The following is a 144,179-nucleotide window of genomic DNA, read 5'->3' as shown; positions in this document are numbered from 1 at the left end:
CCAGCTGGGCCTTGTGGGTCTATTCCTGAGGACTGGCCCTTGGCCTCAGGGGTTGCTTGTTTAAAGGACACTGACGGGAGTAGTGGCCAGTCTTGTTGCATTTGTAACAAACAGGCTGTCCATACCGGTTGCTGTTCCTTCTCTGCATCCAGGGGACGTCTTCTGGGCTGTCGGCGAGCTGGATCTTTTCTTGGGCTTGATCTTTGGCTGGAGCTGTAAGGTTGTGAGGATCCTAGCGACGTCCTTGCTCAGACGCTAAACTTGGGATGACAGGTCATCAGGAGCTCCGGAGGGTGTTGCGGGCGCCGGCAGGGCTGGCAGGGGAGGCTTCACCGACACGTGAGAAGCATCAGCCAGCCAGGACGATAGTACGGGGTCACCAGCTTCCGAAGTTTGCAAAGCTTAATGGCCCGGTCCTTGAGGACCGCAAAGTTGAAGTCCGGGTGCTCTAGGGCCCACAGCCGTAATTGTTTTCGGTCCTCGGCTGACCCCAGCCCCTGCAGGAACTGCTCCACCAGCATTGTATTGTTCTCCGGCTCATTAATGGGGTCTATCTGCTTTAGGGTGCGCAAGGCAGTTGGAAGCCTCAAGGCGTAGTCCTGGATGCTGTCCTGGGGACGCTGCCGGCAATTGTAAAACTGCATCCGTAAGTCCACTTCCGTGTGGGTTTCAAGAGCTACCTGCAGCTTGGCAAAGATGGCGGCTACTGAGGTCCGATCTTTGTCGGCCCAGGTCTCTACCTCTTGCTCAACGGCGCCGGTCAGCTTTCCCAACACTACCGGTGCGCGCTGCTTGCCGGTCATAGCGTACGTATCAAGAATGGTACATATTTTCTTTTTGAATACCTGCTGGGCATCAGGTCATCCATCATTACTGAGGTAACCAGGCAGCGCTGGGCACGTAAGGTAAGGTGATCGGCATAACTTGTGGGATTGCCGGGACCACCGGACCTACCGCTCATGCTTCCAGAGCGGGAGCTTCCGCTTCTCCGTTATCCAGCCCCACTGCAGGCGCTGCCGCTCCAGCGGGGGCCGCTGCTCCACCATCACTAGCGGGCGCCGACATCCTCCGGTTCTTCCCCCTTGGTTTTTCGACAGCAGTCTCGCAGGACCCACTATCCTTTGCGTTTCCTGTCTTGGGAGTCCACAGCTTCCGCCCGCGTTCCCAGGGGGCGGGGCTTCGACTTTGCGTTTTTTTCGGGGAAGAAGACGCCGGGCTTGTTGTTTTTATCGTGCCCAAAAATGGCGGCAAAATGGCGGCTGTCGAAAAACTTCAAAACGGAGCACCGTTTACAGTCCAAAACAAGGCACACTTCCACCAGGTAGGTGGATGGGTTACAATCCTGTTCGTGATGCCAGGTTTTGAGGTGTGCTGCCCCCCACGTCAGCAGCCGAGCTGCTTGGATCCGGATCCGCAGTGGCTCGAGGGGTCTCCGGTCCGGTTGTGCGGACACTCAAATAAAAAGGGGTCGTGGCTTGTACAGGGGATTGTTGTGATTTGTTTGTGACGCCACCCACGGTGTGTGGAGTACCACCGCTTCTATTGCGGAGCACCCGGTGATGGAACTACAGCTGGGTGTTAACCCCTCCGTGGGTAGGGGTGGATGCCCCGGGGCTCAGTGTCCAGGACACGGGCGATAATGTCTGTCGGAGGTGACGCGTCGGACCAGGGAGTGTTGGTGTACTCACTGCTGAAGAATTGCACACAAGTCTGCTGGTAAACCAAGGTGTCAGTGGCCAGCTGCCGCGTCCGGGTGTACTCGGGTCCCACACCGGCTGGTGTACCAATGTCCCTTCCTCCGCCACTCTGTAACTTTCTTAATTCTGGACAATGGAATGGGGAAGTCCGCTCCCGGTTCTGTTGTGGTTGGGAGTCGTGCCCGCGAAAACTGACCCTTGGGATCTCAGTGGGTGTTTGCGGATACCCTGTCCCCCGCGGTGGGCTGCCGTGTCGCTCTATCTGGACTAACACTTCTGAAGCAATGTCTGGAACCTTGCTCCGGGCCTGGTTAATCAGAGAAGGGGCTTGCAACCGTCTTCTAACTAGGGTCCAGGTACCCCGCCTGTGCACGGTCTCCGGACCGGATCTCCGTAGTCGGTACCGGCAGGCTCCAACCCTGTCCTGGTCCACGTTGGATTTCCCGTGACCGGACTCCCGTCTCCTTTGGACACAGTCCACTGCTTGCCACTCAGCCAGTAGACCAGGGCCACTACCCTGGCTACCCTTCACTAGGCTGTCAACTTCCACTCTCAACTTCAACTCTCCACTCCTCAGAATCTGAACTTGCACTAGTGTGGTGCCCTGGACTAGCCAGGTCGTCACAGGTAACACACACACACACCCCCACCCCCACCAGACACTAACATTAGCCAAACACAAAACCCTTGTTGCCTCTCTCCTGGGTCTGATGTCCACACCAGGTGGGGCGGAGCCAAGTGGTTGGTCCCGCCCACCAAGGAGTTCACAGGCCTGGAGGCGGGAAAAGTGACAGTTGAGTTGAGGAGTGGAGTGGAAGAGGTTGAAGCGAGAGGAGTAAAGTGAAGAGTGTCTGGGTTTGTGGCCCAGGCACTGATAACAAGGTTGGCAGACGGTGGCGGCCATCTGCAGGAGTGGTGAATCGACGCAGAACCGTAGGACCAGGGTCAAGCAGTGGCCCGCCGGTACCGACCGGGGAGCGAAGTGAAGCCAGCACACACAGGCAGGGCCATCAGACCCCGAGTAGGCTTGGAGTCGCCGTCAACAGTCAAATCCGAGTGTGACAGGAACTCCAGGGGTTTTCTAACAGCCAAAGACCCGTTAGAAGGCAACCGTCCGCACCGTGAGGGTATACAGCTACCGCCTAAGGCTCCTCCGGTATCCATACACTGGGGAGCGGACTACTGTTGGGGATCCATCGTAGTCAAGACAGTACACAAAGGTGCAGGGAAAGACAGCCACCATCACCTGTCCGGGGAGAGACACTGCAGCCGGCTGCGGGACCCGTCCATCCAGCCGTTTGGTTTACCGAGGACTTTGTGCATCTCTTGCTGAGTGAGTACACCCGTGCCATCCGGCACCGCGCCGCGCTGTTCCTGCAACCCTGCACCTCACCTACCCTGCCTCCCCGTCACACCACCGGGACCCGGGACCACCGACCCCTACCCACGGAGGGGGAAAACAACATCCCAGCTGCTCCCTACCATCGCTACCGGGATCCCCATCACCAGCAGCGGTGGTGCCCATCTTCACCACGACCCGTGGGTGGCGTCACGGACTAAACCCCCAAAACAAACCAACCACCCCTTTCACTCACGGTGCGAGGAGCACCGCTCGAGTCCCCAGATCCGGCCCACCGCTCGAGCCACCGAGCAGCAGCAGCCGCAGCAGCGCCGGACCCGAGCGTTAGCAAGCGCAGCGGCGCCCCGCCGCCCGCGACACTAGCACTGAACTTTAACTTGAACTGACTGGTTCCCGCCCCCAGATCCTCAAGACCCCTAGGTGGGCGCTCCCAATTCGCCTGGTCCTGCCCACTGGTGTGTCCTTCTTACCCTGAGGGGGTGTCTAGGATTTAGTGGCAGATGGTAACTGGTGTGGGATGGTGTTGTGTCGGGTGTATCTTTCTCTGTGACCACCTGGCGGCGCCAGGGCGTCACATTTGCACTTTAAACATGTTGCTTGCAAAAATTCTATGCTGCTATTACAAATTATGAATCTGTTTGCACTTCTAAACTTTGTTAACAAGCAACCACTCTTTGGTTTCAATTTCTCCCACCCTTTGTAAATAAAGCTTCATGTCAAAAAAGTACACACATGTACTTAGAACGGAGGCGGTTCGCCAGTCACAGCGACGTCGCCGGGCAGGTAAGTAGTGTGACGGGTCTGGGTGATGTTGTGCGGCATGGGCAGTGATTTGCCCATGTCGCACAACAGATGGGGGCGGGTACCCACGCTAGCGATATCGGTACCGATATCGCAGCGTGTAAAGCGGCCTTTAGAGACGATAAGAGAAAGACAGGAGCATTCATAGGCTAATTATAAAAAGAACTTTATTGAGTATATAAATATAAAAAATTCAATTTTTCACAAGAAAATGTGAATACAATACAATAAGGTGCTAGATGTTAATAAGGATGAGAAAACCCACATGCTGATGAGGGATAAGAAAACCACCACATGAAATAGAGGGGAAGTCTAATAAGATTCAGTATATGTAGTTTAAGACAAGAGTGCTACCTGTTACAGCTAATAAATCCAAAGAGGATTCATGGAATATAACATCAGTACGTCCCCAAGTGTATCATAACGGCTCACAGCCCAAAGACATACCAATGGATCAAACTGTGGTTGTTCAATAGTCCCACACCAACATAAAAAGACCCTCTAACGTGCGTTTCGCAGAACAATATAGATGTTTAGCTTATTCAGGGAAGATATGTGAATATTTGAGTCTTCTCACTATTGGTTAAATTTAACTTTTCAACACTACTTTCAAATATTTCTGAATTTCTGCATACATGTATTTTGGGATTATATGCGGAAATTAATTTGCATAAGTCCAAAAGATTCTTCCTAAGTTTAAGTTCTAACTTAGTCTGTTCTATTTTTAGAAACTGATCTCCGCCATTTTCTCCTCTCTGCACATATCCTTCGCTGACAACTTTTTGCACGTCTCCTACTCTGGCTCCTCCCCCTTCTGACTTCTCTATGTAATTTCCTGCTCTGACTCCTCCCCCTTCTGGCTTTTCTATGTCATTTCCTGTTTCTTTTCCAGTGTCCTGAAGGTCACCTTTAATAGACAGCACACGTCTGCGGCCATCTTCAGGACTTTGATTAGCAAAATTACAGTCAAAATCTGACTTTTCATTTGCAACATTAAAGTCAGAATTCACAATATCACTTACTGACATTTCAGGTTGTCCATTTCCACCATTTTTACATTTTTCTAACACTAACTTGTGAAATTCATAGACTAAATGACAGACATTCCTGATTTTCTGTTTCTCTCTATTAAAAGACATTGCACATTCTACACGTGCATTCTCAAGTTCACATTTGCCATAAAGGCTTAACCAAAGCGTCTCTACATTAGAAATATCTGAATATGTGAACTGTATTTTACTTTGTTTAGCATAAGAAGAGATAAAATCCATTTTCTTACCTGGAATTATAATCAGCACTTGTAGAACTTCTTATGGACTGACCTTATTCTTTATCCTTCAAAAAGGATGATCCTCACGCTTTGCAAACTCTATAAAGTTCATTTAAAAAAAACATTCATGCGACTTGACTTATCCGTATTTCCTAGGTCCCTCGTGATTTTTATAGATTGTCGATTCCTGACACTTTTCAAGAGGTATTCATTACTTCTGACCCCCCTCCCTCCGTGTCACGTTTTATGTATATATATATATATATATATATATATATATATATAAAATGTCAGCTGTCCAAACCATATAGGGAAATTACTGCTGGACGCATGTTACATGGTGTAATCTGCTTACAGTATCTGGAAAAATCCAGTATAATATTTATTTCACACTATGTCAGCATTTATGTATATTCAATACCTTAATATTTATTCCTTATAAGAACTGTTATCAATAAGCTATGCCCTCCAATATAGACAGAACTTTGAACATATAAAATATGTCCTATTGGGGGCGGAGCCGGACATGGCTGAGTGAGGACGCTACTTGCTAGAGCTCCTCTAAATAATCCCCCATAGAACCGGTTTATTAGCCACAATGGGCAAATCTGCAGTAAAAAAGAACAAGCCCGGTAAGCCCAGCACCTCGGGGAAGCCTCCTGCACCCCAGGGCACCATCGGGGCCTATTTAACACGCTCCCGGGAGCCTGAGACCGGCTCACTGCCACAGAAAGAGCTGCGGCCTACAGGGCCTGAAAGAAGCCCTGCCACAGCGCCAATGAGGGCAGCAATCCAGGGGACCCAGAGAAGGGGTGAGGAGATGGAGATCCCCCGTGGCCCGGGAGGAACCTCCGATAGTCCAACGGCAGCGGCAGGAGCTGATGTACCCCCCGCAACTGGGACGGCATTACCTCCAGCGGCGCCATTCCAAGATGGCGGTCGCGATCCTGGGACGCTAGCAGGCAGCCTAGGGCTGGAGGACAGGTTTCCCGCGGCAGCGACCCTACCTGCATCACCCTCCGTTGTGCCTCCGCTGCGTCCGGGCGGCTCCGGCGACATGCCTGCAGCCGTACATCGTGAAGCTGGGAGTGCGGCGTGCGGGAGCGGGACGCATGGGTGCTCGGGCCCAGGAGATGACTCACCGCTGCGAGCCCGAGCACTGAAGAAGCAGACGACACAGGGAGAAGCTGCAGCTCTGACACCACCGCTCGTGTCCACACAAGCAAGCGCAGGGACCAGAGGTGAGGAGGGAGCAGCAGTAAACCCTGCGGGCCGGCTGTACTACAGGAATCAGGTACAGGGCCCACAGTTAGACCTGGGGAGCGGAGTGCACTCTAGTGGGGGGAACAACACCCCCAGTCACTCACCAAGAGCTACACAATCCTCAGGGGGAGCAGGCAATGGAGGAGGGCCACCTACATCTCAGATGGCTACCAATGAGCCCTGGGGGACACCTCAGAGAGAGGCGCATTCACCAGATACCTGGTCCACTGGGTCCTCTTGGGCTGGGAGTCCGACAGCCACCGTCAGGGACCTAGATAGGGGCCCATTAATCCCTGTGAATGGGGGACCCAGAATACTGGGGGCACCCCCAATACATCTCACATCTGCACCACAAGTATGGGACGGCATCAAAAATCCCCAGAACACGCAGACGCTGACATATGGACCGGCCCTTCAGGACTCTTTTTACGCATACCCAAATATGTTTCACGCGGCCGCTTCAATGGGCGACGAGCGCCCGGCATCTCTGGCAGACCTACGGTCCCTGTTACAAGCAATCCCCACCAAGAGTGACATTGCAGCTCTGGCTAATCAAGTAGTGGCGGAGTGCAAACAAGAATTTATTCAGCTGCGACAAGATCTCTCTTCACTTACTCACAGGGTAGATACCCTGACAGAGCAACAATCTGATTCTCAGGTATCTATCCGATCTATCCAAGAAACTGCTGAAAACCAATCTAAGCAACTATTTGCCCTTCAGCAGCATGTGGATGACCTAGAGAACAGAAACAGACGAAACAATCTGCAGATTAGAGGTCTTCCGGAATCTATTGCCGCCCCTGATATCCCTGCTGCTCTTCGTTCCATCTTCAACAATTTGTTAAAGAGGCCACCAGGAGCTCCCCTTGAACTTGATAGAGCCCATAGAGCTCTACGCCCTCCGGATCCGGATGACTCCCGCCCAAGAGATATCGTATGCAGAGTACACTTTTTTGCTGTAAAAGAGGCCATTCTACAGGCAGCCAGGAGAAAACAGAACTTATCATACAATGGCTCTACCTTTCGCATAATGCCTGACCTCTCACGACACACTCTGGCCCAACGTGCGACTCTTAAACCCCTCCTTGATGTCTTGAAAGAGAGAGGTCTGCCATTCCGGTGGGGATTTCCGTTTTCCCTATCGGTACAGAAGGACTCCCGATGGATGACCCTGCGTTCTCCAGAGGACCTCCCGGCTTTTATCAAGAGTCTGAATCTGCCTGCAATGTCTATTGCAGCCTGGCCGACTACACTACTCCAGCCGTGGGTGCCCAGGGGACGGCCTACCTCCTCTAGACCACCTCCACCTACTGAGTCCAGCAGGGGGTTGCCTCCGAGAGGAGAACGGGGTCGCAGGGCGGGCCGCCCGCGTTAGCTGATCCCGAGGAAACCAAAGGCTGATAACACCTGTATGACTTATACCTCTTACAGTAATGAGGCTCACGTGGCTTCCACATGATACCCTCCAGTCTATTCATAGCCCGTATCCCATAAGAATTTATTTCCTTTACCGATGTCTATGGTTATCCATAATGTTTTTTCTTTCTTAGTATATATGGAGCTCTGCTCGGATATGTCGGACTTCATTTTTCCCCAAATAGGTTGGGATCCTCTGTCCTGCCTAGATGAGGCGGATATGTTCCCTAGGAACGTTTGTTCGGATTCAGTTAACTATGATAGGCTTTTTTTGCCTGTTGTTCTTCTTGTTTTTTTCTCTTTCTTCCTTTTTTTCCCACTACCTCTTACTTTCCTCAAGTCTCCCCTTCTCCATATCTTCGGCGGCCGGGCTGAACGTGTCCGATTCTCTTTCTTAAATATCTCTAATGACTTATTCTCTTATAGATGGCGGACTTAACCATCGCTTCTTTCAATGCCAGGGGCCTCAATGTTCCGGAGAAAAGGACACAGATATTGTATCATCTTCATAAACAGAAGGTGAGAATAGCGTGTTTACAGGAGACACACTTTAAACAAGGACATGCCCCTATTCTTAAAAATAAATATTACCGGACATGGGTATCCTCGGATAACCCTGACTCCCGCTCAAAAGGTGTGGCAATAGCCATCCATAAATCCCTCCCACATCAAATCATAAAGTGCACGACAGATAGTCTTGGCAGATACATTATTCTCTCACTGAGGGTGGGGACCCACATCTTCACGATAATTAACGCGTACGCCCCAAATCAAAAACAGGATAGTTTTATTTCCCGCCTGATCAGTACCGCGATCCCCCTGATACAAGGTACGGTGATTTTATGTGGGGACCTTAATATCACCCTGGAGCCTACTTTAGACAACTCAAAAGGGAAATCCAGTATTGCATACACCACTATCAAACGAATTAAAAAAGCTTTACTACGCATGCAGCTGTTCGACACCTGGAGAATACAACACCCATCGGACAGAGACTACAGTTTCTATTCCCACACCCAGGATTCATATAGCCGTCTTGATTACATACTGGTACAACATAGCGCGCTCCCTTGGGTCCAACACACGAGAATGGATAATATATTATGGTCAGACCATGCGCCGGTATATTGCACGATTGAGATCCCCTCCCTTACGGCTCCTAGGGGGTCGTGGCGTCTGAACGAGTCATTGCTACTGGATGAGCTTTGCGTTTCGGATATCCAGACCTCCATTGCAAGATTCATGGAGGACCACTCAGTAGATGACACAGCCCCCACGTATAAGTGGGAGGCACTGAAATGTGTCCTACGTGGCATTTTTATTAAGCATGGGTCTCGAATCAAGAAAGAGAAAGCCCAAGACATAGTAAAAGCTCTCCATAGGGTATCTGAGCTGGAGCTCATCCACAAGCAAGCTTTATCGGCCACGAACTTACGGGCACTCCTACAGGCTAGATTCGAGGTTAAGAAACTGCTTGATTCCTCATATCAGCGTTTGATACAGGTAGGGAAGGGGAAGTTTTATGAGTTTGGGGATAAACCCGGCAGGTTGTTAGCAAACGCGTTGAGGGAGGGCAGAGCTCACACCCTCATTCCCTGCATCAAGAACTCACGCGACGAATTACTTTACGCCACCCCAGACATCTCAAATACCTTTCATGACTATTATTCCAAGTTGTATAATCTACCTGTCGAGCCCCATAGACCGAGTGATGTAAATCCCTCAATGCCCTCACCTTTTAGATGTCCCGACAGTTCTATAATAGACAACCTGGAAAGTCCATTTTTACTGGAAGATTTATTGGCAGTGATTCGCGATACCCCGGGCAATAAGTGTCCTGGCCCTGACGGGTTCCCCGCCAAATTTTATAAATCCTTCTCGGAACAATTAGCGCCTCTAATGCTCCTTTCCTTCAATTCAATCTCGGACTCAGTCCCCTTTCCGCCCCACTCCACCACAGCTCATATTTCCCTAATTCAAAAGCCCGGAAAAGATCCCATGACATGTAGCAGTTATAGACCAATATCACTACTTAACGTAGATTTAAAAATTTATGCCAAGCTTTTGGCAAACAGACTTAGCCCCTTGCTCCCTAACTTGATCCACCTTGATCAGGTTGGATTTGTCCCAGGTAGAGAGGCAAGGGACAATACCATAAAAACCCTGGATTTAATCCAACATGCACACAATAAAAAGCTGCCCATGATGTTACTGTCTTTGGATGCTGAGAAGGCTTTCGACAGAGTCTCCTGGCAGTCGTTATCACAGACCCTAGACCATATAGGCCTGGGGCCAGTTTTCTCGTCTAAAATTATGGCGTTATATCACTCCCCGACTGCTCTCCTTAGGATTAATGGCACTCTGACGAAACCCTTCTCCATCCGAAACGGGACACGACAGGGTTGCCCCTTGTCACCGTTACTATATGTATTAGTCATGGAACACTTGTTGTCAGCCATCCGGGCTAACCCAGACATACGGGGAATTAGGATTGCCAATCGGGAGCATAAATGCGCTGCTTTCGCCGACGATCTTCTGGTATATTTAAGTAGCCCCACCACATCCCTCCCGTCCTTAATGTTGGAACTAAACCGGTTTAGTAAGTGGTCCAATTTTAAAATTAATTTTGATAAATCAGAGGCCCTAAATATCTCCTTGCCCCAATCGACTGTAAATGTTATAAAACCAAACTTCCCCTTTAGATGGCCACCCCATGGTAGCATCGGATACTTAGGCATCAAGATTCCATCTGACCTATCCAGACTCTTTCAATTAAACTACCAGAGTTTTCTGTCACGGCTCGAGGGGGATCTGACTCGGTGGCATGGGGGCACTCTTTCATGGTTTGGCAGGATCAGTGCACTCAGGATGACGGCCCTCCCGAGATTGCTATATTTGCTGCAGACGGCCCCGGTCTATGTACCGGCAACCTATTGGGCCAAGATGCAGCGCATGTTCGGTAGATTTGTCTGGTCTGGAAGACGCCCTCGTATTGGAAGTGGCGTCTTGACTAGGACCAAAGGTGCAGGAGGAACGGGGCTGCCCGATTGTAGGCGATACTACTTGGCGGCAGCTCATGCCAGGGTTTTGGATCTTCTACATAATTCTAGCTCTAAACTGTGGGTTAGCCTGGCACAAGAAATATGCCCCTTATCAATTCCGACCCTGCCGTGGACCTGGCCACTCCTCACCAAACATAAGATTGAGATGTCTTATAGCACCAAGCAGACTCTGAAAACGGTGCACTCTGGGCCGTCACGTAATCTCCTGATCCAACCTAGAGGGCCCCTTATGCCACTGACGGACAACCCGGAGTTTCTGCCGGGGGCATCATCCAACAATTTTCTAGGAAGCACGAAATTGAACCCCTTGAGGCTAAATCGAGTGATTCCGAGGGGGTCCATTATCCCACTTCAGGAGATAGTAGAGAGTTGTAATTTTAAACTACGTTTTCATTTTGAATATGCCCAACTCAAGCACTTCTTGACTTCCCAAAATACTATCATGACTCACCCCTCACCCCAAACCCCTTTTGAAAACCTATGCACTGGTTCCTCTAATACGCGCCATGCTATATCAAGGGTGTACAAGCTTCTGACGAGTACAGTAGAGGCGTCGCCTCCTCGCTTCTGTAAAGCTTGGGAGTTAGAGCTCAACCAACCGATTACCGGGAGCCAATGGGAACGTTGTTATCGCCTGACCCACAGGTCCGTGATTGCCACTAGGATGCAGGAAACTAGCTATAAAATACTTTCCAGGTGGTACAGGGTTCCGGCGTCTCTACACGCGTGGTGCCCCGAAATACCTGACTCTTGCTGGCGATGTGGAGCCTCGGGAGGCACCATGTCCCACATCTGGTGGCACTGCCCGAGCCTGTCGGTCTTTTGGAGCAAGGTACTGGCAGCCATACGGGGGGCCACAGGAATTGTGGTCCCCAGTCGCCCGGAGGCAGTTTTACTGTATATCTTTGACGTATCAGAAAAGGTTTTTAGGAAATCGATCATAGGCCACCTTCTCCAGGCCGCCAAGACCGTGATTCCTCGGCGGTGGAAAGATCCTAACCCCCCGACGGTAGATGAGTGGATAACAGAGGTAAATGTTATTCACCGCATGGAAATGGTGATGGCCCAATCTCGAGGGCAGACGGTGGAAACGGCCTCCAAGTGGTTCCAATGGGACTCCTTCTTGTCTAGTAAAACACTTCTTGAACTACTTTAACCTCCGGACGGGGGGCACTCTGGCCTTTTCTTTTCCAGATAGTTCACACCGCACTTTTGACAAATTTTCAGCTCAACGGACATTGCATCAGTCCCGGTCGCCTCACTCTGCTTTCTATTCTCTCCCTTCTCTGCACTACCCCTATTTCTCTAGACTCTGTGAATTCCTCTTGTTTGAATATCTTCTCCTTGATTTATCGTTTTATTGTTTTGTTTTTTTTTTAAGTGATTATCTATGTTCCATTTATACCATCCATAGAATGTTGCGAAGCCGGCGAAGGCTTGGTTTAGCATTAACTTCTGATCTGTTTCATTTGCAATAGTATGGATGTATGTTCTAATTTTGTATTTCCTGGAAAATTAATAAAATCTTAAATTGGAAAAAAAAAAATAAAAAAATATGTCCTATTATAAAATGTTTGATAACTAGATGTATTAATTTTAATGTTTTTACACTACCACAGCGTAGATGCACTTGGAAATGGAAGACTAGTAGGAGGAGTGGGGTCTGACACTTCTCTGATCTTTTGCACATCTAAGGTGTACCAGCCCCACTCTCCATGGTGTCTGGTGTACGTGACCACGTCACCCAGGTGCAGGTCATGGTCTGGATGTCCCTTTTTCAGGTAGTCCAATACATCCCGGCGGGATATGAATATTCCTGCATGCATGCCGGGCTCCTTGATAAAGCCCCCGCCCTGTAGGGCTGGTCCGTGGTCCCGAACCCTGATCCTCGCTTTACTGCTGATGCCCCTGGATTTGTAGGTGAATGAGGTCCGTGAAGGTCCCCTCACTGTGCAGGTATTTGCCAGACCATATGAAACTGATGCCTGACCTAGGACCCTGTGCCCCGTCGGTGCTCTGGTCTCAGCGGTACTCGGGTGTACCTGCCCTGGCGACCACTCTCCTGTGCTCCCAGGCCACCGTTACACGACCCAGCTCTGGCACATCTCTACTCTTCACTCTCTAGACTTAACTGCCCTTAGTCCCCTCCCATTAGTCTCCTGGACTGGCTCCGCCCTCTAGGTGGCCATCTTTTTGGTGTCTAACTAGCCAATTACCCCTGGTGTGTAGTGGAAACTGGGAGTTTAGTGTGTGCTGATGTCACTGGCACTAGTGTTCCAGGTCCCTGGGGGTAGGCCCTGCATCCCGGTGAGGATGCAGTACCTAGTAGTGCCCTGAGTGGCTCAGGAGCATTATATTCTTACAAGCACTGGTGGTATACAGCGCTTCCTTACAGAGCCTTCAGTGGTTCATGCCACTCTGGAGAGTAAAAACATGGCCGCCGGCTCTCTACACAGGCTCTCTACCGCAAGGAATTCCTTGTCACACAGTGATGCAGAGGCTGGCAAGCTAATGAAGTCTCACTCCCAATTGACACCAGGTAGGTAGTCTTCAGTTCAGGGCATGAGAGTGACCACCAGAGGATCTAGGCAAAGATAAAAGAAAAAAATATGGTTTATATGTGTCACGGTTCCGCCTCCCCGTTCACATGGCTAGGGGGCTGAGCCTTCTCCCGAGCCTCACTTCCGGAGCTTGGATGCTTTAAAAACTGACATCTCCAGTGAACCAGCGCCAGCTATAAGCTTAGTGCTGCTTTTCCTGTGATTGCTGGTCCTGTAAGTGTTATCCTGATCCGTCTGTGCCTGTGCCCCCGTACCCTATCTGTGTTCCGTCCAAGAGTCGTTCCCCCATTCCTCTGTCCCCTCTCCTACATCCCCACTCGGTTTCTTCCTCTGGTACTGACCTCGGCCTGACCTCGACTCTGCTCTTTCCTCCTGTCCTTCTTATGCCCGTACTGTGTTTGACCCAGCCTGCCTGACCATTCCTCGCATGCCCTGCAGCTCTGCTCCCCAGCTGTGCTGTGAGGCAGTGTATGATCACACACTGTCTATCTAATTCCTGGTTCTTGTTGCTCCGTGTAGTGTCTTCTGCTGCAGAGCTCCGGCTCCCCCTGGTGGTAGTTTGAAATATGTGACCTCATCATGCTGCTGCACCCTGGGCAGCGGGATGACGTGCACTGCTCTGCCCCACTGCCCCTGCCTCCACCACATGGCTAATTTGCATGTGATGTACCAGAAGCACTTCACATGCAAATTAGCCACGTGTAGTGGCCAAAATGACACAATAAAAAACAATACCAACAAGTCCTGTCCCTATCTGAAAATACATCTCCCTAATACCGTAACCAGCTGGTCTATACTTGCCATGTCGACTCATATGTCTCCCATGTCTATACGGTGACTGAAACCCATATCAACCGACTCACTTCTTGACAATCAGCCTCCAAAGAACTGACGGACACTCTATGCCTGACCAGTGAGCCTCTGGAGCCAACACTCGAAAACTATCTCACTGAAATCGAGGCAAAGCACCAGTAATAGAGTTCTCTACTCCACGTACATAAACTGCCACAATACAGGCATTCAACTTCAAATAACGCCATACCAAAGGGTACTTTACACGCTGCGACATCATTAGCGATTGCTAGCGATGTCGAGCGCGATAGCACCCGCCCCCGTCGCTTGTGCAACATTTGGTGCTCGCTGCCGTAGCGAACATTATCGCTACGGCAGCGTCACATGCACATACTTTGTCAGCGACGTCGCTGTGACTGCCAAACAATCCCTCCTTCAAAGGGGGGGTGCGTTCAGCGTCATAGCGACGTCACTGCGGCGTCACTAAGCGGCCGCCCAATAGAAGCGGAGATGAGCGCTGTGAGGTAAATCCGGAGATATGACGATAAATCATGATATTCAAGTCATGTCCGTAAGCCCTCTCCTGGTGTCACCCCCCCTTTTCCTTCACACAACTCCTTCAATCAGAAAAGTTACCACAGGGATAAATGGTTTGTTTAGCAGATAGGTGTCAGAGGAACTGGTCTGTGTTCCACTCACCCAGCAGAAGGCCATCTCCTGTGATATGTAGATCGCTTGTCCTCTCAGGCCTTTACAACAAAGAGAGAGAGGAAGACCCCCTGGGAGCTGTGTCCACTCATCAAAGAAAGTGGACAGTGACCTAGCAGAACCAAAAGGAAGCTAGGCACCACAGGAGAGCATACTGCTGGCTCTGTAATATCATACCCAGTTATGATATTACCGTGCGTCTCAGCCATACACCCCCTACATCGTTAGAATCGGAACTTCGAGCCGAATCTGTGCATATCCTCAAAGTCTATGTGGCACCCTGGGGTGGCGAGATATAAAGAACTGCTAGTAGAGGTCCGGTAAATGAGCCTTGCTTGGACTCAAAATGCAGAGGGGACCCGGGCGGATCTGATGGCACCAGAACCGTCCCGATCGGACCTCCCAGTCCAGAGTTGCGGGTAATAGCCCCTTCTGGGATATTACTCTGACTCAATGCAGGGGGAGTGGCAGTGCTTCCCTGTGAGGTCACTAAGGTAGGAGGGGACCTGGATCTGACCAGGTTGATAACCCCAATTCAGCCATTTCCCAGTGTTCTTTCGCTGGGGGTCACGTGTAGGAAACATCTGTGGGAAAGATCCTAGAAACCTGGTCCACAGCCCCCCCTGTGGCCAGACGCACAAGGTAACTGATTGAATTGTATACCTGTTTGTAATCCATATCTTGCTTGTAACTGTACTCTGACCTATGTATATTCTGTAGATCTCCTATTGAATATATTGTAGTTCTAGTGTGGCTTAGGCCTATTAAATTATATAATTAATCTTGGGCTGTTCTGTTATCTCGATCTTGAACCCCACGCCTGTGTGTTCGGCTAATAGTTACCGTAAATCGGTTGGTGGCAGCGAGTGTGTGCCAAGGATCATTGTGGGGCGGCCAGTGAGAGGCGAGGAGGTTCTTATATATTCCGTCTGCGGAGGTCGGAGGAATATATACCCTGCTCTCACCAGGGACCCTTCAATCATCGGCACAGGAGAATAGCGGCCTCCTTGCTTATTTTCGGACAATTCCATAATTGGCCTGACTATAAGAGGGGCGCTAGAGAGCGCGTCACGTGCTCTGTCTGTCGGTCGGGAGGTATAAAGGAGGGGTGACCCCCACTTGTTACCCCCCGATCGTGACATTGGTGGCCAGCACGGGGGATCTCTGAGTGACCCCCCCGGTGGTTCGTGACAAGCGGGATGTAACATCCCGCCCACCCCCTTCCTTCCTCATTGCCAGTGGATGCAGGTAAGGAGTTGTTCGTTGCTCCTGCGGTGTCACACACAGCGATGTGTGGTGCCGCAGGAATGACGAACAACATTGTACCGGTGGCAGCAGCGATATTAAGGAAATGAGCGACGTGTCAACGATCACGGTTTTTGAACAATTTTGCGATCGTTGATCGTCGCTCATCAGTGTTACACACTGCGATGTCGCTACCGGCGCCAGATGTGTGTCACTAACGATGTGACCCCGACGATATATCGGTAGCGATGTCGCAGCGTGTAAAGCACCCTTAAGTCCCTCAACACTCTTATTTCTGGAGGGGATGAAACCGTGAGGTTAATAACAGCTACCACCCCCATATTATCACAGTGAAATCTGAGCTTGCGATCTCTAAACTCACCTCTACAAATGTACACCACGACTAAAATAGGAAATAGTTCCAACAACGTCAAATTCCTCAAAAAACCCTGCTTTTCCTATTCCACAAGTCAATTTGCAGCACACCATTGGCCTAGAAGAAAAGAGAAAAAAATACTTAACAGCCACTTCAGCTAGAAATCCAGATCCTGACGGGAGACTAGGGCTGCACGACGGAAGAAACCAGCTGGTCACTGGTGAGGCATAGTCCAAATTAATAAGGAGAAAAAGTCCAGTAATCCCACAAAAAATAAAAGAAAAAATCTTTATTTCAAAATCTTGGGTAAAATGCCATAGGACAGATATAAAAAACAGAGCAGATGACAAGATATTGAAATAAAGATTTTTTTTTTCTTTTATTTTTTGTCGGACTGCTGGCCTATTTTTCCTTATCAAATTGGATTAAATCATTGAAAACTATTGAACTCTACAATAGGCCCCAAACCGTGCAACGCCGGCCGCTTTTGTGTAAATCTCTCTATCAAAATTATTCTGCACCTCGGTCTGACTGAGGGACCTCCAATTATAATCCTTCAAAAACGTCCCCCAAACCGCCAACACATCCCTATGCTCCTTGGTCAAATGCACGTAATGATGAGGAGCACCCACTCCCGGCATTGCTGCTGCCAACCTCCTGCAGAATATCCTACCCATCTACAAGCAAAATTCAGCTTGCCCAATAACGACTGCAAATCTCTCAATGACAGATTACTTAAGGTGGCTTTATACGCTACGACATCGCTAAAGTGATGTCGTTGGGGTCACGGAATTTGTGACGCACATCCGGCCGCGTTAGCGATGTCGTTGCGTGTGACACGTATGAGCGATTTTGAATCGTTGCAAACACATTCAAAATCGCTAATCGGTGACATCCCTACCTAATCTCAATTATCGTTGCTGCTGCAGTAACGATGTTGTTCCTCGTTTCTATGGCAGCACACATTGCTATGTGTGACACCGCAGGAACGAGGAACCTCACCTTATCTGCGTCCCGCCAGGAATGAGGAAGGAAGGAGGTGGGTGGGATGTTCGTCCCTCTCATCTCCGCCCCTCCACTTTGATTGGGCGGCCGCTTAGTGACGTCGCTGTGACGCCGAACGCACCTCCCCCTTGAAGGAGGGATTGTTCAGCAGTCACAGCGACGTCGCAGAGCAGGTATGTGCACGTGACACTGCCGTAGCCATAATGTTCGCTACAGCAGCGATCACCACATATCGTTACAACGACGGGGGCGGGTGCTATCGCACTCGACATCGCTAGCAATTGCTAGCGATGTCGTAGCGTGTAAAGCGACCCTTAGTCGTTGGGCTCTATCCACTTCCTGCCGCAAAGACACCAGCTTGAACACTCCACTGCCACTGAATCAATTTAAATACCTAAAAAAACTCAACTGTGTACTAGGCCCTTCCATTTTGTCCCTAGCTAAAGGAACACCAAAATGCTTTGCCACTCAAACCATAGTCAATAATAAATTTTGACAAACTGCTGAATCCGATGGACCTATGAAAAGGAAATCATTTAAATAATGAATAACAAACTGAATGGTGGAAACATCTCTCACCACAGATTCTAAAAAGGAACTAAATGCTTAAAAAAATGAGCAAGATATTGCACAACCTGTTGGCAAACAGCTATCTAGATAAAAACCTCCATCCCAATGCCATCCCAATAAGTGCATACTCTCCGGATGTACTGGTAGCAACCTAAAAGCCGCTTCGATATCCATCTTAGAGAACAACGCCCCCTGTCTGCACCGCTGAAGCCACTGTACTGCCTCATCAAATGACGTGTAGGCCACCGAGCATAATTCAGGATCTATTCCATCATTCACCGATAAATCTTTGGGATACGAAAGATGGTGAATGAGACAGAATTTATTGGCTCTTTTTTAGGAACAATGCCTAAGGGTGAAACCACCATATTCACAAACAGGGGGAATTTAAAGGGTCCAGCTATTTGCCCCAGCCTTTACTCTTTCTGAATTTTTTCCACCACCACCTCAGGGTATACGAATGCCGACCGTAAAAGGAACTTGCCTAGGAGGATGGATTCTAAAACCTTCTTTAAAACCTTGAAAAATAAGAACCGCCCTTTCCCTATCCGGGAATCTAATTAGAAAGGTGGCCATTATGTGAATACACCCTGGCATCTGCCCTTTGGCTATTGGTGTTACGGGGCTTCTCTTTTCCTTTCTTGAAACATTTAGCTGCCACATGTGAAGTCCTGCTACAGTGTAACCACATGTTTAAATTTGCAACTGGGCCCATATGTAGATTGTCCCTCCTTAAATTTTCAGCATGCACTGAATATTTCACCTTGGCTACTGATCCCTCCTCCTACCAACTTGGTCCCTCCACCTGCGCCCCAAGAAAGGACTAACCGGATCTTTACAAACCCATCACCTTCAACCAGAGACCAATATTCTTCTGATCCCATTTAATGCTGAGACAAACTGCCTTCCTTTGTCAGAATTACTCACTGTACCGAAGCCAGGCCTATCCACCATATGTCCTGTGTGCTTCTGTTGCGGACGGGGGCCGCTGATGCTGCAGGGGCCGCTCGGATCCGGGTTCGTTACTGCGGCTCGAGTGGTGACCAGTCTCGGGCTCGCACGGCCATCTGTCCTCACAACCATAGGAAGGGAGTATGTACAGGGGATTGAATTATCGGTGACGCCACCCATGGGTTGCGGTGAGGGGTGGTGACACTGCCGCTGCCTGGTGATGGGGTGCCCGGGGCTGATGGAGCAGGGCAGCAAGGTGGGATCCCCTCCACGGGTAGGGGAGGTGTAGTCCCGGGGCCCAGGTACACGGGAGCAATGGCTGCTGGAGGTGACGGCTGGGTTTGTACCGGGGATCAATGGTGTACTCACAGTTCAAAGAATCACACACAAAGTCCAGTGGTAAACCAAATTGCCAGTGACCGGTCACCTCTGGCGGGTGTATTCGGGTCCCACACCCGGGTGTAGCAAACAGGGGTCCCTTCCTCCTGCACTCAGTATGTTTGGGAGCTGTGGCCCACGAAATCTGACCTTTGGAATTTCTGTAGGTTCTGACGGACACCCTATCCCCCGTGTTGGGCTTCTGTTTCGCTCTCTGGGTTTCTGTGGAACAAGGCCTGAAACCTTGTCCCCGGCTGGTCAATTAACAAGGGGGCTTGCAACTGTGCCGCCCCCGTGCCAGCAGCCGGCGCTGCTCGGGTCCGGGCCTTCAGGGGTGGTGGCTCGAGGGTCTCCGGCCTGGGGTTCTCTTGGACACGCCGAATAAATGGGGGGACGTATATGTACGGGCTGGGCCGTATTAAGTTCGTGACGCCACCCACGGTGTGTGGTGAGGTGGGACACCACCGCTGCTGTTACGGGGCACTCGGGGGAGATGTTGTGCAGCAAGTTGTTAACCCCTCCGTGGGCAGGGATGGTGGCCCCGGGACCCGGTTGGTGCGTGCAGGGGATGGCGGCCGCAGAGGGTGGTGGTGTACTCACTGTTAGTAAAACACACAAGTCTCTGGTAAACCAAGGTGATGGTGGCCAGTGCCGCAGCCGGTTGCGTTCTGGTCCCCCACCCGACTGGTGGTCTCTATCCTTTTCCTGTACCATTTTAAGTAGAAAATGACTTCCCAGTTTGAAACATAGGAGTCCGCTTCCGCCTTAATGTGGCCTAAGGAGCCGTGCCCGCAGGCGCTGGCCCGTGGGATCTATGAGCCCTGGTGGTGACCTCTTATCCCTAATCGGTGGGCTGTTGTCTTCTATGAGGGACTTTGGGTGGGACAGAATCTCTAGTCCTGGCTTCAATTGGTTAATTAACCAGCTCCAGTTGGTTCTGGTCTCTAGCTTCAGGGTCCGAGTACCCCCCTTTGTGCTACGGTTTCCGGGTCGGTTCCCTGTGTCGGTACCGGCGGGCTACAACCCTGTCCCAGTCCACTTCGGTTCTGCCGAGCCGTCTTCCTGTCTCCTGCGGACGGAGACCACCGTCTGCCTCCTAGCCGGTGGCACCAGGGCTCCTACCCTGGTATGGTTCAACTTGAACTTCACTGCTGGAGCTACCCTTAGCTCCAGCCCACACTCCTCTCCAAACTGAACTTCAGACTAATCTGTTTGTTTTCCCGCCCTGGGCTGTCTAGACCCCTGGGTGGGCGTGTTTCAACCGCCTGGTCACGCCCACTGGTGTGTCCATCTTTCTTTAAGGGAGGGTGACTAGGGTTTCTGGTTGGCTGTGTGTTTCCTAGTGAGGAAAGGTGTTATGCAGGCGCCTAACTGTGACTACCTGGTTTTGCCAGGGCATCACACAACCGTCCTCGTCCTAGGGTCCAGGTACCCCGACTGTGTACGGCCTCCGGACCGGATTCCCACTGTAGGCACCGGCGGGCTACAACCCTGCCCCAGTCTACTTAAGGTCTCCCGTGACCAGATCTCCGTAGCCTTTGGTCCTGCTTGCCGTCTGCCTCCTAGTCCGGTAGCCCAGGGGCCCCAACCCCTGACTCACTTCCACTGTCTGCACTTGACTACTGACAGAACTGTTCTGCTGTGTTTCCGCCCCTAATACCTCAGGACCCCTAGCAGAGAGGCTCCCCTCTGCCTGGTCCCGCCCACTGGTGTGTCCCTATTGTCATGAGGGGGTGGCTAGGATTTAATGGCTGTGTGTTGTACCCGGGTGTGGATTTTGTGTTGGAATCAAGGAGGATGGACTACTTCTGTGACTACTTGGTTTTGCCAGAGCGTCACACTTCACCTATTGCATTCATAAAGCAAAATAACGGTGAACAGTTTTCCAGAACCTTCTTGCCCGCCACACTTCCCAGTATGGCAAAGGCCTGCAGCCAATTAACAAACATCTGCGGTATCAGACGCCACCTCCTCTTCTCTTCCTCCTCTTTTTTACTATCATCCTTCTTCCCCTTAGCAAAGTTAAATTTCTCCAGTGGAAGCAGAGAAAATATCTCCACATATTCCTTCCAGATTTTCTCTTTTACCTCCTTTTTAAATGAGCTCCTAATGGCCCTTCAAAGCATACATAGACCTCACCTTTTGCTTTATCGTATAGCTTTATCGCATCTTCCTTATTCTTCTCCGTGTGCACTGACACAGATACCCCGCTCGTCACCGTCTCACTTCCCTGACACACGCTCCCTCTAATACTACCTAACCCTGCCACGCTGTCCTGGGTACCCACCCAGGCCAATACGAGCGATACCACACTCTTTGTGGTTATAAATCAGTTCGACTGCTCTTCCTTCCTTCCAAATGAAACAAAATACCCTTTAGGCTGCCTAAAAGCTCTCCAACCCAAATAACCTCCGCCTCTCTTTGACCCTCACCCAGGACCAATACTCGGACCACCAAATGTTCCCCTCCTCCTATCCCCAACATTATAATATTCTGTGATGGACACCACAGATATCTATAATCACCAGACTGCACGGTTGCTGTGACAATGCCAGCCGCAACTCCTAAATCCTGCTGTCCATTCCACAATGATCCATACACAGGGCCTCCATCTTCCGCCTGACTGACATTCTAACCTCAGAAGAGGCCAGGGGCAGTAAGAATCCAGTCACCTCCAAGCTGTCAGGGCCGGCAACCTGTCACCCGCTCCTTCCCCCACTGGTCACCCTCTGTCACCTGCCCCAAGCCTGAGTTCCCTGTCTCCGGTCTTTCTCTGCCCTCCTGTGCATGTTTTCTGGTGAAGCAGCTGCAGGCACCTTGCCAGGCACCTCAGCTGAAGGACCTACAGAAGTCCCCATCTGCTCTCTGTGTGACGCCCTGGCTTATCAAGTCGTCACAAGGGTGCCGTGCAATCTACCCTTCTGCATGGTACCCGCTCCTCCTTGGTTACGGGTCCTGTCACTTGTGTTGCTAAGAACAGGTATACACAAATCCTGAGGAACACTCTGCACCACACCCACCAAACGCCCATTGGGTAGCCTGAAGGGAATAGGGCCGCCCAGATGGAGGGATGGTAGAAGGAAGGCCAGAAGTGTCAGTGTAGTCAGAGAGTGTCAGTGAGCAGTGACAGGTCACGCTGCGGAGCTGGTCTCCTGTACCCGTCCCAGGTGCCTGACATTGGCCTGGCCTGGAAGGAGCTGGAACCCCGGTCGCAGGGGGTAGTGGCAAGGGGCACGGTACTGCCATGGAGGGCAAATCGGCGGCCTTGTGCTACAACCAGGCAGGGGCCAGGGCACAAAGGGGTAGGCAGACCCTAGGCTGGGAAGTAGCTTTATGCAGCTGAGTAATTCACCCAACGAGGACGGAATCTTCATGAACCGCTCTCCACCCGCTCCAAAATTGGGGTACTAGCGCAACGAGGGGGATAGGACTTCCCAAAATCGTCAAGAAAATCCCAAGCGTGAACCCTGAGAGCAAGCTCACCCTGCTAGCCACGCAGGTGAACGGGACCCGAGTAGTTTTAGTCAAAGGGGATCCACCAAGACTAAACACAGTGCCAAGGGACAAGGCTTCAGACCAACCAGCAACGCCAAAGGGGCACGGACCCAGCGTGTTTGAACTAAGGCTGCAGGGCATTCAAGACTTTGGTTTACCTGGTGTCAGTGTCAGCATCTCTGGACTATGTGAGTACGTTGTGCCCCTTTGCTTCCAACGGGTCCCCAGCCTGCCATCACCGAGCCCCGGGACACCTTCCTCTGCCCACGGAGGGGTTAACATCATCAGCTGCCATCCCATCGCTCCTGGGCGCTCTCCCTCTCTCCTAAACGCAGCAGCGGTGGTATCCCATTTTTACCACGACCCGTGGGTGGCGTCACGAACACTATCCAATCCACCCTTTCACCCCCTTTTTCATTTCGAGTGGCCGCATGACCCCGCCTCGGGTCCTGAGACCCCTCGAGCCACTGCGGATCCGAGAAGCCCGTCGGCGGTACATCTGCACATGCCACGTCTTCTAATTACTGACGTTGGGCCTCTTCCACATCCAGCCACCTGTATCCGGGTTTCTACAGACTGCTCACAAGCAGGCCCTGCGACCGGAGTATCGCTGACATGGCTTGCCGCATCACCGATCACTTTCTGTCGCTGAGGAGGGGGAGGCCCCATGCCCATCATATCTTGCAACCTCTGTCATCCAGCAGCTCCAGGCTGGCTAGCCGGATTCCTCCCCGACCGCTGGCACCAGGAGGATCCCCGGAGCCAACGTCTGAAGCAAGGGGAGCCTCCGGGCTGAGCTTCTCAGGCGGCCTTTCTCTCTGCGATCACTGACCGAACCCCTCAGGGCTGTACTGTGGCACTACTCCTCCCAGCAAACCGGATACCTGCTCCTCCAGCTATGCTTTGCTTCTCATGCCCACAGCAGCCCTCACTCAACCTAAAAGAGCCTCAATATTCACCATCATAAGTAAGGCAAGATGGAAAGGTTTGTAGCGCCCCTGAAACCATCAGGGTGCTACAAAGTTCTGCATCCCCACAAGAATGCAGGGCCTACCCCCTTAAGGACCCAGAACTCCAGTGCCGGTACCAACAAAAACCCAGGTGTCACGAACCACCGGGGGGGGTCACTCAGAAATCCCCCGCGCTGGCTACCAGTACGTCACAATCGGGGGGTAACAAGTGGGGGTCACCCCTCCTTTATACCTCCCGACCGACAGACAGAGCACGTGACGCGCTCTCTAGCGCCCCTCTTATAGTCAGGCCAATTATGGAATTGCCCGACAATAAGCAAGGAGGCCGCTATACTACTTATGCCGATTATTGAAGGGTCCCCGGTGAGAGTAGGGTATATATTCCCCCGACCTCCGCGGGCGGAATATATAAAATCTCCCCGAATCTCACTGGCCTCCCCACAATAATCCTTGGCACAACTCGCTGCCACCAACCGCTTCACGGTAACTATTAGCCGAACACACAGACGTGGGATTCAAGATCGAGATAACAGAGCAGCCCAAGATTAATTATATAATTTAATCAGCCTAAAGCACACTAGAAACTACAATATATACAATAGGAGATCTACAGAATATACATATGTCAGAGTACAGTTACAGATAAAGCATGGTTTACAAACAGGCATACACAGTTCCAGCAGTTACCTTGTGCGTCTGGCCACAGGGGGGCGCCGTGAACCAGGTTTCTAGGATCCTTCCCACAGATGTTTCCTACACGTGACCCCCAGCGAAAGAACACTGGAAAATGGCCGAAGTAGGGTTATCAACCTGGGCAAATCCAGGTCCCCTCCTACCTTAGTGACCTCACAGGGAAGCACTGCCACTCCCCCTGCATAGAGTCAGAGTAATATCCCAAAAGGGGCTATTACCTGCAACTCCGGACTGGGAGGTCCGATCGGGATGGTTCTGGTGCCATCAGATCCGCCCGGGTCCCCTCTGCATTTTGAGTCCACGCACGACTCATTTACCGGACTCCTACTAGCAGTTCTCTATATCTCGCTGCCCCAGGGTGCCATATACACTCCGAGGATATGCCCAGATTCGGCTCGAAGTCCCGATTTTAACGATGTAGGGGGTGTATGGCTGAGACGCACGGTAATATCATAACTGGGTATGATATTACGGAGCCAGCAGTATGCTCTCCTGTGGTGATTAGTTTCCTTTTGGTTTTGCCAGGTCACTGTCCACTTTCTTTGATGAGCGGACACAGCTCCCAGGGGCTCTTCCTCTCTCTCTTTGTTTTAGAGGCCTGAGGGAACACTAATCTCCATATCAGAGGAGATGGCTGTTAAAGGTGTAAGTGGAACACAGACCAGTTCCTTTGACACCTATCTGCTAAACAAACCGTTTATCCCTGTGGTAAATTTCTGCTTGAAGGAGTTGTGTGAAGGAAAGGGGGGGTGACACCAGGAGAGGGCTTCCTGACATAACTTGAATATCATGATTTATCGTCATATCTCCGGATTTACCTCACACCTCCCCCCTTTTGAGGGCGCTAGGGGGCAGCACACTCCGGTGTTCCCCCGTGCGCCCGTCCGCGACCTCTCCTTGTCGGGACAGCCCGTCTGCGTTACCGTGGTCACGGCCCCTTTTGTGTCGAATGGTGAAGTTGTATTGCTGGAGCGCCAGGCTCCATCGCAACAACCTGCCATTCGTCCCGGAGACAGTGTGTAACCAGCTGAGGGGATTGTGGTCCGTCTCCACGATGAAGTGGCGCCCGTATAGATAGGGTTGCAGACGCTGCAGAGCCCACACTATGGCTAGGCATTCCTTCTCCATTGTGGAATAGGCCACTTCCCTCGGTAACAGCTTCCTGCTCAGGTACAAGACTGGGTGCTCTTGGCTCGCAGAGTCCACCTGGCTGAGTACCGCACCGAGGCCGAAGTCACTGGCGTCGGTCTGTACTACAAACGGCCGCGTGAAGTCGGCTGCCTGTAGCACGGGCGGGCTGGACAGGGCGTCCTTTAGGGCCCGGAAGGCTGTCTCGCAGTCCATTGTCCAATCGACTGCAGAGGGCAGCTTCTTCTTGGTGAGGTCCGTCAAGGGCTTTGCCAGGCTACTATAGCATGGAACAAACCTCCTATAGTACCCAGCGGTCCCCAAGAAGGACATCACCTGCTTCTTGGTCCTGGGGGTGGGCCAGGACGCGATGGCCTCCACTTTCTCAGGCTCGGGCTTCAGTGTTCTCCCGCCTACCCGGTGACCGAGGTACTGGACCTCGCTCATGGCCAGCTGACACTTTCCCGGCTTGATGGTCAAACCTGCCTGGTGGATCCGCCTGAGCACCTGTGCTAGATGCTCTAGGTGATCTTCCCAGGTGGGACTGAAGACGGCAATGTCATCCAGGTACGCGGCCGCGTACCCTTCAAGTCCCTTGAGCAGGGTGTTGACCATCCGCTGGAAAGTGGCAGGGGCATTCCTCATCCCGAATGGCATCACCGTGGACTCGTACAGTCCAAATGGGGTAATAAAGGCAGAGCGTTTCCTGGCCTTGCGAGTCAGGGGGATCTGCCAATATCCCCGGCTCAGATCCATGATGGTCAGGTACTGAGCCCCGGCCAACTGATCGAGCAGGTCATCGATGCGTGGCATTGGGTACGCATCGGCGACTGTGACAGCATTGAGCCCCCTGTAGTCCACGCAGAACCGAGTGGTTCGGTCCTTCTTAGGGACGAGGACTACAGGCGAGGCCCAAGCGCTGTTGGATGCCTGGATCACCCCCAGCTTCAGCATCTCGTCAATCTCCTGGCGCATGTGTTGCTGCACCTCCAGGGAAACCCGATATGCTGAACGCCGGATCGGGGGATGATCCCCAGTGTCCACGTGATGGACAGCCAAGTCAGTCCTTCCGGGCTGGTTGGTAAACAACCCCCGGAAGGGGTGTAGGGTGGCCCACAGCTGGGACCGTTGGTCCTCCAAGAGCTGGTGGCCAACCTCCACATCCTCAATGGATCCGCCTGCCCTAACCTGGGCTAGCATATCCAAGAGGGTTTCCGCTTCTCCCTCCTCGGGCAGGTTGCACACGGGGAGCGCACATGCCTCCCGCTCATGATGTGCCTTCATCATGTTCACATGGAAGGGCTTCCGCCTTCCACGGGCAGGGTCCAGGGTGACCAGGTACGTCACAGGGTTGAGCTGCTGGTACACGAGGTATGGGCCTTCCCAGGCTGCCTGAAGCTTGTCCTGTGGTACGGGGACCAGTACCCACACCTTTTGACCCACTTGGTAGGTCCTCTCACAAGCGTTCTGGTCGTACCAACGCTTCTGATCGGCCTGGGCTTGAGCCATATTGTCGTGTACCAGTTGCGTCAAGGCCTGCATTTTGTCCCGGAAGCGCATGACATACTCGATAACCGACACTCCAGGGGTGGCCAAATCCCCTTCCCAAGCCTCTTTCACCAGAGCCAGGGGGCCCCGCACACGTCGCCCGTACAGGAGCTCAAACGGTGAGAATCCTGTTGAGGCCTGTGGAACCTCCCGGTAAGCAAATAACAGGTGTGGGAGATACCGCTCCCAGTCACGCCCATGGGAGTCGACCAACATCTTAAGCATCTGCTTTAAGGTGCCATTGAACCGCTCGCACAGGCCATTAGTCTGTGGATGGTATGGGCTGGCCACCAGATGTCGCACCTGGACTTGCTTACAGAGGGCCTCCATCAGCTGGGACATGAATTGGGTTCCCCGGTCAGTGAGCATTTCCTGGGGAAAACCCACTCGGGAGAAAATCTCCAGCAATGCGGTGGCCACCTTGTCAGCCCGAATGGACGACAAGGCCACTGCTTCTGGGTACCGGGTGGCATAGTCCACTACCGTCAGTATGAAGCGTTTCCCGGAGCTGCTGGGGATGGCCAGCGGGCCGACCAGATCCACAGCCACCCTCCTGAAAGGCTCATCGATGATGGGCAGAGATACCAGTGGGGCTTTGGGGTGTGGCCCCGCCTTCCCCACTCTCTGACAGGTTTCACACGAACGGCAGTAGGCAGCCACATCGGCCCCCATTTTTGGCCAGTAGAAATGCTGGTTTAACCTGGCCTTGGTCTTAGCGATCCCTAGGTGTCCGGCCATCGGAATCTCATGTGCGATCCGCAACAACTCCGTCCGGAACGGATAGGGTACCACTAACTGTCGGTCCCTGGGCCACGCCTCCGGTGAACCCTGCTGGACCGTGACCCGGTACAGCCGTCCTTGGTCCCAGACCACTCGCTCCGGGTCCGAGTCCGAGGGAGGCTGTGCCGCCTGCACCTTTAGAGCTTTCAGGCTGTCGTCAGCTTCTAACGCTGCCTGAAACCCCTGACTAGATGTGGCCAGAATCGACGAGACTGTCACATCTTCGGTCAGTACCCCGGGACCTGTGTCCTGGCCTCCACCTGACTCGGCTGCCACTTGGTCAGAAGGGGAAGAGCTATCGGACCTCCGGGAGGCCCCTTGGCTTCCAGCACTCCCACTGCGGGTGACAGCGGCCACAGCCGCTGCGACCGTGGGTCGTGCCTGCTCCTCCTCCGTTCCTGACCAAGTCGCCGGTTCAGGCAGACCTACCTGGCTTCCTGACACCCCGGTTGTGGGGGAACCATGTACCGAGATCTTACCTGGGAGCACTTCCGCTCCGGGACCGGCCCCAATCTCACCTGCCTGTTCCCCCCCTGCAGCAACAGAACCCCGCTGTGAAATCTCTGGGGACCCCACATTTGCTGTGGTAGCCCCCACCCCACACACTGGTCCTCCCCCTGCAGCACCCTGCTCTCTGCTTATCCCTGCAGAGGGCAACAGATCCCAGCTCACTGGCTGATCACTTGTAGAGGCATTGTCACACCTTTCTCTGACCCCCTCCCCTGTCACAGCTGCAGCTGAGTGTGTGTCTATGGTGTCTATGCAAGCAGAAAAATCAGAGTTCACTCCCTCCTCCCTTACATCATTCATAGATAACACATTAACATTGTCCGGAGGCACGTCAGTACTGGCTGAAGGTTCAGCCCTTGGGGGGGGCCCAAACTGGGAGGTTATCTGCCCCAAATCTGTCCCAAGTAACACGTTTGCGGGGATCCGATCCGTTACCCCCACCTCTCTCACCCCTCGCCCTGCGCCCCAGTCCACATAAATGTCAGCAACAGGCAGCGCCGGGTCAATGCCTCCAATCCCGGAGACAGCGAGGGTTTTTCCAGGTATCAAGTCTTGGGGGGGCACCATCTCAGGCCGCACCAGAGTCACCTCCGAGGCGCTGTCTCGCAGTCCTATGGTCACAGACCGGCCGACGGTGACAGGTTGGAAGCTGTCCAGGGACCTACCACCACCCCCACCCACACAATACACCTTGGGCGGCCCTTGGGACGGGGACGGAGCCGGGGCCTTGGGACGCTGAGGGCACATGGCCTTGAAGTGTCCAGGTAAGTTGCACTGGTGGCACCGTCTTGGTTCTGCCACGGGCCTGGAGAGGGGAGGTGAGGGGGACACCCCCTGCAGTCTAGGGGCAGGTGGGGCAGTCGCAGAGTTCATCTTACCCCCTCTCCAGGTGCTGCTGGTGGCTGCTCTCCTGGCCTCAGGAGCCCGATTGTTGGTGTAGTCATCGGCCAGGGCAGCTGTAGCCGTGGACCCCTTTGGCTTCTGGTCTCGGATGAACTGGCGGAGATCCTCAGGGCAGTTCCACAAGAGTTGCTCCGTGATGAACAAGTCCAGGATCTCCGGTCCGGTGGAAAGCTGCAGGCCTTGGGTCCAGTGGTCGGCAGCTCGGGCAAGTGCCCGCCGGTGGTCAGCCCAGGAGTCCTTTGGTCCCTTTTGCAGGGTCCGGAACTTCTTGCGGTAGGACTCCGGAGTGAGGTTGTACTGTTGGATCAGGGCCCGCTTGATGGTGTCGTAGCCCTGATCTGCCTCAGCAGGCAAGTCCCCAAGGATATCCAGGGCCTTACCCCTTAGACGGGGGGTCAGGTATTTGGCCCACTGATCCTTGTCCAGATGGTGCTGCAGGCAAGTCCGTTCAAAAGCAGTCAGGAAAGAGTCCAAGTCTCCATCCTTCTCCAGCACTGGGAAGTCCTCAACACGGACCTTTGGAAGTTTGGTGTCTTGAAGGTCACGTGTGGCTGATGAGGGCTGGAGCTTGGCTAGATGCAGCTGGTGGTCACGGTCTGCCTGTCGCTCTCGCTCTCGCTCTTCACGCGCTGCCTGCCGCTCCGCAGCCTCACGCGCTGCTTGCCGCTCCGCAGCCTCAGCGTCACGCGCTGCCTGTCGCTCACGCTCGGCCATGAGTATCTCGTAGGTATCCCGGTCTCCAGCCATAAGCCTGGCCAAGGCAGCTTGAAGGAGGGCCTCTGCACCTCTCAGGCCGGAGGGATTGGCAAGTGGTGATCTGCGGCACGCTGCAGAGCCAGGTGATTCACTGTCCATTTCAGAGCGGAGGACTGGCATCTGGCTCGTTGAGGACCCTTGGGCGAGCTCCTCCTCATCTTGTCCAGCAGTGCCATGTTGTGCGATGTCCTCTGCAGAGCTGTTCTCTGGCGTCTGGCTCCTGGAGGACTCGTGGACAACCTCCTCATCGTCTCTGGCCTGAGCATCGGCCATTCCTTTGGCTTTGCTCCTGGTGCTCTCAGCCATTCTTGCAGACTTTTGGTCACTGACACAGAACTGACACCTGATGCACCCACACACCTTACAGTATCTGCACTCTGACACTCTAGTGTTGGTCTGGTCTGAAGACCCCAGCAGCCACAGCTGCTGCAGGCAGTCTTTAGTGTCTGGGAGTATGGGTCTCACACTCACACACACTATTATCTCGATCCCACCGCTATGCCACCAATATGTCACGAACCACCGGGGGGGGTCACTCAGAAATCCCCCGCGCTGGCTACCAGTACGTCACAATCGGGGGGTAACAAGTGGGGGTCACCCCTCCTTTATACCTCCCGACCGACAGACAGAGCACGTGATGCGCTCTCTAGCGCCCCTCTTATAGTCAGGCCAATTATGGAATTGCCCGACAATAAGCAAGGAGGCCGCTATACTACTTATGCCGATTATTGAAGGGTCCCCGGTGAGAGTAGGGTATATATTCCCCCGACCTCCGCGGGCGGAATATATAAAATCTCCCCGAATCTCACTGGCCTCCCCACAATAATCCTTGGCACAACTCGCTGCCACCAACCGCTTCACGGTAACTATTAGCCGAACACACAGACGTGGGATTCAAGATCGAGATAACAGAGCAGCCCAAGATTAATTATATAATTTAATCAGCCTAAAGCACACTAGAAACTACAATATATACAATAGGAGATCTACAGAATATACATATGTCAGAGTACAGTTACAGATAAAGCATGGTTTACAAACAGGCATACACAGTTCCAGCAGTTACCTTGTGCGTCTGGCCACAGGGGGGGCGCCGTGAACCAGGTTTCTAGGATCCTTCCCACAGATGTTTCCTACACGTGACCCCCAGCGAAAGAACACTGGAAAATGGCCGAAGTAGGGTTATCAACCTGGGCAAATCCAGGTCCCCTCCTACCTTAGTGACCTCACAGGGAAGCACTGCCACTCCCCCTGCATAGAGTCAGAGTAATATCCCAAAAGGGGCTATTACCTGCAACTCCGGACTGGGAGGTCCGATCGGGATGGTTCTGGTGCCATCAGATCCGCCCGGGTCCCCTCTGCATTTTGAGTCCACGCACGACTCATTTACCGGACTCCTACTAGCAGTTCTCTATATCTCGCTGCCCCAGGGTGCCATATACACTCCGAGGATATGCCCAGATTCGGCTCGAAGTCCCGATTTTAACGATGTAGGGGGTGTATGGCTGAGACGCACGGTAATATCATAACTGGGTATGATATTACGGAGCCAGCAGTATGCTCTCCTGTGGTGATTAGTTTCCTTTTGGTTTTGCCAGGTCACTGTCCACTTTCTTTGATGAGCGGACACAGCTCCCAGGGGCTCTTCCTCTCTCTCTCTTTGTTTTAGAGGCCTGAGGGAACACTAATCTCCATATCAGAGGAGATGGCTGTTAAAGGTGTAAGTGGAACACAGACCAGTTCCTTTGACACCTATCTGCTAAACAAACCGTTTATCCCTGTGGTAAATTTCTGCTTGAAGGAGTTGTGTGAAGGAAAGGGGGGGTGACACCAGGAGAGGGCTTCCTGACATAACTTGAATATCATGATTTATCGTCATATATTTACCTCACACCAGGTAATCCCAGTTTTCCCCAACATTCCCCCATACAATGGTACCCAGTTAGGGTGGGACCAATGGATGGCCGCCTAGAGGTGGAGCCACTCCAGTCCACTAGTTGACCAGGTGGGAAGGGCAGACTGTGGAGATTAGTTAGAAAAAGTGTCAGACAAGCGAGGAGTGAAGGTGGAAGCAAAGTGACGTCCTGACTCGGGTTAACGGTGACCTGGTACCCAGGAGAAGTGGTTGATGGTGGAGTACTGCCAGAACTACGCACCAACGAGGTACAGGACCCTAGGAAAGGAAAAAGCTTCAAGCCTGTTAACACCTACACAGCAATGGGGACCATCAAGGACCTTGCTGATGCTAAAGAATCCGAAGACTAAGTAGGAAATGGAGGACCAGGGACAAGACCAGAGACTCCAACCACACAGGGTTCATGCTACCGTCAGGCGGACAGAAGTGGACAAACAGAGCTGGGACCCCAGTTGTTCTATACCACAGGGACCCACTTACCAGAGACAGGTGCAGGGGAAGAAGGTACTAGAGAACCAAACTGCCACTGGGATGAAGGGGACCTGGAGGCGAAACAAGCCGGCTTTGGGCAACCAGTTGACATCTTCAGCAGTGAGTAAACCAGTTGCACTGAACACCTGTGTGGACTACCTTCTTCCGACGCCCACTGCACCATACACCCTCTGGGGCAAAACCCTACATGCGGAGGGATTACCATTCTAGCTGCCAATACCACCAGCCCTAGTAGTAAGATTTTGCAGAGGCAGCTCCTTACACTTAGCCGCAACACCGCAATTGGCGTCACATGTGAACATTATCTTATTCTCCCTTATAAATATCCCCATTACAAAAAGGGCCCAGGGCATGGAACCGAGTAACGGCCACCACCGTGACATTCCCAAGAGAGACACTGCCCGGAATCGAGTACCTCATATCCCTGGCTGCTGCAACCCATTTTTCTGGCGTCACGAACAGGATTGAACTGGACCCGGTCAAACCGGGTGACGTGTGCCTTAAAAACTGTGCTTTATGGAGTGTACTTTATTGTTTGAAAAAACGCCGCAATTTTGCTATGAAAGATTACTGCGCCACACCAGACCAAAATGCATGAAAAGAAACCCCGCCCATGACTCCTGTAAGCGCGGGTGGAAGAAGGCAGCAACCTGACAAGGAAGCTCCCATATTTCAAGTAAGGGGTCCTCCCAAACAAAAAGAGTGCAAGGAGGGCGAGTGGACAGCTACCCTCAGAACGGCCTTCTGGAATTCCTGGTTCCACCTGGTTATCGCAGTGTCGCCCGGGCATCTCACAGTGACCACCAAACAGTGAGTAAACACGTTAAAAGACTTCTTGGACTGTGTTTGAGTAATTCTGTGACCTGTGGTTCCACACACACAGGGCCCTGGGGCTTGCCTCACTCTCGGGAGGCCACTACAACTAATTGCACCCACCATCAGCCCCAGGCACCCCTTAATCTGCAGTGGCGGTCACCCTGACCGCAATACCGAGAGTGGCGTCACGAAAATCTAAAGAGAAGGTTCCCTTCCTGTGACCAGACCGTCCCGTAGAGTCCCTGAAGGAAACGCACCAGACCGCTGCAGCAGCCCTGGGCTCCACAGTAAAAACGGACAAACAGACCAAAAACAGATTGAAATCGGGTCAATCGCACTGATAAAAATCCTTAATTATTTTTTACAAAAAAAAACGAAGTGTGAATGGTGCTTTAGGTAATACTTACAGTAAATCTGCATCGTGGTTAGAAACAGAAACCACAGCACAAAGCTTGATCTGAAGCATGATGGTCATCACTAACTTATAAAAGGTCTGTCAGATTAAGGATAGGCTCACACCAGTATAAAAATCAGTGCGATTTTGATACAGAAAAATGGGGTAATTTTTTTCTCACTTGTCATCCGTGTACCATCCATTTTTTTTTTTACAATAACTATCATTAATAGTTTTCTCTGTTACAGAATTGTAATATATCTATATAAATTGGGTGCTGAAAAAAATTTGATTAACGAGTCAGTGTGCTTCCCAATAAAAAACAATCTATACAGTTGTCTGAACGATCTATTAGGTTTAGCCATGGTGGCGGTAGGCGTCACTGCATGTTGTGCTCAGGTTTGATGGAATCTGCTGTGAGTCTACAGTCCCTATGTGAATCCTGGGCAGAAGTGCAATTCTGGCGCTACATTTTAATACCATTCAAGAGCCCAATAGAGCTCTGAAACTTGCATATTGCACTTAGCACTTTATATACTGGTGAGATGGGAGCAGCATGTATACTCTTGTTCTAACTCTGCATGTTAACATAGTCACTATTTACAATTTCTTACATCTATTATATATGTAATTGAGTTTTTTATGCTTAATATTATTCAATGTGATTTTCATGTAAATTGAACAAGGATATATGTATGCAGAATGGCGGCATAAATGTTGTTGCATACTGATGTTTTGGTGACCGACATCCCTCTATCTATAATGCATAATGAAATATGTTGATTGTACTATGCACTTGCTGCGCTAATAAAATATGTATTGTGTTTTCCCTTAAAACCTCTTCGTATTCCTCGGTTTCCTATACGTTTCTAGTGGTGGGAATAGATCAGTTATGTGAATATGGTATGCCGTAGCGACTTGGTTGTATGGATCTTCTTATTGTTCCCTATGTGAATCCTGTGTAAGTTGCAGGACGGTCTAGCTGCACCGCCAGGCAGCGTAGGATGTGTCTCCTCTGCCCTCCCTCCTCCTGTACATTTCTGTCTGATTTCTTTCCTCCGTCTTCCCCTATAAGGTCACAACCAGATTGTGGACTACAGTATTTAAAAGGAGACAAGTCACTCCTATCCAACAAAGGCAGCAAAGCCATCAAGAGACCATAAGAAGCAATTCAGACTCAGGTACGTCCATAACCTTAAATGCTCGATTACTGCCCAATAAGAATAGGATGGATCAGACGTAGATACAGAGGTAATACGCCGTGTCTGTATGTATGATAGGTGCGAAAGCTCATGTGCTTCATGGCTGCATTATTTTAGCATGACACTGGCTCGATCTGTTACATATACTTTAAAACTTGAGAAAACCCAATAGACATTGTAATAATCAGCTGTAGGAAGCATTTTTATGTTGTAGCAGTCTGCTAAATACCTAGCTTCCTAGTTGGGCGTGAGAGAAGTGGTCATTGTTTAAAGCGTCTACTCCAGTGGAATGTAAGCTACCTTTTATAGACATATTTAGTCGTTCTGAAGTCTTCCTGAATAGGCGTGATGTTTCTCTGGCCTATCAGCATACTTGGAAAGACGTAGCCCAAGCAGGATACAGACTGTAAATAAGAATGAGGCAATGGATGCCTATAGTGTGTGCACATACTGATACTATACAGCTGTCACATGTATATGCTGTGGATGCCTATAGTGTGTGCACATACTGATACTATACAGCTGTCACATGTATATGCTGTGGATGCCTATAGTGTGTGCACATACTGATACTATACAGCTGTCACATGTATATGCTGTGGATGCCTATAGTGTGTGCACATACTGATACTATACAGCTGTCACATGTATATGCTGTGGATGCCTATAGTGTGTGCACATACTGATACTATACAGCTGTCACATGTATATGCTGTGGATGCCTATAGTGTGTGCACATACTGATACTATACAGCTGTCACATGTATATGCTGTGGATGCCTATAGTGTGTGCACATACTGATACTATACAGCTGTCACATGTATATGCTGTGGATGCCTATAGTGTGTGCACATACTGATACTATACAGCTGTCACATGTATATGCTGTGGATGCCTATAGTGTGTGCACATACTGATACTATACAGCTGTCACATGTATATGCTGTGGATGCCTATAGTGTGTGCACATACTGATACTATACAGCTGTCACATGTATATGCTGTGGATGCCTATAGTGTGTGCACATACTGATACTATACAGCTGTCACATGTATATGCTGTGGATGCCTATAGTGTGTGCACATACTGATACTATACAGCTGTCACATGTATATGCTGTGGATGCCTATAGTGTGTGCCCATACTGATACTATACAGCTGTCACATGTATATGCTGTGGATGCCTATAGTGTGTGCACATACTGATACTATACAGCTGTCACATGTATATGCTGTGTATGCCTATAGTGTGTGCACATACTGATACTATACAGCTGTCACATGTATATGCTGTGGATGCCTATAGTGTGTGCACATACTGATACTATACAGCTGTCACATATATATGCTGTGGTCACAGCTTTGTATGAAGGAACAAGTATTTGAGTAGGAAACTATTAGGAGTCATTTTTTTATCTGACTTAATTTACTTTTCGGTCACTTTTGTCAATTGTTTGCAAATGTAAGTGCCTAGGTGCAGTTTAGGTATGCTCTTTTATCCCTCACTCACAATCATCACTCACTTACAATATGTTTTATGGAATATTTACTTAAAGGGAGTTTGTCAGCAGGTTTTTCCTATGTAAACTGAGGACAGCATGCTGCAAGGGGGAAAACATAGAATTGAGGCATGTCTGTCTTGTTGTTTATTTGCTATATTTGTTCAAGCATCAGAATACAGCAGGATTTTTCATTGCTTGGACTACAATCTCACATGCACGGCAGTCCATCATGTCTTTCTCCTGTGATTGACACCTCACTGTCAATGTACAATCTCTATCAAGAGCCTGGTGTGGGCAGCACAGCTCTCAGAGCTCTGCTACCTGCCTAAATCTAAAAATTCTGAATGTGTCATATTGGTTGAATCCAGTAATCTAAAGCCCGCTTTACACGCTACAATATATCTTACGATGTGTCGGCGGGGTCACGTCGTAGGTGAAGCACATCCGGCATCGTAAGTTACATTGTAGCATGTAACAGCTACGTGCGATTGCGATTGAACGGTAAAATGTTCATCGCATACACGTCGTTGAATCCTGAAATATTGCACGTCAGGTTGTTCAATGTTCCCGAGGCAGCACACATCGCAGTGTGTGACACCCCGGGAACGATAAACAGATCTCACCTGCCTCCTGCGGTTCCCGGCCCACAATGCGGAAGGAAGAAGGTGGGCGGGATGTTTACGTCCCGCTCAGCTCCGCCCCTCCGCTTCTATTGGCCGGCTGCCGCGTGACGTCGATGTGACGCCAAACGTCCCTCCCACTCCAGGAAGTGGACGTTCGCCACCCACATCAATGTCGTATGGAAGGTAAGTACGTGTGACGGGGGTTAATCGTTTGTGCGGCACGTTCAACAAATTAAACGTGCTGCACATATGTGGCGCCCTGGACAAGCCAGGACGTCACGAGCACAACATCAACACACCCCACACTCCCGGACAGTCACACCAAAGTCAGCCAAAAACCCTTGTTGCCTTCCTCCAGGGGCTGATGTCCACACCAGGGGGTGGGCCAGGCGGTTGGCCCCGCCCACCGAGGAGTTCACAGTCCTGGAGGCGGGAAAAGAGGACAGAGTTCAGTTTGGAAGTGGAAGTGAGAGGAAGGAAAGTGGTAGAGGAGCAGACTGAAGTTGGTCCGGGTGTGTGGCCCGGACGGATCAGCAAGGTTGGCAGTCGGTGGTGACCGTCTGCAGGAGTGGCCTATTGGAGCTAACCGTAAGGACCGTGGATGGGCGGTGGCCCGGCGGTACCGGACCAGTACGCAAAGAGAAGCCAACACCATCCGGCAGGGGCTTACGGACCCCGGCAAGGCTAGGAGTCGCTGTGAATTTGCCAAATCCGTTAGCGAAGGGAACCTCCTGGGTTTCCCAGCAGCCAAGTCCCGTCAGAAGGCAACCGTCCAACCGAGAGAGGGAAACACAGTCACCGCCAAGACTAAAGTTCCCGGGGCCAGAGCCTGCGGGCAAAAGGGGCTCCTTCAGCACCCATCCAAGTTGGGGAGCGGGTTACTGGTGGGAACCCATTGGAACCGTACACGTTACACAGGTGCAGGGAAAGGCAGTCACCATCAACCTGCCGGGAGGAGAAACACCGCAGCCATCTGTGGGACCCGTCCATCCAGCCGTGTGTTTTACCGAGAACTGTGTCCTCATCATTGGCTGGGTGAGTGCCACCGTGCCGTGCGGCACAGCGCTGCCCCCGCGACCCTGCACCTCGCCAGGCCCCGTAACCCGCCTGCCATCCATCCCTACCCCATCACCGGGCCCCGGGACAACCAACCCCCTACCCACGGACCGGAGAACTAACATCCAGGCTGCTCCCAGTCATCGCTCCCGGGATCCCCGTCCAGAGCAGCGGTGGTGTCACCAATATCACCACAACCGTGGGTGGCGTCACGGACAATAACCCAAATCCCCACAATCCAATCCCCACTCTTTTCACTCACGGGCGAGGAGCGCCGCTCGAGTCCCCGGGATCCGGCCCACCGCTCGAGCCACCACCGAGCAGCAGCAGCGACCGGACCCGAGCAGTGGGAGAGCGCAGCGTCCCCTCCTCCGCCCGCGACACATATGATGGGGGCGTTGCAAATCGCATACGATATCGTATGCGAAATTGCAACGTGTAAAGCAGGCTTAAGTGATACATCGTTGGATTCAGGATTTCTTTGCTTACATTATGCTGCTCTCAGATGAGGTAGCAAAAAACTGCTGACATATTCCCTTTAATTGACCTCTGTAATACCTCTCTGTTGTGGTAGCAATAAAACTAGTGTAATATGCACTCACTGCTGACAAACTGCCTGCGTTCATCATTTGTGGCTCACTGTTAACTTGCCTCTAGTTCATTTACAAAGCCCTTTTATAGGTTATATTTCCAGGTGTGAAAGAGTCAAGGCCCCGTCACACTAAGCAACATCGCTAGCAACATCGCTGGTAACGAACAACTTTTGTGACGTTGCTAGCGATGTTGCTGTGTGTGACATCCAGCAACAACCTGGCCCCTGCTGTGAGGTCGTTGGTTGTTGCTGAATGTCCTGGGCCATTTTTTAGTTGTTGCTGTCCTGCTGTGAAGCACAGATCGCTGTGTGTGACAGCGAGACAGCAACAACTAATGTGCAGTGAGCAGGGAGCCAGCTTCTGCTGAGGCTGGTAACCAATGTAAACATCGGGTAACCAAGAAGCCCTGTCCTTGGTTACCCGATATTTACCTTTGATACCAGCCTCCTCCGCTCTCACTGTCAGTGCCGGCTCCTGCTCTGTGCACATGTAGCTGCAGCACACATCAGGTAATTAACCCGATGTGTGCTGTAACTAGGAGAGCAAGGAGCCAGCACTAAGCAGTGTGCGCTGCTCCCTGCTCTGTGCACATTTAGCTGCAGCACACATCAGGTAATTAACCCGATGTGTGCTGTAACTAGGAGAGCAAGGAGCCAGCGCTAAGCATTGTGCGCTGCTCCCTGCTCTGTGCACATTTAGCTGCAGCACACATCGGGTTAATTAACCTGATGTGTGCTGTAACTAGGAGACTGGGGTCTGGTCACTGGTTGCTGGTGAGCTCACCAGCAACTCGTGTAGCCACGCTCCAGCGATCCCTGCCAGGTCAGGTTGCTGGTGGGATCGCTGGAGCGTCGCAGTGTGACAGCTCACCAGCAACCTCCTAGCAACTTACCAGCGATCCCTATCGTTGTTGGGATCGCTGGTAAGTTGCTTAGTGTGACTGGACCTTAAGAAAGCTAGGGGAGGAGATTTGTATTATCGGAGGCATGGAAGGTTGCCTGTTAATGTTTTATGGAGGGTTGTAGAGTTGTTGATTGATGTTTTATACGTGAGTGTGTACATCTTGCTGAATATCAGGTTAGTGAAGAGAGTTAAAGTCTATTAAAAATACTTTGAGGGTGGGGAAGTATTGGTTGAGTGTTTTTAGATATGTGGAAAGATTTGTTAGTGCTTAGATAAGCAATCATGACGCACAAAAGAGAGCTGTCAAATTCTATTCTTTTCCAGATATAGACAGAAACATCTGCATTCACATTCAGCGTTGTACACAGAAATCATGGTGCCTCATAGCGAAAGTCCTAATTAGGCCTCCTCCTAGCCTTAATTAGACAGTGGGGTAGTTTGGGTCACGGCTCATGGGTACAATCACAAAACCACCCAACTGTTATAGACAAAGTAACTTTAAAGTAAAGTTTAAGTTCTTAAGATCAGTGAGGTCCTCTCTCTCTCTCCGGTAAAGTGTGAGCTCTTATGGTCAGTGAGGTCCTCTCTCTCTCTCCAGTAAAGTGTGAGCTCTTAAGGTCAGTGAGGTCCTCTCTCTCTCTGGTAAAGTGTGAGCTCTTAAGGTCAGTGAGGTCCTCTCTCTCTCCGATAAAGTGTGAGCTCTTATGGTCAGTGAGGTCCTCTCTCTCTCTCTCCAGTAAAGTGTAAGCTCTTAAGGTCAGTGAGGTACTCTCTCTCTCCGGTAAAGTGTGAGCTCTTAAGGTCAGTGAGGTCCTCTCTCTCGCATGTAAAGTGTAAGCTCTGGTCCACTGGTTTCTCTTTCTTTCTTTTTCTCCACTTGTATTTTCTAGGCAATTACAAGCTTTCCAGTACTGAGATTCAGAGAAATTTATTTACCGCAAATCAAATTTCTGGGGAAAAGTCAGCAAATTTTAATTTCAACAGATCCGCTCACCTCTAATTATCTTCTATTAAGAAACTGCCCAGAAACAGTTCTTCACAGCTCTTTAATTATAATCATTGGTAATTTCGCACAAATAACAAACCTTAGACAAAAAAAGCACTTCTTCGTCTTATGCCCTTTGACTGACATAACTAAAAATATACATCCATGCAATAATAACGGCCTCATCCATAAACTTAAAAACTGAAGCTACCATAGAAAACAAACCAGTCCCAGAAAAATTAATATGAAATAGACACAAAAATCCTGGCAAATTGACTACAATGACCTATCATAGGAAACATCCAAATCTCCACTGCTCATTAAGACCATGTGGAGACATGCACTATAAAACATTTACTTTGTGTTTGAGCATTTGGTTAATGCATCTGATGCTCAAGTGTGACCAATTACCTGAAGGGTGGTCTCTGAAATTTCTTGGTATGGGCTTTGGTTTTCTGTTCTAGTCTTAATCTTATTGGTTAATGGTCTTGGCATACTTAATTCCCCTAATGCAATAATATTGCACACCCCAATTTTGAGTTTTTTATTTTTTAAAAAAGTTTAAAATAAGCAAAAAATTTCGTTCAACTTCACAATTGTGTCCCATTTGTTGTTGATTCTTCATCATAACATTTAAATTTTTATCTTTATGTATCTTTAATGGCCCACACAGGATGTTTCGGTCAGAAACTGACCTTTCTCCCCACCACTGTTGGGCGACAACAGTGTTGGGGAGAAAGACAATCCTGAAGAAAAATAGAGTGCTGTTTTCTGATTTTTTTAATATATTGAATGGACAGTAGGATGCTGTTTATGAAGGATTTTTGCACCCAATTATAATCTCTCGGTGCTGCTATGAAAAATTTATATATACATACTGTATATATATATATATATATAAAGAGCTGAACTAAATATTGAATACGTCACCGATTTTTCTAAAGATGATGCTATTGACATGAAATTCTCACCAGCTGTCGGTAGTAAATCATCCAGTCCACACAGGCAAATAAATCAAACCATAGATGTCCATAAATTAGGTTACTTGTAATAATGGCAAATGGCACATGGAGAAAAAAAGTATTAAACACATGCAGAAAGAGAGGTGCAAAAAGTCATGGAGAGTCATGACACCAGCTGAAATATATAATTAGAAAGCAATCCTGCCACTTAGGGACAAAGAATATAAGCTGCTTCAACTGATGGCCTATGAAAAGGTGTCTAATTACCAAGGTGCCACACAAGAAACATCTCATGATGGGTAAAACCAGTGAGCTGTGTCAAGCCCTTCATAGCCTTATTGTTGCAAAACATACTGATGGCATTGGTTACAGAATTTCTAAACTACTGAAGGTCCCAGTGATCACTGTTAGGGCCATAATCCAGAAGTGGAAAGATCATAAACCAGCCACAACTAGGTGCTCACAGTGAAAAAAATTACCAGAAGAGCTGTCCAAAAGCCAAGGACCACCTGTGGTGAGCTACACAAAAATCTGGAATTAGCAAGTACAATTGTTTCAAAGAAAACAATAAGTAATGCACTCAGCCTCCTTGGCTTGTATGTACGCTCACCACGCAAGACTCCATTACTGAACAAAAAGCATGTTCAAGCACATTTAAAGTTTAGTCAATAACATTTAGACAAGCCTGTAAAATATGATAGTTGGGTTAGATTAGACCAAACTCTGACTCTTTGGATGCCATAACACACACCATGTTAGAAGGCCTTTAACACCATACCAAAAGTGAAGTTTGGAAGTGGGAACACAATGGTTTGAGGTAGTTCTTCAGCATAGGGCACTTGGAGACTTCATATAATTGAAGGAAGGATGAATGAACAAATGTACTTAGATATTCTTCATAAAAATATACTGCCATCTACCAGGATAATGAAGATCAAACAAGGGTGGACATTTCAGCAAGACAATGATCCCAAACACAGCCAAGGAAACTCTTAATTCATTACAGAGAAAGGAAACAAAGCTCCTAGAATAGCCCTGTCAGTCACCTAATCTGAATACAATAGAAAATTTATAGAAGGAAGTAAAGGTCAGAGTTCATAGAAGGAGCTCATGGAACAGTCAGGATTTGACAAGTGATTAAGTGGAAGAATGGTCCTAAATCATATCTGAACAATGCATGTTACTAGTTTCTTCATAGAGGAGGTGTCTTGACGCTGTCATGACCAACAAACATTTTGTAGAAAGTATTAATTAATTTGTAGAACGAGTGTTCAATACTTTTTCCTGTGTAATTTCTCATTATTACACATAATTTATGGACATCTATGGTTTGAATTTTTTTGCCTTCTCGTAATTCTTTTCACTCCTCTGTGTGAAATCCTGCGGACAGCACGTGGTTGTGGCCGGTTTGTGGGAAAATGATTTCCCTTCCACTTCTAGATTATGGCCTCAACAGTGCTTACTAGAGCCTTCAGTAGATTAGAGATTGTTTTGTAACCAATGCCATCAGTTTGTTTTGCAAGAAAATGGTTGTGAGTGTCATAAAACAGCTTATTGGTTTTACCCATCATAAGAGGTTTCTTGTGTGGAACGTTGGTAATGAGACACTCTTTTATAGGCCATCAGTTGAACCAGCTGACAATATTTTTCACTAAGTGCCAGGACTGCTTTCTAATTACTGATAGATTTCGGATGGTATCATGACTTTCCATGGCTTTTCCCCCACTCTTCCTTCATGTGTCCAATACTTTTTCACTTTGTCATTTCTCATTATAACATATCATTAAATTTATTGACATCTATAGTTTAATTTCTTTGCTGCCTGTGTTGATTGGATGGGTTGTCACTGACATCTGCTGAGAAATTCATGTCAACAGCACCTTTAGGAATATATTTACTTAGAAATTTGGTGACTGGTCAATACTTATTTCACCCAGTGTGTGTGTGTGTGTGTGTATACACACACACACACACACACACAGTGGGTGAAATAAGTATTGACCAGTCACCAAATTTCTAAGTAAATATATTCCTAGAGGTGCTGTTGACATATATACAGTTAGGTCCAGAAATATTTGGACAGTGGCACAAGTTTTGTTATTTTAGCTGTTTACAAAAACATGTTCAGAAATACAATTATATATATAATATGGGCTGAAAGTGCACACTCCCAGCTGCAATATGAGAGTTTTCACATCCAAATCGGAGAAAGGGTTTAGGAATCATAGCTCTGTAATGCATAGCTTCCTCTTTTTAAAGGGACCAAAAGTAATTGGACAAGGGACTCTAAGGGCTGCAATTAACTCTGAAGGCGTCTCCCTCGTTAACCTGTAATCAATGAAGTAGTTAAAAGGTCTGGGGTTGATTACAGGTGTGTGGTTTTGCATTTGGAAGCTGTTGCTGTGACCAGACAACATGCGGTCTAAGGAACTCTCAATTGAGGTGAAGCAGAACATCCTGAGGCTGAAAAAAAAGAAAAAATCCATCAGAGAGATAGCAGACATGCTTGGAGTAGCAAAATTAACAGTCGGGTACATTCTGAGAAAAAAGGAATTGACTGGTGAGCTTGGGAACTCAAAAAGGCCTGGGCGTCCACGGATGACAACAGTGGTGGATGATCGCCGCATACTTTCTTTGGTGAAGAAGAACCCGTTCACAACATCAACTGAAGTCCAGAACACTCTCAGTGAAGTAGGTGTATCTGTCTCTAAGTCAACAGTAAAGAGAAGACTCCATGAAAGTAAATACAAAGGGTTCACATCTAGATGCAAACCATTCATCAATTCCAAAAATAGACAGGCCAGAGTTAAATTTGCTGAAAAACACCTCATGAAGCCAGCTCAGTTTGCGTTTTTTTTGCCCACAGGCAAGCAAACGCTGATGTAAAAGCACCCTAAGAGGTATAAGAAACTTGTTGATAGCTATAGAAAGAGACTGATTGTAGATATTTATTCCAAATGGTGTGCAACCAAGTATTAAGCTGACCTGGTGTCATGATATTTGTCAGGCCCATTTTTGGAGTTTTGTGTTAAATAATGTCCATTTTGCCTTTTTCTGTGTTTTTTTGTGTTGTTTTAATACACGCAAAGAAAATAAACATGTGCATAATAAAATGTGCAATTGCAATAACTTTCTTGGAGAAATACTTTGTTTTCAAGAGCAATTTCAATGGTGCCAACACTTTCGGCCATCCATGACATATACAATGCCTTGCGAAAGTATTCGGCCCCCTTGAACTTTTCAACCTTTTCACACATTTCAGGTTTCAAACATAGAAGAAGAACCCGTTCACAACATCAACTGAAGTCCAGGACACTCTCAGTGAAGTAGGTGTATCTGTCTCTAAGTCAACAGTAAAGAGAAGACTCCATGAAAGTAAATACAAAGGGTTCACATCTAGATGCAAACCATTCATCAATTCCAAAAATAGACAGGCCAGAGTTAAATTTGCTGAAAAACACCTCATGAAGCCAGCTCAGTTCTGGAAAAGTATTCTATGGACAGATGAGACAAAGATCAACCTGTACCAGAATGATGGGAAGAAAAAAGTTTGGAGAAGAAAGGGAACGGCACATGATCCAAGGCACACCACATCCTCTGTAAAACATGGTAGAGGCAACGTGATGGCATGGGCATGCATGGCTTTCAATGGCACTGGGTCACTTGTGTTTATTGATGACATAACAGCAGACAAGAGTAGCCGGATGAATTCTGAAGTGTACCGGGATATACTTTCAGCCCAGATTCAGCCAAATGCCGCAAAGTTGATCAGACGGCGCTTCATAGTACAGATGGACAATGACCCCAAGCATACAGCCAAAGCTACCCAGGAGTTCATGAGTGCAAAAAAGTGGAACATTCTGCAATGGCCAGGTCAATCACCAGATCTTAACCCAATTGAGCATGCATTTAACTTGCTCAAATCCAGACTTAAGACGGAAAGACCCATAAACAAGCAAGACCTGAAGGCTGCGGCTGTAAAGGCTTGGCAAAGCATTAAGAAGGAGGAAACCCAGCGTTTGGTGATGTCCATGGGTTCCAGACTTAAGGCAGTGATTGCCTCCAAAGGATTCGCAACAAAATATTGAAAATAAAAATATTTTGTTTGGGTTTGGTTTATTTGTCCAATTACTTTTGACCTCCTAAAATGTGGAGTGTTTGTAAAGAAATGTGTACAATTCCTACAATTTCTATCAGATATTTTTGTTCAAACCTTCAAATTAAACGTTACAATCTGCACTTGAATTCTGTTGTAGATGTTTCATTTCAAATCCAATGTGGTGGCATGCAGAGCCCAACTCGCGAAAATTGTGTCACTGGCCAAATATTTCTGGACCTAACTGTATATATATATATACAGTGCCTTGTGAAAGTGTTTGGCCCCCTTGAACTTTTCAACCTTTTTCCACATTGCAGGCTTCAAACATAAAGATAAAAAAAAATTAATTTTTTGGTGAAGAATCAACAACCAGTGGGACACAATTGTCAAGTAGAAGAAAATGTATTGCTTATGTTAAACTTTTGTAAAAAATAAAAAACTAAACATTGGGGCGTGCAATTTTATTCAGCCCCCTTAAGTTAATACTTTGTAGTGCTACCTTTTGCTGCGATTACAGCTGCAAGTCGCTTGGGATATGTCCCTATCAATTTTGCACATCTAAGTGAGATTGGATGGAGAGCGTTTGTGAACAGCAGTTTTCAGCTCTTTCCACAGATTCAGGTCTGGACTTTGACTTGGCCATTCTAACACCTGGATATGTTTATTTGTGAACCATTCCATTGTAGATTTTGCTTTATGTTTGGGATCATATTCTTGGAACACAAATCTCCGTCCCAGTCTAAGGTCTTTTGCAGACTCCAACAGGTTTTCTTCAAGAATGGTCCTGTATTTGGCTCCATCCATCCTCCCATCAATTTTAACTATCTTCCCTGTCCCTGCTGAAGAAAAGCAGGCCCAAACCATGATGCTGCCACCACCATGTTTGATAGTGGGGATGGTGTGTTCCGGGTGATGAGCTGTGTTGATTTTACGCCAAACATATCGTTTGGCATTGTGCCCAAATAGTTTGGTGTGTCTCCCAGGTGGCTTGTGGCACACTTTAAACAACACTTTTTATGGATATCTTTGAGAAATGGCTTTCTTCTTGCCACTCTTCCATAAAGGCCAGATTTGTGCAGTGTACGACTGATTGTTGTCCTATGGACAGACTCTTCCACCTCAGCTGTAGATCTCTGCAGTTCATCCAGAGTGATCATGGGCCTCTTGGCTGCATCTCTGATCAGTCTTCTCCTTGTTTGAGATGAACGTTTGGATGGACGGCCGGGTCTTGGTAGATTTGCAGCGGTATGATACTCCTTCCATTTTAATATGATCGCTTGCACAGTGCTCATTGGGATGTTTAAAGTTTTAGAAATCTTTTTGTATCTAAGTCCGGCTTTAAACTTCTCCACAACAGTATCACGGACCTGCCTGTTGTGTTCCTTGGTCTTCATGATGATGCTCTGCGCTTTAAACAGAACACTGAGACTATCACAGAGCAGGTGCATTTATACGAAGACTAGATTACACACAGGTGGATTATATTTATCATCAGTCATTTAGGACAACATTGGATCATTCAGAGATCCTCAATGAACTTCTGGAGTGAGTTTGCTGCACTGAAAGTAAAGGGGATGAATAATATTGCTCGCCACAATTTTCAGTTATTTTTTTTTAACATAAGAAATTAATTTTGTTCACCTTCACAATTGTGACCTACTTGTTGTTGATTCTTCAACAAAAAATTAAAATGTTTTATATTTATGTTTGAAACCTGAAATGTGTGAAAAGGTTGAAAAGTTCAAGGGGGCCGAATACTTTCGCAAGGCATTGTATATGTCATGGATGGCCGAAAGTGTTGGCACCATTGAAATTGCTCTTGAAAACAAAGTATTTCTCCAAGAAAGTTATTGCAATTGCACATTTTATTATGCACATGTTTATTTTCTTTGCGTGTATTAAAACAACACAAAAAAACACAGAAAAAGGCAAAATGGACATTATTTAACACAAAACTCCAAAAATGGGCCTGACAAATATCATGACACCAGGTCAGCTTAATACTTGGTTGCACACCATTTGGAATAAATATCTACAATCAGTCTCTTTCTATAGCTATCAACAAGTTTCTTATACCTCTTACGGTGCTTTTACATCAGCGTTTGTTTGCCTGTGGGCAAAAAAATGCAAACTGAGCTGGCTTCATGAGGTGTTTTTCAGCAAATTTAACTCTGGCCTGTCTATTTTTGGAATTGATGAATGGTTTGCATCTAGATGTGAACCCTTTGTATTTACTTTCATGGAGTCTTCTCTTTACTGTTGACTTAGAGACAGATACACCTACTTCACTGAGAGTGTTCTGGACTTCAGTTGATGTTGTGAACGGGTTCTTCTTCACCAAAGAAAGTATGCGGCGATCATCCACCACTGTTGTCATCCGTGGACGCCCAGGCCTTTTTGAGTTCCCAAGCTCACCAGTCAATTCCTTTTTTCTCAGAATGTACCCGACTGTTGATTTTGCTACTCCAAGCATGTCTGCTATCTCTCTCTGATGGATTTTTTCTTTTTTTTCAGCCTCAGGATGTTCTGCTTCACTTCAATTGAGAGTTCCTTAGACCGCATGTTGTCTGGTCACAGCAACAACTTCCAAATGCAAAACCACACACCTGTAATCAACCCCAGACCTTTTAACTACTTCATTGATTACAGGTTAACGAGGGAGACGCCTTCAGAGTTAATTGCAGCCCTTAGAGTCCCTTGTCTAATTACTTTTGGTCCCTTGAAAAAGAGGAGGCTATGCATTACAGAGCTATGATTCCTAAACCCTTTCTCCGATTTGGATGTGAAAACTCTCATATTGCAGCTGGGAGTGTGCACTTTCAGCCCATATTATATATATAATTGTATTTCTGAACATGTTTTTGTAAACAGCTAAAATAACAAAACTTGTGTCACTGTCCAAATATTTCTGGACCTAACTGTATTTATGTGTAAAGGCTGCTGCTTGGCTACAGCAGTTGTGTGAGTCCCCTGCCAGGTGTTGATACCAGGAGACTAGTAGGGCACTCAGTGATAAGTATGAAGGGTCAGCATGTGAGCGTCTGCTTTTAAAATTATTTTTACATTACCCTGGGACTTAAGATGAGCGGACCTGTGGAAGTTCAGATTTGCAGAGTTCCCCTGGACTTCAGTTAAAAGTTTGGTTCAGGTCCTGGACTTAACCTGAACTTGAACTTGCGTCTCCATTACTAACCCCAGGGCGTGATGCCAGCTGTCAATTCAGGCTGACATCAACCCCAAAACATATTACCCTAATTTCCACCGCACCAGGGCAGTCTGGAAGAACTGGGGAAAGTGCCAAAATTGGCACATCTAGTGGACGCGCTACTTCTGGGGCAGCCGTAGGCTGCTATTTTTAGGCTGGGATGGGCCAAATAACCATGGACCTTCCCAGCCTGATAATAAGAGCCCCCAGTTATCTGCTTTACCTTGTCTGCTTATCAAAAATAGGCAAGAGCCCATGTCATTTTTTCTTTGTCTAGATTGTTCACAGCAGCATACAGGCATCTTCCGAATGCAATAATGCTTTTTTCCTAATGCATTTCTTTGAAGTCTGCACCACTGACAGGTTCAGGATGCGCCTCCTGTCTCACAGTGCCCACATCTAGCATCTGTGACACCCGCTGCACCGCCCCCAGAATCACCATACTCAACCACCGCCCCTGCCTTCTGTGACCCCATTCCACCACCGCTACTACCCCCCACCCCCACCCTCCGCTAAGACAGCATCGGATTATAAGACAGGCCCCATATTTTTTTCCCCTTTTTTTTCCTCTAAATTTGCACCTTATAATCCGGTGCTTCTTATAAAGCGAGAAGTACTGTATATTTTTCTTTTTTTATACATTCGATAAAGTATAACCAAAACATTTTTTGTTCTTAAAATTGTCAAATGGAACCATACAGTCAGGGCCAGAAATATTTGGACAGTGACACAAGTTTTGTTATTTTAGCAGTTTACAAAAACATGTTCAGAAATACAATTATATATATAATATGGGCTGAAAGTGCACACTCCCAGCTGCAATATGAGAGTTTTCACATCCAAATCGGAGAAAGGGTTTAGGAATCATAGCTCTGTAATGCATAGCCTCCTCTTTTTCAAGGGACCAAAAGTAATTGGACAAGGGACTCTAAGGGCTGCAATTAACTCTGAAGGCATCTCCCTTGTTAACCTGTAATCAATTAAGTAGTTAAAAGGTCTGGGGTTGATTACAGGTGTGTGGTTTTGCATTTGGAAGTTGTTGCTGTGACCAGACAACATGCGGTCTAAGGAACTCTCAATTGAGGTGAAGCAGAACATCCTGAGGCTGAAAAAAAAGAAAAAATCCATCAGAGAGATAGCAGACATGCTTGGAGTAGCAAAATCAACAGTCGGGTACATTCTGAGAAAAAAGGAATTGACTGGTGAGCTTGGGAACTCAAAAAGGCCTGGGCGTCCACGGATGACAACAGTGGTGGATGATCGCCGCATACTTTCTTTGGTGAAGAAGAACCCGTTCACAACATCAACTGAAGTCCAGGACACTCTCAGTGAAGTAGGTGTATCTGTCTCTAAGTCAACAGTAAAGAGAAGACTCCATGAAAGTAAATACAAAGGGTTCACATCTAGATGCAAACCATTCATCAATTCCAAAAATAGACAGGCCAGAATTAAATTTGCTGAAAAACACCTCATGAAGCCAGCTCAGTTCTGGAAAAGTATTCTATGGACAGATGAGACAAAGATCAACCTGTACCAGAATGATGGGAAGAAAAAAGTTTGGAGAAGAAAGGGAACGGCACATGATCCAAGGCACACCACATCCTCTGTAAAACATGGTGGAGGCAACGTGATGGCATGGGCATGCATGGCTTTCAATGGCACTGGGTCACTTGTGTTTATTGATGACATAACAGCAGACAAGAGTAGCCGGATGAATTCTGAAGTGTACCGGGATATACTTTCAGCCCAGATTCAGCCAAATGCCGCAAAGTTGATCGGACGGCGCTTCATAGTACAGATGGACAATGACCCCAAGCATACAGCCAAAGCTACCCAGGAGTTCATGAGTGCAAAAAAGTGGAACATTCTGCAATGGCCAAGTCAATCACCAGATCTTAACCCAATTGAGCATGCATTTAACTTGCTCAAATCCAGACTTAAGACGGAAAGACCCACAAACAAGCAAGACCTGAAGGCTGCGGCTGTAAAGGCCTGGCAAAGCATTAAGAAGGAGGAAACCCAGCGTTTGGTGATGTCCATGGGTTCCAGACTTAAGGCAGTGATTGCCTCCAAAGGATCCGCAACAAAATATTGAAAATAAAAATATTTTGTTTGGGTTTGGTTTATTTGTCCAATTACTTTTGACCTCCTAAAATGTGGAGTGTTTGTAAAGAAATGTGTACAATTCCTACAATTTCTATCAGATATTTTTATTTAAACCTTCAAATTAAACGTTACAATCTGCACTTGAATTCTGTTGTAGAGATTTCATTTCAAATCCAATGTGGTGGCATGCAGAGCCCAACTCGCGAAAATTGTGTCACTGTCCAAATATTTCTGGACCTAACTGTATGTATGAATGTTTGCATACAAGATTTAATCAACATTTTATCATTTAACTTTTATCAATTATATTTCCTACAGAAAAATGCCTAACTGGGGTGGAGGAAAGAAATGTTCGGTGTGCAATACATCTGTTTACTTTGCAGAGGAAGTACAATGTGAAGGTGGAAGTTTCCACAAATCTTGCTTCTTGTGCAGTGAGTTTTCTTCTATTATATTCCAATACAGTATTGTTCTACCATAAAAAAATAAGATGAAAAGTAAAATAACATTTTTCATTTACATTTTTTCAGTTGTACGGTATAATAATATTTGCAGCGATACACTTTTTTTTTTCACTTGTACCACACTAATTGCCCCACTCCTACTGAGTGTATATTGTGTTTACTTATATGTATGTTGTATACCTTTAAGGGCGGCTTTGCACACTACGATATCGCATGTGGGTGGGGTCAAATCGAAAGTGTGTGCGATATCGTAGTGTGTAAAGCCTAGATGATACAATTAACGAGCGCAAAAGCGTCGTTATCGTATCATCGGTGTAGTCTCCGACATTTCCATAATGCCGGTGCAGCCACAGGTACGATGTTGTTCCTCTTTCCTGTGGCAGTGCACATCGCTGTGTGTGAAGCCGCAGGAGCGAGGAACATCTCCTTACCTGTGTCCTGGCTGCAATGAGAAGGAGGAGGTGGGCGGGATGTTTACATCCCGCTCATCTCCGCCCCTCCGCTGCTATTGGTCGCCTGCCGTGTGATGTCGCTATGACGCCACACGACCCGCCCCCTTAGGAAGGAGGCGGGTCGCCGGCCAGAGCGACGGTCGCAGGGCAGGTGAGTGCATGTGAAGCCGGCGTAGCGATAATTTTCGCTACGCCAGCTATCACAAGATATCGTACCTGTGACGGGGGTGGGGACTATCGCACTCGACATCGCAGCATCGGCCTGCGATGTCGTAGTGTGCAAAGCCCGCCTATGTGTAATGTTTTATGTAAGATCTCTTATTGCAGGAAATATTGTATTAATGATATGTAAAGTATAAGAATGTTAAGTAAGATAATATGGAGTAAAGCCCGCTTTACACGCTGCAATGTATCTTACAATGTGTCGGCGGGGTCACGTCGTAAGTGACGCACATCCGGCATTGTAAGGTACATTGCAGTGTGTGACAGGTACGTGCGATTGCGATTGAACGGTAAAACGTTCATCGCATACACATCGTACCTTTCTCTAGAATTGCACGTCAGATTGTTCATCGTATCCGGGGTAGCACACATCGCAGCGTGTGACACCCCGGGAATGATGAACAGATCTCACCTGCCTTCTGCGGCTCCCGGCCCACAATGCGGAAGGAAGGTGGTGGGCGGGATGTTTATGTCCCACTCAGCTCCGCCCCTCCGCTTCTATTGGCCGGCTGCTGCGTGACGTCGCTGTGACGCTGAACGTCCCTCCCACTCCAGGAAGTGGATGTTAGCCGCCCACAGCGAGGTCGTATGGAAGGTAAGTATGCGAAATTGCAACGTTTAAAAGCAGGCTTAAGAGATAGATAGGTACCAGCCATAGGAATAACAATTGGAGGGATAATAACCAGAGCGAAGGCAAGACAGAAGGTTACTCCATTGAACAGTAGCAGCAGAACGGTAACGCAGGAGGAAAGTGGCATGTCTGTCCTGTTAAGTTTGTTGTGAAGGTATCACTCATGAAGATTATATGCTAAATAAAGAAGTTGGAGATTGAGTTAAAAGGAAATCGTTTCTGTGATGTGTTACCCAACTACGGATATGACAGTGACTGGCGATAGGGTGGCGGACGAGCCGCTGAAGATGCAAGTAAGTGTCGCACCCCCCTAGCCGGAACATATGCACAACCTCAGTGTGAAGAAGGAGAGCGGAGCACTGATGGCCATCACCTGGCTCCCCCTTCACATGCATGTTACAAAAAAGTATTATGCCATAGATTTTCTGAGATAAGAAATTACTAAGATCAAGTAGGTTGGACGGTCGGATGAGCTCATCTTGGGTAATCAGTATAATGGAAGTCGATGGGAAACTCGGTCATTTTTATGGCGAACCGTAACAAGAGGGCTGGAGGAGAGTAGGAAAATTGCTAAACTGGATGGAAACAACACTCAAATGGAATGGGAACAGCCAGTAGTGTAAATAGTTTGATGGGCCCAGATGCAAAATTTGGACCTGCTGCCCACCTCCTCCACATGTTGGTCAGATCTATGTACAGTGCCTTGCAAAAGTATTCGGCCCCCTTGAATTTTTCAACCTTTTCCCACATTTCAGGCTTCAAAACATAAAGATAACAATTTTAATGTTATGGTGAAGATCAACAACAAGTGGGACACAATTGTGAAGTTGAACGAAATGTATTGCTAATTTTAAACTTTTGTAACAAAGAATAAACTGAAAATTGTGGCGTGCAATATTATTCATCCCCTTTACTTTCAGTGCAGCAAACTCACTCCAGAAGTTCATTGAGGATCTCTGAATGATCTAATGTTGTCCTAAATGACAGATGATGATAAATATAAGCCACCTGTGTGTAATCAAGTCTCTGTATAAATGCACCTGCTCTGTGATAGTCTCAGTGTTCTGTTTAAAGCACAGAGAGCATCATGAAGACCAAGGAACACAACAGGCAGGTCCGTGATACTGTTGTGGAAAAGTTTAAATCCGGATTTGGTTACAAAAAGATTTCCACAACTTTAGACATCCCAAGAAGCACTGTGCAAGCAATCATATTGAAATAGGAGTATCATACCACTGCAAATCTACCAAGACCCGGATGTCCCTCAAATATGTCATGTCAAACAAGGAGAAGACTGATCAGAGATGCAGTCAAGAGGTTCATGATCATTCTGGATGAACTGCAGAGATCTAAAGCTGAGGTGGGAGAGTCTATCCATAGGACAACAATCAGTCTTACATTGCACAAATCTGGCCTTTATGGAAGAGTGCCAAGAAGAAAGCCATTTCTCAAAGATATCCATAAAAAGTGTTGTTTAAAGTTTGGCACAAACCACCTGGGAGACACACCAAACATGTGGAAGAAGGTGCTCTGGTCAGATGAAACCAAAATCGAACTATTTGGGCACAATGCCAAACAATATGTTTGGCATAAAAGCAACACAGCTCATCACCCTGAACACACCATCCCCACTGTCAAACATGGTGGTCATAATAATACAATGGTCTGCACTCAGACTAAAGCAGATGATGGTGGTGGCAGCATCATGATTTGGGCCTGCTTTTCTTCAGCAGGAACAGGGAAGATGGTTAAAATTGATGGGAAGATGGATGGAGCCAAATACAGGACTATTCTTGAAGAAAACCTGTTGGAGTCTGCAAAAGACTTGAGACTGGGACGGAGATTTGTCTCTCAACAAGACAGTAATATAAAACATAAAACAAAATGTACAATGGAATGGTTCACAAATAAACGTATTCAGGTGTTAGAATGGCCAAGTCAAAGTCCAGACCTGAATCCAATCGAGAATCTGTGGAAAGAGCTGAAAACTGCTGTTCACAAACGCTCTCCATCCAACCTCACTCAGCACCAGCTATTTGCAAAGGAAGAATGGGCAAGAATTTCAGTCTCTCAATGTGCAAAACTGATAGAGACATACCTCAAGTGACTTGCAGCTGTAATTACAGCAAAAGGTGGCGCTACAAAGTATCAACTGAAAGGGGCCGAATAATATTGCATGCCCCACTTTTCAGTTTATTATTTTTTATAACATTTTAAAATAAGCAATACATTTCGTTCAACTTCACAATTGTGTCCCAGTTGTTGATTCTTCACCATAAAATTTAAATTTTTTATCTTTATGTTTGAAGCCTGAAATGTGGGGAAAGGTTGAAAAATGCAAAGGGGCCAAATACTTTTTCAAGGTACTGTATATACAGTATATGTATACATTTAGTGCTCTAAATCTTATAAAGACATACGAGTTGCCCTCCCCCCATTAGGTAGCAATGTCACCTATCCTGTTCTAATTCACCTAGTCATGGGCTTCTTCCTGGTAAATATGTTCCCCATCTTGGTATATATGTCCCCATCCTGGTATATATGTCCCACATCCTGGTACATATGGGTATATATGTCCCCATCCTGGTATATATGTCCCACATCATGGTATATATGTCTCCCATCCTGGTATATATGTTCCCATTCTAGTATATATGTTCCCCATCCTGGTATACATGTGCCCATCCTGGTATATATGTTCCCCATCCTGGTATATATGTCCCACATCCTGGTATATATGTTGCATCGTGGTATATATGTCCCCAATTCTGGTATATATTTCCAAATCCTGATATATATATATATATATATATATATATATATACAGTTAGGTCCAGAAATATTTGGACAGTGACACAATTTTCGCGAGTTGGGCTCTGCATGCCACCACATTGGATTTGAAATGAAACCTCTACAACAGAATTCAAGTGCAGATTGTAACGTTTAATTTGAAGGTTTGAACAAAAATATCTGATAGAAATTGTAGGAATTGTACACATTTCTTTACAAACACTCCACATTTTAGGAGGTCAAAAGTAATTGGACAAATAAACCAAACCCAAACAAAATATTTTTATTTTCAATATTTTGTTGCGAATCCTTTGGAGGCAATCACTGCCTTAAGTCTGGAACCCATGGACATCACCAAACGCTGGGTTTCCTCCTTCTTAATGCTTTTCCAGGCCTTTACAGCCGCAGCCTTCAGGTCTTGCTTGTTTGTGGGTATTTCCGTCTTAAGTCTGGATTTGAGCAAGTGAAATGCATGCTCAATTGGGTTAAGATCTGGTGATTGACTTGGCCATTGCAGAATGTTCCACTTTTTTAGCACTCATGAACTCCTGGGTAGCTTTGGCTGTATGCTTGGGGTCATTGTCCATCTGTACTATGAAGCGCCGTCCGATCAACTTTGCGGCATTTGGCTGAATCTGGGCTGAAAGTATATCCCGGTACACTTCAGAATTCATCCAGCTACTCTTGTCTGCTGTTATGTCATCAACAAACACAAGTGACCCAGTGCCATTGAAAGCCATGCATGCCCATGCCATCACGTTGCCTCTACCATGTTTTACAGAGGATGTGGTGTGCCTTGGATCATGTGCCGTTCCCTTTCTTCTCCAAACTTTTTTCTTCCCATCATTCTGGTACAGGTTGATCTTTGTCTCATCTGTCCATAGAATACTTTTCCAGAACTGAGCTGGCTTCATGAGGTGTTTTTCAGCAAATTTAACTCTGGCCTGTCTATTTTTGGAATTGATGAATGGTTTGCATCTAGATGTGAACCCTTTGTATTTACTTTCATGGAGTCTTCTCTTTACTGTTGACTTAGAGACAGATACACCTACTTCACTGAGAGTGTCCTGGACTTCAGTTGATGTTGTGAACGGGTTCTTCTTCACCAAAGAAAGTATGCGGCGATCATCCACCACTGTTGTCATCCGTGGACACCCAGGCCTTTTTGAGTTCCCAAGCTCACCAGTCAATTCCTTTTTTCTCAGAATGTACCCGACTGTTGATTTTGCTACTCCAAGCATGTCTGCTATCTCTCTGATGGATTTTTTCTTTTTTTTCAGCCTCAGGATGTTCTGCTTCACCTCAATTGAGAGTTCCTTAGACCGCATGTTGTCTGGTCACATCAACAGCTTCCAAATGCAAAACCACACACCTGTAATCAACCCCAGACCTTTTAACTACTTCATTGATAACAGATTGATGAGGGAGACGCCTTCAGAGTTAATTGCAGCCCTTAGAGTCCCTTGTCCAATTACTTTTGGTCCCTTTAAAAAGAGGAGGCTATGCATTACAGAGCTATGATTCCTAAACCCTTTCTCCGATTTGGATGTGAAAACTCTCATATTGCAGCTGGGAGTGTGCACTTTCAGCCCATATTATATATATAATTGTATTTCTGAACATGTTTTTGTAAACAGCTAAAATAACAAAACTTGTGTCACTGTCCAAATATTTCTGGACCTAACTGTATGTCCCCCTCCTGGTATATACCGTCTCCCTCCTGGCATATACTGTTCCCCTCCTGGTATAAACTGACCCCTCCTGGGTAGATCCTGGTATATATGTCCCCATCCTGATATATATGTCCACCTACTGGTATATACAGTCCCCATCATGGTGCCATCCTGGTATACATGTCCCCTTACTGGTATATATTTCCCCACATCCTGTTATATATGGTCCTCCTCCTGGTACATACTGTTCCCCTCCTGGTGTATACAGTCCCCCTCCTGGTATATACTGTCCCACTCCTGGTAGCTACTATACCCTCCTTGTATATACTGCCCCCCTCCTGGTATCTACTGTCACCCTTCTGGGCTTATCCTGGTATATATGTCCCCCTCCTGGCATACATGTCCCCATCCTGGTAAATATGTCTTTCTTCTGTCTAATGCAAAAATCCCCAAAATATTGTTCTTGCCCTTCCCTGCTCCCATGTTGCGCAGAGTGCTCCTGTGTAGCCAGTGCTCAGTGGCCATCAGCTTTCATCGGCGTACGTCTTATGTCAATGCATGATGTCATTATCATGCGCCACCCTCAGTCACGGGGCTGCTGATGAAAGCTATCGGCTTCTGTTTGGCTGGCAGCATGTACTGCAGTATAGGGACCCGATGGGCCTCTTCACAGTGATGCTTTTCAGCTGGACGTTCACAGTCTGACGCGTATCCAGCTAAAGCAGGGACTAGGGTCGGCAGGCCTCATTCATCCCCGGGCACTGTCACCGTGATCGCTCCACCCCAGGAAACAGTATGGGAAAGACACCTGAATGCATCTCTGACTCTCAGGTCGCTGCTGGTAACAATGTTATCACAGTATTACTCCACTGTTTTGGACTGACAACAAGAGTATGTGCACATGATCAGTGTTTGTTTACACTTTCATTCAGCTAAATTTCAACATGAATCCAGCACCACCGCTCACATGCATTTTTTTAAGCGTTTTTTTGCATGCATTTTTGCTGCGTTTTTGATACATATGTTTTTCTCTCAATAAAGTTGGTTGATAGACAGAAAGCAGAAGTAACAGGAAGTTGATCAAACCAAAGTAATGTCCCACCCCCCTACATATGGTATACTGGCACACTTCAGTGCCTTTCATATGGTACCAAAGGGTGTTTTTAGCCTTGTTTAACCTAATAAATAAATAATTAAAAAAAATGATGTGGGGTCCCCTCTATTTTTGATAACCAGCCAGGGTAAAGCAGGCAGCTGTGGGCTGGTATTTTTAGATTGGGAAGGTCCGTGGTTATCGGACCTTTTCCAGTCTAAGAATACAAGCCCACAACCGCCCCAAAAGTGGCACATCACAAAAGTCATCAAGTCCTATATAAGACCTGATTAAGTGATGCAGTCCACCAATCACAGTAATTCCAGTAGCCAACATGGCTTCTGCATTATTGTGTATGGCAGGCAATCAATGCATGTTAACTGGCTATCTAACAGCCGCACTCAAGCACCCAAGCACCCGTGATACTCAATACGCTGATCACAAGTTATCAAAAGACCTTTTTCAACTTCTCTCCAGACCTTAATCAAACAAGAGGAATATCTTTCTTCCTCTGGAATCACTGAACACACACCAGGAAAATTACCAAAAACTGGATGAAAAGCCCCCCCAACAAAAAAAAGCAAGGTATCGGTAGCAGTAGATATGTGGTTATTGAAGGCAAACTCAGCCAGAGGAAGAAAATCCACCAAGTCCTCTTGATTAGAAGAAACAAACATCTTACATATTGTTCTAATTCTTGCCTTATTTTATCCGACTATTCATTAGTCTCAAGATGATAACCTGAAGAGAATAAAAGCTTAATTAATAACCTGTAGCAAAAGCTACTCTAGAAGCTAGCCATAAACTGATCCCCTATATATCGTAAATAATGTTTTTAGGAACACTATGTTGCTTAATGATGTCAGATATAAACAATGTAGCTAAACTTTCATCGCAGGCAATTTTGGTAGAGAAACCAAGTGAACCATCTAACTGAAACGGTCCACCACCATCCACACTATAGTATTACTACAAAAATTAGGCAAATCGGTGACAAAATCCATAAACAAATAAGTCTAATGCCTGCTTTACACGAGACGATCTATCGTGCGATGTGTCGTTGGAGTCACGATTTTCGTGACGCACATCCGGCATAGCGCACAACGTCGTCTCGTGTGACACCTCCGAGCGACGCAGTATCGCTCACAAATCTTGAGTCGTGTACTCATTGTTTATTATTATTGTCGCCGGTTGTTCGTTTCCGTGGCAGCACACGTTGCTCCGTGTGACACCACGGGAACGATGAACACAGCTTACCTGCGTCCTGCGGCACCTGCCGGCTATGTGGAAGGAAGGAGGTGGGCGGGATGTTTACATCCCGCTCATCTCCGCCCCTATTGGCCGCCTGCCGTGTGACGTCGCTGAGACACTGAACGTCCCTCCCACTTCAGGAAGTGGACGTTCGTCGCCCACAGCGAGGTCGTCCGGAAGGTAAGTGCATGTGACGGGGGTTAAACGAGTTTGTGCGACACGGGCAGCGATTTGCCCGTGACGCAAAAACGACGGGGGCGGGTACGATCGCTCGTGCTATCGCACGATAGATCGACTCATGTATAGCAGGCATAACATGGAGATGGAACTACGTTAAGCAAAAGAAACCCTGCTGGGTAATAAATTAAGAAAATTCTTTTATTCCCAAAGTGCAAAATTTATTAATAATAAAATACTGTACACAGCCAAAAACCTGAAGTGATCTCTTCACAACCGTAACAAGCGGGATAACCTCAAGGTCTGTTCCTGAATATCAGGGGCAGACCAAGGAATCCTAAATATAACCTATGGCAGATAATTTACATCACATAATAATGGTTTGATACAAACAAAATCACCAAGCTCAATTAAAGCCAATAATCAGCAGTATTCCTATAGATAGTATATGATCAATTGACCATCCCACTTCAGCGGATAGGTAAAAGTTGCTGTTGGCAATGATGTGGCAGTTCTTTTGAGCATAAATACACCGTTATATAAAGAGATGGTACTCCTGGTGATTTCGCCTTTTGTTTGCCTCGACGCGTTTCCCCATAAACATGGTTCCTCAGGAGGCTATGAATATAAATACAGTCCATCAGAGATCACACCAATACAAAACCAAAGATACAAAACACACAAGAAGTAGATACTTGCCCATAATGAAGATGTAATGAGGTTAAACTAAGAGATGCAGTTCCATGGAAAGCCAAATCCAAGATATTCCTGCCAGAGGAACAGTCAATGCTGTGCGAATTCCACCTCCAGCAGTCAGGAAGGCTCCATGGAAATGCATGTCCGTATGGGGTTTAAATACCTCCTCCCACCACACCTGTGTCACGTTAAATGCAAAGGAATGCTCAAGTGGTGAGGTGTAATACCATCCCTCACCACTGCACATGTGCAGACTGCCTAGTAAAAAAAAAAAAAAAAATGGCGTCACAAATATCCATGTGGTGTTGTTTATAACTTTCGTGCGCACGCGCAGGTCGGCTACGGATGGCTGCAATGATCAAGTTCAGTCATCCGTTCACCACCCGATCCAGCGCATGCGCACGATAAACTCCCTGACGTCACCCGATCACGCAGTTAGGAAAAAGAAGGAGTCGGGATATAATACGCCCAGCGGCTGTCTTCCGCATCACATGATCGGGGGATCGTCCAATAGGTAAAACACACATCACCACTGTTATTTTACTAAGTGACATAGCAACATGTGTGCACCCCAATAAGAGGACACATTAAGGGATAAATATAAACAGGTGTATGGGCGAGTATATATCTTACAATATACACAAATATACGCTACAGTAAGACATCGGTAACAACAAATAATAGCATATATATCATATAGAAAGATGACACAAATACAGTCAATATGGCACACATAAAGTCCATTAACAGGTAAATATAAATATGGGCAGAGATATTTAGATATTTATAAAAATGTAGTCTGTCAATACAGACCATCCCTAAATAGGGACTTATTCACTCACTTGAGTATGAAAAAAAAGATTCTTAAACAGTCCTTGGGATTTGTTAAAAACATTAATAGGCACTCCCTCATGACCCCAAGAAAATTAATGGAAGGAACTAAATTTCAGAGTTCATAGAAGGAGCCCACGGAAACTTCAAGATTTGAAGAGTTTTTGTGTTGAAGAATGAGCCAAAGACACACCTGAGCAATGCATGCGACGATTATCTCCATACAGGAGGCGTCTTTAAGCTGTCATCACCAACAAAGATTTTTTTTTTTAAAAAGTATGAAATAAATTTCAGTAAGCGTGTTCAATAATTTTTCCCTGTGTCATTTCCTATTATTAAACATCACTAAATTTATGGACATCTATGGTTTGATTTCTTTGCCTTTGTGGATTGGATGGGTTCTTACTGACATCTGGTGATACATTAATGTCAATAGCACCTTTAGAAATATATTTACGTAGAAAATTGGTGACGTGTTCAATACTTATTTCCCCTACTATAAATACTTAAAAATATATGGAACTCTAAATTTATTAATTACCTACATTACTTGAATTGCCATAACTATTTATTTTATTGCAGTTCGGCAGACTGATCCTGTTTGGGAATTTTCCAGTAGCGATCTGTTGTGACATACAGATCAAAAGGATTTAATATACGTTCGTGTGAACGTGGTCCCTCTGTTTGACTGCAAAAAGTAATTGGGTCACTTCAGGCACATGGTGCACACATGGATAAGGATGGCTGCATGAACTATTCTGCACTAGTCATCTCCTGCACTTTTTTTGCTGAGCAGATGAGCACATAGAAATGTACACAAAGATAGTCATATCTGCGATTTGAGGATCTGACTTACCCGGCAGTCATCTAAACGTAGCCACCGTGGCACATTGCATGTCTATAAAGCATATATGTAATGAATTATATTATGCCCCTAAAATTTGTTTGCTTAACATTATAATTTCTGAATTATATGGATTTAAGATAAGTTTGACTGTAACTTTGTGATTTCTTTTTACAGTGGTATGCAAGAAGAATCTTGACAGCACTACAGTTGCTATTCATGGAAATGAAATCTATTGTAAATCATGCTACGGAAAGAAATATGGCCCTAAAGGATATGGATTTGGACAAGGAGCTGGAACCCTAAGTATGGACCGGGGCGAAAGCTTGGGCATCACTCCAGAAGAGTAAGTTACCTTTTGCAAGACAATTAATTCCAAAAGCAAAATTACACTGATACCTTTTACAAGCATGTGGGAGCTGTCAAGACAGGATAAACTTAACCCCTTCAGCCCCCAGCCTGTTTTTACCTTAAAGACCTGGCCATTTTTTACATTTCTGACCAGTGTCATTTTGACAGGTTATAACTCTGGAACGCTTCAACGGATCCTGGCAATTCTGAGATTGTTTTTTCGTGACATATTGTACTTCATGTCAATGGTAAATTTAGGCCGATATTTTTTGCGTTTAGTTGTGAAAATTTTGGAAATTTGGCGAAAATTTTGAAAATTTTGCAATTTTCAAAATTTGAAATTTTATGCCCATAAATCTGTGAGATATGTCACACAAAATAGTTACTATATAACATTTCCCACTTGTCTACTTTACACCAGCGCAATTTTCGAAACAAATTTTTTTTCCGTTAGGAAGTTAGAGGGGTTCAAAGTTCATCAGCAATTTTTCATTTTTCCAACAAAATTTACAAAAAAAATTTTTTAGGTACCACATCACATTTGGAGTGACTTTGAGAGACCTAGGTGACAGAAAATACCCAAAAGTGACCCCATTCTAAAATCTGCACCCCTCACACTGCTCAAAACTACATCCAAAAAGTTTATTAACCCTTTAGGAGCTTTACAGCAACCAAAGCAATGTGGAAGGAAAAAAATGAAAATTTTACTTTTTTACACAAAAATGTTACTTTAGCCATAAAATTTAGCATTTTCACAAGGGTATCAGGAAAAATGCACCATAAAATTAATTGTGCAATTTCTCCTGAGTACACCGATATCTCATATGTGGGGGAAATCAATTGTTTGGGCGCACGGCAAGGCTCGGAAGAGAAGGAGCATCATTTGAATTTTTGAAAGCAAAATTGTCTGGAATAATTAGCAGATGCGATGTTGCGTTTGGAGACCCCCTGAGGTGCCTAAACAATGGAGCTCCCCCACAAGTGACCCCATTTTGGAAACTAGACCCCTCATGGAATTTATCTAGATGTTTATTGAGCACTTTGAACCTCTGGGGGCTTCACAAAAGTTAATAACTTTGAGCCGTGAAAATAAAAAAAAAAAAAAATTACCACGAAATTGTTACTTCAACCAGGTAGCTTTTTTTTCCACAAGCGTATCAGGAAAAATTGCAACATAAAATGTATTGTGCATTTTCTCCTGAGTACACAGATACCTCATATGTGGTGGAAATCAAATGTTTGGGCGCACAGCAGGGCTCGGAAGGCAAGGAGCGACATTTGACTTTTCAAACGCAAAATTGTCTGGAATCGTTAGTGGATGCCATGTTGTGTTTGGAGACCCCCTGAGGTGCCTAAACATTAAAGCTCCCCCACAAGTGACCCCATTTTGGAAACTAGACCCCTCATTGAATTTATCTAGATGTTTACAGAACACTTTGAACCCCTGGAGGATTCACAAAAGTTTAGAATGTTCAGCCGTGAAAATATATATATATTTTTTTTTACCATGAAATTGTTATTTCAACCAGGTAGCTTTTTTTCCACAAGGGTATCAGAAAAAAATGCACCATAAAATGTATTGTGCAATTTCTCCTGAGTACACAGATACCTCATATGTGGTGGAAAGTAATTGTCTGGGCACACGGCGGGGCTCAGAAGAGAAGGAGCGCCATTTCACATCAAAATTGGTTGGAATTATTAGCGTACGCCATGTTGCGTATGGAGACCCGCTGAGGTGCCTAAACAATGGAGCTCCCCTACAAGTGACCTCATTTTGGAAACTAGACCCCCATGGCATAAATCTACATGGGTAATGAGCACTTTGAACCCTCACGTGCTTCATACATTGAGGCATAAAAACAAAAAAGTACTTTTTTTTTCCACAAAAATGTTATTTTAGGCTCAATTTTTTAATTTTTACAGGGGTATCAGGATAAAATGGACCGCAAAATTTGTTGGGCAATTTGTTCTGAGTACGCTGATACCTCATATGTGGCAGAAAACCACTGTTTGGGCGCACGGCAGAGCTCCAGAGGGAAGGAGCGTCATTTGACTTTTTAAATGGAAAATTAGCTGGAATTGTTAGCCGCACCATGTTGCGTTTGGAGATCCCCCTGATGTGCCCAAACAGTGGAGCTCCCCCACATGTGACCCCATGTTGGAAACTAGACCCCCCCCATACAAAGAAATATTAGTTTGGCAAAATAAAAAATACAGACGTCAGTAAAAAAAAAAAAAAAAATATATATATATATATATATATATATATATATAATGAGCGCCTGCAACTGACACTAAAGCAAGTGCCACATGTGAGAGCGATGCACAAATCTCGCATCGCATCACCCGAAACAGCCGCACACTCCTGTCTGGAAGAGAGCGACCGTGCCGGATGATGCGGAGTGAGGCTTGTGCATCGCTCTCACATGTGGCACTGGGCTGACCCTTACAATATTCAGTAAAAAATACTGTAGTTGACGATTACTACAGTATAATTTTACTGGCCCTACACTAAGTTTATTTGTATTTCTTTCTTAGTTTACATAAAAAAAATTAGGATGAATGCACGGATGTGCTGCAAAAAGGGGGGGGACTAGGTGGGATGGAAAAAAGATGGATGGAGGATAGAAGAGGGCGCAACGGATGCAGGAGCAGCGGAGGATGGGATAGGGGGCGCGGCGGAGGATGGGAGAGGGCGCGGCGAAGGATGGGAGAGGGGGCGGCGGAAGATGGGAGAGGGGGCGCGGCGGAGGATGGGAGAGGGCGCGGCGGATGGAGGAGCGGTGGAGGAAGGGGGGGCGAGGGGAAGGGTGGAATGGGAGTGGGAGGTGAGATTGGGGATAGCTACCTTACAGAATGGATCTAGGCAGCAGGATTGCAGCAGATCCGGGAGGGTGGAGAGGGGGCAGAGGATTAAGGGGATGGGAGAGAGCAGGCAGCAGATCTGGGAGGGGGCAGAGGCTGATGGGGGAGTGAGGTGGCAGATGCAGGGGCGACGAGGCTGATGGGGGAGTGAGGTGGCAGATGCAGGGGCGACGAGGCTGATGGGGGAGTGAGGTGGCAGATGCAGGGGCGAAGCGGCAGATGCAGGGGCGCAGCGGCAGATGGGGAGAGTGCGGCGGCTGATGGGGAGAGTGCGGCGGCTGATGCAGGGGCGGTGGAGCGGCTGATGGGGAGAGTGCAGTGGCTGATGGGGAGAGTACATTGGCAGATGCAGGGGCGGTGGAGCAGCTGATGGGGAGAGTGCAGTGGCTGATGGGGAGAGTGCAGCGGCAGATGCAGGGGCGGTGGAGCGGCTGATGGGGAGAGTGCGGCGGCTGATGGGGAGAGTGCGGCGGCGCGGCTGATGGGGAGAGTGCAGTGGCTGATGGGGAGAGTGCAGCGGCTGATGGGGAGAGTGCGGCGGCTGATGGGGAGAGTGCGGCGGCTGATGGGGAGAGTGCGGCGGCTGATGCAGGGGCGGTGGAGCGGCTGATGGGGAGAGTGCAGTGGCTGATGGGGAGAGTGCAGCGGCAGATGCAGGGGCAGTGGAGCGGCTGATGGGGAGAGTGCGGCGGCTGATGGGGAGAGTGCAGTGGCTGATGGGGAGAGTGCAGCGGCTGATGGGGAGAGTGCGGCAGCTGATGGGGAGAGTGCGGCGGCTGATGGGGAGAGTGCGGCGGCTGATGCAGGGGCGGTGGAGCGGCTGATGGGGAGAGTGCAGTGGCTGATGGGGAGAGTACATTGGCAGATGCAGGGGCGGTGGAGCGGCTGATGGGGAGAGTGCAGTGGCTGATGGGGAGAGTGCAGCGGCAGATGCAGGGGCGGTGGAGCGGCTGATGGGGAGAGTGCGGCGGCTGATGGGGAGAGTGCGGTGGCGCGGCTGATGGGGAGAGTGCGGCGGCTGATGGGGAGAGTGCGGCGGCTGATGCAGGGGCGGTGGAGCGGCTGATGGGGAGAGTGCAGTGGTTGATGGGGAGAGTGCAGCGGCAGATGCAGGGGCGGTGGAGCGGCTGATGGGGAGAGTGCAGTGGCTAATGGGGAGAGTGCAGCGGCAGATGCAGGGGCGGTGGAGCGGCTGATGGGGAGAGTGCAGTGGCTGATGGGGAGAGTGCAGTGGCTGATGGGGAGAGTGCAGTGGCTAATGGGGAGAGTGCAGCGGCAGATGCAGGGGCGGTGGAGCGACTGATGGGGAGAGTGCAGTAGTTGATGGGGACAGTGCAACGGCAGATGCAGGGGCGGTGGAGCGGCAGATGCAGGGGCAGTGGAGCGGCAGATACAAGCAGGCAGCAGAAAGAAAGCAGTGGCGTCAGATGCAGGGGGGGGCACAGCGTGAGAGCAGTGGCGTCAGATGCCTCCATGCATCTGACGCCGCTGCGCCCCCCTGCATCTGACGCCACTGCTTTCTTACTGCTGAGTAGCGGCGTAACATGCAGGGGCGCAGCTGGAAAGTAGCGGCGTCACATGCAGGGGGACAGTAGCGGCGTCAGATGCAGGGGCGCAGCGGGAGAGCAGGGGCGAAGCACATGGAGCAGGGCAGCGGTGGATCGGGGGCTGTGACTCACAGATGGGCGCCCGCAGGGATCGCTCTCCTCAGATTCCACGGAGGAAGAAGCTAAGGAGAGCGATCTCCTACAGCGAGCTCACCCGGTCCCAGATGCACGGTACTGCTTGGAGAGATGGGTCACAAGGCCGATCTCTCCAATCAGAGCTGGGGGCGGGTGCAGTAAAGCACACTGAGCTCCAGCCAATGGCCAGTGCTGCAGCTGCACTGACATAGCTGGATTTCAATGCTTCAGCCATTTTCAATGGCTGAAACATAACACTGGCTGTGATTGGCTGAGCGGCGTTCGTCAGCCAATCACAGCCTCCGTAGGTCCGGGAAGGAGACACCACCCCTCCTGAGGTCAGGTACAAGTCCTCTCCTTCCCGAATCTACAGTTTTTTAAAACCGATGGCGGTGCCCGGTGCTCTGGTGCCGCGATTCCGCCATGACGGATGTATCCGTCATGGGTCTTTAAGTACCAGGGCACCATGACGGCTAGATCCGTCAAAGGTCGTGAAGGGGTTAAAGGAAATCTGTGACCAGGTTTTTGCTACTTCATCTGAGAGCAGCATGTTGTAGGCAAAGAGATTCTGAATCTAACCATGTTTCTCGTAGATTACAAGGTGCAGCTGTTCTGACTTTATCTCCGAATTGAGTGTAGCAGCGATGGGAGCTGTCCCCACCCACACCAGGCTCCCATTAGAAATTGTGCATTGACTCCAAGGTATCAATTACAGCAGGGGAGAAGAGTCACACAAATGTTAATCACATAACAATAAAACATTTAATGTGAGTAAACAATAGCTGGCACACAGATAAGAGAAACAGATGTGGGTTTGTTTGTTTTTTTTTGTTTTTTTAACACTTGCAGCATTCTGTCCTCAGCTTACACTGCAAAATCCTGGTGACAAATTCCCTATAAAGAGAATATATGATCAGAAAAATAACACTGTTAGATTATATTTAATAAAGTATAATAATACATTTTATAATATTAATAATAAAGTTTAAAAAATGTCACGTTTCACAGCAGAAAAAATGTGGAAAAGGGAAATTAATTAGGAAAAATATTAACAATTGGTTTCTCCCTATAGTTTCATAGATGAGTAAAAGAAAAACATAAAGTAGTCTGAATCACATGCACAAGAAAGTCATCTGAAACCTCCAATGTGTATGGGGGCCTCCTTTTGTTCTCCAAGAGATAAGCTACTACTAAAAGAATAGATAGTGTGTAAACTGTAGATAGTGCGAAGGAGAACATAGGAGAGTTTGGTAAAACTTTCATGTGTATGGGAGAGTCATGGGAGATATCTTATCTATATGAAGTCCTTCTGACATTAGTCAATGTTCCCTAAGGAAACAATAAAGTACAGAGGTAATAATTCTCACATATCTAGTAAAACATAGTAAGAAAGAGACTTTAAATACAACAGCGGGTATACCACAAGAGTTTTACTTCTTTTTGATAACAATAAAAAGAAGTAAGAACCCTCAGGCAGAATCATTACATACGCTGTGGTGTTTAAAAGGTACCGTCACACATAACGAGAGCGCAGCTGAGTCACGGTTTCTGTGACACAGTAGCGATCCTGTTAGCGATCTTATGTGTGACACCTACCAACGATCAGGCCCCTGCTGTGAGATCGCTAGTCGTTGCAGAATGGTCCAAGCCATTTTCTTCAAAGGTGATGTCCTGCTGGGTAGGACACATCGCTGTGTTTGACACTGTGTGACAGGGTCACAGTGACTGCTGAGATCGTTATACAGGTCGCTACTGCGACCTGTATTGTTCCTGCATTGTTGGTAAGAACTGACTGTGTAACATCTCACCTCCGACCTCCCAGTGACTTACCTGCGATCCCTATCAGGTCGCATCGTTTTCGGGATCGCTGGTAAGTCGTTGTGTGTGACTGGGCCTTAAGAGTAAACATTGTTTGAAAAGCCAGCCAGGGATTATGCGTCTCGGCTGACTAGTTCGAGGCCTATCCCTGACAGCGTATCCCCACCCTTCACCAACCCTTTTGGGATACACATGGGGAGATACCTGTCAAGCAACTGATGTGAGCAAGAGAGAAGCCTCCTAGGAACCAGTCAATTAAGACACATGGTGCCCGGCCAGCTTGTCAAACTATGTTTTCCTGAAACACTACAGTGTTTCACAGTAAAACATATCTGGTTATAGTTGCACAGCCAAGCTCTGATTCATGCTACTCGTGCTTTGGGAAGCATGAATTGGGTGACAGGTTCCCATTAGAATTGTTATGACTGAGCTCTATTATTCACACGAGGATGAACACAACAGGAGAAGTATGAACCTTGCAATTCACAGGTCCCTCTAAGCCCTAAATTTGACACTGATTTGTCCCTACCTGACCCCGGAGGTTGGCACCCTACAGAGCAAGAGGTGATGGGATTGAGGACTGGGGCATGACAAAATTGTTCGACATATTACAAAAAAACGAAGTTATAATAATAGTTTTAAGTATACGGCATTAACATATTCTGCAACACTATACAATTCAGAAGGGACATGTACAAACAATATCAAAACATTACAGAGTACCACAAGTCAACAGATACTAAGATAAGTGAGAGCCCTGCTCGCAAGCTTACACTCTGAGGCTATTTATGCTAATAATAATAATAATAATAATATATATATATATATATATATATATATATATATATAAATTGCCTTATTCTGTCTCTCTGTCTATCTTGCGCCAAAATGACGTCATTACAGTGACAACCGTCGCATTGGCCGCTCGGCTCGGCCCGCCCCCGCCCCCTGCACGCATTTCCCGCTGGACTCGGCCCGGCCCCGCCCCTAGCACACGTTGGCCGCTTGTCCCCGCCCCCGGCACACGTTGGCCACTTGGCTCCGCCCCCGGCACACGTTGTACGCTCGGCCCCGCCCCGGCACACGTTGCCCGCTCGGCCCCGTCCCTAGCACACGTTGGCTGCTTGTCCCCACCCCCGGCACACGTTGGCCGCTTGGCCCCGCCCCCGGCACACGTTGACCGCTTGGCCCCGCCCCCGCCACACGTTGTACGCTTGGCCTCGCCCCTGACACATGTTGCACGCACGGCTCCGCCCCTCGCACACATTGGGCACCTATACACCTCCCCCCAGGACTACTCCACCTATTAGACACCTCCCCTCAGAACTACTCCTCCTATTAGACACCTCCCCCCAGGACTACATTACTTATTAGAATCCTCTCCCCCCAGGACTACTCCTCCTATTAGACACCTCTCCCCTCAGGACTACTCCTCCTATTAGACTCCTCTCCCCCCAGGACTACTCCTCCTATTATACTCCCATCCCTGCAGGACTACTCCTCCTATTATACTCCTCTCCCCCCAGGACTACTCCTCCTATTATCCTCCTCAACCCTCAGGACTACTCCTCGTATTATACTCCTCTCTCTCCAGGACTACTCCTCCTTTTATACTCCTCTCCCCACAGGACTACTCCTCCTATTATACTCCTCTCCCCCAGGACTACTCCTCCTATTATATTCCTCAACCCCCTGGACTACTGCTCTTATTATACTCCTCTCCCCCCAGGACTACTCCTCCTATTATACTCCTGCTATTATAGTCCTCCTATTATACTCCTCTCTGAGGGGTGCACAGCATGGGTGATGGAGCAGGATGGGGGGTGCGCAGCATGGGGGGATGAAGCACGATGGGGGGTGCAGCATGGGGGAATGAAGCACGATGGGGGTGCAGCATGGGGGATGAAGCATGATGAGGGGTGCAGCATGGGGGATGGAGCATGATGGGGGTGCGCAGCATGGAGGATGGAGCACGATGGGGGTGCGCAGCATGGGGGATGGAGCATGATGGGGGTGCGCAGCATGGGGGATGGAGCACGATGGGGGGTGCGCAGCATGGGGGATGGAGCATGATGGGGGTGCACACCTCCCCCCAAAACAAACACACCGCCAGACACGCACCGCACAACACACCACACACACACTGGGAACCACAAACACCGCCTTACACAGACACCCACACACACAGACAACACCACACACACAACACCCAACACACAAACATACGCACACAACGTGCAACACACACTGCACAAAACATACCTCCCCCCAAAACACACACATGCACACCACACCCACACAAACCGCGCAACACACACAGCACCACACACACACACACAACGCTGCAGACACACAGAGCTCTACAAACAACGCAACACACACAACGCAACACACAAACTACACCGCTCTCACACACCCCCACACCCAGACAACACCCAGAACATTTACAGCACCCTACACAAACACTTGGCAACTACACACAACAACATCTATATATATAACAAAAATCATACATTAACCACACAATAAATTCTAGAATACCCGATGCGTTAGAATCGGGCCACCTTCTAGTAATAATAATAATAATAATAATATGCAAGAATCAGAGGTGTAGCTAGGGGTTCAGCTCAGGTGGCAACTATCTCAGTGGACCCCTACTCAGGTAACCCTGATTACAGCTATGGTGGTGTAGCCTAACCATAGATATAGGGGAACTTTTGCAGATCACTGGGCTGTTACTGAAAATCACTATACAATGATTAATGCTGATATTAACGCCATACGGTGACCCTATAATGGTAGATATCAGTCCTGCAGAACATATTATTTATTACAGTACAATACATAGACAGTACAATTACAGATGGTGACTTACAAGTGAAATTCTTTCTGATGGAGTTGTTCACGATTCCCATCTTTTCCATAGAGCCCAGACTAATATAACAACTCCTTTCTGTTACGACTCATCACAGAGGTTACAACAAAGACACATTTGACTTCTCTCCTTTCCAGCACCGACCCCATCTATTCCCAATCTACAAAAACTATTCATTTTGCTGATACCCCAATACTGAGCCGCTGCTGCCATATGTGTCCCTATTACTAATCCTCTTAGTACCCCACATAATATCCATCATTCTGCCTCTTACAAAATAAAATACCTTGTTTGCGCCCTCTAGATAGTAAAATATCTACATTAATACAAATTGTAATGCCCTGTGCAGATGCTCTAGAAAACAGTACCCATATTTTGCCACCTAGAAAGTAATAAGTCCCCCAGTGTGCTCATTTCACAATTACAATAAATTGAGTGCACATATAACAATAATGCGTCTTATCTGTCAACTTAACATTTAATAATGTGTCCTGAGTCCCCCATATATAGTTCCCCTCTACACAGCATGACGTTCCCCACAGCTCCAACATACACAATATGATAGATACACAGCTTCCTTTACATAGCATGATGGGCCCGATAGCAGCCCTTTCCCACTGTATAATGGCCCCCAACAGACATCCCTATATGGTGGCAAACAGTAGCCCGCCCAATGTATGACAGCTCACAGCAAGCCACCTCCTCTATGATGGACCTCATTAGCTCTACTCATACTCTGTGATGTTCCCAAGTATTTCACAGTGTATTACAGCCTCTAGTATTCCCCCCCCAAAAAAACATCTTCTACTCACCAACCCATGGATCCAGAGGGGTCTGCCAGCAGACACGATCAACACAGTGATGTCATCACACTGGGCACGCAGAGCCACAGTGTGATGACATAATTATGCTTTTCCCTGTCCTCACGTCATCAGTGAGTTTCCCTGCTGTTCTGTACACAGCAGTCTTAAATCAACCTGCGGTCTCGAGAATGGAGAGTGGTAGTTCGGGGAGATCATGTCTCCTTGCTCTACCACAGAGCTTAACTGTTTTGGTGTACTGCATATGCTGATAGAATTTACAGTACCGATAGCATTGGGGGCCCCTGTGATCATGGGCCTGGTATGCAGGCATCAAGTTCCTCTGGCAATGGTATGCAGGCTTCAGGTTCCTATGGGCTCATTGCACTTTCACTTTCAGACAACATGGGTCTGCTCTGCTGTGCACACACTTTTGGCTCCAACTCCACTTTCCCGCAGTTGATCCAGCCTATTATATTTGGTAACTTTGCTACAGCTTTCACTTGACTTGTGGGCCCCTTCTAACTCACACCTCTAGGAAATACACTCCTTACAGATTGGTTCCTGGTGACACTAACCCTCAGGCAGATCGGGATGTTGGTACACAAATGCCGTGAATCACTGAATATGAGTATCTTCTTCTGGCCACCTTCTTACATTCCTCCCTTCTTTTAATTCACCAATCCTAAGGCAAATAGACACCTTATGCACTCCTATATTCTTCAGGAGGGCTTCTAATGCAGACAACATTAATTCTCACTCCCGCATCTCCTGCATGACCCTTTGCCAGATGAACTCATCCTGTGTGTATCTTGAGGGTGGGATAACAGCAATAGAGGGCTTTGTTCTATGAAGGTCTTCTTGAGGTGGTTCTACAGGGACATCTGAGGCTTCGTGTGGGGACTCAGATCCGGACCCATCTTCCAATTCAGTGGAAGTTGCGGGTTCTTCTCCTCGAGGCTCAATAGGTACTGCAAACCAATCATACTCCTCTCCAGGAGACCTTCTACATACGGTAGCCTATTGTTCCTTTGGGAGCTCAACTGCGGGAATCTCTCCTTCTGATATGCAGGGAGCAGTATGTTGAGATGCAGTATCTGACCTGGTGCCTCCTCCTGCCCCTCAGGTCAGACTCAATAGACTGGGTAATCGGGGTGAACTCTCCCTGTAAGGAGTCATCTCTCACCAATAGTCCAAATTATTCTTGGGACACTTATCCTGGATCAACACCCGATCTCCTGGTTGAAGAGACTTGGATTGTATCTGGATGGTCCATTTCCCAAAACTTTTGCTCCTCCAACGTTCTTAGTGTTTGGAGTTGGTGTCGATGTTCTCACACCCAAGTACTGATCTTGGCTCTTGTGCATTCCTCTTCAGAGTCGAGTTCTAAGTCAGTGATTTTCTGGCCATTCCGACCAAAAATCAGCATGTAGGGGGTGTATCTAGTGGTGGTGTGGACTCGATTGTTGTATACCCACACTAGGTCTGGAACAAATTCAGGACATCTCATCTTCCAGTGTTCCTCCAGGGTTCTTACCATTTGCATTAGCGTCCTGTTAAAATGCTCACAGGCTCCATTACCTTGGGGGTGGTAAGGCATTATTAGGGACTTATCGATGCTATAGAGTTGATGTATTTCCTCAATGACCTTCCTGTGGAAACAGGCCCCTTGGTCAGAGTGTATCCTCTTCTGGCATCTATACATGCGGATAAAGTTCTGGTAGATAAAGCGAGCTGCTGTCTCAACCATCTGTTCTCTGGTTGTAGTCACAACTGCAAACTTCGTGAAGTGGTTGGTCATCACCAAGCCATACTCATAGTTATTATCGGATGAACCAATCATTATGTATTCAAAAATCAACACTTCGAGTGGCTCAGACGTTCTAATTACTTGAGTGGGGGCCCTTTCTTCAAGCATCAAGCAGATTAGTTAATTTGCTGTCAACATTTTCAGCAGGCCCCTTCCACGCCTTGATATAATTGAGGCAAAGTGTGCACCTCTCTCATGCGCTTGCTGTTCTGAATTCTTTGGGCAGCTATGTTCTCTTGTACAATAAGCCATTTTTCAGAAAGAGCTGCTCCCACTGGCCAAGTGTAATGCCTTTTATTTGATCCAGCAGCCTCCTGTGCTGTTCTTTTCCCTCTCCATGGAGCCATAGTCAGGTTCAGTAACTGTCCTGGTTCTGAACACTTGGTCACTGTTTGGATAGTTTGTGTGTTTGTTTCCTTTCAGCCAATGAGTGTCCTATGATGTAATTTAGTTTGCCCTATCATCCGGTGGGTGTAACTGTTTAAAACCTCCCCGGGCTTCCATTTCCTGCTGGTGACATTTCTGAAGTAGACTTGGTTGGAACTATAGTCTGTTTTTATTGTGTTTCTCCTAGCAGATTACAATTTTTGGTTTACCTTATTTTACTCTGCACCTTCCCTCAGATTCTTTAGGAGGTACGTGGAACCGTCGATGGCTGCATAGGAAGCAAAGGTCCACGTGGTCATCCGAATAATCCAGTTAGGCTTGTTTCAGTCTGCACAGGGGCTCTTACGGACTGCGCAGCTGAAAGTTCTAGTCTGTACAAGAACTGAAGGGGTCAAGTGTAGTAGTTTTAAGTAAGACCTTATATTGTTACTTACCACATGTGCATTTTAGTGTGCATAACACCATGTATCTAATGTGCACTGTCTGAGAGGGTATCTTTCTTCTCTTTGGTAGGTCTCTGACCAAGGTTCATCCACTTTTGTAACTCAGTTCAGAGTCGGGCTGTTGCAACTGTTCCCAGTAGTCTCTGAGATCCTCAAGTACTTTTGAGGGTTACGGTTCCTTTTCTGACTCTTGGGCAGCTACCAGAGCTGTGGTGAAACATCTGAAGTCTGTGATCTCATCACCCTCCAGCTCTTCGTCCACCTTACTAGTTGGTCGCTATTGAATAACTCTGTAGGATATTTTGAAATTTGGACATTCGTGCAACCCACCGCTGCTTAAGGGCCCCCAGCTTTGCATTTTCCAGGTATGCGAGAAAATTGTTATCAGTCCACACATCGACTTCCAACCCCAAGAAGTATTCTGCGAACTTCTCTATCATCGCCTACACCAAGGCCAACAGCTCTAGCTTGAAGGAGCTATAACTAATCAGGATTCTTATTGGATTTTCTCAGTACCCAGCTAACTCAGGTGATCACTCACTCCTGTCCCTCCTGAACCTAGGCCAATACTATCCCCAGACCCTAAAGATTTATTTTTGTACTGCAGACACTTTCTCCTTCATGGGATACACTTCGCTAAAGACGTTATGCCCCAGCTGTTTGATGTCTTTCTGGAACAGATTACATTTTTGGGGCTTAATCTGTATCCCATACTTCTGAAGCCACTGCAGCATCTTTCCAAGTCTGCTGAAGTGCTCCTCGTAGGTGGGTGTAAAAGATGATGATATCATCGATGTATATCAAGATTGCCTTTAAATTCAAATCTCCCAGACATCTTTCCATAAGGCTTTGGACCAGAGTCAAAAGGCCAGCCAAGTTCAACAGAGCATTAACAGAATGTCTCTCTACAATCAGATTGCAAATTTGTCTTTATTATGAAACGGCAAGGCAAAATAGGTAGGACTAGCAAATAGTGATTTTCTCTGACAACTATCACACTCCATGGGCTCACCAACCTGTGGACATTTGGCAGCCATTAAAGCTAACAGGCCTTAATAATCTGGCTAACAAATCTATATCATTTCCCACTTTATGTTCTGTATCATTTCCCACTTTACGCCCCTTTTAAATTCTGGTTATTTAGTTTGGCTGATAATAGATTAGTCCTGTAGATAGTCATCAGTATTCCAATAAAGTTCCATGGCGTGTCAATTTTTCTTGTGGGTACGCTGAGTTTTCTGTGGTGAAAACGCATGTAATCCACACATAAGAATGTCAATAAAGTTTTGCCAACGCTAACTACCAGGAGGTTTAAAAGACAAATCAGCTTTATTTAGAGCATCACTCAAACAGAGACATGAAAACAGTGTCAAAAACAGGATAAAAATGAGAGCTAAAACTCACACAAGAACGCAATGAAAAAAAAGCAAGTAATCTAATTAACATAATACTATAGGTGCAGAAATGGTGAAGAAATTCTGCAAAATCAAAATGGCACTGAAACCTCATCTTGGGAATGTAGCCTTATATTGTTTAAATGTATCAACCATCGAGTTTGATTGCAAGGGATTTTACTGCTCCAATCAGTCACTAGTGGATTTGAAAACGCACCGCAGGTGAATTTAAGCAGTATGAAAAAGAAGCACTGAGTGAGGGAGATTTTTATAACTCTCATCCACTTTGCTGGAATTGTAAGGCACGAAAACATTCTCCAAAGCTCATCATGGAAAGTAGCATATGACAGGAACCTAGGAGAAATGTACACACCAGCAAAATGTTTTCCTCTTCTCCCATCACACTACATATTACTAACATATACAGTAAAGTAGTGGCTAAATAATATCATCATACTGCTAACTGAGAAAAAAATAACCATATATTCCTATACATGTATGCCTCTTTAAATAAAAAAAAAATCTCGATAAATTATCTGTCTCTTCTATTAATTAGTACTCATTACAATAGAAAAATGAAGCTATAGGTCAATTACAAGATGAAGTTAAGTTGTGAAATGATGGAACAAAATGCTTCTGCTATGACATGATATTGCAAGAACTGTAGTATTTTTCAGTCATCTTTCAGTAGTGGGTGTAAAAGGATGTCATTTTATTGCACCATCTAAACATACCCAAAGTTATACAGGCGCATCTCAATAAATTAGAAAATCATCAAAAAATGAATTTTTCAGTAATTCAATACAAAAAGAGAAACACATTTATTATATAGAGTCATTACAGAGTGATCTATTTCAAGTATTTATTTCTGTTAATGTTGTTGATTATGGCTTAAAGCCAATGAAAACCCAAAAGTCATTATCTCAGAAAATTAGGATTTAAAATAGTCCCTTAGTTTGGTTTAGTAGGCTACACAATCATGGGGAAGACTGCTGATCTGACAGACGTCCAGAAGGCAGTCATTGACACACTTCACACAGAGGGTAAGCCACAAAAGGTCATTGCTAATGAAGCTGACTGTTCACAGGGTACTGTATTTAAGCATATTAATGGAAAGTTGAGTGGAGGGAAAAAGTGTGGTAGCAAAAGGTGCACAAGCAGCGGAAAACCGCTGCCTTGATAAAATTGCTAAGAAAAGACCATTCAAAAATTTGGGGGAGATTCACAAGGAGTGGACTGCTGCTGGAGTCAGTGCTTCAAGAGCCACCACACACCGACGTATCCAGGACATGGGCTACAACTGTCACACTCCTTGTGTCAAGCCACTTACGACCAATATACAATGCCAGAAGTGTCTTACCTGGGCCAAGGAGAAAAAGAACTGGACTGTTGCTCAGCGGTTCAAGGTGTTGTTTTCAGATGAAAGTAAATTTTGCATTTAATTTTGAAATCAAGGTCCCAGAGTCTGGAGGAAGAGTGGAGAGGCCACAATCCAAGCTGCTTCAGGTCTAGTGTGAAGTTTCCACAATCAGTGATGGTTTGGGGAGCCATGTCATCTCCTGGTGTAGGTCCACTGTGTTTTATCAAGACTAAAGTAAATGCAGCTGTCTACCAGGAAATTTTAGAGCACTTCATGCTTCCCTCTGCCGACAATCTTTTTCGAGATGGAAATTTCACTTTCAGGCAGGACTTGGCACCTATTCACAATGCCAAAACTAGCAATACCTGGTTTAATATCTACAGTATCACTATGCTTGATTGGCCAGCAAACTCTCCTGACCTAAACCCCATAGGGAATGTATGAGGTATTGTCAAAAAAAAGATGAGAGACACCAGACCCAACAATGCAGACAAGCTGTAAGCCATAATCATCAACATTAACAGAAATAAACACTTGAGTAGATCACTCTGTGTGTAATGACTCTATGTAATATATGCGTTTTCCTTTTTGTATTGAATTACTGAAATAAAATTAATTTTTTGATGTTATTCTAATTTATTGAAATGCACCTGTATCTATACAATACAATAATTTCATATTATAGGAAAAGTATTGGCCGAACCACACTTGGTGCAAGTCTACTAAAAGTAAATAAAAGTCCAGTACAGCCGGACCAGGATAATGCAAACTTCCTTGTGAATTTTAAATCTCCACAGAGTCATTATGTCATCATGTCACAGTTGATTAGTGGATACCATGATGCTGGCATTCGAGTGCTAGCTGAGGACGCTCACTTTGCCCTGGTTCGGCTGCATCGTAGTACCTACATTTACAATGGACTAAGACATCTGCAGAAATCAATAAAACATCATTTTTATTTTCTCAACTCCGTTGCAGTGATATTAAATTGTATAGTTTAGGTTATAATTTATTATTAGTCCAAGGGGGTGTTACCAGACATTTGTCTCTGGAGACATGTACTTTGTCCCATGCATGACATTGATCAATCATATGCAGGAGCTGTCAGCAGGTAAAGAAAATAATCTTCCCAGAGATGGTCAGACCTTGCTTTCTCCTGTTAGGTGTAATGATAGACAGTTCTGCTCTCAGCCCTAAACTCTGCAGCTACTGTGGAGGGCAGTGTTTTCCATCTCCAATCTTCCAGACCCAACAAGAGATCATGTTTTCAGTATAGTCTCCTTAGTCTTGCACAAGTGATAATTCCATCCCCTGTGCAATAATAAAAAATAATATGAAATTATAATCTGTTAGTAGACTTTTAAGGCTGAAGTTAGGGAACACTAATGTAGAGTGCAGCTCTCCTCTCACAGCACTGTCGACTCTGTCCCTCCACCCCCAGACTGCCTGCTTTGAGATGAAAGCTAGAGGTGGTTGTATTCACACTTGGGTCAGCTGTACTTTGCAGAAAAAGTGCAATGATCAGGGCTGTCTAGGATTACATCTCATAGGAAAAATCATGTTCTTGTGATATATTGGCAGTGTGTACATTTTACCCTTACATGACGCCCACTGCTTATGATTGGTTAACGCCATGCAGGAAAAAATGTACTCAGTCCCAGAGACAAATCTCTGGTAATGCCCCCTGGACTAATAAATTGTAACCTAAACTTTACAAGATAATATCTCAGAAACTCATGAGAAGTTAAAAAATAAAAATTATGTTTTACCCAGCTCTGCAGCCACTATTCCATAATGTTACAAGTTAAACTGGTGAAAGATTCTTTTTAAATTCTGCTTTTATTTTAATGTAATTTTTGTTTATTTCAACACTTAAATTTACATTTTTCAGTACTTCCAGATTCCAGCCAACAAGCAACCCAAATGCTTCTAAATTTGCTCAGAAAGCGACACAATCTGATGTTTGCCCACGTTGTTCAAAGACGGTGTATGCTGCTGAGAAAGTTATCGGAGGAGGAAATGTGAGTAAAACTAAAAGTCACTTGTTGCGTACTAAAACCTTGAAATAAATATCATAGGTAAAAAGCAATACTCTCTCTCTTCTCTCTCTCTCTCTGTATATATGTGTATATATATATATATATATATACAGCTCTGCCAAAAATCAAGAGACCACTGCAAAATTGTCAGTTTTTCTGATTTTTCTCTTTATAGATATATTTTTTAGTAAAATATAAATTGTTCTTTTATTCTATAAACTACTGACAACATGTCTCCGAATTTCCAAGCATTAAATTTTGTATTTATTTTCTGAAAATGAGAAATGGTCAAAATAACAAAAAAATGCATTGCTTTCAGACCTCAAATAATGCAAAGAAAACAAGTTCATAGTCATTTAGAAACAACAATACTAAGAATGTTTTAACTCAGGAAGAGTTCAGAAATCAATATTTTGTGGAATAAGCATGATTTTTAATCACAGCTTTCATGCGTCTTGCAATGCTTTCCATGAGTCTTTCACACAGCTTTTGGGTGACCTTACGCCACTCCTGGTTAAAAAATGTAAGCAGTTCTTCTTTGTTTGATGGCTTGTGATTATCCATCTTCCTCCTGATTACATTCCAGAGGTTTTCAATGGGGTTCAGGTCTGGAGATTGGACTGTCCATGACAGGGTTTTGATGTGGTGGTCCTTCATCCACACATTGATTGACCTAAATGTGTGGCATGGCGCATTGTCCTGCTGGAAAAATCAACCTCAGAGTTTGGGAACATTGTCTGAGCAGAAGGAAGCAACTGTTTTTCAAGGATAACCTTGTATGCAGCTTGATTCATATGTTCTTCGCAAATTTTAATCTGCCCAATTTCTAGAGTAAGTTAATCTTCTCTGATGAGTCTAATTTTCAGCTTTGCCCAACACCTGGTCGTCTAATGGTTAGATGGAGACCTGGAGAGGCGTACAAGTGTCTGGCACTCACTGAAATTTGGTGGAGGATCAGTGATGATCTGGGGATGCTTCAGCAAGGCTGGAATAAGGCAGATAATAGTTACCTGCACAAACAGATATCCTCCTAAGATCTAAAATCTAAAAGCCAAATCTAAAAAAAAAACACTCCAACTTCCAAAAATATTGAGCTTTGATATTTATGAGTCTTGGAATACTACCCTGTGGCCCGATTTTCAAAGGGAGGTGATCATGTTCTGCATCAGTATGTCACAATATATACTGGTATTTATGGCTCCCTCAGAGAAATATAATTCCCCACAACTGGCAGCACCATGCTTGAATGTAGGAAGACACACTTGTCTTTGTACTCCTCTCCTGGTTGCAGCCACACACATTTGACATCATCTGAACCAAAAAAAATGTATCTTAGTCTCATCAAACCACGGGACATAGTTCCAGTAATTCATATCCTTAGTTTGCTTGTCTTCAGCAAACTGTTTACAAGCTTTCTTGTACATCATCTTTAAAAGAGGTTTCCTTCTGGGATGACAGCCATGCAGAACAATTTTGTTTGCAGTAGGTGGCTGATAGTCTGAGCATTGAGAGGCTCATTCTCCATTCCTTTAACCTCTTCAGCAATGCTGGCAGCACTCATATGTCTAGTTTGAAAAGAAAACTTCTGGATATGATGTTGACCATATGCATTCATATTGAATTGATGATGCCCTAAAACTTTGTAATTCACTTTTTTTCTCTATCTCGTTCCGTTTTCGAGATAAAAATGCTAACTTCGTTGTTTTCCACCAGGTGGTGCTATAGGTGGTTTCATTGCATAGCGCATGGCTACTTTACTATACCTAGACACCACTTCTATGCCTATAGCTGCTGTCGTTCTCAAGTTAATGGCGGTGGACAGGATATGGGTGGACACACTGTATATAAGGTATACAGGTATAACTTTTTTCAGCATTCTATAACCTGTATGCCCATAACAGTTTAGATAGGTCAAATGTGGTGACCGATTCCCTTTAAAAGCTTCTAAGACACACACCTGTGCCTTGGTTTTGAGACTGAGACTTAGGGCGGATTTCCACGTTGCGACATCGCACGTGCGAGGTCGGTGGGGTCAAATCGAAAGTGACGCACATCCGGCGTCACTTTCTACATCGTAGTGTATAAATGCTAGATGATACGATGAACGAGCGCAAAAGCGTCGTTATCGTATCATCGGTGAATTCTCCGACATTTCCATAATGCCGGTGCCGCGACAGGTACGATGCAGTTCCTCGTTCCTGCGGCAGCACACATCGCTGTGTATGAAGCCGCAGGAGCGAGGAACATCACCTTACCTGCCGCCGGTGGCTATACGGAAGGAAGGAGGTGGGCGGGATGTTTACATCCTTCTCATCTCCGCCCCTCCGCCGCTATTGGCCGCCTGCCGTGTGACGTCGCTATGACGCCGCACGACCCGCCCCCCTAGGAAGGAGGCGGTTCGCCGGCCAGAGCGACGGTCGCAGGGCAAGTGAGTGCATGTGAAGCTGCCGTAGCGATAATTTTCGCTACGCCAGCTATCACAAGATATCGCACCTGCGACGGGGGCGGGGACTATTGCGTGCGACATCGCAGCATCGGCTTGCGATGTCGCAACGTGCAAAGCCCGCCTAAGACTTTCAGTAGTTTGTGCTCTGCAACCTGGCTGTGGGCTGCAAGATGTCTCCTGTAGATCAGTGGCTTCTAGTGCTTTTTCTGCAGCTGCTAGTTACTCTGGCGTTCTGTCAGCGATCTGTCCTCACTCTTCTAGTACCTCTTCCCTATCCACCTGTGGTTTTCAGAATTTCTTCCTGGCTGTGTGCGGTTTCTTGGTATTTATTCTTACCTGTTACTCCAGAGTTTTACCTGCTATATGCCTGCGGATTCCAGCTTTGCAGTACCTGCCTTTAGTTTCCTGGATGTCTCCTGTCTATCTGCCTGCGGCCTCTAGTAACTGTGCTACCAGTCTGCAGTCTTCAGTAACTGTCCTACCTGTCTGTTTTCTCTTCTGGCCTGCTGCGCATAGTGACTATCCTACCTGTCTGCCAGCGGCCTCCAGTTACTCTGCTACTAATGTGTGGTCTTCAATGACTCTGCTACATCTCTGCAGTCTCCAGGACATCTCCTGTCTGTGTCCTGAGTGCCTCGCCTGTCTGCTGCCCAGACGCACATGGTCTGTGTGACAATTTGGACCTTGGGCTTGGAGGATCTACATCACCTAGCGAGCCTAACAAAAAGGAGCTGTGTTCGGGATCTGTACACTGTTACCAGCTTCCACAGGAACTATGCAAACAATAATTTAATAGATGAAATAATTAAAAAGGATCTATCACTAACTCTTACAATGTAATCTGTATACATCATGAAACGGATCACCTGACTGATGAGAATGATGTACTTACTATGCAAAACTATTCCAAAATGACTGTATAATCCTTTCTGAACACTCAGCATTTTATGAGCCCAGCTATTTACACTGCAGGATTTTATGAGTCAACTATATTCATGCTGTACACTATATCTCCCCCCCACTTAGCTTGATTGACAAGATCTTATCTGTTTATGCTCAGGAGAAGCTGTAATTTCTCTAGCATTGTAGTAAGACATAACATATCTTCCTGCAGCACTTCCAGTGTGCAACAAGTTTCGAAGACCAACTGATGCAGGAAGCACAATTCTGCATATATGTACTGCAGCAAGCCTTTGAGTACTGTGCTAATTTCTAGTACTGCAGGTCTTGATTACATGCATGTGGCTAGCTTTGTCTGAAATCCAGGTCATGTGTCTCTCCCTCTGTTACGGAGATTGAGCAGAATGTAGTGTGTGGAAACTGCTTTTGAGACAAGGCTTTTTAGTGTGAGCTGTGCACAAAGGGAAACAAAATTTGTTTACTGCTGTAAACACAGGACCTCAAGTTGAAGGGGACATCAAGACTGGTGGGACAATACTCCTTGTTTATAAAAAGTTTGTTTCAAGAAAATAGACTGAAAACTGTTCGGGTGAGCCCGCACTAACAATTACACTACTCAGAAAAAGTTAAGGATATTTGGCTTTCGAGTGAAATTTCAGGATGATCCTAAAATGCCCTCTAACTTTTTCAGCTGAACTTAATGTGATCTTCTCTAAACATTTGAAGGCACATGTCCAACTGTTCAGGGTTTCCATACTTTTTCATAACTTGCTATTCTCTAACATGGAGCTTAATGGCAAAATTCACAACAGGTGTTTGATCCTTGACTTGCCCAATAAATTTCGGAGTTCAGTTAGATTTGGTATTTAAACAGTCCTCCTCACCATGCTGTTCACATTTTGACATCATGAGACTAAAGGCCCCTTTACACACTGAGACTTTCTAGCGATCCCACCAGCGATCCCAACCTGGCCGGGATCGCTACAAAGTCTCTGGTGAGCTGTCAAACAGGCAGACCTGGCCAACGACGCAACAGCGATCCGGACCTGCAGAACGACCTAGCTAGTCATTGGGGACGTTGTAAAGCAGCTTTTTGAAAGGGAAGTCGCTGTAAAGTCCCCTTTACACACTGAGACTTTCTAGCGATCATGCTGCACAGCGGGAAACAAAGGACCAAAGAATGGTCCTGAACGATTTGTAGCGATCAGCAACTTCACAGCAGGGGCCAGGTCGCTGATGTGTTTCACACACTGCAATGTCGCTGGGGAGGTCGCTATAACGTCACAAAACCGGTTGCGTTACAGCGATGTCGTTTGCGATGTTGCAGTGTGTAAAGCCACCTTAAGACAACACCTAAAAATTGTTCAACATTGCCTCGCCATTGTGAGACTTCAAGCAGGATATTCTCAGAGGGAAGTGGCCAGTGAGCTTAGTGTCACCGTCTGTCAACAGAGATACAGAGAGACTGGAAGAGGCACTAAAAGGCATATAGGTTGACGAATTTTGGCCACATCCTACACGGATACCACTTCATTTTGAACAATGCCTTTCAGAGCCAGATGATGAATGCCACACAACTCCAGGCAGATTTAAGAGAGGTGAGAGGCACCCAAGTGTCACATCAGACCATTTGAAACCGTTAACATCCGTGTGGTCTACTTGTGGCCTGCAAGGGCACCTGATCGCACCACTAGTCACATACGTCACCATCTTACTGGATGACGGACTAGTGTGCATCAGTGCTGTTCACTGATGAAAGTCGATTCATGCTGAGGAGAAATAAAGGCCACCAATGATGTTGGAGACATCAAGGAGAGCGCTATGCATCCGCCACTCTTGTCACCAGACAACTTTTTGGTGGTGGTGTTACAGTGTAGACCATCTAGTCAATACAGAACTGCCTTACACTTTGTGAATGATACAGTGATAAGCCCCTACTACTTGAATAACATCATTAATCCAGTCACTGTGCCTCTGCATGAGCAACACAGATCAACAGATGCAACAGCTCATTGAGGTTGCATCATTAGGGAATGGCTGCTGGAAACTGGCGTACCTCAAATGGAGTGGCCTGCACTCGCTCCAGATTTGAATCCCATTGAAAACATATGGGATCAGCTGAGTCGCTGTGCAGAGGGCCGTACCTCTGTACCCCAGAACCTCAAAGACCTGAGGGCCACCCTTCAAGAAGAGTTGGATGCCATGCCCCAGCAGACAATACCTCGACTTGTGAACAACATGAGAAGTTAATGTCAATCTGTAATTGATGCTCAAGGCTACATGACAAGTTATTGAGCCTGACATTTTTGAGGGGGGTATTTCCACCACTGTTATTGGCTTTTGTTTCAATAACTTGCTTGAGATGAGGAAATCACCACTGCATGATTCTACTTAGATGCTCTACTTTCATGATAAAATATCACTACAGTGTGAACGTTTTACGTTTTACATATATTTCACCCAATAGTCAACTATCTCTACTTTTTTGTGAGTAGTTGGATGTAACCCCAGCATTTTGTGCACAATGGGTGCATTTCTGGTACTACCAAAAGGACAAGCCTCTTCAGTCCCAGATTTTCTACCTGTTACACCTGATGCAAAAATGGCTGCAGCCTGAGACCTGCTTGCTTGGACAGATGGTGGAGAGAGTGGTTGTGGACCGATTTATCCATGCACTACCGAAAACCATGTAAAACTGGGTTGCCCTGGGAGATCCCTAGGATGCAGATGACTGTGAGTCTCGTGGAAATATATTTAGCTGTGGAGACCTCTTTGAGCAATCAAGGGAGCCTTAAGTCACTTTTTTGAGATACACAAAAAAAGGTCTAAGTCTCAGGAGGGGTTAGAGCCGGGTTCAAAGGGTACATCTCATACCATTGTCTGTTGGCGGTGTTTCTCCCCAAATCAGTTATCAGCCATTTGTCCTTTAACTTCTGAGCCAATGCACTGCTCCATAGGCTGGCACTACTCTTACTTTGCCTGCCCTGACTGACAGTGCTGTTCCTCATCCTGGCAAGGGACATCAGCTGTGACAGGTGACAGTGAATGGTGTAACTGTCATTGGACTCAGGTTTGGTGACCCTGGTAAGGACCACACTCCTGCATTTGCTAGTCCCTAGAGAGGGGGTAGGGGTAAGCTGTATCCATGCTGACACCAAGAACTATTGCATGTCTCAGGTCAACTTACGCAAAAGACTGCGGTTCCGTGATCACTTCCCAGTAGTCTGGTATGCTGCCAGGAGGTGGCTATAGTAATAAGGTCATGTGATGTGAACAGTGAATTTCATTTCACTTTACTAGCTTGAAAGTAAGATTTGTAGGCATCACTTAGAGCCAATATCCATAACCTGGAAGAGTCCCAGGACAACTATGAGACTGCCAAGTTCAGAGACTTATCAGTTAGTGGTACCCTGGAAAATTTAAATATGTTAACTGATGTTCTCTAGGAGCCAGGAGCCTAAAGTCATTGGCCACAAATGGCCAGGCATAATAATGATCTGTTGTGTTGAGGGACCAAAGTGAGAGGCTAGATAAAAGAAGATATCCTCAAGGCACAAGAAGCACAGTCCAGGTCCAGGGAGTATAATTGGTTGGTTCAAGTGAGACAATTTTAAACATGGGATCGAGTACTTGTGTTAGTACCCACAGGGGAGACCAGGTTCCTTACCCAGTGGCTAGGACCCTATACGGTGGTGGAAAAGGTTAGAGGTCAACTATAAAATACATCAACTAGAGAATAGGAAGCCCTTTCCTATATATTATGGCAACCTGCTAAAATCCTGGAAGGATAGGAAACCACTAGAAACCCCTTTGTCACCTTTCCAAAGACAACACAGCTGGAAAATGGTACCCAAAAATCAGGACAGGTTCTTGGGATTAGTGGATCACCCGCGAGTCATCAAGCATGAGTCTCCTGCTTGGGTCAATTTAAAGAGCCCTATGTCATGATTCGCCTCCCTATCCACATGGCTAGGGGGCGGAGCCTTCTCTCAGGCCTCACTTCCGGCCCCTGGATGCCTTTAAAATCTGACACTTCCAGTGAACCAGCGCCGGCTATAAGCTTAGTGCTGCTTTGCCTGTGATTGCTGGTCCTGTGAGTGATATCCTGATCTGTCTGTTCCTGTGCCCCCGTGCCCTTGTCTGTATTCTGTCCCCTGGTCGTCCCTCCTGTCCTGTGTCCCCCCTCCTATTCCCCACTCTGTTGCTTCCTCCGGTACTGACCTTGGCCTGACTTTGACTCCGCTTTTGCTCGTCCCTCCGGTCCTGCTTCTGCCCGTATGGTGTTTGACCCAGCCTGTCTGACTATTCCTTGCATGCTCTGCTTCTCAGCTGTGCTGATTAGGCAGTGCATGAGAACGCTGTGCATTTCCTTCCTGGTTCTCATTGCTCTGTGTAGTGTCGTCTGCTGCAGAGCCATGGCTCCCCCTGGTGGCAGCATTACAGTATAGCCGGCCTCAATAGGCTTTATCTCCCATAGGAAGGTAAAAAAAAAGCCATTTAATTCTTGGTAGTGGGATCCAACTTTGCAGGATAACAGACTGTAATGGATCCACTCAGTACTTTGTGCGAGCAAGTAGCCAACCTTACGCAGCTGGTGCAGGATTTGGCTGCAGAGCATCGCACCCTAGTAGCTTCACACAACATTCTGCAGAGTGAGGTTTCTGCTTCTGCGAGGGCCACCTCGGTGGCAGTTACCTCACAAACCGTAGGACAGCATAGTCCCACTGATGTCCAACTGACCTCCCCCGAACCCACGGTGATGCTCCCCGATAAATTCTCGGGGGAGAAAAACCTATTTCGGACATTTAGGGAGAGTTGCAGGCTTCTCTTCACTCTCCGGCCTCGGTCCTCGGGGAATGAGACCCAGCGGGTGGGGATCATCATGTCGTTACTTAGAGGGGGTCCCCAGACCTGGGCGTTTTCCCTACCCCTTCGGCCCCGGAACGGCATTCGGTTGACCTCTTCTTTGACTCTCTCGGGGTGATATATGACGAACCAGACCGTGTATGGGTGGCTGAGGACAGGATCATGTGTCTCACTCAGGGAAACCACACTGCTGAGCTATATTGTTCTGAGTTTCGGCAGTGGTCCACTGAGGTACGATGGAATGATTCTGCACTCAGGTGCCAATTCCGGAGAGGTCTTTCAGACTCCCTGAAAGACGCTTTGGCTCTGCACCCTCCTCCCAGCACCTTGGATGATGCGATGACGGAGGCAGTTCGTATGGACCGCAGATTACGGGAAAGAAGGGGAACCATGTGTGAGATTCTGCCCCCTCTACCTAGGGCACCTTCTTTGCCGGCTATGGAACAGATGGAAGTTGGAGCCATCAGTCCAGATGAGAAGGAGAGGAGAAGACGCCGGGATCTCAAGCTGTGCTTCTATTGTGGACACCATGGACACTGGAGGAAAGACTGCCCGGCTTGCCCCTCCGCTAAACAGTCGTTGGGAAACTTCTAAGTCTGGGTAACGGTCGACGAGGTTGCCCAAACTATCAGGTACCTTTCCTCTCCTCCAATAAGATACTTCTGAATGTCAACCTCCGGGTCAAGGAGTCGGTCTGGTCTGCTACTGCCTTTGTTGACTGTGGGTCCGCTATGAACTTCATTGACTCTGAGTTGGTCCAAAGATTAGAGTTAGGGACAGTGAGGTTAGAAGGACCCATTCAACTCCTGGCAATTGATAAAACACCGCTGCCTCAAAACCTCATTCGGTTTGCTACAGAAAAATTTACTCTGGTGATCGGGTCTCTGCATTCTGAAACTATTTCTTGTTTTGTAATGGCCAATCTCCCTGCTGGATTAGTGTTGGGGTATCCATGGCTAAGGTTACATAATCCCGTTATTGATTGGGAGTGTCATACCATAGTCAAATGGAGTCCTGCTTGTCATAAAAGGTGTTCTCCGTAAGTCCTGAGGGTCTTCCGGAATACCTGAGGGACTACGGAGACGTATTCTCGGAAACAGAGGCCGAGGTTTTGCCGCCTCATCGCCCATATGACTGTGCCATTGATTTACTTCCCAATACCAAATTGCCCAAGGCCCGTTTATATCACCTCTCGGGTCCAGAAAGGGCTGCTATGAAATCATACATATCTGATAGTATACGTAAAGGGCATATCCGTCCTTCTTCTTCCCCTGTGGCTGCTGGGTTCTTTTTTGTAAAGAAGAAGGACGGAGGTTTAAGGCTATGTCTCGATTTCCGAGAATTAAACAAAATTACTGTGAAAAACACGTATCCGCTTCCACTCATCCCTGATCTCTACAACCAACTCTCTGAAGCCCGGTAGTTTACCAAACTAGATCTCAGGGGGGCCTATAATCTTATCCGTATTAGAGAAGGGGATGAGTGGAAAACGGCCTTTCTGACGTCAGAGGGGTTATTCGAGAATTTGGTGATGCCTTTTGGTCTAACAAATGCCCCTGCGGTGTTTCAAAATTTCATCAACGATATCTTCTCTGATTTTCTTGGTCATTTTGTGGTCATCTATCTCGATGACATTTTGATTTATTCTGCTGATAGAGATACGCATATTATGCATGTTCGCTCAGTATTACAGAGATTACGTGATAACCATCTCTTTGCCAAGCTTGAAAAATGTGTTTTCTCTGTTCAGGAAATAGCCTTTCTTGGGTTACTCCTTTCTCGTGATGGGTTTAAAATGGACCCAGGAAAGGTGCAGGCTATCGTGGATTGGGTGCAACCCAGGGATATCAAGGCGCTACAACACTTTTTGGGTTTCGCTAATTATTATCGAAGGTTCATTAAGGGGTTTTCTCAAATTGCCAAGCCATTGACTGACCTTACACGGAAAGGGGCGGATCTGCAGAACTGGTCGCAAACGGCTGTCCAGGCCTTTCTTGAGTTAAAAAACCGGTTCATGTCCGCCCCAGTCCTGGTACAGCCTGACCTCGAGGCGCCGTTTGTTGCTGAGGTGGATGCCTCAGAGGTGTGAGCTGTTCTCTCTCAGGGCCCTGCTGCTCTGACTAATCTGCGACCATGTGCGTTCTTCTCCAAGAAATTCACTCCAGCTGAGAAGAACTATGATGTGGGTAACCGTGAATTATTGGCGGTAAAGTTGGCATTCAAAGAATGGAGGCATTTTTTGGAGGGTGCTGTTCACCGTATTACTGTCATCACTGATCATAAAAACCTCGCGTATATCGAGTCCGCCAAGAGATTGACGCCTCGACAAGCGAGGTGGGCTCTTTTCTTTTCTAGATTTCATTTTTGTATTACTTTTCAGCCGGGGTCTAAAAACGTGAGGGCAGATGCACTGTCTTGTAGTTTGGACCCGGTGTCACCTCCGGAGCCTCCTTCCTCCATTCTTCCACGAGGGGTGGTGGTCGCTGCCTTGTCGTCCGAGTTAGAGGCTGAGGTCAGGGAGGCTCAGTCCTCAGCGCCATCTTCCGCTCCAGACACTAAACTGTTTGTCCCTTTGCACCTCCGGTTACGAGTACTTCAAGAGTTCCATGAGTCCGTACTTAGTGGCCATCCTGGAGTTACAGCCACTCGCAGGGCTGTTGCTCGACTGTTTTGGTGGCCGTCTCTTCACTCAGATGTTGCTCGGTTTGTGTCTGACTGTGCTACATGTGCCCGTGCTAAGGTATGTCGTAACCGGCCGGCCGGGGAACTGGTTCCATTACCTGTTCCTGAAAGACCATGGACCCACGTGTCCATGGATTTTATTACGGACCTCCCTGTCTCAAATGGTATGACTGTGATCTGGGTGGTGGTGGATCGTTTTAGTAAACAGGCACATTTTGTTCCCCTCTCCGGTCTACCTTCTGCTGCGACCCTTGCCAACCACTTTATTGACCAGGTGGTTCGGTTACATGGGTTGCCCCTGAATATTGTGTCTGACAGGGGGGTACAATTCATTTCTCGGTTTTGGAGGGTCTTGTGCAGGAGGTTGGGAATTGAGTTGTCCTTCTCGTCCGCCTATCATCCCGAATCTAATGGGCAGACGGAAAGGACGAATCAGACCCTTGAGCAAATCCTGCGGTGCTTGGTTTCTGCTCAGCAGGAGGATTGGTGTACGTTTTTGCCCCTTGCGGAGTTTGCATTCAATAGCAGAGTCCATCAGTCTACGGGAACTTCTCCCTTCTTCTGTAATTATGGGTTTCACCCTCACTTCGGGACCTTCTCTAGAGTGGATTCGGGGTGTCCAGGGGCCGACTCCATCGTTCAGCATCTGGGGGAGGTGTGGAAGGAGGTACGGCGGTGCATCGTGACGGCTCAACAGTCCCAGAAATGCCAACGGACAAATGCCGTTCTCTGGGACCCCCCTTTCAGGTGGGGGACAAAGTGTAGCTGTCCACTCGGAATATCAGGCTCAGAGTTCCGTCTGCTAAGTTGGGTCCTAAGTTTATAGGGCCCTATGAGATCCTCGAAGTGATCAACCCGGTGGCCTTTCGGTTGCAACTGCCCCAGACCTTGCGTATTCCCAATGTATTTCATACCTCCTTGCTTAAGCCATTTGTCCCTTCGGTGGTGGATTCTCAGACCCCTCCGGCTCCGATACTGGTGGACGGTGAGGAGGAGTACGAAGTTCAGCGTATTATCGACTCTCGTTGGGTTCGTAGTTCTCTCCAGTATCTGATTCATTGGAAGGGTTACGGTCCGGAGGACCGGTCCTGGGTGCCGGCTCGCTCCGTGCGGGCCGATCGGTTAATTGCGGCTTTCCACCGGAAGTATCCTGGGAAGCCTGGGGTTCCAGTGGCCCCCCCTTGAGGAGGGGGTACTGTCATGATTCGCCTCCCTATACACATGGCTAGGGGGCGGAGCCTTCTCTTAGGCCTCACTTCCGGCCCCTGGATGCCTTTAAAAGCTGACACTTCCAGTGAACCATCGCCGGCTATAAGCTTAGCGCTGCTTTGCCTGTGATTGCTGGTCCTGTGAGTGATATCCTGATCTGTCTGTTCCTGTGCCCCCGTGCCCTTGTCTGTGTTCTGTCCCCTGGTCGTCCCTCCTGTCCTGTGTCCCCCCTCCTATTCCCCACTCTGTTGCTTCCTCCGGTACTGACCTTGGCCTGACTTTGACTCCGCTTTTGCTCGTCCCTCCGGTCCTGCTTCTGCCCGTACGGTGTTTGACCCAGCCTGTCTGACTATTCCTTGCATGCTCTGCAGCTCTGCTTCTAAGCTGTGCTGATTAGGCAGTGCATGAGAATGCTGTGCATTTCCTTCCTGGTTCTCATTGCTCTGTGTAGTGTCGTCTGCTGCAGAGCCCTGGCTCCCGCTGGTGGCAGCATTACACCTATAGGTCTTGTGTGTTTGCAGTTCATGCCCAGCCCTTGGTTTTAGGCAGAGGGAGGTGGGGGGGGGGGGGGTTGTAGAAAATTCTAGCACTGCAGGTCTTGATTACATGAACGTGGCTAGCTTTGACTAAGTTCCAGGTCATGTGTTCCTTTGAGACTCTCACTCTGCTAGGGAGATTGAGCAGAGTGCAGTGTATGGAAACTGCAGAGACACAAGGCTGTTTAATGTTAGCTTTGCAGTGGCATAAATCTGTTTGGTGTTGGAAGCTACAGGACCACAGGCTGAAGGGAACACTGAGACTGGTAGGACCGTACCCCTTGTTTATGGAAAGTTTGCTCCAGGAAAATGGACTGTAAATTGTTCAACTGTGGGAGGCACGGGGCAGGCAGTAGTAGTTGTGCTTGCAGGAATCAGCACGACGCAGCGCAGCCGCTCGCTAACCCCATGCCTCCCCATCGCCACACACAGGATCACTCCCAACTCGTCCGCTCCACACTTCAGTTATTTTCAGAGAACATAAATGAGATGCCATAGCATTTGATTTCAACAACTTGTCTTTACTTTCTTTCTTTAGTTACAATTCCTTTCCGCTTTCCTCCACTTCTTTCCTTCACAACATCTGTTAACGTCTTGGTTACACGGTCACCGTATTCAGACCCACAGGAGTTCCTTCCAGACTCCATTTCGTAAATAAATTTAGTGGCCGACCGTCTTCCTGGCACCTGGGTTCTGCAAGATACCGCTAGGCCCCTCATTTCCCCGTTTAATGTCACTCTGGCGTTGACCGGATCATACAGTCTCCTAAGCTTTCCGTTCCCACCCACAGGGATGCTTGCGCTAGGAATAGCTTATAGCATTTTAACTCCTCGATTGCTGGCTAGGTCAATAAAAAGCGTGTCCTTCTCCTTGAGGGCGCCACCGACCTTCGGTCTCACTGGGGAATTCGTAGGGAAATACGCTTCCAGGAACACAGCCGCTGCCCCGACTACCAGACTATACCCCAAGCACAGGGGACGTGAATAGTCCGTCCTCCAACTTGCCAGACTCACATATCCGTGATCAAGGGATGACTCTTAGAGTTGGAAATCAGTCTCGATCTGGGCTTTGCCTATTTTACTTCTCCTCTGGGACTCTCCTCCCTTTCTCTCTCTAACTGCCCTATTTATAGTGTCCTGTCCTCCTCTATTAACCCCCTCTCTCTCTCAACACAGGTGCAAATAACATGATATTTGGGCCAGACTGCCACCTGGTGGCGACCCACACACAATACTATGCATTAGAACACAATATACTCAACCCTTCAGTGTGCTGCAGTTGTGCAGGGGTGGGCTATCCCCAACCCTCCCTACACAACACTGACGTGTGTGCCAGCTGAATGAACTGGTAATTTACTGTTATAACTTTGTGATCAGAAGAGGCTGTTTCTGATTGTTGAATCCCTGAGAGTTGTATAAAATCAATAGATCTGCAGGTTTGAACCAAACCATTTTGCCTTCATGAACGCTACCTAATACCCATCCGACTGCATGAATCCGTACAGTATATATCTACTTTACAACATATTTACCCAGACTTCATGAAGGTCTTGGCTGTCAATCAACTTTGCTGGGGGAAAGAGGAGGTAAACTGAAACTGAATATTGCTGAAGTATAATATGACATTCATATTTACTGGAAAAACAGGATTAAAGTACAGATGGCATCGAGAAACTTTCCAATAAGCACTGTAAGGAGTGTTTAAAAAGGAATATGTCACCAGGTTTTTGCTATGTGATTTGAAAGAAGCATGATGTAGGGACAAAGACCCTGATTCCAGAAATGTATCACTTACTAGGGCTTCTTGCTGTCATTTTGCTAAAATTACTGTTTCTCTCTGCTGCAGATCTACCAGTCCTCTGAATGCTGAACTCTGTATAACCCAGCCAACATCACTGATTGGTAGATTGTCAATGTACACAGAAAGTTGCCAATCAGTGGTGGGGGCATGGTTAAAATGAAGGATGATATAGCACGAGACAACTAGTCATCTAGTGATAATATCTTGCTGATAAAATATTAATTTTATTGAAAAACAGCCTAGTAAGTGATGCATAACTGAAATCAGGGTTTCTGTGCCTACATCATGCTTTTTTCAGATCGCATAGCAAAAACCTTCTAAAAGATTCCCTTCAAAGACCCTGACACTGTAATGGCCATGTGAAAAGATACCTGGTGCAGTTAGCAACTAAACCAACAGGTGTCGCTTAAGTAAAACCAAACAGAATATACTAGCAGAAACCCTTCGAGGAACAGAACCCAGGGGAGAGTAATCAAAACAGGCTGAGGTCAATGCACAGAGAGGTAGCGTCAGGACAAAATGGGTAACCTAGACAGTCAGATTAAGCCGAGGTCAGTAAACCAAGGGAGTCAGTCACAGGATAGGGAAGAGAATGGACAACAGAGATGGGAAAGAAAGGAGAAAGAGGCTAATATAGCAGGTGGTCTATGGAGGAAGTTGGGCAATACACCGGGACGGGTAGAGACAAGGAGGGGAGATGGAGGGGGTCACAGGGAGGTCAGAGAAAGCAGACACGGGCAGAGGAAGGCAGTCAGGAGGACTGGAGGAGGGGAGCGATAGTGGGACAAGATCAGGGAAGACACAAGCAGGCAGATCACTAGCCGAGCACTAACCGAAGCCGGTAATATCACTGACAGCGAGGCAGCAGGGTCGGGTCTGCTATAAAGTGGAAGAAGGTCCAAATCGAGGTTAGAAGGACCCCTCCCACATGGTCAGGGAGAGGCTAAAAACCCAGAGGGGATGGCACGGGGTAAGCCAGCTCTGCATGGGGCCGGCCAGCAGAGCAATGAGAGAAACTGACTCCGCAGGACGACAGGCCTGCAGAGCATGGTCATGACAGGTCATGGCTGTTTTAGTGACAGATCTTCTTTAAAAGTTCACTTGAGTTATCTATATTATTTCTCTTTCAGTCATGGCATAAGGCCTGTTTCCGTTGTGCTAAGTGTGGGAAAGGATTGGAGTCTACAACATTGGCAGATAAAGATGGGGAGATCTACTGCAAAGGTAAGTAGCTACTACATTTTGCTACATTTATTATAGAACTCAGTAAGAGCACAAGATACGCAGCACAGGCTACAATTGTCCTGCTTTTGCATGTTAGTGGGAAGGAAGTGTACCATACTATCAATATACGACATGTCACTCATCTCAGTGACAGCAGCATGCTGTTACCTTTGACAGTGACACAGTCAGTTTGAATGACTGTTCTGCACATTTCTCTTCTGCCATTGTAACAGTTAATATCTTTTCAACTGTGGACTTTAAATTCCATCAGTGTCGACTTTTTTTTTCTTTGCTGCCTAATTTCCTAAGTCGCAGTGTACCGCCCCAGGGCTCGGCCGCAGCCGAGCCACTCGGATCCAGGCTCATCGGTGGGTGGCTCGAGCACCTCCGGGGGTCACGTCGCTCTCAAGGGAAGCTGGCGCTACTTGAGGGGTTTCGGTGGGGAGGTTCACGGCCGGAGCCGCAGTTTTGGGTTTAAGTTCGTGACGCCACCCACGGGTCGTGGTGAGTGTTGACACCACCGCTGCCGTTGACTAGGCTCCCGGGGACGGTGTTGCGCAGCCAGGTGTTAACCCCTCCGTGGGTAGGGGGTTGATGGTCCCGTGGCCCGGTTGTTGGGGTTAGGGTGCGGGCGTGTTGGCGTGATGCGGGGCGGTGCGCAGCCCGAGGGCACTGTTGTACTCACTATGACACATACACTGGAGTCTCTGGTAAACCAAAAAGATGGGGGTCGGTTCCCGCAGCCGGCTACGTCTGGTCCCCCACCCGGTTTGGTGGCTCCCGCCTTTCTCCTGCACCTCGTTTTGTAGACTTTGACTGCCTGCGCTTCCCCGGCTTTGTGTGTGTGTTGGGAGAGCCCATTTGCCCGCAGACGCTGGCCCGTGGGATCTCTCTACCTGAGCGGTGGCTTTCTATCCCCCTCGTTGGGCTGTTGTCTTCAGTCGGGACTTGGGTGGGAAAGAACCTAAGGTCCAGACACCAATCAGTGAATTTGACTCGGTCCAGTGGTTTCTGGGCCTCGTTCTGGGTCTGAGTACCCCTCCTGGTGCTCCGGTTTCCAGTTGGTTCCCCGATTCGGTACCGGCGGGCCACTACCCTGTCCCGGTCCCTTACGGATCCACCAGCCGTTTTCCCGGCTCCTGCAGGCGGCAACCACCGTCTGCCACCTGGCTACGACCCAGATCCCCGACAGACGTTTTCTTCTTTTCTACTACTCTCCTCTCCTCCCTAACTTCATCTGCATGCTTTTCCCACCTCAGGCTATCCGAACTCCTCGGTGGGCGTGGTCAACAGCCTGGCTCCGCCCCCAGGTGTGAACGTCAAAGCCTGAGAGGGGAGACTCAGGGTTTTTAGGTTGGCTGCTGTTACCTTTTTCGGGGACTGGTGTTTGTGCAAGGGCCTGTCTGTGACTACCTGGCTAGTTCAGGGCGTCACAGCAGCACTTTGTGGGTTAAGAAAGACATTTTACCACAAACGACTCCCTGGGCCCCCCATATACCGTATTTTTCGGACTATAAGACGCACCCTGGTTTTAGAGGAGGAAAATGGGAAAATAAAACTTTAAGCAAAAAATGTGGTCATGACACATTGTTATGGGGCGAGGATCTGCTGCTGACACTGTTATGGGGGTAATGTCCCCAAATTCTCTACTAAGGTACCCCATCCTGGTAATGATCCTCCTGCCTTGTATATGATCCTGCTATAAACCCCCATCCTGCTCCTATACCAGCATCCTGCTCATATTCCCCCATCCTGCTCATATACTCCCATCCTGTTCATATACCCCATCCTGTTCATATACCCCGATCCTATTGATATACCCCCATCCTATTGGTATACCCCCATCCATCCTGCTCATATTCCCCCATCCATCCTGTTCATATACTCCCATCCTGTTCATATACCCCATCCTGCCTGCTCATATACTCCCATCCTGTTCATATACTCCCATCCTGTTTATATACTCCCATCCTGTTCATATGCTCCCATCCTGTTCATATACCCCCATCCTGTTCATATACCCCCATCCTGCCTGCTCATATACCCCCCCATCCTGTTCATATACCCCCCATCCTGTTCATATACCCCCATCCTGCCTGCTCATATACCCCCCCATCCTGTTCATATACCCCCCATCCTGTTCATATACCCCCATCCTGCCTGCTCATATACCCCCCCATCCTGCCTGCTCATATACCCCCCCATCCTGCCTGCTCATATACCCCCCCATCCTGCCTGCTCATATACCCCCCCATCCTGTTCATATACCCCCCCATCCTGTTCATATACCCCCCCATCCTGTTCACATACCCCCCCATCCTGTTCACATACCCCCCCATCCTGTTCACATACCCCCCCATCCTGTTCACATACCCCCCCATCCTGTTCACATACCCCCCCATCCTGTTCACATACCCCCCCATCCTGTTCACATACCCCCCCATCCTGCCTGCTCATATACTCCCATCCTGCTATATGCCCCCATCGTGCTCATATACCATCCTGGTATATGGCCTGTATCCTATAGCACAGAGAAAAAAAATAAACGTTTATACTCACCTGTTCCTCACTCCCTGCAGCACCGATCATATCTTCCTCTCTGCACCACTGACCTGCGTGTGTGGAGCCGTTCCCCTGCTACATCGCGATGTCTTCCTGTCTGTGCCGATCAGCTGACCAGCTCAGCACAGATCAGCTGACCGGCACAGACAGGAAGATATCGCGTGCTGCCCACTGCTCCACTCACGGGGACGGGTGAGTGTACTGATTCACTGCACCACGCGCTGGTAATGACACGCGGGGAGCAGTGAATACAGCCGCACATGATCACTCCAGGCTGTAATTGCCAGGGGTGATCATGTGGACCGGCTCTTTGCTATGCGTGCGTCCCCGCTCGTCCTCCCGCCCACCTGTCAGTGCCGGCTTCAGCGCTGAGAGATGGGCGGGAGGATGGGCGTGCATATGTAATGAGCGGGCCCACGTGGTCACGGCAGGCGCTGCTGCTGCCTGCTCGTGCCCCCGATGACCCGCAGCACCCTCATTCCCAGCCGCAGCCCTATAGTCAGACCATAAGACGCACCCCCAACTTTCCCCCAACATTTGGGGGGAAAAAAGTGCGTCTTATGGTCCGAAAAATACGGTAATAGATGATTTGTTACCTGTGCCTTAGGCTAAGGACACATGGCGAATAAAACGGAGCTAGTGGAAAGCGATAAAAAAAATCACATTGCACTCGAGCCAATGTTACTCTATGGGGCAGCTCCCATGAGCAATTTTTTTTCTCAACCCTAATCAAACTGAAAAAACAATTGCAGCATGCTGCAGGTGGAATTCGATTAGTTTTCTCTCACACCCATGCAAGTCTATGTTGCTGTGAATATTGCATTAGACTCCGCCATTTTGTTTTCCCACGTGCGTAAAACACTGTTGCCATAAGCAACAAACACAAAATTTTGAAAACATATATTAGACATAAATGGCTTTCATGTGGTGTAACAATCATTACCATAGAAACAAAAAAAGATCACAAAGCCAAAGACTTATTAGCAGGCCCTCGTACTATTGAGCAATGTCGGCTAGTGTTTTTTTTCTCATGCCGATTAAGCATGAGAACAAAAATGTAGCTTTGTGCGTTTGGCAGCATACCCTAGCTGACTGGCACCCATACAACTCTATGGGTGCATTTGAAACATTGGACTACACTCGCATGACATCTGAGTGCAGTCTGAAATATGCAGACGAGAATGGAGAAAATGGAAAATATTAATCTCTCCATCTTCTCCACACCTGTCACATGAAAGAGAATCAGATATCAGTGAATGACACTTGGCTCATGTTCGCAGCAGAGATTGAGCCAAGCGTTGTTAGCGTATCGTATGCGATTCTCTTGTATTGGAAGTCGTACTCTAATGTGACCACGGCCTAATGCTGTTCCTTTTTCACTGGTTGTTGGAAGACGCTATGAAACCCCATTAGTTTGTTTTTGGATACACGAAAAACTAATAGAACAATGATTGAAAAAACTGACACACGGATCAAACTGTGGAAATTCGCATTCAAAACAGTGATGAAAATCAGTCAATTTTTATGACTTTGAGAGAGAAACAAATCTGAATGGGGTGTTAATGGCTTATAGCAAAAAAGAATGTAATTGTTTGAGGGGGGGGGTAGGTTTTTTTTTTTTGTTTTCTTCTTTTTTTTTTTGCTGACTTGAAGGTCCAACCACTGGAAACGCCAACGGTTCTGAAAACAGCTTTGTGAATGGATTGGAGATGCACATGCTCTGCGTTGGCTCCATTCATTTTTTATGACAGTGTTGCCCAACTCCCATCATCAAGGCCCACCAACAGTGCATGTTTTCAGGATTTCCTTAGCATGTGTTGGAATCACCACCTGTACAGTTGATTAAATTATCACCAGTGCAATACTATGGAAATCCTGAAAACATGCACTGTTAAGGATTGGAGTAAAGCGAGCTTTACACACAGCGACATCGCTAGTGATGTCGCCTGTGAAAGCACCTGCCCCCGTCGGTTGTGCGTTACGGGCAAATCGCTGCCCGTGGCGCACAACATCGCTAGGAACGGTCACACGTACTTACCTGCCTAGCGACGTCGCTGTGGCCGGCGAACCGCCTCCTTTCTAAGGGTCAGTTTGTGCGGCGTCACAGCGACGTCACTAAGCGTCCGCCCAATAGAAGCGGAGGGGCGGAGATGAGCGAGCGGAACATCCCGCCCACCACCTTCCTTCCTCATTGCCGGCGGCCTCAGGTACGGTGATGTTCATCGTTCCTGCGGTGTCACACATAGCGATGTGTGCTGCCGCAGGAACGACGAACAACCTGCGTCCTGCAACAGCAACGATAATTGGGATTAGAACGACGCATCAACGATTAGGTGAGTAATTTTGATCGTTAACGGTCATTCTTGCGTTTCACACGTAACAACGTCACTAACGAGGCTGGATATGCGTCACGAATTCCGTGACCCCAACGGCATCTCGTTAATGATGTCGTTGCGTGTAAAGCCCGCTTTAGTCAACACTGGTTTATGGGTCTGCTGAGTACAGCTCTCAATGATCTACAGTCCTATAGACAATTAATAGAAGAGAGGTCAAGCATCCACCCCTCCGATTGATTCACGATGGGGCTGCAGGTTTCTGTTCTCAGGATCTCTGGGGATTGCCTCTGTTGGACACCTAGTTATTTCCAAATATCAAGGTTTCTTGGCAACAAAGCTTAAATTGTATTTCTTTTTATTTTAGGATGTTATGCCAAGAACTTTGGTCCAAAAGGCTTTGGATTTGGTCAAGGTGCTGGAGCTCTAGCTCACACAGGATGAACATTCCATGAATACTTGTATGTCATCACTATTATAAGCATGCAATGGGCTTATTGCTGTTATTTCTTACATGCTGCAACTGAGAAGATTATATTTTACATTTTTCTGCTTTCACCTGATACCTGTAGTGGGTTGATTTTACTTAGCTGTAAACACTCCAAATGCACATAGTGTAGCACATGCCGAAACGTTGAGAAAATTAATAGAGGACCTTCAAATAAATTGATCACTAAAAAGATGTTTCCCACCCTGGGCTGAGAAAAGATGATTACGGGGTTGACAGCTGCTGAACTGTACCTTTTTGTTACTGAGTACAGTATCAACCCTACAGGAGGAATAGAAATCATGTCAAACGTTGCGTCCGCTATAGTAAAAGGAATAGTGAGTAATACCATTTAATAACTAGCACTACAAGGAAAAACAAAATGCATTTTTACATTAACTAGTGATATATAATATAGAATTTAGTAGAAATATATTTAGGTGGAGAATCACTAACTAAATTGCATAGTTTGGATTACTGTCTGTTTCTTTCCACTCTAGTAAAATGTTGTTGCTAAATATAATAAAGGCATATGAACATCCAAGTGTGATTATTGTGTTTAATTTAATTGTGGTTATGCACAACCATTGAAAAGCAAAGGTACATCATGTTATCCAGTTACTGTATCAATATTCTAAGAGTCATGGCAGCTTTTAGGCAGGTTTGGAGTGAAAATAAAAATAAAAAAAACTAAACTCATTTCCTATATACTTCAATTTCATTTTCTATCTTTTTGGCCGAGTGTGGAACCGAGAGGTTACTTCCAGGATACAGCAGGCCACGACAGAGGAACGAGACCAGACTAGGTTTAAACGCAAACTCTTTATAACCTGGTAAAGGAATCGTGAGTGAAACAAATGTGGTACGCAAATATCGACACAAAGAAAAGTACTTAATGAACCAAGATCAGGGTGCTGAGCCAGGGACCGATTCCAGTAGGAACAAGAACCACCGGGAACAATTTACCTAACCGGGAACTTCTGGAAGCAGTAGAAGGTATAAATCACTGTGTATTAAGGGCCTGTCCCTGGACACCAATTAAAAATCTTAACCCCTTCACCCCCGGCCACTAAAACACCCTATTGACCGGGCCATTTTTTGCAATTCTGACCAGTGTCACTTTGACAGGTTATAACTCTGGAACGCTTCAACGGATCCTGGCGATTCTGAGATTGTTTTTTCGTGACATATTGTACTTCAAGTCAGTGGTAAATTTAGGCCGATATTTTGTGTTTGTGAAAATTTTGCAAAAATTTTGAAAATTTCGCAATTTTCAAATTTTGAAAATGTATGCCTATAAATCTGAGAAATATGTCACACAAAATAGTTACTAAATAACATTTCCCACATGTCTACTTTAAATCAGCGCAATTTTCGAAACAAAATTTTTTCCGTTAGAAGGGGTCAAAGTTAAATCAGCAATTTCTCATTTTTCCAACAAAATTTACAAAAATTTTTTTTAGGGACCACATCACATTTGAGGTGACTTTGAGAAGCCGAGGTGACAGAAAATACCCAAAAGTGACCCATTCTAAAATCTACACCCCTCACTGCTCAAAACCACATCCAAGAAGTTTATTAACCCTTTAGTTGCTTCACAGCAACTAAAGCAATGTGGAAGGAAAAAAATTAAAATTTTACTTTTTAAAACACAAAAATGTTACTTTAGCCATAAAATTTTAAATTTTCACAAGGGAGAAAAGACAAAGTGCACCATACAATTTATTGTGCATTTTCTCCTGAGTACGCTGATATCCCATATGTGGTAAAAATCAATTGTTTGGGCGTACGGCAGAGTTCGAAAGGGAAGGAGCGCCATTTGAATTTTTGAACACAAAATTAGCTGCACTCATTAGCAGACACCATGTCGGGTTTGAAGACCCCCTGAGGTGCATGTCGGGTTTGAAGACCCCCTGAGATGCCTAAACAATTGAGCTACCCCACAAGTGACCCCATTTTGGAAACAAGAGCCCTCAAATAATTTTTCTAGATGTTTGGTGTGCACTTTGAACACCTGGGGGCTTCACAGAAGTTTGTAACGTTGAGCCGTGAAAAGAAAAAAATAAAATTGTTATCACTAAACTGTTGCTTCAACTAGGTAGCTTTTTTTCACAAGGGTATGAGGAAAAAAATGCACCATGAAATTTATAGTGCATTTTTTTCCTGAGTACGACGATACCTCATATGTGGTGGAAAGTAATTGTTTGGGTGCATTGCGGGGCTCAGAAGAGAAAGAGCACCATTTGACAGCAAAATTGGTTGGAATCATTAGCTGACGTAATGTTGCATTTGGAGACCCCCTGAGGTGCCTAAACAATGGAGCTCCCCCACAAGTGACCCAATTTTGGAAACTAGACCCCTCAAGGAATTTATCTAGATGTTTAGCGAGCCCCAAGGGACTCCACACAAGTTGATAATGTTGAGCCATGAATACAATTTTTTTTTTCACCACAAAACTGTTACTTGAACCACGTAGCTTTTTTTTCACAAGGGTATCAGGAAAAAATGTACCATAAAACATATTGTGCAATTTCTCCTGAGTACGACGATACCTCATATGTGGTGGAAAGTAATTGTTTGGGCGCATGGCAGGGCTCAGAAGAGAAAGCGCACCATTCGACAGCAAAATTGGTTGGAATCATTAGCAGACGCCATGTCATGTTTGGAGACCCCCTATGGTGACTAAACAGTGGAGCTCCCTCACAAGTGACCCCATCCCCTCAAGCAAATTATCTAGATGTGTGGTGAGCCCCTTGCACCCCCAGAGACTCCACAGAAGTTGATAACGTTGAACCGTGAAATTTTTTATTTTTTTTTTACCACAAAATTTTTGCATCAACCAGGTAGCTTTTTTTTTTTTTTTTTTTTTTTTTACAACGGTATCAGGAAAAACGGCACCATAAAACGTATTGTGCAATTTTTCCTGAGTACGCAGATACCTCATATGTGATGGAAATAAATTGTTTGGGCGCATGGTGGGGCTCAGAAGAGAAGGAATGCCATTTGACTTTTCAAACGCACAGACGCGGTGCACTGATCGACCGCTGCAGGACGCACATTCGGATGAGATACAAAAAGCGTCGGTGATACGGAAAAAAAGAAAAAAAGTCACGCCAAAAATTGAGCAGGGATGCAGATCCGTTATCTGCATCCGTGATCAGTGCTTGGCGGGACGCACTGACAGATGAGGTGTAAAAATGGACAGGATACAGGGAAAAAAAAAAAAGTTATACTCACAGTACCTAGAGGAGTAGCAGGAGGAACAGAAGGCAAGCGAGATAGACATCTGTACCGAAGCAGCAGGCAGGACGTTGGACAGATCAGCAGAAGACCCAGGAAGAAGGACCCAGAGATGGAGGCAGATGTGATCGGGCCAGTGAAGAAATCGGACGACCCGGTGAAGGCAGGTAAGTGGACGTCAAGGGGAGGGGGAGAGCAGAGGGGGGCGCGGGAGAGCAGAGGGGGATACCAGAGAAGCAAAGAAGGAAGGAAGCAGAATAGAGATGACAGAGGAGGCAGGCAGATCGCAGGTGGAGATCGGGACCGCGGGGGGCAGATCGGGGCGTGGGGGGGCAGACCGCGGGGGGCAGGGGCCATCACGGGAGCGCGCAGGGGCCATAACGGGATCGCGCACGGGCTGCAAGGGGAGTGGAATACTCACGTGGAGCAGGCGCAGAAGCGGTGACAAAAGCGGCGGCAGCGGTGGCGTGGTACCACAAGTACCAGCCACTCCACGCTGCAGACATGTTGGGAGAGGCTCCCCAGACCAGCACAGGCCTGTGGAGGACGGCCACCTGCAGATCAGACCGCCCCACTGCACACTGATTGGAGCGATTGCGCGTCATAGCACGATCGCTCCAATCAGTGGTGCAGGGGCTGGGGGCGGCATGTTTGAGATCCACCTATGATCTGCTGTACCTGCTACGGCATCTCATAGCAGGATCTCATAGTATCGCACTAATTCAGGCATTATTTTTGCCGAAATCAGTGCGAATGTTGTGGTTGGCGGTTCAGATTTGAACAGCCAATCACATCGATCGTCGATGGGGGTTGGCGATGCCACCCCCCCTGGGGTCAAGCAAAGGTCCCCTGCTGTAAGAAACAGCAGGGGACATCATTTGAAAGCCGTTGCTATGGCCACGGCAATCAAATGAAGTTTAGGCCGTAAAATTACGTCCCTGGTCGTTAAGTCACGTTAAAATAGGACGTCATTTTACTGCCCGCGGTCGTGAAGGGGTTAACTAACTCTCTAATTCCCGCCCTTCCCCAACACATAAGCAACACCGGAAAGTACCCCGGGGTTAATCACCGGCTAGCAGGGATACACAAAAAGTTAGATTCAGTACTGTAGTAGTGACTGCTGCGTATTATGTATAAGACCTGGTTTAGCTTCAAAACCACTACTGAGTCAGTGTGCACACTTGTCCGCAAAAACAAAAAGATGTAGGCCGGGACTGAGCTCAGGAATTACTGTATCACCATATTTATCCAGAAAGTTCTCTGGTGCTATGGGGGGGTATCCGCTCCATTTACGGCTCCACAGCAGTTCCCTTTAGTACAGACACTCACGGGAACAATCCCTTCCGGCCTTGGCTCTGCAGCAGTACTCTGTGACATCCATTTAGGTCCAGTCACACGCAGCTGAGTTGACTTGGCTTGGACAGCAGTCAACAGGCTCTCCTTCGCACTCAAAGTCTGCTCGCACGACCGTCCGCAGGCAGTCTCCAACACTTCCGATCTTCAGCTCCGACCATGAAACAGGCAGCCACTTCTCTCTACCATCTCCTAGCTCTGATTTTTTGTCTCTTTCCTCCTCCCAGACTGCACAGATCTCTCTCCGGTGGCTGGGAGGAGGCATTTCAGGAGAGGGCATGGCAGCTGGATCATCAGTAAGAGGTATTGCGGCTGGCTCACCAGGAGACACTGCCGCTGGCCCATCAGTCCTTTCAAGTGAGCTTCATAAAACTGCATCAAAATCTCGTGTATGAAGCATATTAAAGCTTCAGGATTTTTCCTGCCTTTTTTTCCCCCAAGCAAAAAAAAACATTTTACTGTCCCAGAAAATTGAATAAGATTTCTGAAATCTGATGTACTTATTTTTTTTCTTGCAGATTTTAAGCTTTTCCAAATCTGCAGCATGTCAATTCTTTCAGCATGTTTGCATTTTCTAACGAATGGGGAAAAGTGCATCAAATCTTTAACCTGTTTATATTGGATACATTTAGGGTATGTGAACAGTTTTTTTCTTTTTTAGTAAGTGGCTGTGCTATTATTTGAGATTCAAATCACATATTAAAATTTACAAAATATATTGAATATTACGGTAATCTTTTTGGAAACTGCTTAAACCTGCCATTAATTAATGCCAGTCAGTCATTTCACAATACTACGTTTTAATATTTACATCCCAGCATTGCCAATGTGCAGAGAGAGATTCCAGCCATGCCCTGCACCCCCAGGTGACTTCATTTTCCTCCAATTCATGATGACATGTGAAGAATGAGGGAGGTGACACAGGAAGTCAGCGTTACCATGAGCATGCAGGCGGCCCAGCAAGAGCAGGAGGAGACTTGCAGCTTTCTTAGGCCCCCTTCACACGTCCATTGAAAAAAAAAAATAATTGTGTTGCACGGTCCGTTTTGCCCATCCGTGCGGCCAGTCATCTGTACTTGTATCATCCATGTGCAATCTGTGTGACATCTGTGTGACACATGCAGGAAAAAACTCGACACTGAAACGAATGGTTTTTAATGATGGATAGATACAAAGCTCGTAAAACTATTTAGCCAAATAAATAAAATAATTAAATAACAAGCACAGGTAAAGCAGACAGGTGAACAGATTAATGCCAAATTGGGGGGTATAATATAGTGTGTAAAAACAACTATCACTATATATCAATATATTAAATACACCCCAACTTTAATAAATAGGCCATTTATATATAAATATTCAACCAACAAAGAAAAACAGCCAAAATCCAATAAAATATATTCCTTTATTAATAATATAATTAAAAACAGCAATTTCTAAGCAAGGTAAATGATGACAGGAGGGTCCCACAACACAGTCCAATAATAATTAAATATAGAAAGTGTAATTACATAAAATGGCCACCAGATGGCAGCAAGGGCTCAAAACAGGCGAACACACATGGAGAAACTGCCACAGAAATTATAAATAAATAAATATACATATATAAAGTGCAAATGCTATAGATTATACATAAAGTGCACAGCAATAGTAATAAAGTGTATAATAGTGATAAAGTGCACTATGATAAATAATACATACTATGGCAGACAATTCCATGTAGGATCACATGCAGAGGCACCAAACCAACCACCCGGGGTGAATCCAGAGTTGCTTAGTCAAAATGGACTACATAAAAGTACAATGTGCAAACAAATGTAAATACATTCAATCAAATGGATATACCTGAAGCCATATAGACCGTGTATAGGGAGCCTCCAACCCACCCTACACGTGTTTCGGCATACCTTCGTCAGGGAAATGTGTATTAAGACAGCTGGTATAGTCTCCTTTTAAACAATAGGCAGCCTATCAGCTGTTTAGGGCAGTCCCCACCGCAATCATTATAGGGCGCATGCGTGGGTAAGGAGAAGAGACCGCCACGTAACCGAAGACGTCATCCAGAGGCGGGGAGGATGACGCGAGCGGCAATCACCACGTGATATATCACGTGGCAAAACACTGATCACGTGATCCAACCCGCGTCAGATAAAGACGCGCACAGCCATGACGCGTTCCCACCCGATCCACGCATGCGCACAATTGCGGAGCACAGAGATATGAAAAAAGGGTAGATGGATAAAAAAAAGTGGCATATTATTACAGAAATATATTTATAAGCCCCGAAAAAACAATGAAATTACTGATAAAACATACAGATATACAGATCAATGATCAACATTAAATACATACCAAATAAATAAATATCATTGAATAAATTATACATATATAGGTGTACTAAAAAATGCAAAATATGTATAAAATAATATGTACACATATTAAACTATATTAATTTATGCAAAAGTGTATATAAATTGACACAAATATAGAAATATAGAAAATATGCACATAAATATACACATACATGTACATATGCATATACACTAGTGCATAAAAATACAACACGTGTAAAAATGTGAAAAAGTGTATACATATATGTGAAAATATAATAAAAATTATATATATCTCTATCTATATATAGATATATATATAGGATATATACACATGTATGTATCAAAATAGTGAGATAATAATAAGTGAAAAATTGTAAAAAAAAAAAAAATCAAAAAACATAAAAACCTGTGCAAAAGTTACAAACATATCAATATGAGTGAAAAGGTGATCAATCCAATATAATACACATAATATAACATCACGTAAAATCAGCATGTATAAAAAACATTCAATATATCCAAATTTTGTCTGTATATAAATAGATGTTAGTATCCATTGTTCGTCAGGGAAAAATCCAAAATGCTCCAAAATAAATAGATCCAATATGGAAAAAGCGGAATCCATCAATAAATAATAAACTACAATAAAATAAAAAAATAATAAATGTTAGAAAAATACACAAATATAGAAAAGTAAATAAAAACATCAAAAGACCATACCAAGTTAATCCACAAAAAACACTTTAATATATAGTTATACTAAAAAATAATTTAAAAAAATTAAAATTATTAAAAATAGCGATCAGGATAAAATTCTATTACCACAGAGGAGTATCAAAAAAATGTTGTTCTCTTATTGATTAGAATGCAAAAAGGGTCCAAAACTAATTGTCTCATTTAAACCCTTAGGGTGTATAGTATCCAATAACCATATCCACCGACATTCTTGTTGGGCAAGTCTCCTCATAACATTACCACCACGTATCCCCGTAATAATGTGATCTATACCCCTTACTTTGAACAACGAGGAATCCCCTTGGTGGCATTCCAAAAAATGTCGAGGAATTGTTTTTAAGGTACTGGTATCTAGAGCTGTATTAGCGGCATTAATATCACGGACATGCTCACGCACCCTGCCTTTTAGTTCCCTAGTTGTGAGGCCTACATAAATAAGTGGGCATGGGCATGTGGCGTAGTATGTTACAGCCCTAGTCGTACAAGTGATGCTATGAGTAATCTTATACTTCTTATTACCGGATGAATCAATAAAGTCCGTGGCAGTTTCCACATTCGGGCACGCCACACACTTGCCACATGGTTTACAACCCCATTTTGGTCCTGGTAAGGATGAAAAAGGCTTCTTGACTATTGGAACATAATGACTGGATGTAAGAAGGTCCCCAATATTACAACTCTTCCTTGCTGTTACACTCATTTGTGGCATAATATATTGCTTCACAATAGGGTCCGTCATGAGAATAGGCCAAAATTTTTCAATACACTGTAAAAAATTGTTTAAAAGAACCAAAGTCCTCAGTGGTTGATACCTTTTAATGGCTAACTGAAAAGATGGTGATAATTGCAAGCTTTCGAGACTACTCAGGTCTCTTCATCAGGCATGGTATAACTCAAAATCTGAAGAGTCACATATTTATACACAACAGGACATAGAATAGTGCAGCAAAGAAAAAAAAAAACAAGTTACATGAAACATAACTATCACTATGGCAGGGGGGCAAGCTGTTGTGGCCATAAATATTGCTGCACTTCAGTGTGAAAGAGGACAATAAAACTTTCACACTGAACTGCAGCAATATTTATGGCAACAACAGCTTGCCCCCCTGCCATAGTGATAGTTCTGTTTCATGTAACTTGGTTTTTTTTTTCTTTGCTGCACTATTCTATGTCCTGTTGTGTATAAATATGTGACTCTTCAGATTTTGTGTTATACCATGCCTGATGAAGAGACCTGAGTAGTCTCGAAAGCTTGCTATCACCATCTTTTCAGTTAGCCATTAAAAGGTATCAACCACTGAGGACTTCGGTTCTTTTAAACAATTTTTTATCTATACTGGCTAACACGGTACAAAGATATATTTTACCTGTATCAATACACTGTTGCATTAAACGCCAATGTGAATGGTAATCCATGACTAGCCTAACAGGACCAGAATCACTCTGCTTTCTAGGATTATACAAGAGATCATGCCGATTAGAATTCTTAGCTCTCTTATATGCATGATCAATAATTCGTTGTTTATACCCACGTTCCTTAAACCTTCTTTTTTAATCACCAGCCTGGGTTTCAAAATCCACATCACTAGAGCATATTCTTCTAATTCTTAAGAATTGTCCAGTGGGTATCCCCTTTTTTATGTGTGAAGGGTGTGAGGATCCAGCATGGAGAAAGGAATTCACTGATGTTTTCTTGCGGTATACATCTGTTTGCAGAAAATTCCTTCTGTCACGTTTGATAATGACATCTAAAAACTCAATATTAGTAGCACTATACTGAAATGTCAGATGAATATTAAGATTATTCTCATTAAGTGCCCGAATAAAACCTTCCAACTCAACAGATGACCCATTGCAAATGAAAAAAATGTCATCAATGAAGCGGGTCCAAAATATGACCCGCTCCATTGACACCAAGGATTCATCGGAAAACAGCTCTCTCTCCCACAGCCCCAGGAACAAATTTGCGTAGGCCGGCGTCAGGCATCATTATTTAAGCACCACCTGCCTGAGCCTGTTCCACCCTCATCCATGTTTGCTGGTCTGGCACTGTGAGGGCCAGTTCTGACATTGTGCTGGTGTTTGTGGTTCTGCCACACACACTGGCACCAGGACTGCCCTTTTACTCGCAGTTGTCAGTCCTTGCAGCATGGGAGCGGTTCAGACATGTATCATGTAGGTGGTGGTTCTTATATAGTCCTGCTCATTATATGACACCTTAAGGTACGATAATTTATAACAGTGTAGGGACCCCCCTATAGAAATTTGCCGTGACGGGGCAGGGGGGCTCAAATCATTGATCATTTGCAAAAAATCTCATTGAATTGTTACAGTAGCAATGAATTTGTGAATATTACACTTTTTATTTTCTCATTGTTGCATGCCATTCATGAGCAGTGCTGGCTCCCCTCCTCTTTTCGTGTCTGCTACATTAAGGATGATTCAGACCTACAGTACAGACCAAAAGTTTGGACACACCTCCTCATTCAAAGAGTTTTCTTTATTTTCATGACTAAAAATTGTAGATTCACATTGAAGGCATCACAACTATGAATTAAAACATGTGGAATGAAATACTTTAAAAAAAAAAAAGTGTGAAACAACTGAAAATATATCTTATATACTAGGTTCTTCAAAGTAGCCACCTTTTGCTTTCATTAATACTTTGCACACTCTTGGCATTCTCTTGATGAGCTTCAAGAGGTAGTCACCGGAAATGGTTTTCCAACAGTCTTGAAGGAGTTCCCAGAGATGCTTAGCACTTGTTGGCCCTTTTGCCTTCACTCTGCGGTCCAGCTCACCCCAAACCATCTCGATTGGGTTCAGGTCTGGTGACTGGAGACCAGGTCATCTGACGTAGCACCCCATCACTCTCCTTCTTAGTCAAATAGCCCTTACACAGCCTTGAGGCGTGTTTGGGGTTAAGGTCCTGTTGAAAAATAAATTATGGTCCAACTAAACGCAAACCGGATGGAATAGCACACCGCTACTAGATGCTGTGATAGGCATGCTGGTTCTGCATGCCTTCAATTTTAAATAAATTCCCAACAGTGTCAGCAGCAAAGCACCATCACACCTCCTCCTCCATATGTGACGCCCTGGACCCCAGGAGTCACAGGTCACTACACAAACACCTTACACCCCCTTCCCTGTACAGGTCACACCAGTCAAACATTAAACCCTTGTTGCCACCCTCCAGGGTTGATGTCCACACCAGGTGGGGCGGAGCCAGGCAGTTGGCTCCACCCACCGAGGAGTTCACAGGCTGGAGGCGGGAAAACACAGTAGCCAGTCCAGTGGTGGTCAAGGAGTCCAGTTCTGGGCAGGAGTGAGTGAGGAGTGAAAACTGTGTCTGGGTCACACCCCAGGCACTTCCAGCAAGGTCGGCAGACAGTGGTGGCAGTCTGCAGGAGTTGGCGAAGGTCAGCGGAACCATAGGACCGGGATCGGGCGGTACCGAACCGGGGAGCCGATTGATGCCAAGCACAAGGCAGGGTACTCAGACCCCGACTGGGCTTAAAGCCAACCTCTAGTCAAATTCTCTGATTGCGGTCTGGACCTCAGGGATTCATTCCCAACCAAGTACCGATTGAAAGCAACAGCCCAACCGTTCCGGATAAGTGCCACCGCCAAGGGCCAGAGATCCAAAGGACCAGCATCTGCGGGCAAAGGGGCTCCTCCGGCACGTATACGTCAGGGAGCGGACTACCGGTGCCCAGGCATTGGAGTCAACATACAAAACACAGGTGCAGGGAAACGACAGCCACCATCAACCCATCCAGGGAAAACACCGCAGCCGGCTGCGGGCCCCGTCCATCCAGCCGTTTGGTTTACCAGAAACTCTGTCCATCTGTGTGAGTGCACCAGTGCCATCCGCACCGCGCTGCGCCGCACCGCAACCCTGCGAACCCCATCCTATGGGAACCCAACCAGTCACCGGGCCCCAGGACCAACAGCCCCTACCCACGGAGGGGTCAACACCTAGCTGCTCCCCGCCATCGCTCCCCGGAACCCCGTCACCAGCAGCGGTCGTGCCCACCATCACCACAACCCGTGGGTGGCGTCACGAACTCTATCCATCCCAGAGCAAATCCAATTCCTCCCCTTTTCACTCGTGGGCGAGGAGCGCTGCTCGAGCCCCGGGTCCGGCCCACTCGAGCCACTGAGGAGAAGGCACCGGACCCGAGCGCGATCTCCCAGAGCAGCCCCCGCGACGGGGAACTGGCCCCCGCCCTCGACACATGCATCATGGTGGGAACCAGGCATGTAGAGTCCATCCGTTCACCTTTTCTACAAACACACGGTGGTTGGATCCAAAGATCTCAAATTTGGACTCATCAGACCAAAGTACAGATTTCCACTGGTCTACTGTCCATTCCTTGTGTTCTTTAGCCCAAACAAGTCTCTTCTGCTTGTTGTCTGCCCTTAGCAGTGGTTTCCTAGCAGCTATTTTACCATGAAGGCCTGCTGCACAAAGTCTCCTCTTAATAGTTGTTCTAGAGAGGAGACTGTGTCCAAACTTTTGGTCTGTACTATAATATATATATATATATTACATATAAATACACACACACACACACACACACACACACAGAGTAAGAACCCATCCGATCCAAATAGGCAAAGAAATAAAACCATAAATGTCCATAAATTACAAAACTTGAGACGTCAGAAGTGGCAAAGTGAAAAAGTATTTTACACACTGACATTTAGGCTATGTGCCCACGCTGCGGATTTTGCGCGGATTTTTCCGCGGATTTTCCGAAAATCTGCAGCAGCGGCACTTCCAAGCCATTTCAATGGCATTTTGGAAATGCTGTGTCCATGCTGCGGATTTTTCCGCGGCGGATTTGCCGCGGATTTTGATCCGGAAAAATCTGCAGCATGTCAATTATTGTTGCGGATTTTGGTGCGGATTTTGGGTATAGAATGGGGAAAAAAAAAAAAAAAAAAAAAAAATCCGCATCAAAATCCGCGGTAAAAATAGGGTGCGGATTTTCCGCGAAAGTCGCGGATTTTCATGCAGAAAAATCCGCAGGTACATTCTACCGTGGACATATAGCCTTAATGCTTCATACGAAAGCCTTTGTGTTAACAGCTTCAAGTTGCCTCCCATATGGAGAAACTAGGGGCATACATTGCTCAGGTGTGATTTGGCCCATTCTCCTGCACAAAAACTGTTCAAAGTCTGAAGGTCATGTGGGCTCCTATGAACTATGAGCTTTAGTTTGTTCTATAAATTTTCGATTGGATTCAGGTCCAGTCATTGGCTGTGCAATTGTAGCAGCTTTTTTTTTTCTTTTCCTTTGAAAAAAAAATTGAGAGTTTCATGTCTGTGTTTTTGGAATCATTGTCTTGAAATATCCACCCTTGTTTTACCTTCATCATCCTGGTAGATGGCAGCAGATTCTTATCAAGAATGTGTCGCTACATTTGTCAATTCATCCTTCCTTGAACTATTTGAAGTTTGCCAGTGCCATATGCTAAAGAACAGCCCCACATCATAATGTTCCCACCTTCAGACTTCACTGTTGGTATGGTGTTTTGGGGTGATATGCAGTGCCTTTTGGCCTCCAAACATAGTGTGTATTATGGCATCCAAAGAGTTCAATTCTCCCTTGACAGGCTAGTCTAAATATTGTTGAGCAAACTTTAAGGCTGTGTGCTCCTGTTGTGTTTTTATTTTAATGCATTTGTTAGTGCAGATTTGTCACAAAACTTGAAGGGAATCCTGATGCCAGCAATATCAATGAGAATCTTCAAGTGTCATACACACACTGCTAATTTGTAGCTTGCAGGTTTGGTACAAAAAAAAACCCCAAAACTGTAGCATGTGAATTCTTTCAGCATTTTTACAGCGTTTGATCACCCACTGACTTCAATGAAGACATTAAAAAAAAAAAAAAAAACAACACTATAAAAACGTGGATTTGCTGCATTTTTGTACAGTTTTTTCCATGGTTTTTAGACATATAAAAAAGCAAAAAAGAAAATATCATTACTTACAGCAAGATGGAATTGCAGCTGTATATTGCTCAGGCCAAAAGACTACTACTACTCCAGCAGGATACAGCTAAACCCCCACTAGGTGGAGGCAACACAGGTGCAGGTGGAGCCATTCACACTCACTTCCAAATATGGAGGAGGTGATGGCTGGATGGTAAAACTGCACACTGGTGGCTTGCATAGAGCACTGTTCACACTAGCAGACGCACAGTCACAAACCCGCAGCCTATTAGGTGACGCCCATACTATTAGATCAGGCGGGCTGCCAAGCCGTACCCCCACTGCGCGCTACGTAGGGACAGAAACTCTGATAGCAAGGCCTAACAAAAAGGGGCCTGGCTGTATCCTGTGCAAAAAAGTTTTTGAGGTTTTTGCTTGGCTTGGCAGCCCGCCTGATCTAATAGTATGGGCGTCACCTAATAGGCTGCGGGTTTGTGACTGTGCGTCTGCTAGTGTGAACAGTGCTCTATGCAAGCCACCAGTGTGCAGTTTTACCATCCAGCCATCACCTCCTCCATATTTGGAAGGGAGTGTGAATGGCTCCACCTGCACCTGTGTTGCCTCCACCTAGTGGGGGTTTAGCTGTATCCTGCTGGAGTAGTAGTAGTCTTTTGGCCTGAGCAATATACAGCTGCAATTCCATCTTGCTGTAACTAATGGTTTTTAGACAGCAGCGAATGCTATAGATATGGATAATAAAAACCTATTTGGCCTCCGTTTCAATATGAGTGTCAAATTGCCCCTGGGCGTCCCCGGGGCACATTCCTGTGGTAACTTTTGTCCTGCACTGGTTACAGTTGTATTAAACATATTATAATGGTTGTGTGGTTATTACTTGATTATGCACCTTGGTCTGCTCATTTGTTTGCACTGGCTAAGTTCTCCCTTTGTGAGACTCCAATACTTTCACACTTAAGAGCAATTATTCACACACACACCCTGTTGACTTTCTTTTCGCTTTATATTGCTATTATATTGCGTTAAATATTATTTATACAACCACTGTGATGGTGTGATTCAGAAAATAATGATTTTTACATTGTGCCCTGGGTCTGTTTTTGGCATGCTACACATTCACCCATTTTCCATTTTTAAATGGATTTAATATGTATAAGCCATTAAATTGATGTACAAATAAAGGAATTTTACATCAATCGTTGGAGAAGTGAGTATCTTTATCTGTCAGATCTACAATTAATAGATGGAGAGAGTGGACCGTTTTTGATGCATGAATGAATGAATGAATGAATGAATGAATGAATGAATGAATGAATGAATTAAAAAAAAAAATCAAAGTGGGGTTCCCCCACCCTTTTTCTGATTACTAGCAAAGGTAAAGCAGACAGCTGCAGGCTGATATTATCAGGGTGAGAAGGTCCATGGTTATTGGGCCCTTCCCAGCCTACAAATGCCAACTCGCAGGTGCCCCAGAAGTGGCACATCACAATAGAAGTGCCAATTCTGGCGCTTCGCCTCAGCTCTTTCCGATTGCAATCAAGGTAATGTTAGTGGGGGTTGATGTCAGCTGTGTAGTGTCAGCTGTCATCAAGCCCTGGTGTTAGTAATTGAGAGCTGTCTATTAGACCAGTGATTCCGATGTAGTCCACAAATGGAAATCTAAAAGACCTAAGAGAGAAATTAAAGCAAGACTCTGTCACTCATTCACAAATTTATTAGAAAGCAAAGTTCCATGCTTCCATGTAGTCTAGTGTTCCCACAATATTTCTCTAATTACCTGGATCAAAGGTAATGAAACCTGAGAATGAGGCGCCATAGGCTTTGAGCAGCAGCCAGTCCCAGCTCATGCTACGCATCAGGAGACCCAGGACACTGATTATGTCAGGAATATCAACGCTCATCACAGTGATTAACGGTGATGATCCTGATGTCACCGGTCATCAGTGTCCTGGATCTCATGGTATGTTGCTTAACCTGGATTAGCTGCTGCTCAAAGCGCATGGAGCCTTGTTCTGCGGCTCCAGGTAATCTGTGGTAATCTGAGGTCCCAGGCCTTTGATCCACGTAATCAAGCAAAGTCGTGGGAACCGCTGGACTAGGTCAGAGCAGGCAACTTTGCTTGCTAATAAATTGATAAAGGAGGGATAGTGTCTTATTTATGTTTCTCTTTTATGTATCCTTCCCTGGACCATTTCGGACCTGCATGGATTTTTTTTTTTTTTTAAATAAAATGGTGAACCAGGGAAAGTGTAGGGGGAAGTGTATTTAAAAAAAAAAAAAAAAAAAAAAAGTATATATGTGTGTGTTTATTTTCACTTACTGGGTTAGTACTGGGGATGTCTCATAGACACCTCTCGTTTACTAACACCAGGGCTTGGTACCAGCTAACACTACACAGCTGACACCATCCAAAACTACCATCAACCCAAATGCCACCACACAAGGGCAATAAGAAAAAGCTGAGGCAAAGCGTCAGAATTGGCCCTGAGCAGGGCAGATCAAAATATTGTAGTGCGCCTGCGCAGGACCGCAGTGCCGGATAGCGTGCATGACGTAGGATGCGTCATGCACCCAGGTTTCAGAAGAATGAGTACAAAGATGGCCAAAAGAGGCGGCGCCAGACACAGAGAATGGAGACATCCATCCAACCGGTCTGCACCGCACCGCCCGTTAGGTATTATAAAGGGACTTTTACATTCTATACAGCAGCCTGATCTCTTATATACAGACTATTAGAATGCTGAATATAAGAGCGTGGTGGTGGCCACAGCTTATAGTTACTAAATCCAGTGACAAGTTCCCTTTAAAATGTAACGTTCCCATAAACTACACCATAGAGACACAAAAGACAGCATAAAAATTGCTGTCCGCTCCAGCTGCATTCTGACCTTCAAAAAGGTGTGAAAAATTCCTTTTAATAATTACTGTAACATGAAACCTGGATTATTTTGTCTCCATTATAAAAAAATACTGTATATTAAAAGATAATATTTACAGATATATGTTCATACTCAGGAAAGACCTTGGGCAAACACTTGGATCCTGCAAGGGTCACATCTGCATACGTAACGCCACTACAGGCTGGCACTATTAAAGGGAGTCTGTGTCTGCTTATTAACAGCTCAAAAACATTGAGTGAAGGTGAAATATATAGAAAATATTCCCATTCCATACCTTATGAAGCAGCTCTGCCAGCTCTACACACAGAGCAATAACATCCCGACTAGCGGAGTAGTCATTCAGGCGTGTGAACAGATACCTGGAGATAGAATACACAATGTAATTATACACAAAGTATACAATAACACACTGTGCAGAATTATTGGACTAGTGAGGATTTTGACCATATCATTTTTATACACATTTTCCAACTTTAAGCTGAATATAGTTGAATGCCAATTGCATGAAGCGGATCCGGTGATGTGTATTTGTGTAATGAGGGAGAATATGGCCTAAGGATATATACACCCTTTATACAAAATGGGCCAAAGAGCTGTAACTGACTCGAAAAAGTTCAAAATTGTCAAAAGTCTTAAAGGATGCAGCAGTCTTGACATTGCTATGATATTGAAGCGTGATTACAGATCCTTAAAAAGGTGGATCAGAAAAAGCAACACGCATTAAAAGGGTTGTCAGATCCAAATCCACAACTCTTCAGCAATTGTGCACTGGCAGGATTCTCCAGTGTCAGAGCCGAAAACGGAGGTCACATGGCCGCGACTACGCGATCTGCAAGAATCCAACTAGATGGGCGCAGCCTCACTAAATGCAAGCGTATTGAGTGAGGCTGCACTCATATAGTCAGATTCTGGCCGGGAGTATACATCGCATACTTGGAATCACTAACCGTGGTTCCCGACACTGACACCGGAGAATCCTCACAGCAACTGCCGACTTGTGGATTTGGATGGGAAAATCCCTTTAAACTGCTAAACATTTGAGAAAAATCAAACTAAGTTACCAGGAACCCATTATCCTCCAGTGCGGTCATATTCCAAAACTGCGTAGTAGGAGGCAGCACTTAAAGGGATATGCAAATGTAGCGCCCCTAACTATATCAGAGAACTGCATCCTGTCCTCCAGAGTGCAGGACCCAACCCCCGTTGTTACAGGTTCCCAATAACCAGTGTCACCCCATCAGCATTACAAATCCCAACCACACCTCACATCAAACCTGTCAGACACACCAGTGGGTTGGTCAAGCTGGAGTAGGGCCACCCACCTAGGGGTCAGGCAGACTGGTGGGAGAGAGGAAGGCAGTTGAGTGAGAGCCCTCAAAGAGTGAGGAGCTGGGAGTAGTAGCTCCCAGGGAGCGAGACCAAGGTTGGGTCGCAGACTGTGGAGCGGGACCACAGGAGTCGGGGACCGGTAGCAGGGACATTGGAAAGGGGTGTGACGGACATAGTCTTGGAGGACTATCGGCATCAGAACCCCAAAAGAACTTACCGGTACAGAGCATGGCGGAGTACAGGACCCTAGGTCAGGGGCAGGTTCCGCCGCCCTGATAATTAACCTGGGAGGGAGAGTATCTTCACAAACTTCCCTAAGAGCTCAGAGATTGAAGGCATCAGCATAACGCGGGGAATAGGGTTCTCCATAAAAGGCAACCCAACTGAAATCCCAAGTGCCAGCCATCAAGAGCACAGCTGCCCTACACACAGGTAGCGGGGCCCCAACAGCTTCATGCCAAGGGGCCACTAAAATTGTGCACGGAGGCAGAGTCCGGACTATCAAGTGACACCGGTGGGAGCGGACACCTGGACGGGCTCCCTGTAGTGACTGTGATGCACAGAGACTTCGGTTTATCTCCAGTGTGAGTGTCTCCTTTATAATCCTCATCCTGCACCACGACTACCCACAGTGAGTACTCTGTTCCCCTGCACCCTGCGCTCCCCAGTATCCACCAAAAACCCCAGAGCCCAGGGCCTTCCCTACTTGTGGAGGGACTGACACCTTGCTGCCCCAACACCATCTGCCCCGGTACTCCTTCCAGCAGTGGCGGTACTCCCATTACCGCAACCCGCAGGTGGCATCAAAAACTTCTCCCCTGTAAATAATCCCCCTTTCAAGGATCGGAGTGTTAGCCGAGCCCGGGTCCGGACCCTTCGAGGCAGCACCACCCCGAATCCGAGCACCCCGGTCTGCGCCGGGGCAGTACACGAACATGATTTTTCTTACAATCCAAGACACCCATGGCGGTTAAGACCCACCTGGAGCTTCATCAGAACAGGATGAACTGTGTCTGCAGGAAGGATTGTGGTGAGAGCGCTGGACTAATGTAATGGCGACTCTATTCGGAATTGGCGCCAATTCAGACATGTGACCAGGATGGGCAGCAGTTTGAGTTATATCATGGACACCATTTCATCTCATCCATGGAGAGTTCCTTTAAACGATGAAAGAATAATGACCTGGTCCCTTCCTCACCTGACCTAAACCCTATTGAGAACTTTTGGGCCCTTCTTAAATGAGATATTTACGATGAAGGGAAACAGTCACCCATTTGTACAGAGTTTGGGAGGCCTTGATTGGCGCCTTTTAAATGTCAGAAATGTATTTTTGTACATTAAGTTGCATAATAATTCTGCACAGTAATAATTGGCCAATAATTCTACACACATTCTCCTAAGATAAATCTTCATTATTACTTTCTTAAATATTCAGGTTTATTAACCGTTTTGTTATGTCTGACAGCACTGTAGTTCTATAATAAAATGATTCATCAACCATGCATACTGCCAAATTATTGTGCACAGTGTATATATCAAGTGAAGTGATAGTCTCCATACGACACTGCTGTTTTGCTTTCTTCCCCATCACCACATTTTGAAAAATATAACCTTTTAGTTTTCCTATTTACGGTATATCAAAGTGAGTACACCCCTCACATTTGTGAATATTTCATTATAACTTATGGGATAACACTGAAGATAGGACACTTTGATACAATGTAAAGTAGTCAGTGTACAGCTTGTATAACAGTGTAAATTTGGGGTGCCCTCTAAATAACCAACACAGCCATTAATGTAAAAACCACTAGCAACAAAAGTGATTACACCCCTAAGTGAAAATGGCCACATTGTGCCCAAAGTGTAAATATTTTATGTGGCCACAATTATTTTCAAGCACTTCACTCTCTTGGGCATGGAGTTACTAGAGCTTCACAGGAGCCGCTGGAATCCTCTTCTGTCCTCCATGACGACATCATGGAGCTGGTGGATGTTAGGGACCTTGTGCTCCTCCACCTTCCATTTGAGGATGCCCCACAGATGCTCAATAGGGTTTAAGTCTGAGGACATGATGGCCAGTCCAGCCCCGCTACCCTCAATTACTTTAGCAAGGCACTGGTCATCTTGGAGAATTGTTTGGGGTCATTATGTTGGAATAGTGCCCTAGGGCCCAGTTTCTGAAGGGAGGGGGGGGATCAGGCTCTGCTTCAGTGTGTCACAGTACATGTTGGCATTTATGGTTCCCTCAATGAACTATCGATCCCCATAGCCAGCAGCCCCCCAAACCATGACACTCTCACCACCATGCTTGACTGTAGGAAGACACACTCCCCATTCACACAGATCTTGTAACACTAATGAGTCACATGACACCAGGGAGGAAACATGGTCAATTGGGCACAATTTGGCCATTTTCTTTTAGGGGTGTGCTCACATTTGTTGCCAGGGTTTAAGCATTAATGGCTGTGTTGAGTTATTCAGAGGACACAGCATATTTACACTGTTATACAAGCTGTATACTACTTTACATTGTATCAAAGTGTCAGATCTTCAGTGTTGTCCCATGAAAAGATATACACAATATTTAGAAAACAGAGGTGTAATCACTTGATATACTGTAGATAACCATATTATTTGATTTTGGCTAGAGGTGCATTTTTTTTTTTTTAATAATCAGGTCTAGTGATGGGCGAATAGTATCTATTCAAGTTCAGATAATAGTTACTGAATTCAGAGTCTATTCCAGTATTCTTCACGACAAAAAAGAAAATGCTCAGGTTCCCCACTGACTTACATTAGGTTCATTATTCGTGACGAATACCGCCATAGTAGTTAGGGATTAGTTACGAATAATCCAAACATGAATAGTGACTATTCGCCCATTACTTCCCTTTTGGGATATATAATTTGATAATACACAATAATTTTTAATGGGAAAATTGATTAAGAGCACTTCTGCCGTTGCTTAGTAAAGGGGTTCTCCAGTCTAAAGAGCCAATTCTGCAACGTCTGTGGATGCAGAAGTGCGAGAGTAAGATGCACACAGCGTCATGATACCTCTATATTCCCTGTGCCATTGGGCAGTCATGTATACGATTCATATAGCTGCGGTCACATGCCAACTAGTCGTATTTGGCATCTCACAATTTTCTTCTACTGAGAGAAGCTCAATAACACAAGTTGGCGTGTGAGCATAAGCATGCAAACATATTTGTTATCATGTTCAGTAAGAAATTAATAAAATAATTTGAACTGTTCCTTAAATTCTAAGTTTATTCCTAGAGGTTTTACATTTACCACTAAAATTTATATAATGAAAAAAAAAAAAACCTTAATTTGGTATGGCTGTAACCACACTGACCTACAGAATCATTTGTGGGTAGAGATGAGCGAGTACCGTAATATTCGTATTTGCGATACTCGTACGGAGTACTTTGTAACACTCGCATATTCGTTTCGAATAGCGAGTACAATGCAAGTCAATGGGAAATGTGAGTCATTTCTACTGGAGTCCAGCAGCAAATTACTCGCATTTCCCATTGACTTGCATTGTACTCACTATTTGAAACAAATACGTTAGTATTACAAAGTACTCGTTACGAGTAAAGCAAATACGAATATTAGAAAAACTCGCTTATCTCTACTTGAGGGTTATTCTTACAGCAAAATGAATACTGTAAAATCAAAATGTAAACAATGGCACAATTGTGTTTTTTCACCATTACATTATATGGTAAAATTAATATGGCATTTCCCAGCCCACATTCAGCAATATCCGCATTTCTTCCTGTTTATTGCGATCAGCAGGAAGTTTGGAAATGTTACTATAAGCACTATTTGCACTGGGGGTGAGTAATGTTGATTGTAACTACGGTATGTACACAAATGTGGCAATATGAAACGTGTGCTTTGGAGCCTCAATTCAATGTTGGTTTCTAGAATACGCAGGAAATAAGAATTATTCTTACCGTTAATTCGGTTTCTAGGACCTTCCACGACAGCATAGGAGGTTGTCTCTCCACGCCCTAATTGGGACAGGAAGCACAGAGAGGTTAAAAAGGACCCTCCCACCTCCCATAGCCAGTGTCTTACAAAGAACCCATAGCATATGAGAAGTACAAACACATCCAGGAACATCGAGGATAAGGGAGGGAATTACATGCTGTCGTGGAAGGTCCTAGAAACCGAATTAACGGTAAGAATAATTCTTATTTCTCTAGTCCCTTCCACGACAGCATAGGAGGAATACCAACGAATTGATACCTGGGGGGGACCACATCCTGCAGGACCTTCCTGCCAAAAGCCAAATCCCTGTTGGAATCCAGATCCAAACGATAATGCTTTGTGAAAGTATGGAGGGAAGACCACGTAGCCGCCTTGCAGATCTGCTCAGGAGAAGCCCCTGCCCGTTCAGCCCAGGAGACAGAGGTAGCCCTGGTGGAGTGCGCCGTAAATCCAGTAGGCGGAGACAGATGCTGAGCGAGGTAGGCGTCTCTAATAGCCCGCACAATCCAGTTGGCGACGGTACTTTTAGCCACCTTCTTGCCCTTATTTCGACCAAAGGGCTGTATGAATAGGTTATGATCAATACGCCAAGGTGCAGTAATAGCTAGGTAGTGCAACACCGTCCGACGAACGTCCAAAGAATGGAACACTTCCTCCCCCGGAGTCCTAGGATGCTGACAGAAGGAAGGCAGGACGATGGACTGAGAACGGTGAAAATCCGAAACCACTTTGGGAAGGAAGGAAGGATTCAGCTGGAAAACAAATGCTGTCATCTCTGACGGTCAGGTAAGGCTCCCGAATAGACAATGCTTGAAGTTCCCCGACTCTCCGAGCGGACGTAATAGCCACGAGAAAGGCAGTCTTGTGAGAGAGAGAACGGATGCTACAGGAGGACAGAGGCTCAAAGGGTGACTGAGATAGTCCGGTAAGTACCACATTGAGATCCCAGCGAGGTGTCAGGACCCTCTGACGCGGACAGTCTACTAGCGGACACGAAGAAACGGCGGATCCAGCGATGATCTGCCAGAGCCATGTCAAAGACTGCACTGAGTGCTGAGACCTGCACCTTCAGGGTGCTGGGCCGAAGGCCTAAGTCCAATCCACTCTGGAGGAAGTCGAGAATCTGCGCAATGTTAGGCCGGAGCGGGTCAGGAGGCCGGGAACCACACCAGGAGGAAAATCTCATCCAGATTTTATTGTAAATACTATTAGTCCCCGGTTTACGGTTGCTCTGTAGAGTAGCCACGACCTTGTCAGAAAGTCCATGGGCCTTCAGTGCCCGGGCCTCAGAAGCCAGGCAGCCAACTAGAGTTTCTGGGGGTCCGGATGGAATATCGGACCCTGAGACAGTGGGGTCCGAACCCAGGAGGACCGGTCCGTCGATCCCGAGAGTCAGGATCAGGCTGTACCAACTCTGCCCTGGCCACAGAGGAGCTACCAGGATAGTTGCGGCTCCGTCGCCTCTGATCTTCCTCAGGGTTCGTGCTAGAAGAGGAATTGGGGGGGGAAGGCGTAGGCGAGGCAAAAGGACCAAGTGTGGCAGAAGGCATCCACCCCCAACGCATTGTCCCGAGGGTTCAGGGAGAAAAATGTTGCGACTTTGCGATTTCTTGCTGAAGCAAAGAGGTCCACCTCTGGAGTACCCCATCTTGCCACCAGAGAGCAGAACACCGCTTGGTCCAGACTCCACTCCCCTGGGTGAACATCCCGACGACTCAGGAAATCTGCCTGAAGGTTTTGGGATCCCTTTAGATGGACTGCAGAAAGGGATAGCAGGGACCGTTCTGCCCAGTGGAAGATCCGGGAGGACACAGACTTCAGGGCGCCCAATCGTGTACTGCCCTGACGGCGGAGATGTGCTACCGTGGTGACATTGTCTGAGTAGACCAGGACGTGAGTGTCCCGGACGAGATCCTGAGCCGCAAGGAGGGCTTCCCTGACTGCCCTGAGCTCCCGGTAGTTGGAGGATTGGGAGCTGACATAAGGACTCCAGACCCCCTGAAATGGGGAGTTTGCCACCATAGCACCCCATCCCCGCAGGCTGGCATCGGTTGTTAGTGTAACCAGGGGCGTCTGAGTCCAGGCAACCCCCACCTTTAGGTTGTTGGGATGCAGCCACCAGAGAAGGGATGAGGAGACGGTCCCTGAGAGGCGAAACAGTTTGTTCAGGGAGGACGGGAGTCTGGCCCAATGCGCCAGGATATGATCCTGTAGACAACGAGAGTGGGCCTGAGCCCACATGACTGAGGGAATGCAGGACGTCATAGAACCTAGAGCCGACATAGCTGCTCGAAGGGTCGGGCGAGCCGGTCGGCGAAGCTTTGATATTTTGGTTAGCAGGGTCAACCGGTGGCTCCCCGGGAGAAAGGATGCCTGTCTGTCGGAGTCCAGCAGCACCCCGAGAAACTGCAAAGTGGAGGAGGGTTGCAACTGTGATTTCTTGAGATTGGGGATCCAGCCCTAGGAACGAAGAATGCTTAAGGACTTCTCCACATGGCTCCGGAGGATCTGAGCGGAGGGAGCCACGAGAAGAAAGTCGTCCAAATATGGAACCAGACAGATACCTTGCAATCGTATGAAGGCGAACCACCTCTGCCATGATCTTTGAAAAGATCCTTGGAGCCGAGGAGATCCCGAAGGGAAGTACGTTGAATTGGAAATGAAGCACCTCCACCCCGTGCAGAACCGCAAACTTGAGGTATTGCCTGTGACACGGATGGATGGGTACATGGAAGTAGGCGTCTTTCAGGTCTATTGAGGCCATCTGGTGGTGCAGACCTATCAGTGGGATAGCCGATCTCACAGACTCCATCTTGAAACGCCGGTATCTGACCTGCCGGTTGAGACGCCTCAGATTGATGATAATCCGGACATCGCCAGACGGCTTTTTGACAAGGAAGAGACGGGAGTAGTGGCCTACTCCTCCTTCCTGACTCGGGACTGGGGAAACGACCCCCGAATGCATTAGCTCCTGAATCTTCGAGTACAGGAGGGCCTGTGAACCCTGCGCCAGAGCCGTGACTCGGAGGCCTGGTAGAGGGGGGGGAGATGAATTCTATTAATAGACCCTCTGAGACGATCTTCAGGACCCATTGGCAGGAGGTGATGGACCGCCACTGGGGAAGAAGAGCCGAGAGTCGTCCCCCTACCCGATCCGAGTCATGGTTTGTCTTGCTGAGGACGTTGTTGATGGGAAGGGATGAGAATGTTTCTCCCTCTTCCCTTAGGGTAGCTCCACCGGCCCGACTTCCCTTTCCCCCTGGGCTGGGAGGACTGAGGCATCGAGGGGCGAAAGGACCGCTTCCTGGAGGGCTTAGGATCCGGCAAGGCCTTACAATCATTCGCCTTGTCCAGAATGTCATCCAGGGCAGGCCCAAACACCAAATCCCCTTTAAACGGAAGGGAGCAAAGTCTCATTTTAGAGGTGGAGTCTCCACTCCATGCCTTAAGCCAGAGGGCACGTCTGGCAGAGTTAGACAAGACCGAGGTCCTGGCAGCCAGGCGGACAGACTCCACCGAGGTATCCGCCAAAAAACTGGTAGCTTTCCTAAGTAAGGGAAGGGATTCTAGCAACTCCTCCCGAGGGGTACCCTGGGAAATATGAGCCTCCAACTGGTCGAGCCACCTAAGTAGGGACCGGGAGACACAAGTGGAGGCAATATTGGCCTGAATGGTAGAAGACAAGGCCTCCCAGGATCGCTTCATGAGGCCCTCGACCTTCCTATCCATCGGATCTCTAAGCTGGGAAGTATCTTCAAAGGGGAGCGCCGTTTGTTTAGCAACCCTGGCCACCTGCACATCCACTTTGGGAACCTCCCAATGCAACCCAGAAGCCTCCAGGGAAAATCGGCGCCTGGGGTCACCCCGGAAACGCTTCTCAGGAAATTCCCATTCCTGAGAGACAATATCCAGAATATTGGCATGAACAGGAAACCCTAATTGTTTGACGGTTTTCAGTCCAGCGAACATTTCATCCTGGACCGAGGGAAAAACCTGCACTTCCTCTAACCCCATAGTGCTCCTAACCGCCCCAATAAGATCCCCCAAATCTTCTGAGGGGAAAAGGAAGGACTGGGCAGACCTCCCGGAGGAAGAACCCTCGTCGGGACCCTCCGAGGCGGAATCAGCATCCTCATGATCAGACGGGGCTGACTGGAGTTTCCTTTTCTTTGGGGTAGAAGGGCCAGGAGCAGGGAGGGAGGCTAGTGAGGCCTGAATCTCCTGTTTCATCATGGACCGAAGCTCGTCTACCAGGGACGGTTGTTCAGCCCTAACAATCTGGTCCGTACACTGTTGGCAAAGCTTCTTATCCCAAACTGCAGGGAGCTTTTTTATACAGACTGGACACTTTTTAATCTTTTCAGTCTTTTCATAGCGGTCAGGCTTGGCAGGCTTATCAGATTTCTCAGACTTCTCTAATGTGTCACCTTTGTCAGATTTTTTAGCAGGCTTGTCCTCCTGGAAAACACAGACCAGAAGGAGCCATAAACACCAGCCTGAGACTATGCATAAGGGACCACCCCCCTCCTTACTTACTGCGGCATGGGGAACACTGGGCTCTGCAGACGCAGGGGAAGACATGTCAGTGAGCACAGTAGAATTCCTTACCATGATTCTGAAGTCTTCAGGGCGGCCTTTATGCAGAAAGGCCTGCCCTCCCCAGTGATAGGGAACGTTCCCCGCCTCCCGTATCAGGTCCCTGACAGGCCGTGGAAGCGACGGCGAGTCCGTCACGCTGCCTCCGTGACCGGAAGTGCCTGGACCGGAAGGTCGCGAGACCGGAAGTCCCGCCCGCGGCAGCACTTCCGGGTCGTACTGCAGCGTGCACACAGGAGGCGGTCGGCGGCTCAGGGAGGACGCCGGCCGGGGAGCTACACAGCCCGCATCACCCCAGAGGAGATCCGGAGGGCTGGAGCAGCGGTCCCTCACAGCGTGAGGGAACAGTATGGGAGGAGCGGCGAAGGCCCGTCCGATACTGCCCGGCTAAGGTAGGGGAAAAAAAAAAATATATATATATATCTATATATATATATAATTGCCTTAGTCTGTCTGTCTGTCTGTCTTGCTCCAAAATTGTGTCCGTACGGTGACACAAAGCTGATTGGCCGGTGGGCTCACCTTGGCTCCTCCCCCCGCACGCATTGGCCGCTCGCCTCGCCTCGTCCCCCCGCACGGATTGGCCGCTCGCCTCGCCTCGGGTCCGCCCCCCCGCACGGATTGGCCGCGACTCAGACACACACTCAGACGCACACTCAGACGCACACGCACACACACGATGGAGCACGATGGGGAGTGCTCAGCATGGGGGATGGAGCACAATGGGGAGTGGGGATTGAGCACGATGGGGGGTGCGCAGCATGGGGGATGGAGCAAGATGGGGGGTGGACCACGATGGGGGGTGCACACCTCCCCCCAAAACACACACACACACTGCCACACACGCACAATACACCACACACACACTGGGAACCACAAACACCGCCCTACACAGACACCCACACAACGCCGCAGACACACAACACCCAAACACCGCGGCACACACAAATATACGCACATACCGCACAACACACACATTGCACAAAACATACCTCCCCCAAAACACACATACACAAACCGCGCAACACACATACACACAACGATACAGACACACAGCGCTCCACAAATAACGACACACAACGCAACACACAAACAACACCGCTCTCACCCCCCGCTACACCCAGACAACGCCCAGAACATGTACAGCCCCTACACAAACACTTGGTAACTACACAAAACAATATCATATATATATATATATATACACACACACACACACACACACACACACTGCAGTCCGCCGGCCACCACAGCATAGGAGAAAAACAAAACCTCTCCATGCCCCATGGGGACAGGAAAGACACTGGCTATGGGAGGTGGGAGGGTCCTTTTAACCTCTCTGTGTTTCCTCCTCCTATGCTGTTGTGGAAGGGACTAGAGAAATCTACAGTACATCAGCGTATTAACCCCTTCACAGCAGATGACGTAACTGTACGGTATCTGGAGAGAGTGGAGCTTGCTCAGATTAACAGAGGCGACTAAACTGCAGCTATCACTGATAACTGCCACTGATTTGATCTGGAATGACTCAAATCTACAATTCATTCTATAATACACGAGCCCTCACAAAGCTAAAGTAGATATTTTTGAAGAAAGGAAACAAACAGGCAGGAATGGGTGAAAAATATTCCCTTACATGTGTTTTCTTAACCTACGTCTGCCCTGGCCAACTCCAGCAGCAGTGTACTAGGCTCTGTCCTAGGTGTTGGCTGTATCATACAGCCAGGACCCACAATTAATGCTAGGAGAGAGGAAAGTCCAGCGCAGTCCAATATATCCAGTTAAAAATCACATTTATTTGGTAAATCCATTAAAAATAGGAATACAAAGCGGTCAGCAGGATAATACAGGGATATTGTACAGACCCCACAGAGATTGAGATTTTTAACTGGATATATTGGACTGCGCTGGACTTTCCTCGCTCCTGATCGTTTATCTGGCAGCCTAGCCCTCCGTGCGCGGGTCCTAACAGACAGCGGATTACAGCAACTCGGTGAGCTGAATTTCTCTCTCTTTTTTCCACAATTAATGCTAGTGGCATCGCTCCTGTCCCGCAGTGCTACTGTGTTGTAGGAGTTGGGCAGCTAATTGAACACGGCCATTGCCAAACCAAAAAATTAAAAACAAAAAAACATTTCAGAAGCAACGGAATAGAATAAAAAGCAGCAGTGTGTATACATAGCCTGTATATGGCTGCAGTACTTTGTGTATAGATGAAAAGGAACAGTTTATTTGAATATAAGGCTATGTTCAGATGAACGGAGTTTCGCTCCAGACCTGCAATCAATGTACTATGGTAGCACCGGGCAGTAAGGAGTTAATAAACTGTCAGGGTCCCGTCAGCACCCGATAATGTAGGACAGTCCATACTACCTTGCATTGGCTATGGATGACAAAATCTAGCTGTGCCTGAAATTTCTAGTGCTGAGATAATCTGTGCAGGAATGCAGCCGAGCATTACAATCTGGCAGGTTACCACGGTGACCTCTGGGATGCCAAACTCTCCGGACTCCGGTAACCAATCTGGTAAATTAGCAGGAGTAAAGCCTGCTTTACACGTTACGATTAAGCATACGATATCATATGCGATTTGCAACGCCCCCATCGTATGTGCAGCACGTTCAATTTGTTGAACGTGCCGCACATACGATTAACCCCCGTCACACATACTTACCTTCCATACGACCTCGATGTGGGCGGCGAACGTCCACTTCCTGGAGTGGGAGGGACGTTTGCTGCAGGCGACCAATAGAAGCGGAGGGGCGGAGCTGCGCGGGACGTTAACATCCCGCCCACCTCCTTCCTTCCGCATTGTGGGCCGGGAGCCGCAGGAGGCAGGTGAGATCTGTTCATCGTTCCCGGGGTGTCACACACTGCAATGTGCGCTACCCCGGGTACGATGAACAACCTGACGTTCAATTCGTCAGGAATGAACGACGTGCATGCGATGAACGGTTTTTCATTCAATCGCAATTGCACGTCGCTATCACACGCTACAACATACCTTACGATGCCGGATGTGCATCACTTAAGACGTGACCCCGCCGACACATCGTAAGATATCTTGTAGCGTGTAAAGCGGGCTTTACTAATGAAGCAAAAAAGATTCTATAACACATCAGTATGATAGAGCACAATGGGGGACTAACAACAGGGAGGAAAAGATGGCAGACACTGGCATATGACAGGTCGAGGCTTTTATTCTAGATGACTTTTTTTTTTTTTTAGTTTTATGCCACTCTCACCAGCAACCCAAAATTAGAAGGGGGTTGTACGAGTAGTGGACAACCGCTTTATAACTGGTAGATGAAAAGCCAGCCCCCTCCCCAGAAATAGAAGATCAGGTTGATTTTATGGGCATGGTTTTTCCTTTCTGCTTAGCATATGGATTGTTTTAGGCCACGCATAACATTGATTTCATTTCTATAGCACCAACATATTCTGCAGAACCTTACAAATATTTTAGATAATAATATCACATTAGGTCCTCATTATATATATAGTGTAGTATGGTATCACTGAGTGACCTCTTAAAGCGCAGGTATATGGGAAGTAATGTATAAAATCCTCCACAGTTCTGTGCCATGGCTTTCTAATCAGCGGTAGCCAAGGACCACGGCAGAGCAGGGAGAGCAGTGCGGAGCCAGTGCAGCTCCCTCATTCTTAGGATTCCTCACCCCCCCAAATACCTGTTAAGCCAGGAGAAGAGGCCTCGTGCTGCAGAGACGATGTCTATGATACAAGCCAGCTGCTTCTGGGTGGGAGACAGAGCCAGGGCCTGGGACAGTGAAGAAGCCTTCCTGAGGAGGAGGATGTGCGAGGACAAGGACTGCGAGACTCCATACAGCTTGTCAGTGAGGGACCTCAGCGTCTCACTGTGCAGCTCATAGTGCTAGAAAAGAAAGAAACAACTACAGTCATGGCCAAAAGTTTTGAGAATGCTACAAATATTAATTTTTACAAAGTCTACTGCTTAAGTTTTTCTAATGGCAATTTGCATATACTCCAGAATGTCAAAGAGTGATCAGCTTAACAGCAAAACATCAGGGACAATGCCTTTTCCAGCATGATGGAGCACCTTGCCATAAAGCAAAGGTGATCACTAAATGGCTCATGGAACAAAACAGAGATTTTGGGTCCATGGCCTGGAAACTCCCCAGATCTTAATCCCATTGAGAACTTGTGGGCAATCATCAAGAGACGGGTGGACAAACAAAACCAACAAATTCTGGCAAAATGCAAGCATTGCTTATGCAAGAATGGACAGCTATCAGTCAGGATTTGATCCAGAAGTTGATTGAGAGCATGCCAGGGAGAATTGCAGAGGTACTGAAGAAGGGTCAACACTGCAAATATTGACTTGCTGCATTAACTCATTCTGTCAATATAACCTTTTGGTACTCATAATATGATTGCAATTATATTTCTGTATGTGATGTAAACATCAGACAAACACAAATAAACACCAGAGGGCAACAAATCATGTGAAAATATAATTTTGGTGTCATTCTCAAAACTTCTGGCCATGACTGTAGATAGAAAGGGGAAATAAGACTATCAGTGTGCATAGGCACCAGCAATGAATAATACACACCAGAGTCTATACTCATTGTGTGCACCACAGCGTCCGAGTGGATAGAAGCACCTGCCGTCACACCTGGGCCCCTGTGTCCGAGTGGGTAGAAGCACCTGCCGTCACACCTGGGTCCCGGTGTCCGATTGGGTAGAAGCACCTGCCGTCACACCTGGGCCCCGGTGTCCGAGTGGGTAGAAGCACCTGCCGTCACACCTGGGCCCCGGTGGCAGGTGTTTCTACCCACTCGGACACCGGGGCCCAGGTGTAACGGCAGATGGCTCCACCCACAGACGCCAGGGCCCAGGTGTGACAGCAGGTGCTTCTACCCACTCGGACACCAGGTCCCAGGCGTGACGGCAGGTGCTCCTACACACTCGGACGCCGGGTCCCAGGTGTGACAGCAGGTGCTCCTACCCACTAGGACGCCGGGGCCCAGGTGTCCGAGTGGGTAAGAGCACCTGCCGTCACGCCTGGGCCCCGGTGTCCGAGTGGGTAGGAGCACCTGCCGTCACGCCTGGGCCCCGGTGGCAGGTGTTTCTACCCACTCGGACACCAGGTCCCAGGTATGACGGCAGGTGCTCCTACCCACTCGGACACCAGGTCCCAGGTGTGACGGTAGGTGCTCCTACCCACTCGGACGCCGGGTCCAAGGTGTGACAGCAGGTGCTCCTACCCACTAGGACGCCGGGGCCCAGGTGTCCGAGTGGGTAGGAGCACCTGCCGTCACACCTGGGCCCCGGTGTCCGAGTGGGTAGGAGCACCTGCCGTCACACCTGGGCCCCGGTGTCCGAGTGGGTAGAAGCACCTGCCGTCACACCTGGGCCCCGGTGTCCGAGTGGGTAGGAGCACCTGCCGTCACACCTGGGCCCCGGTGTCCGAGTGGGTAGGAGCACCTGCCGTCACACCTGGGCCCCGGTGTCCGAGTGGGTAGGAGCACCTGCCGTCACACCTGGGCCCCGGTGTCCGAGTGGGTAGGAGCACCTGCCGTCACACCTGGGCCCCGGTGTCCGAGTGGGTAGGAGCACCTGCCGTCACACCTGGGCCCCGGTGTCCGAGTGGGTAGGAGCACCTGCCGTCACACCTGGGCCCCGGTGTCCGAGTGGGTAGGAGCACCTGCCGTCACACCTGGGCCCCGGTGTCCGAGTGGGTAGGAGCACCTGCCGTCACACCTGGGCCCCGGTGTCCGAGTGGGTAGGAGCACCTGCCGTCACACCTGGGCCCCGGTGTCCGAGTGGGTAGGAGCACCTGCCGTCACACCTGGGCCCCGGTGTCCGAGTGGGTAGGAGCACCTGCCGTCACACCTGGGCCCCGGTGTCCGAGTGGGTAGGAGCACCTGTCGTCACACCTGGGCCCCGGTGTCCGAGTGGGTAGAAGCACCTGCCGTCACACCTGGGCCCCGGTGTCCGAGTGGGTAGGAGCACCTGCCGTCACACCTGGGCCCCGGTGTCCGAGTGGGTAGGAGCACCTGCCGTCACACCTGGGCCCCGGTGTCCGAGTGGGTAGGAGCACCTGCCGTCACACCTGGGCCCCGGTGTCCGAGTGGGTAGAAGCACCTGCCGTCACACCTGGGCCCCGGTGTCCGAGTGGGTAGGAGCACCTGCCGTCACACCTGGGCCCCGGTGTCCGAGTGGGTAGGAGCACCTGCCGTCACACCTGGGCCCCGGTGTCCGAGTGGGTAGGAGCACCTGCCGTCACACCTGGGCCCCGGTGTCCGAGTGGGTAGGAGCACCTGCCGTCACACCTGGGCCCCGGTGTCCGAGTGGGTAGGAGCACCTGCCGTCACACCTGGGCCCCGGTGTCCGAGTGGGTAGAAGCACCTGCCGTCACACCTGGGCCCCGGTGTCCGAGTGGGTAGAAGCACCTGCCGTCACACCTGGGCCCCGGTGTCCGAGTGGGTAGAATCACCTGCCGTCACACCTGGGCCCCGGTGTCCGAGTGGGTAGAATCACCTGCCGTCACACCTGGGCCCCGGTGTCCGAGTGGGTAGGAGCACCTGCCGTCACACCTGGGCCCCGGTGTCCGAGTGGGTAGAAGCACCTGCCGTCACACCTGGGCCCCGGTGTCCGAGTGGGTAGAAGCACCTGCCGTCACACCTGGGCCCCGGTATCCGAGTGGGTAGAAGCACCTGCCACCGGGGCCCAGGTGTGACGGCAGGTGCTCCTACCCACTCAGACACCAGGTGTGACGGCAGGTGCTCCTACCCACTCAGACACCAGGCGTGACGGTAGGTGCTCCTAGCCACTCGGACACCAGGTCCCAGGCGTGACGGTAGGTGCTCCTAGCCACTCGGACACCAGGTCCCAGGCGTGACGGTAGGTGCTCCTAGCCACTCGGACACCAGGTCCCAGGCGTGACGGTAGGTGCTCCTAGCCACTCGGACACCAGGTCCCAGGCGTGACGGTAGGTGCTCCTAGCCACTCGGACACCAGGTCCCAGGCGTGACGGTAGGTGCTCCTAGCCACTCGGACACCAGGTCCCAGGCGTGACGGTAGGTGCTCCTAGCCACTCGGACACCAGGTCCCAGGCGTGACGGTAGGTGCTCCTAGCCACTCGGACACCAGGTCCCAGGCGTGACGGTAGGTGCTCCTAGCCACTCGGACACCAGGTCCCAGGCGTGACGGTAGGTGCTCCTAGCCACTCGGACACCAGGTCCCAGGCGTGACGGTAGGTGCTCCTAGCCACTCGGACACCAGGTCCCAGGCGTGACGGTAGGTGCTCCTAGCCACTCGGACACCAGGTCCCAGGCGTGACGGTAGGTGCTCCTAGCCACTCGGACACCAGGTCCCAGGCGTGAGGGTAGGTGCTCCTAGCCACTCGGACACCAGGTCCCAGGCGTGAGGGTAGGTGCTCCTAGCCACTCGGACACCAGGTCCCAGGTGTGAGGGTAGGTGCTCCTAGCCACTCGGACACCAGGTCCCAGGTGTGAGGGTAGGTGCTCCTAGCCACTCGGACACCAGGTCCCAGGTGTGAGGGTAGGTGCTCCTAGCCACTCGGACACCAGGTCCCAGGCGTGACGGTAGGTGTTCCTAGCCACTCGGACACCAGGTCCCAGGCGTGACGGTAGGTGCTCCTAGCCACTCGGACACCAGGTCCCAGGCGTGAGGGTAGGTGCTCCTAGCCACTCGGACACCAGGTCCCAGGTGTGAGGGTAGGTGCTCCTAGCCACTCGGACACCAGGTCCCAGGTGTGACGGTAGGTGCTCCTAGCCACTCGGACACCAGGTCCCAGGTGTGACGGTAGGTGCTCCTAGCCACTCGGACACCAGGTCCAAGTTTGACGGTAGGTGCTCCTAGCCACTCGGACACCAGGTCCCAGGTGTGACGGTAGGTGCTCCTAGCCACTCGGACACCAGGTCCCAGGTGTGACGGTAGGTGCTCCTAGCCACTCGGACACCAGGTCCCAGGTGTGACGGTAGGTGCTCCTAGCCACTCGGACACCAGGTCCCAGGTGTGAGGGTAGGTGCTCCTAGCCACTCGGACACCAGGTCCCAGGTGTGAGGGTAGGTGCTCCTACCCACTCGGACACCAGGGCCCAGGTGTGACGGTAGGTGCTCCTAGCCACTCGGACACTAGGTCCCAGGTGTGACGGTAGGTGCTCCTAGCCACTCTGACACCAGGTCCCAGGTGTGACGGTAGGTGCTCCTAGCCACTCGGACACTAGGTCCCAGGTGTGACGGTAGGTGCTCCTAGCCACTCGGACACCAGGTCCCAGGTGTGACGGTAGGTGCTCCTACCCACTCGGACACCAGGGCCCCGGTGTGGCGGATACCGCTGCACCCCATCGGCTGGGCGGATACGTCCATGCACCCTTCAGCATTATTACCTCCTTACCAAGGCGCACAGCTGTTCCACAGCTTCCAGAAATATCTCCTGGTGTCCAATGCTCCTGACTCCGAGGGCATCCAGATGCTGAGGGGACAGGTCCAGCAGGTTCTGCCCAGAGATACTCCAGCCCTGGAAGGGGTAATGCTGTACTGTGGGGTCCAGACCTGCGGATAACACACATACTGCAGCGATCAGTCACCTCCCGACCACCAGGGCTTTCCTAGCACTCCAATATCAGGCACACCCTCCCTGCTCTTACCCAGGACACCGTCCACACACGCCTTCCACAGCACTGTATACAGTGTCACCTCCTGCTGTACTCACCCTCTAAGTAGCCGCTGACCGTGTCCGGAGACCACGAGGAAATCAGCTCCATACTGTCTCCCGCACTTCCTGGCGGACCACCCTGCTGACGTCACGCAGGTGAGGCGAGAGGCGGCGCCTGTGACCACGCCCCCCGTGACTGGGGACGGGACTATTTTCTGTACGGGGGACTAGTACGGTCCTGCAGCATTCCTCCGCGGCGGCGGCGGCACGTACCGGAGCCCCAGGAATGTCACCTCAATGTCCTGGGAAGGTGGGAAGAATAAAGGTCTTAAAATGTTGTATTTTACTTTTGGTTTCCATTGCCCCAACCTCACCATAAAAGTAATGCAGAAAAAATAGCATAGGGGGGCACCAGTGGTTGGCACAGTTAGGGGGGTACCAGTGGTTGGCACAGTTAGGGGGCAAGGGTGGTTGGCACAGTTAGGGGGGCACCAGTGGTTGGCACAGTTATGGGGACACCAGTGGTTGGCACAGTTAGGGGGGCACCAGTGGTTGGCACAGTTAGGGGGGCACCAGTGGTGGGCACAGTTAGGGGGGCACCAGTGGTTGGCACAGTTAGGGGGGCACCAGTGGTTGGCACAGTTAGGGGGCAAGGGTGGTTGGCACAGTTATGGGGACACCAGTGGTTGGCACAGTTAGGGGGGCACCAGTGGTTGGCACCGTTATGGGGCACTAGTGGCTGGAACGGTTATGGGGGCATCAGTGGCTGGCACGGTTATGGGGGCACTAGACGTCTGGCACGGTTATGGGGGCACTAGACGTCTGGCACGGTTATGGGAGCACTAGTAGCTGGCACAGTTCTGAGGGCATTACCTGGGAGGCCAACCACCCAGAAATTCCAGGACAGTCCGTAAAAATATGGCACTTTTTTGCCCCGTATGTAAAAAAAATGAGATTTTTTTTTTTAAACTGAAGAAGCTTGCAGATTATTCTGAATGTAATTGTGACAGGTCACTACACAACACCAGACACCCCCCTCCCTGGACAGGTCACACCAGTCAAACATTAAACCCTTGTTGCCACCCTCCAGGGTTGATGTCCACACCAGGTGGGGCGGAGCCAGGCGGTTGGCCCCGCCCACCGAGGAGATCACAGCCTGGAGGCGGGAAAATGCAGTAGTCAGTCCAGTTGTGGTCTGTAGTGAGTGAGGAGTGAAACTGTTGGTGTCTGGGAACCCAGGCACATTCAGCAAGGTCGGCAGACGGTGGTGGCCGTCTGCAGGAGTTGGCGAAGGTCAGCGGAACCGTAGGACCAGAGGTGGGATTCAGCCGGTTCTGTCCGGTTCTGGAGAACCAGTTGTTAAAATAGCAGCTGGTTCCCAGAACCGGCAAGAAACAGCTCTGGCGACCCGGTTCCCTGTATTCATTTGTGTTAAGCCCACTTTACACGTTGCAATTAGTTGTACAATCGCATTTGCGATGTGACACGCCCAGGTTGCATACGGGATCTATGAGATTGCACGTAGGTCGTTCATTTGCTGTCACCGGAGCTGCAGAATACACCGCCGCTCCGGTCACCTCCACACAGCAACTGAAGACAGCAGCGCGATCGGCTGAGATGTCACTGAGGCTACCCGCTGTCACTGGATCCAGCGGTGGCCGCGGGTAACCTCAGTGACAGCAGCTGATCGCGCGGCTGTCTTCATTTGCTGTGTGGAGGTGACCGGAGCGGCTGTGTCTGCTGCGGCTCCGGTCACCTCCATGCAGCTGCGGTGGAAGCGACGCTGCATCATCCTGGAGTACGCCGGACATGGAGGGCTTTTTGGGGCTGATTAAAGTGGTGAACCAGGGTATATGTGTGTGTTTTTATTTCTAATAAAGGATTTTTTCTGGTGTGTGTGTGTTTATTTACTGTAACTTACAGATTAATCATGGAGGGTGTCTCATAGACGCCTGACATGATTAATCTAGGACTTATTGGCAGCTATGGGCTGCCAATAACTCCTTATTACCCCGATTTGCCAACGCACCAGGGCAAATCGGGAAGAGCCGGGTACAGTCCCAGAACTGTCGCATATAATGTATGCGGCAATTCTGGGCGGCTGTTGGCTGATATTGTTAGGGTGGGGGGCTCCCCATAACGTGGAGCTCCCCATCCTGAGAATACCAGCCTTCAGCCGTATGGCTTTATCTGGCTGGTTTTAAAAATGGGGGGAACCGCACGCCGTTTTTTTTAATTATTTAATTATTTATTTCACTACACAGTATAGACACGCCCACCGGCTGCTGTGATTGGGTGCAGTGTGACACCTGTCACTCAGAGTGGGGGCGTGTCTCACTGTAACCAATCATAGGCGCTGGTGGGCGGGGAAAGCAGGGAATACGAAATTGTTTAATGGGCGGCCGGCTTTTTCAAAACAGTAAAAGCCGCCGGAGCAGTGTGAATGCCGTGCAGCGCCGGGGATCGGGGATTGGTGAGTATATGAGAGAGGGGGATAGACTGACATGGACAGAGAGTGAGGGACAGAGATAGTGACGGACTGACAGAGATTAGTGCATGACAGACATTGTGAGGCGCTTCAGAACGCAGCTTTTCAGCTCCGCTCTGAAGCAGACCTTTTTTAAGCTGCGGTGCAGAGCGCACATCTGCGCACATAGCATCAGACAACAAAATCGTATGAGGGATGTCACACGTTACAATTGACTAGGTTCGTGCAATAAAACGCTCAATTCTAGAGAATGATACGATGTGTTTGCGATCAACGGTTTTGCGTTCAATCCTGATCGCATGTAGCTGTCACACGCAGATACCTCACAAACGATGCCGGATGTGCGTCACTTACAACTTGACCCCAACGACGGATTGTGAGATATATTGAAGCGTGTGTAGCGGGCTTTAGTGTCTCTTTAAGACACTAATACAAATGAATGCCCGCCCCTCCGTGCCGCACTTCCTGGTTCAGTGCAGCCTGTCGGCTCCCTGATCCAGCGTGCAGCGACGTGCTGACGCTGCAGAGAGGAGCTCCTCCTCCTGCCGTCTGACAGCGTCAGAGTGCCGCGAAGGAGGACGGGAGACACAGGAGCAGCCGCCGCTGCTTGGATCAGGTAAGCCGCTCAGGCTACTTTCACACATCCGGCTTGAGCTCTGCGGCTCAATCCGGCTGTGGAAGCTATGCAACGTATGCGGTGAAAACACCGCATCCTTTGCATAAGTTTTTCCCATGCGGCCCACCCGGTTTTTGCCGCTTGCGGCATGCTACTGAGCATGCGCAGTGGCAAAAACCGCATGCGGCGGCCGGATGCGGTATTTGCCGCATCACGCCGCCATAGGCATGCATTGAGAGATGCACCGCATCGGCCGAATGCGGCGCGATGCGGTTTTTTTTTGCCGCACGAAAAAACGTGCTAGGCAACGTTCCATCCGGCCGCCGCATCGGCTAAATCTGCCGCATGCGGCAAAAACCAGATGGAGCGCAAGGCCATGCGGCACTAATTAAAGTCTATGCAGGAAAATCGCAACCGGCAGCAAAAAAAACCGGTTGCGATTTTCCTGCAAAGTGCCGGATTGTGCCGCAGAAGAAAAACCGGATGTGTGAAAGCAGCCTTAGTAGCCGCTGACCGTGTCCGGAGACCACAAGGAAATCAGCTCCATACTGTCTCCCGCACTTCCTGGCGGAGCACCCTGCTGACGTCACGCAGGTGAGGCGAGAGGCGGCGCCTGTGACCACGCCCCCCGTGACTGGGGACGGGACTATTTTCTGTACGGGGGACTAGTACGGTCCTGCAGCATTCCTGCGCGGCGGAGGCACGTACCGGAGCCCCAGGAATGTGTCACCCCAATGTCCTGGGAAGGTGGGAAGAATAAAGGTCTTAAAATGTTGTATTTTACTTTTGGTTTCCATTGCCCCAACCTCACCATAAAAGTAATGCAGAAAAAATAGCATGGAACATTAGTAAGGTACAATGCACAGTTATGGGGGCACTAGTGGTTGGCACAGTTAGGGGGGGCACCCATGGTTGGCACAGTTAGGGGGCAAGGGTGGTTGGCACAGTTATGGGGACACCAGTGGTTGGAACAGTTAGGGGGGCACCAGTGGTTGGCACAGTTAGGGGGGAACCAGTGGTTGGCACAGTTAGGGGGGTACCAGTGGTGGGCACAGGGGGGCACCAGTGGTTGGCACCGTTATGGGGCACTAGTGGCTGGAACGGTTATGGGGCATCAGTGGCTGGCACGGTTATGGGGGCACTAGACGTCTGGCACGGTTATGGGAGCACTAGTAGCTGGCACAGTTCTGAGGGCATTACCTGGGAGGCCAACCACCCAGAAATTCCAGGACAGTCCGTAAAAATATGGCACTTTTTTGCCCCGTATGTAAAAAAAATGAGATTTTTTTTTTAAGCTGAAGAAGCTTGCAGATTATTCTGAATGTAATTGTGACAGGTCACTACACAACACCAGACACCCCCCTCCCTGGACAGGTCACACCAGTCAAACATTAAACCCTTGTTGCCACCCTCCAGGGTTGATGTCCACACCAGGTGGGGCGGAGCCAGGCGGGTGGCCCCTACCACCAAGGAGTTCACAGCCTGGAGGCGGGAAAAACACAGTAGTCAGTCCAGTTGTGGTCTGTAGTGAGTGAGGAGTGAAACTGTTGGTGTCTGGGTCGGAACCCAGGCACATTCAGCAAGGTCGGCAGACAGTGGTGGCCGTCTGCAGGAGTTGGCGAAGGTCAGCGGAACCGTAGGACCGAGGTCGGGCGGTGGCCCGCCGGTACCGAACCGGGGAGCAGATTGGAGCCAAGCACCAGGCAGGGTACTCAGACCCCGACTAGTAGGCTTAAAGCCAACCTTTAGTCAAATTCTCTGATTGCGGTCTGGACCTCAGGGGTTCATTCCCACCCAAGTCCCGATTGAAGGCAACAGACCAACCGTTCCGGATAAGTGCCACCGCCAAGGGCCAGAGATCCAAAGGGCCAGCATCTGCGGGCAAACAGGCTCCTCTGGCACATATACGTCGGGGAGCGGACTCCCGGTGCCTATGGAGTCAAAACACAAAACACAGGTGCATGGAACGACAGCCACCATCAACCCGTCCAGGGAGAACACCGCAGCCGACTGCGGGCCCCGTCCATCCAGCCGTTTGGTTTACCAGAGACTCTGTCCATCTGTGTCTGAGTGAGTACACCAGTGCCATCCGGCACCGCGCTGCGCTGCACTGCGACCTTGCACCCTGCCAAAACCCATCCCGAGGAATCCAGCCTCCTACCGGGCCCCGGGACCAACCGCCACTACCCACGGAGGGCTAACAACTAGCTGCTCTCCGCCATCGCTCCCGGGAACCCCGTCACCAGCAGCGGTGGTGCCCACCGTCACCACAACCCGTGGGTGGCGTCACGAACACTCCATCCATCCCAAAAATCCAACTCCCCTCCCTTTTCCCGGGTCCGGCCCGCTCGAGCCACCGAGGAGAAGGCACCGGATCCGAGCGCGATCTCCCCGAGCAGCCACCGCGACGGGGAAAGCTGGCCCCCGCCCTCGACATAATTATCATCTCGTACTGTCTCCAGTGAGTGCAGCTGGTGTCTTCATATCAGAATTATGGGCTGTAGACATCGATTACTTATAATCATAAAGATTTATCATAGTTTTCCATTGTGTCTATAAAAATCATTGTCCGTGATTTTTTTGATAAACGGTCCAGAAAAATTCGTCAGATTGTAAACCCTGGGCAGTACAAAGGCTGGCACTGATGGAGAGCAATGCCCTGGGCACTATAAAGGCTGGCACTGATGGAGAGCAATGCCCTGGGCACTATAAAGGCTGGCACTGATGGATAGCAATGCCCTGGGCATTATAAAGGCTGGCACTGATGAAGAGCAATACCCTGGGCCAGGGCCGGCGTCAGCACCCGGCAAACCCGGGCAAATGCCGGGGCCCTGGAGAGCCTCGTCAGTTCTGTCCCTTGGCCGGGGCCCACTCGCCTTTACAGTTCTGCTGCCCCCGGCCGAGTTCCGGGGACCGCAGTCCTCGGCAGCAATCTGCGGCGCCGTCACTTTAAGGCGCGCAGACATCCTGGTTTGAACTTCATCTGTGGGCGGAGCTACCGCCTTCTCAGTCCCACAGATGAAGGAGGCGAGCTTCTGTCCGGCGCTGTGTGGGCCCCCTCTCCACCGTGACCTAATCGGGTAAGTGCCCTCCCCGCCTCCCCATTATGGGCCCCTGTGAGCTGCTTCTACCCCCCCCAGATGTATGCCCTGCCAATCCCCCCCCGCCGATGCCACGGGTGCTGTCCCCGCCGATGCCGCGGGTGCTGTCCCCGCCGATGCCGCGGGTGCTGTCCCCGCCGATGCCGCGGGTGCTGTCCCCGCCGATGCCGCGGGTGCTGTCCCCGCCGATGCCGCGGGTGCTGTCCCAGCCGATGCCGCGGGTGCTGTCCCCGCCGATGACGCGGGTGCTATCCCCGCCGATGACGCGGGTGCTGTCCCCGCCGATGCCGCGGGTGCGGGCCCCACAGAGCAGCAGAGTTGTGTGTGTTTGTCTTTATGTAGCAGAGTTGTGTGTGTGTGTGTGTGTTTGTCTGTCTGTATGTAGCAGAGTTGTGTGTGTTTGTCTGTCTGTATGTAGCAGAGTTGTGTGTGCTTGCCTGTCTGTATGTAGCAGAGCTGTGTGTGTTTGTCTGCCTGTATGTAGCAGAGTTGTGTGTGTTTGTCTGCCTGTAGCAGAGTTGTGTGTGTTTGTCTGCCTGTAGCAGAGTTGTGTGTGTTTGTCTGTCTGTATGTAGGAGAGTTGTGTGTGTGTGTGTGTGTGTGTGTGTCTGTAAGTGTATATGACTGTATAGATTTGTCTGTTTATATGTATTTTTGTGAGTTTGTCTTTAAATATGTATATGTACGTGTTCGTATTGGTGTCTGTGTGTGGATGGGGCCCACTGGGACTCTTCCGCCCGGGGCCCACAAAAACCTGGAGCCGGCCCTGCCCTGGGCACTGTAAAAGCTGGCACTGATGGAGAGCAATGCCCTGGGCACTATAAAGACTGGCACTGATGGAGACCAATGCCCTGGGCACTATAAAGACTGGCACTGATGGATAGCAATGCCCTGGGCATTATAAAGGCTGGCACTGATGGAGACCAATGCCCTGGTCACGATAAAGACTGGCACTGATGGAGAGCAATGCCCTGGGCACTATAAAGACTGGCACTGATGGAGAGCAATGCCCTGGGCACAATAAAGGCTGGCACTGATGGAGAGCAATGCCCTGGGCACTATAAAGGCTGGCACTGATGGAGAGCAATGCCCTGGGCACTATAAAGGCTGGCACTGATGGAGACCAATGCCCTGGGCACTATAAAGACTGGCACTGATGGATAGCAATGCCCTGGGCATTATAAAGGCTGGCAATGAGGGAGAGTAATGCCCTGGGCACTGTAAAAGCTGGCACTGATGGAGAGCAATGCCCTGGGCACTATAAAGGCTGGCACTGATGGAGAGCAATGCCCTGGGCACTATAAAGGCTGGCACTGATGGAGAACAATGCCCTGGGCACTATAAAGGCTGGCACTGATGGAGAGCAATGCCCTGGGCACTATAAAGACTGGCAATGATGGAGAGCAATGCCCTGGGCACTATAAAGACTGGCACTGATGGAGAGCAATGCCCTGGGCACTATAAAGGCTGGCACTGATGGAGAGCCATGCATGACTCGAACACAGGGTTGCCAGTTTCATTTTTTTTCTTTTTTCCCCACTGTTTTTCCAAATATTCTCTGCCAGAAAATATTTTTTTGGACTCCATTGGAGGTAAATTGAGCTGAAACGCATTTGTACTGGATCTGGCCTGCGGAAAAATACCGCTGATGTGGATATGTTAGAGACCTCTAATAAATGGTGAGGATTTCTGCTGATTTATGTCTGCAGCCCATAATTTTGCTATGGAGACTCCGATGTATTCATTGTCTGCTATGAAAGGATAA

The 144,179-nt window shown here is 47.8% G+C and overlaps 2 protein-coding genes across 3 annotated transcripts; one reads left to right on the top strand and one right to left on the bottom strand.

The window, feature by feature from the left end:
* The first annotated feature begins 34,880 nt into the window (after window positions 1–34,880).
* LOC142291356 (cysteine and glycine-rich protein 1-like) lies at window positions 34,881–101,631 on the top strand. Its single transcript, XM_075335825.1, has 6 exons — window positions 34,881–35,037; window positions 51,413–51,528; window positions 62,396–62,564; window positions 79,895–80,024; window positions 95,612–95,705; window positions 100,968–101,631. Exons 2-6 carry the CDS (start codon window positions 51,417–51,419, stop codon window positions 101,042–101,044), a joined length of 582 nt encoding a protein of 193 aa, XP_075191940.1. The 5' UTR covers window positions 34,881–35,037; window positions 51,413–51,416; the 3' UTR covers window positions 101,045–101,631.
* A 6,675-nt stretch (window positions 101,632–108,306) lies between these two features.
* LOC142289860 (connector enhancer of kinase suppressor of ras 1-like) lies at window positions 108,307–136,427 on the bottom strand. 2 transcript variants are annotated; one of them, XM_075333806.1, is made up of 5 exons: window positions 136,267–136,427; window positions 135,949–136,106; window positions 131,232–131,434; window positions 117,887–117,971; window positions 108,307–108,652 (listed from the first exon to the last, which is right to left on the bottom strand). In XM_075333806.1, the coding sequence occupies exons 1-5, from the start codon at window positions 136,316–136,318 to the stop codon at window positions 108,638–108,640; spliced, it is 513 nt and encodes a 170-aa protein (XP_075189921.1). In that variant the 5' UTR covers window positions 136,319–136,427; the 3' UTR covers window positions 108,307–108,637. The 2 variants fall into 2 exon arrangements, with proteins under 2 accessions (XP_075189921.1, XP_075189922.1); XM_075333807.1 differs by lacking the exon at window positions 108,307–108,652 and adding an exon at window positions 122,910–122,966 and having other exon boundaries at window positions 117,886–117,971.
* Window positions 136,428–144,179: the final 7,752 nt, after the last annotated feature.

Source organism: Anomaloglossus baeobatrachus, chromosome 2, assembly GCF_048569485.1.
Source record: "Anomaloglossus baeobatrachus isolate aAnoBae1 chromosome 2, aAnoBae1.hap1, whole genome shotgun sequence".
Classification (NCBI taxonomy): Eukaryota; Metazoa; Chordata; class Amphibia; order Anura; family Aromobatidae; genus Anomaloglossus; species Anomaloglossus baeobatrachus.
Note: the sequence above shows the minus strand (reverse complement) of the source record. Positions and strands in the feature narration are given on the sequence as shown.

Bases quoted from the DNA above. Each gene is read 5' to 3' on its own strand.
- LOC142291356 (XM_075335825.1), top strand. From the start codon at position 51,417: ATGCCTAACTGGGGTGGAGGAAAGAAATGTTCGGTGTGCAATACATCT. The intron at 62,565-79,894 runs GTAAGTTACCTT...TACATTTTTCAG, and splicing joins TTGGGCATCACTCCAGAAGA to TACTTCCAGATTCCAGCCAA. The intron at 95,706-100,967 runs GTAAGTAGCTAC...TTTTTATTTTAG, and splicing joins TGGGGAGATCTACTGCAAAG to GATGTTATGCCAAGAACTTT.
- LOC142289860 (XM_075333806.1), bottom strand. From the start codon at position 136,318: ATGGAGCTGATTTCCTCGTGGTCTCCGGACACGGTCAGCGGCTACTTA. The intron at 136,107-136,266 runs GTGAGTACAGCA...TGTTATCCGCAG, and splicing joins GGTCAGCGGCTACTTAGAGG to GTCTGGACCCCACAGTACAG. The intron at 117,972-131,231 runs GTATTTGGGGGG...TTCTATCTCCAG, and splicing joins CTCTTCTCCTGGCTTAACAG to GTATCTGTTCACACGCCTGA.